We start from the raw sequence: 143466 nt of genomic DNA on the forward strand, positions 1-143466 counted from the left end.
ACAGATGATGGGCATTATCCCATCAACCTGCTGTTTCTCTACACACTCTGTCCCCTCTATGTTCTCTTTTGAAAGGACAGCCGGAGTGTGTGTGTGTGTGTGTGTGTGTGTGTGTGTGTGTGTGTGAGAGAGAGAGAGAGAGATGGGTGAAAGGTGGGGGGGGGTCCTTTCACACACACTTTCATGTACACACACACACACACACACTGCACCTGTCACAAACAGGCTGTCAGAGCAGGAGAAAAGGAACTTCAGCCATGAGGATGAGCTCTGCGTGTCTGTGGGAGCTGATAAAAGGAGCTTTGAGATCTTTAACTTCACAAATATTTTACTAAACTTAAGTGAAATAATGTGGATTTTAAAAACAACAACATTCAACTCATTCATGAATAAAAAAAACTAGAAAACAAAAAACTACCGCTTGCCGGGAAGTTGCTGTAGCTCTGATGCTTCTCCTCTATAAGACCAGACTGAAACGGCCCTTTTTTAGATTCCGGTGATCGAATGAAATAAAATCATTCATTGAAGAATAACTCATTAAATTACAACAACAAGTCAAATAAATCCAGAAGGAACGCACTGACAGACGTGTTCGCTGGTTGAGACGCACCCTGAAATGTTCAGGGCTCTTTTCTTTTTGACGTTTGACTGAGATCAAATGAAATGATGCTTCGAACAACGGCAGGTGGAACTACATTGTCTCACCACTTGAGCCTGAGCGAGGATACCTGACACACCAGAGCCGTGAGGAGGCAGCAGGAAGAAGCCTCATCCTGACTGACGGCCAGGTTTGATAACTATCAGGCCTCAGTATCAGCAAACACGCCACCATCTACCACACGCTGGAAACCTCGTGTGTCATGTACCTCGCCAGAAGGTTAACTTCTCTGCCTGTAAATTGCCGCCACCCCTCCAGCGCCGCCACCGCCGGACAATAGGCTCAGCAGTGGCCTGGTGATTGCCTCCTTTCAAATGGAAATGGCGGTCGCCTCTCTTCTGCCAGGTTCCCCTAAGCAGTGTACAAATTACAGTTTACAAGGCATGGAGGAATAAAAAATGACAGAAGAAGAGAAGGCGGGAGGGCGGGCGAGCAAAGGCAGAATATCTTTTCTCTCGGTAGTTTTTTCTCTCTCTCTCTCTCTCTTTTTTTTTTTAATTCGGCAAAGTGACATGTAAATGAGCCTTTAAGTGCTCTACTGGGCGACTGTGATCGTGCCCTAATTGTCGCAGTCAATTGTGGCCAACAGTCTCTTCAATCCAGGCAGCTTTTGACAACAAGCACACCAGGATCAAAAGACGAATCATTGACTCCCCCGCCGACACACACACACACACACACACACACACACACAGAGGTGAGAGTGATAGCAGTAAGGACAGAATGATGGCAGGAAGTGGTGAACACAACAGTAATTTGCTTCCTACGCCGGCTTAGATCAACATTCCCCAAAATCCTTTGAGTGTCAAGATAACAAACGCGGCGGATGACAATGCGGGAGAGGATGGTATGTCTAAAATGAGCGGTGGAGGTACACAGCACATCCAGCAGACCGTGAACGCTCCTACAGGGCCATAAACTTCAGCCGAGGATGAAACAGAAAATAATGCACACATTTGACACCGCCAAGCTCTGGAGTCTTATCGGAAAGGTCACGGGTTCAGAGCCGACTTCTCTGGAAAGTTGTGCCACAGTTCATCCATCTGCTGCTGTCGAGTTGGGAGCGAGTGATCTTTTGGACAAACACACCCACACTGGCGTGATAGAATAGTTCGGTCAGTCGGAGACAAAGTTTGGGAGCTTTAGCAGCCGGCGTGCTGATGATTGCTTCCTTCGTTAGATGCTTCAGAAGCTCCATGAATGTGTTGCTCACCCCGTGCTGAATGCTAATGCCGAGGTCTGGAGTGATGGCCTCCACCTAGCAGCTTGTTAGCAGGATTAGACCAGAACTGGGGTGTCAGATACCGGTGGAGGGCTGTAGCCAGGAAGTAGCCATTAAATTAGGGTGCAGATCCATGTAAAGGTAGCTGAGGTGTGTTAAAGCTGTGGAGTGGAACATGACATCATAGGCTACAACATCGTTACTGTCACAGCTGCAGAAAAGAGAAAACACAATTTGGTCCTTGTGGTCTGAAGATATTTTTGGAGGAGCAGCACGATCAAACTATGTATCCGTACTCCAGTTAGCAGAGGGCTAACAGGAAGTGGCCGGCTCTGGCTACGGAGCATGCTCAGTGTGTCTCCTCCAGTTGAATGGACGTTGAGGGAACTTAGGTGATGTTAATTTAAATGAAATTATGACGCGTGAGCTGTGGGAACGAATAGAACTGTCTCGTCTCCGTTGAGCTTGGAGCTTGGAGCTTTGATGCGTCAGGGAAGCCGAGGGCTTGAATGGGGATGAAACTCCTGACGCGATGGAAGCTTGTAGCTCCTCCAGACAGAGCAGAGCTCCCGGCGTCGCTCTGTGGTGGTGCTGATACGAAAACAGCAGTTTCTGTCTCAGTCATGGGGCGCGGTTTTTAGGTCAGCGTGCTGACATGACGAAGGCCGTGGTTGTAATGACACGGTTCGGCCACTATGTCAGATTCAATCCTAAAACCTGGAAACAAAAAACAGCTCCGTGTGGTTCCTTCGTCCCGGAGAGTTGGAGGCTGAAGACGTCTGCGCGTGTGTGTCGGCTAAAGTGTCTAAAGGAGGCTACAGAGGTTGTCGACGTCACCGCAGTGAAAACAGAAGCGGTGTGAATTATACATCCATTATTTCATCTGAAAATCTAAAACTGTTCCTTGGTTCTTTGAATATAAAAGGTTCTCTAGCATGTCTCCTAGCAGCAGCAGCAGCAGCAGCAGCAGCAGCAGCATGGTGCACCAGCGGTTCATGTCTGAGTGGAGAATGTGGGACAAGGTTTCTGCAGTTGGATCTTTTAAATTCCATCTTTGTGTCCTGAGAGGATGTAAACTCATATACAGAAGCAGATATTAAGAGCACGGCAATATGCAAATGACTGTTGAGATTAGAGCTACAACAATTATTCAAATGTTTGATTAATTATTCATCGGAGACACTGTCAATTATTCATTTCAGCGAGCGATAAGTCGTCTTTTTTCTCTCTCTCAGAGTAAAAAAAGTTTTCTTGTGGGATCTATCAGAATCCCAATCAAAACCATTTTATTTGTCAAGTACAGTAAATGTGCAGGATTTGTTTTGGTGGCTCTGTTGGAGGCTGCAGCTGGAGACGCGTCACACTCCAGGACGCTGGCGCTGCCAGGCTGCAACCTCGTAGCTGCTTGTTGAGGTGAGACGCACCTTTGTGACCCGGGAGGAGGAGAACGCTGGACGTCCCTCTGAGTCTCACGCACTCACAGCCTCCGTCACCCCTTTTCTTCCTGCAGGGAGTTTGAATGTTTCGGAACCTCGACAACATTCATGTCAACCTCTCTGTCCAGCTGAGCCTGAGTGGTGATGGTTACCTGACGCTTAGCTCATGGCTTTTCTGCCCAAGCATAAACCGACCTCAAGCATGGCGGTCAAACAGCGAGTCCGATGACAGCATGTGGTGTTTGTGCAGAATTGTGCTTGTTTTCCATGCAAAATACAGAGAAAAGAGCCGCTTTCTGTGCAGCACCTGAGTTCGCAGCTCTGCCTCGTTAGCGTTGTTTGTCTCAGGCCAAAACAGCTGCTAACACTCAAGGGTAATACAAGGGTATTTCTCCTGCAGTCGAAGTAGCATCAGAGGACGTAGCAGCACGATGCCCTCGCCGGCTTTGAAGCTGTGATGTTGGCGTCTCCACAGCAGCCATCTTGAAACCTGTCAGGATGCTGTTTACGCAGGTACGACAGTGTCAGTCAGGGTGGACTTCCTCTTCATCTCCGCAGGTTGACGGCATTTCAACACACACCAGTTGTTTTAACTGACGTGCTGAGTCATATTATTTATTCACATAAAATACCAGTTTATTTAAATCCAGACATCCGACAGCAGCGGCGAATGAAGGATGAGGGTTGTCTGCTGCTGCGTGTCAGGAAGTGGTAGCAGGGTTTGGATGTTCGCCTCTTAGAGAAATTCAGCTTCGACCAGCCGCTGCCCTCGCCTGAACCCGCCGTCCCGACCTCCAGCATCCATGTGCGCGATACAGAGCTCAGCTCAGCAGCTGAGAATCAAAGCTGACTCCGGGAATCAGGTGGAATCTCCCTCCCTCCCAACCTGACGTTGGTGTCTTTCTCTGTCTGAGTTGAAGAAGTTGCCGCCTCTGCTGCAGCTAACAAGAACAACATGAAGAATCAATAGTTTTTGGTGTGAGCGTTTGTTTCTGCAGCAGTCGGCGATGGCGCAATCGTCTTCTCTCTCTGCACGCTTTCTTGTCTGACTGAGGGAGAGATCACAAATGCTCTGAGAGGAGGATTTTTCTTCTTCTTCTTCTCTTCTTCCACACGCTCTCGCTCACGGCAAATGTAAACTTAATTCATTTTGCATGTTTGAGGAGTTCTCCCAGATCACACGCTCCAGCCTTCGCCTCTCGCTCTTTAATTGTCCGTCAATCTGTGGAGTAGTTGTGGCGTCGAGGCTGGAGCAGTGGCTATCACAGAGCCAAACCCCGTCGAGAGATGTTGAGTTTGATGTTGCGGGAGCTGGAAGAGCCGCAAACAAGCGCGGCGGAGACGAGCCAGAGACGAGATGTGATCTTGGATACTGCGCGGGCTCTGTCATGCATTCAAACCCCCGGAACGCCAAGCGTTATTTTAATCAAAAAGAGGCTTTCAGGGCTGAAGCACAAACTGAGAGTTTAACACTCGAGAGGCCGCGCTGCAGCCACTTGACAGCTTTTTTGACTCGTAGAAGTCAATTATCTCAGTTTTCAGAACGTTCCTCCTTTTAACGGCTTTCTGGTCCACTCAGGACTGTTTGATTCCCTACATGCTCTCATGAAGTGCTGCTAATTTAACTGTTGTCAAACCTCAGCACTCCTCACCGATGCACCGCCGTACTCCTGCTACTTCAGGCTTCTGCTGGCCAAACGTGGAGATGAACGGGAATGATCAGGATGAATCGTTTCACCTCAGATTCATTAAAAAAGAAACTCTCCACCTGCAGTTTGACAGAAGCTGAACGAGCGCACGAGGCAGGAAAAGCAGGAGTTTCTTTCACCTCATCCATTCATTTTGAATTAGAATTTTTTTTCACAATGAATCAGTTCATCTTGTAGTCTAAAAAATATCCAGAAAATTTGAAAATGCTCATTAAGCCATTGCAACATTTCCAGATTGATTCGGAAGAGAAAATGAGGTCAGAAATGACCCCCCCCCCCCAAAAAAAAACCCTGACAAAAACTGCAAATATTTGATCTTTTTGTGAGGGAAAGACTGAAATAGTTTGCGATGAATTTTCTCTTGATTGAATGATTGGTTTCTTGATGGTAGCGGCTCCTGAATGAGCAGCGATAGCCGGGCTGTGGGTCTCCTGTCAGCAGGGCTGCTGCTGCGACGCTGACAGCAGCGCTAACATGTGCTCTTGCTTATCCATGCCGCTGGATTCCACCCGTTTGCTGTCTTCTTAAAAAGCCAACATGGCGGCTCGCGTGTCACGGGACGAACTGGATTGTCAAATTATATAGAAATATTTGTTAGGCCCCAGAAAAAATGTGGAGTTTTTAATTCCTTTAATGGTCATTTTAACAACAACAAAACAAAGATCATATTTTTCTGTCACCAAAGTTGAACATTTATTTGAGCCTCTCAAGAAAGCAAGGATTTAGTGAGAAGTGTCAGTTTTTCCAGTAGAAATCAATAATTAAGAGCTGATTGATGAAATATTAAACTCGAATGGTGTCTTGTTCGTATTTGGGAAGGGTTTGCATGTTAATCCAGGCCACAAGGATCATTAAGAACTGCCCACTTATGAGTGCTCATTCAGTCTTTCTTTGTTTCCGGTTTGTTCATTCGCTCTCGTCTCGTTGTTTCTCGTCTTTTATTTTTCTGGGTGTTTGTTCGGTTGGGTTTGGAATGACGGGAGGTGAACCTGCGCACGTCTCTGTGTCTGAGCTCCGCTTCTGGTGCACAAAATTCCGTAGAAGACAAATTTGTGACTTTGGTTTCTATTTGAGTGAAAGCATAAATTCCCCCCCCCCAAAAATACGAATATTAGACTGTTGTTTGTTTTACCTTGACCTTTGACCTTTCTCTGTTGACTGATTTCGTTCTCTACCAGTGCTTTGTATACATGATGACATCATCATCATCGTCAACTCGGTGAGACTCCGTGTCATCTCACCTGCGGCAGATCTGACCGACACAAATGACATCGCGCGCTTCCTGTCAGGTGATCTGTCATGTCCAATCATGTGGAGCCAACAACCTTTGCCCCCTCAGGTTTCTCCTTGAATCTCCCCAGTTTCCTTGTATTTGATGCTTCCTGTCATCGGCGCTGCTGCATTCAGCAGGAAACAAGATCGCCATGAATATTTCCTGCGTACTTGGATGAGCTGCTGTGTTTTTGTGACTGGGCTTGGATTCATCCCTGGATCTCCAGTCATGTGACTCTACCGGATCTAAATTAGGCCAATAATCAGGGACGCCTGGCGGCTGAGTTGTTGAATGCACAACATGTACATGCAACTGTGTGTCCGTCCTGAGGCGTGTTCTGTTGTGGCATCTCCGTCTCTTTGTCTTGTCCTGTTTTACTGTACAGCCGCCGCCGCCGCCACGGCTGCAAAACAAGTCATTACATGAAAAGATTCATTGTAGCAAAGAGACGAGGATCTGCGGTGAGGATGAGGTGGGTCAGCTCCGCCGGCTCGGAGTCCTCTGTTCAGGAGCCGGCCGGCAAACACGCGCGTCACAAACTTGCAGAAATCAACCTTTGACGGGTTTTTCTGTCTGGGTCACGATCAGACGGCGTGCTTGCAAATGCAGAAAAACCTCTGTTTGGAAAAAACAAAAACACCGTCAAAATAAAATGTTTTACTGTAATTTTTACGGTAAATGTTGGGCAACTTCTGCTGCTGCTATTTTACCTCTTTCAGAAAAAAAAATTAAAATGCATAAATTTAATTTCTTCACACGGTTTGTGACCTTTGATGACCTCACTCTTCGTGAAACCCTGGAATTAAACATGCAGCAGTGAGTGAGTGTGTGTGTGTGTGTGTGTGTGTGTGTGTGTGTGTGTGAGAGAGTGTGTGAGGGAATCAGATTGACAGCTCCTCTAAATACTGCGGAACACAACTGCAATGTGTTTACGCTGTCAAAAGAGCGGGCCTCTCCTCCAGCACACAGAAAATTAGGATTATAATCTGGGTAATCAGCAGCCAGGCCTGAGGCAGACAGCTGCACTGCTGCCGAGCTCCAATTAGATGTTGGACATTAAAAACCATTAAACCCGAGCGAGTTACCACCTATTGATTTTTCTGGGGCAAAACATTTCAACTTGAGGAAAAATAAGCCACAGTGGATCGGTGCTGCAGAAGCTGTTTATTGAGAGGAGAACGAGCACAAGAGGAGACATGAAACAATTCTCTGATAATTAATTCATTCATCTTAGAATTTCCCAGAACATTACAATCAATAAATGTGAGCTCCTAATAAACACATGACTTGAGGAGAAGCATCTCTGGGCCGCTGCTGAATTAAAACCATATATTCATTAAGCAGAAGGTCCCCCTATAGGTCACACACGCACTGTAATCCGTTTACACGGTGACTATGCGGCCCCTCGTAGACCAGCGAGAGGTGCCACTCCAGCCTGGGTGAGTGTGAGTGTGTGTGTGTGTGTGTGTGTGTGTGTGTGTGTGTGTGTGTGTGTGTGTGTGTGTGTGTGAGAGAGAGAGAGAGAGAGAGAGGGGGGGGGGCTAGACTGCTTCGTTTACATGCAAGCACCGTGGCAGTAAATTACGCATGACAATAATTCACCCAAGACTGGATCCACTTTCGACCCGAGAAGAACGGGACTCGGAGCAGCTTGAGCCCGACCCCCGACCCCCCACCCCCGCGTTCCCCCAAAGTAAAGTCAGATTTAGTACCAACAAAAAAAAACTACCTGGCTGAGGAAAAGTTGGAGGAGAAAATGATTCAAATACTTGATATAATTTTCCTCATCAGGTAGAAGCTTTGTGACGCACGGATCTGATTTTTTTTTAGGGGGGGGGGTGTGAGGGGGGGGGGGGTGGGTCGCATCAACCAGTTCAGCCTCTTGATTGATGATTTAATTAGCCATACAGTGGCGAACTGCAGGAGGACGGGACGCCAAATAATACTTTATTTACATAACCAATCAGAGCGCTGCTAAGGTGGAGCTCTCGCTCTCTCTCGCTCTCTCTCTCTCTCCCTCTCCCTCCCTCCCCCCCCTCTCCAGTCAGACTGAGATGGTTGACTTCTTTAATAAATGTGGGATTCATCCTCTTAAGTGGCCTCCAGAAGGAAGCGTCACCGTAATAATCCTGGAATATGTCTCTGATATTCCTGTAATATTCCTGCAGGGATTTTACAGGCACTTTATTGTACTTGCTGGTATTTTCCTGCTCCTTTAGTATCATGAGAACGTTCCTGCGGAGGCGCCACTGACAGCAAACCCCAATTTACTCTGGAATAAAGCAAGTCAGCGCGCGCGCGCGTCCCTCCGCTACCTGCAGCCAGGTGACTACGTCATTATCACGCCGCTCCAACACGCTTTTGTTTTTTGGGGTTTTCGTTTTTTTTAACACAGGGATTTAAAAACATAAACCAAAAAAAAAAAAAAAAACACCAACACAAAAAAATACACAAATTGACTTCAAGCAACAAGAAAATCTCAAAAATAAATTCTTAAATACATCACGGCGCGCACGTGAATCCTAAATCTCAGAAAACAAACAAACACACACGTGTTTTAATTTGAACAAACATTTTCACATTAAATCACATTTCTGCCGCGGGAAAAAAAATTACAGGGGTGAAGAATATTTACTCTCCGCCTGCAACAACAACAACAACAATAATAATAATAATAACAATAACAATGATAATAATTTATAATAATGATAATGAGAGAAATAATAAAACAAAAATAATCCTTACATGATTGCGGGCCGGCGTGGACGCGCTCCAAGTTTCTCCCCACACACACACACACACACACACACACACACACACACACACTCTCTCTCTCTCTCTCTCATAAACACACACACACACACACACACAGTCGCCTGTTCTTTCGCTCCGCGTCGGAGCCCGACATAGTTGGTTTCACTCAAAAAGAGAAGAGATGGAGAAAGAGAGAGGAGAGTGAGGGGGAAAGAAAAGAGGAGGAGAGAGAGAGGGAGGGAGGGAGAGAGAGAGAGAGGGAGGGAGAGAGAGAGAGAGAGAGAGAGAAAAAAAACTCAGAAGATGCTCACGTTTGGCTCTCCTCAATTATCCCCTCCCGTGAAGATAGGTGGCGTGCGTTTCAGGGGGCTTCTCCTCTGTGTTACACGGCGAAGAAAAGGAGGTGGAAAGAGAAAAAAAATGTCATTAGAAGAGGCGTAACACGTCAGTCCCTACCCAGGTTTGTTTCCTGGAGTGGGTGTAAGACATCAGTTGTAAACCTGCCCTAGCAGGAATAGCGGTCCCTCCCTCCTCCCAACTATTTCTCAGGCTTTTATTTCTAAGGCTTTATTATCACCGGTGAACAGGATCCGCTCACCGACGCTCCGGTGTCCGCGCGGCTCCTCAGCAGACACCTCTCCCCTCGCAGCAGGTACGTGCCCACGCCTTTATTTGATTTAAAGCTCTTTTTTTTTTTTTTTTGGAGGGGGGGGGTTTGATGGTGATGCGCGGTGGTGGAGAGAGGAGGGAGAAAAAAAGGTTTTTTTGGGAGAGTAAAGTTCCGCGCGCCCGGCGGTTAGAGTTGGAGCTGAACTCACCTGCGCAGGTGGAAGGAGGTGCGTCTCTCTTTTTTTGGGGTCGTCGTTGTTGTTGTTGTTGTTGCTTGTTGTGTTTCTCCTCTTCACCTCCGCCGGCAGCAGCAGCAGCTGTAGCGGGATGGAGGAGCCGCAGCAGCGGGGAGATGCACCGGGGCAGCACCGCGACTCCGTCCGTCTGATCGCGTCTGTTTGTCTCTGAGCTGCAACAAACAACAAAAACAACAAAAAAAGAAAGAAAGACAGAAAGAAGCTGTTTCCCTCTTAATAGAGCTGATAAATGCGCCCACACACGCGCGCGCGCGCGCGCTCTTTTGGTGCTTTTTTGTTGTTTGTGCGCGGTTGAAGGTTTTTAGTCACTTTGGCAGAATTGAAACGTTTCTTCTCTGATTTCTCCCCTCAGATGTGGATTTGCTTTTTTAAAAGCTGCGAATTTGTCCTCCGGCGAGTCTTTGTTAAAGTTGCTGGACTTTTAATCTTTAAAAAAAAATTGTGGATTTGATTTTATATAAAAAAGAAGAGAAAAAGACCCTGATTGATCTCCTGAGCCCGACTTAACGCGCAGAGTCAGTTTTAATTCAAGAGAAAATAGAGAGGGAATAAAAACAGCAAACTTTTCTTGAATGAAATTATAAAATATAATTTCAACGGTGGCGGTAGGAAACGCGGCTGTGTGAATAATCGCAGCCGCCTCCTCCTGCTCCTCCTCGTGCTGCTGCTCCTGCTGCCACCGAGCTGAGAGCCGAGCAGACCCCAACTAGATGGACGCGGATCCGCTCTCCTCCTGCTCGCTCACCTCCTTTCCCCTCTTTCGAGCTTCTTCTTTTTTTCTTTTTTTATTCCGGGGATCTAATATTGTTGCTCTGTCTCTGTGTGTGCGTGCGTGCGTGTGTGTGTGTGTGTGCGCGCGCGTGTGTGTGTGGGTCTGTGTGTGTGTGTGTGTTTCCCGTCAGATAACAAGCTGAAATCAAGGAATCGAGTCCATGCGAGCTGCCATCTGATCCCACACACACTTATCAATGAGGCAGGAGATCATGGCGGATGGCCCCAGGTGTAAGAGGCGAAAACAAGCCAACCCCAGACGGAAAAACGGTAAGAAGCAGCAGGCGGGGATGAAACGAGGGGCTATCTGGTGGATGGGAGTCCGGTTTGAGGGCTTCCACTCAGGGTGTGTGTGTGTGTGTGAGGGTCCGCGGCTGGTGCGCGTTCCTGCCTTTACGCAGGGGAGGAAGGGACCGCTATCCGGGGAGAGTGTGTGTGTGTGTGTGCGTGTGCGTAAATGCTGCTGGACTCTTGTTGTTTTTTTGTTTTTTTTAAATCGTGTGTTTTTTTTCTAGGGGAGTATTTTGGGAAAGGTTGCGGGGAGGTTAGCTGGAAACTTGTGGATGTTGGAAAGTTGTCGCGGTGCCCGGCTGCTCCCTCGGCCGGGACACAAGCCGCCAAGTTGGGGGTCTGTGCGGCGGTCAGAGCCGCTGGCTGGAGCCGCTGCTCGCTCCTGAAGTCCGATCTTGTGACTTGAATTTGCTGGGAGCTGGCGCGTCTCAGCCGCGATCCTGCTCCTCATTCAGGCCTTTACATCTCCTCCATAAAGCCCGTTTTCAAGTCCCCACGTTGTCGCTGTTTTCCAGCTGAAATAATTCGCAGGAGGTGGCATTTGGCTGCTGCTTTAAACCTTTTTGTTAGTGACTTTACTGCCGTGGAAGCTCCATCCCGGAGCAGGGTGACATGTCGGGGAGACGCTGGACACTAATTGGGTCCGGGCTGGAGCGCTGGAGGTGCAGATTTGTTGGTTTTCTTTCTCCATTTGACTGCACAGTTTCTCACGAGAGGCAAATCAGCAGTGACATTTCCTGGCCCCGTTATTCCTGATTATTCCATATAGGCTCACTGGAAGCTGTGTGTGTGTGTGTGTGTGTGTGTGTGTGTGTGTGTGTGTGTGTGTGGTGTGTGTGTGTGTGTGTGTGTGTGTGTGTGTGTGGTGTGTGTGTGTGTGTGTGTGTGTGTGTGTTTAAAATAATCTCGCTGTGATTCCAAGCTTTTATTTGCTTTGGTTTTTTTTTTTTTAATCTCTGCCCCCACAGGTTATTTATCTAGATCAGATTTCATTTATTGATTTCATTCAATCGATGGCAGACAAGTATTTTGTTCCTCACAACTGAAGAGAGAAGAATTTCAGTCCACGTTTGTAGAATTAGAACAAATGCGAACACGTCGAGTCCTGGCGGCTGTGCAGTCACAGATAAAATATTATTTCCACACCTGACAGAAGCTTTGGCAGAAAGAATATTTTTATCCTTTTAATAAAGACGAGAGATGTAAGTTCCCTTTTTCTTGGATAAGCTCCGTCTGATGACCCCCTCCTCTCCTCTCCTCTCCTCGCCCCCCCCCTCCTCCTCACAACCATTCCTCCCCCCTGGGAATGCAGAGGCTTATTGAGGCTTGGCCACTCTCCTCTCTCCTCTGTCCTCTCCCTGCCGGGCGAGGCGAGGCGAGGCAGGGCGCTCGGTGGATCCACCATCGAAAAATTCAGCGTGTAGAAATGTCTTTGGACGGGAGATGTTTCCCTCCTAAACACACACACTCTCACACACTCTCACACACTCTCACACACTCTCACACGCTAAAGGTGTGTTTAATATTGCTTGGAATTGTGGTCTTTGTCCTCAGAGGGTTTTATTCAGAGACTCTGAGCGGTGACACTGGGGGCCAGAAGAGTGTTGGCCTTCAGGGCTGGAGGTGCTACACAGTAGCTGCGCTCCCTCGCCGTCCCAGCTGCCCGTTCCTGCTATTTCACCACACTTCATCGTCCCAAACATGAGAGCGTGTGTGTGTCAGTGCGTGAGACCTGCTAGAGTTCGGACCTGGCCAGGTGTCCCGTCCGGCAGTGGGACGGGAAGAACACCTGTCCTCCTCGGGCTCTGACACGCCTCCAAACCTGGGCCCGTTTCTCATGGTGTAGATGAGGAGAATTATTTTGTGACATTTGATTGTCGGGACGTACCCTCGGAGGGATTACATAATCTGAAGAAGTCCAATCCCCCTCCTCGCTCGCTCGCCCGCCCGCTCGCTCTCTCTGGCTGCTTCATATCTGGTTATTAAGACTATCACAGATTCACACAGGAAAAATAGGGGAAAGGGTGTGTGTGTGTGTGTGTGGGGGGGGGTAGCCTTGTATTGAGGCCCAGACAATGCCAGATTTCTGCCAGTCTAAACAATTTGTCCATCTCTATTATTCCTCTGCCTTTAAGTTGTGTTTGCTGCTCCCACAGTCCAGAATAGCGAGGGGGGGCTAAGACAACCTTTCCCTCCCTCCCTCCCCTCCTCAAGGTATTCTTTTGCCATCATCACGGTGCACAGGGGGGGGCAAAAAGAGAGGAGGAGGAGGAGGAGGAGGGCAGGTTTTGCAGGGCGCTTGCGGACAATTGATTGTCAGTGGTAATGTGTTTCATTTACATGTTTATACCTTCAATAATGGCGGGGGGTTGTCCACGCCGCCTTTCACTGCTGCCATTCCCATACGGGCTGCGCCGGGCCGCCAGAAATTTAAGGAAAATAATTTATTTAAAATAATTAGTGAGATATTAGAGGAAGAATGCAGGATGTTGTATTTGGACTCCCATGTAAAAACAGGTTGTCCAGCTAATAAGGAGCCATATTTGTCCCGTCACACACACACGGACCTTCATTTTCCCCAGTTTGCATCACTTCTCCCTCTCTCTCTCTCCCTCTCTCTCCCTCTCTCTCCCTCTCTCTGCAGTCGTCACAAGCTAAATATATCCATCTGCTCCAAGTGTGTGAGTCAAGTGTATATAGCCAAGCACATAAAATGAATGGACTTCCCTGACGAGACCGTCTCCAGCGGGGGGGAAGGAGCGCGCTCCCTCTTGGTGTCATTTTTTTAAAGGCTTTTTTTTTTTTTTTTTTTTTTTTTGGTCGTCCTCTTTATTTTTTTTTTTTTTGGTTTTGTTTTTGGTGGCAGGGCCGGTGATTGTAATTGAATTGATTTAATTTAGTGTGTGAGATACAGTTACATCCTCTAATATTCCACCAGGAATTGAAGCCACACAGCTTTTTTTATTTTTTATTTTTTCCACGCTTTGATAACGCGGATAAAAGCAAATAGCATGGCTTATGGCTCTAAACCCCCCCACCCCCACCCCCGCCCCCGCCTCACCCTACAAACACACACACACTATTTAGAAAAAATAAAACTGTAAAATCTGATGATCATCTCCAGCATCCTGGACACTGGACACAAACTTTCATCCCTCCTCCTCTTCCCCAAAAAACATTTTTGACACATTTTATTTTTATTATCCTCTTTTTTTCCCTCCTTCCTCGACCACCCTGCTTGTGTGAAGATTTTTTTTTTTTTTTTTTTTCGCCTGGCGGCCAGAGAACACACACTTGCAGAGGCACCGCGAGCCCGGACCCCTGACACTGCGGGTCTTTGGAATGCCTTAGGTACGATTTCACTTTCGCTCACATCAATGCTGACCTGAATGCCTTTCATATCTGATCCGCCGTGTCTCTCCTGGTAAACATCCCCCGGGGGGAGAACAAAGAAAGGAGCTCCTCTTCTTCTTCTTCTCCCTCTTAATCACAATTCAGCCCCTTTCGCCGCCAGCAGCAGGGCTACACATTTGCATTCAGCATCAGAAAAGGGCCTGAGATGAAAAGGGGGGCGAGGAGGAAAAAAAAAAAAAGGAGAGGAGGAAAAGAAGAAGAGGAGGCGGGTGGGTGTTGGAGAGAAATAACTAGGGTGTTTGTGGTTGTTTGTTGGTCGTCCCCTGGTTACAAGCCTTTTATAGCCTCCCTACTCTAGCAGGGACCCGGGCCCCTCCTGACAGACAGATAGTGTTACGAGATGGCGTGCCCACACTATTCGTGGCCACTCACACTTAAGAAGAAGCAGGAGAAGCTGCGTCCGCGAGCGCTGGATGGCGTTGAGAGGAGCTGATCAGAGCAGGTGGCTTCAAGGTGTTTCCTTCACACTGATGAGCAACAAACAGAATGTTGCTTTATCAGAATTCCCAGGCTGCATGTATGCAAATCTTAAGCAAAGATGGGGTGATGGGAGGGAAAGGGGGGGGGTCTTTAAATGGCATCATGTGATATGGATTCTTTTCCTCACCCAGAACTTTTTTTTTCTTCTTCTCTTTTGGTTAAGAAGAAGGATTATCGGTACACCTTCCCTCCCTCCCTCCCCTGGCCAAGCTGCGCAGGATTTAGGCAGATTTACTTCAGCAAACACCTTTGGACACTGGGGGAGAGAAGGAGTCTGTTTGCAAAAGGGGCCTTTTGTTCCGAGCGGTTCTGGATAATGCCTTACCAGGCAGCCATGATATGAACCCGTGCTTTGGAGGAGAGGGGTGGCGGTTAACTCTTTACTGCTCCTGTCTGTCACAATCACGCTTGATTTTCTTTTGGGACATATTGGTTTGAAATAGCAAAGCTTTATTACACACACACACACACACGCACGCACAGCAACTGCCAAAACCGATGAAAGCGAGAGCGGTGGCTGCTGGGATCCTGACTAACGCCGAGGCATGAATCAGCCAATAGTGAGCCAACTCTGCTCCTGTGACTTCCCTTTATGTTTAAACGGCAGTAACGACGGATGTAGTGACACAGGCTGCGCTCTGGCATCGGCTGCACGCTCTCGGCCTTAATCTTCTGCATTTGTTTATGCATCATAAAATTGCAGGCGGTGTAACCAGCGAGGAGGGGAGGAGAGGGAAAAAATGCCAGCTTTTACTGCATGGCAGCTGAACTGTTGCTGAACTTGTTCCCCAGAAGGAATCGCCTGAGAAAATCAGGTTCTGCTCATCTTTGGGCCACTTAGGAAGCTGCTTTAGAGATTAATGGGAGGTTTAATTTAAGATGGAGAGATGGCGCCGGTCACTCAGGACGGAGGGGAGATGAGGGATGAGAGAAGGTGTTGGTGCCTCATCCAGCCCTCCACGTTATGGCGTTCTAGTAAAGCTGCAGATGTCTTTCTCCTGCCTCTCTGACTTTATTTCATGCCTTCACGCTCGTTCCCTCTCCTCATCCTCCTGTTTGCCCTCCGTGTGATTTCGACAGCAACAAAAAAAACAAAACAAAACAACGAAAAAAAAACAAAAAGGAAGAAGAGGAAGCAAACGCAGAAATTGAAACTTCACTGGTCCGGCAAATAATGGCATGCATTTGGACTTCCACTCTTTACCATAAGCCGGCATGTTTTATGCATGGTGTAGGAGGGAAATGCATTTTTGAAATATCATGCCTCATTTGAGTCCTTCTCAAGTGAAAGTCTTTATTTGGCCCATCCGCTCCGTCTGCTGTTATTCAGTCGTTCTGCTGTGATTTTTCTCCACGCGTCGACTTTTCTCCCCGATTTGCGAGGCGCCAGGTTGCCGAGCAGGTGTAAACGAACATTCGGATCTTGTAATTAAATGGCAGGGGGGCAAAAACAACTTTAAAAAACACCTCGTAACAATGAGAGTCCTCGCCCGGGTGCACAAATTAAATGTCTTCCCTCATCCAAGCATGATTTCCCTCACTGGAAGGATATTTTCACAATCTTTGCAGTCTTTTCTGTGTAAATCTGACATATTCTCTGAAGTCATATTGATCACAAGCTGTCAAGCTGAATCTGAAGCCTTTTAATAGAGCAACAATACACGTGAAATCCAAACAGCGTGTGTGTGTGTGTGTGTGTGTGTGTGTGTGTGTGTGTGTGTGTGTGTGTGTGTTTGAGACCTATCCCTGTCAAGCAGAAATCAGGGCAGAGCTTCATGTGAAGGAGAAACAGAAATCACCTCACTGGCACATTAAAATGATTTTTTTTTCGCCAGCTTTTTTTTCTCTCCTGGTGCTGCTTCAGAGACGACACCTTTGTGCAAACAAGTGTTGAAAGCAGCCTCCAGTTTTCTGCTTCTGATGTCGGCGCCGCTGATCTGCAAGCGCCGCTCGCTGCCACATGTACACACGCAGGCGCACACCCACACACACACATTTTAGGCGAGCACACACACGCTCTTTGATGTATGTTTGATTGTCGGGTGGAAGAGCTCTTCTGGCAAGGTCACGGCCGCGTGGAACAATCAATAACAGATCGGCAGATTAAGGCACGGTGACATCTGGAAATCTGGGCCTTTACACACACTTTGCTGCTACCTTTCATACAGCATGCTATTTGAACTCGCACTTTGCTTTATTATTCAGAAGGTGTCCCGCTTCCGTGCCACCTAAGTGCACCCCTCTTCTTCTTCCTTTTTTTTTTTTTTTTTAACGAGGGGCTTTCATTTGGGCTCTCACGTAGAATTCAGATCTCACTTTAATTGCAGCTGATTGCCAAGCAAGATTAACAAAATTAGGTCATTTTGCGGTTGCACAAATTTCACTCACTTTCATCTCGGCGCTGATCAAGCACCTTCCTAACCGGAGGTTGCAGCGAAAAGAGGAAATGGTCAGAAATTACACACGGCCCCCGCTTGTTATTCAAACATACATTTAACCTCTGGCAAAAGTGAGTCAAGGAGAGACGGAAGGGGGGAGCACATCTTCCCCTTTAAATGTCATCTGCAGTGCAGTCAGCGGACATGTGTAGCAAAGTCGAGCGTGTTAAAAACTCTGAGAGGTGAATTCACGTGTTAATGGGTTCTGACTGGAGAGGGAGCCCCCTCCCCTGAACGCCTCGTGTCCCGCCGCTGTCAAACGCGAATGTCAAACAAACACCTCCTCAGGTAGCGGGGGGATAATCACACCGACAGGCCTGTCCTCAGCCTTTCTGACAGCCGGGACAAGCGGGGACGGAGGCGGGAGCCGAGAGGAGCTTCCTGTGGTTTCAGGCTGCTGTTCAGGGCGAGCTGGTCAAGCCGGACGTTGAGGATTTGGTGTGTTTAATACATTAAAGCAAATGAAACACTGCGAGGAGTTGAGGTTGGAATCTGACAGCAACCATCCCTCTGTGGTTGTAGTTTCGGTTTGGGTGACAAAGCAAGAATCTGGGCTTGGGTTTTGGTTTGGACCAGGCACCGGTCATTATCTACTCTTTAATGTCACGATGAAGTGATAAAGTGGAGGTTTGTGCGGTCGTAATACGCGATTGACGCCTCATTTTTCTGGCCAACACACACAGATGGGAGCAAAGTTATGGCTGAATTTGGTCGTCGCTGCTCTTCAGACCAGAGCGCTGAGCGAAGGCCAGGCTGTAGAGGGCACGCTGGGTATTTCCTGACCTGGAAACCCTCTGGGAGAAGATCGGGTCAGATATGGAGACTCGAGCTCGTGACTCAGCCGGTCCAGTCTTCGGTTGGGTCAAGGCTCTCTGACTCACGGGTTGTTATGAAGCTCTCAAATGGAACAACAGAAGTAGCGTTAAGAGAATCAAGTTTGCTCTTTGGCGCGGCCCCTTTCCCCACCCCTGCCTCCATCCATCGCACCAGCCAGCCAGTCCGTCATCTAACCAGTCAGCCCACTCTAATTACTTCTCCCCCACCCAAGGGAAGCTACTTCCTTATCGCCTGGCCGTCTTGCTCCGGCATTCCTGAGATAAATTCCCCTCCACTTTGTTATTCTTACTACTTAGGGGTATTGGAATTAGCATGGCCATCAAAGCAGACCTTGTACTCTGCCTTTTTTCTCACACACCCCCTCCGACGACCTTATCAGTGGTCATACATTACAGCCGGGCATGGGACGTGCCCGCGGGCTCCTGAGGTGAATAACGGACAGAGGTATCGAGCCGCGTGTCTGACATCAAAGAGGGATGATGAAGCGATGCAAATGTGCAGCTGGCGGCGCCTCGCTCTCGCCTGGCCTTTCTCAGGTACTTCAGGCCAGCGTGCTAAAGGATTTGTCAAATTGCTCTTTTTTAGCGGCGCAGGTAGCTGTGACGTGTCATATTCATCATGAAAGAGTCGTCAGCCCTCGGTACCTGTTCAAGCCCCGCGTTCCGGCACGGCTGGGTAAATAATCAGCGCTCCATTCATCCTCACTTTTTTGGGCTTTTTTTCTGATCGCGACCGAGCCCTTCCTTCCTGCCTGGCTTCCTTCCGCTCCTCGCCGCATGTTTCCCAACATGGTTTCCACCTCAACAGCAAGCAGACGCCGCCTTATAAACTGGCAATCACGCTATCCCTAATGTTATTACTTTTCATAATTAGTTACAGCAACACTCATTCCACGACTGGCGGAAAGGAGTATTCCTTAGTAATTAAGGTAATGAAATATTCATTTATGCTACCTTTTCAGCAGTCTCACAAATGAGCCAGCCATGCTTAATGTCCGCCCTGCCTCTGATTTTATTATGATGGCAGACTGGCACATCTGCAATTAGTACTCACACTGACAGTTAGCGTTTTGCACGAGGCGGTAAGCAGAGGGAGGTGAGGTGAGGCAGGGGAGGCAGGCTGCTCGCTCTCTTCCTCCCCCAGCACCCCAGTTTTTTTCTTACCTTTACCTCCTCCTCCTCCTCCTCCTCCCCCCCACCGACTCGCCTCCCCAACGGAGAGGTTACCTTTCCCCAATGGTGCGAAATCGACTTGACATAACTGTTCATCAGCTTCTGCCCCCCCCCCCTCCCCCCTCCTCACCCCCCGAGGTAGTTTGCATCAAATCAGGCCCAGTCAAGCTTCAAGTAGAAATTGGCAGGCCAGAACCTGGAGGAGAGACAGAGGGAGGGAGGGAGGGAGGCTGGGAGCCTCGACAAGATGGTGACTGTAAGGTCAGGTTAGTCTGTTCAATCAAGTCAGCTGATCCTCGTCAAGCCTTCGCACTGTATTTCAAGTTACACGCTGTTTTTTGGGTGTAATTCTACCAATATCCAGCAACACGAGGGAGCGGTGAGCGTCAGCTGCAGCAGCCTCGAGCAGAGTGTCCATGCACGGCTTCCTCACGCCGCGACATGCCATGTTTCAGGACGGTTGTGCCGCTCCTGTGGTTATTGTCTGGTTAGGATTGGTCAGGATTACAGTCTCACGAAAAAAACACCAGCTCCTTTCACCAGAAATCAACTGAAAACGTTTCAGACGTCAAGCTAAAAACACCCATTTTTTTTCCCCTTCACGTTGCTACAAGCACGCGCGTCCTGTTTGAAACGTGGGGTTTTGTCACCAGAAAGAGAGCTGCTACAATTTCCAGGTGAAAACACCCGTTTCTTTCCCCTGCGTTGCGCTAAAAACTGTTCTGACCTGTCAGGAAGTGTCCTTTATTATGAAAGTATCATGGATATTAATTAGTGGGATTAATGAAGCTTTTATTTTGAAGTTTTGAAGCTCTGTTAGAGGGCACGAGATGACGAAGGGGGCGGGATCAAATATTTTCATCATCAGTTTGAAAAAGGGCGATCACACATGTTCACCAGGCTTCTTCACACACATTGGACACACATTTGAGCCCTAGATTAATGCGCGCGCACACACACACACACACACGCACACACACACTAATTGGCAGACAGACAGGTCGCATCAGACACACATGCGCCATTTTTTATTTCTTTCCCGGTTTCTCTTCCTGCTGAACCTCGCCGTGGCCCTCGGAGAGAAGCAGATAAGGACTTTGTGATGAAACTTTTAGTGAATCTCGCTGCTCCAGTTCTGTCGCCGCCACGTCACAAAGCTCAACCCCCCCCAACCCCCACCTCACCCACCCCCCCCCCCCCCTCCTTACAGCTGCCATATATTCTTATTAAGGCTGCGTGGGAGAGGTGAGTGTCTTTATTAATTTCTCCGTCCCACCCGACCAGGAACTCCGGTCTCTCGGACACTTTTCTCTCCCTGTCACACCTTTTCTCTCTTTCACCTTTTGTTTGTCTACTTCCAATCGTTCTTTTTGGCACTTTTCTCTTCCACCACCTCTCCTCTTCTGTCTTAATCTTTCCTTACCCCCTCCCCCTCCCCCCGTCTGCCCCTCCCTCCCTCCCTCCCTCCCTGTCCTCAGCTTTGCATGTGCTCTGATGGGCTGATGGCCGTTTCGACAGGGCAGCATTGAGGTAAAACGGTGTGACGGCAGAGTTTTGTTAAGCCGAGAACAAAGGCGCGGAGATGCCGAGCCAAGCCATTGTCCCGCGCCCGTATTGGCCTTGCCACAGTTTTGCAGGATTTAATGCTCTGTTTACCTCCAGCCAATCGCCACTAATATTCAAAGAGGAGCTTCTTCTCCCGTCAGATGCACCTCAGGATGATTTTAGACGGACGAATCGTCCTCCTCCTCCGTCAGGCAGGAGCAGGTAGACGAGGCGGAGGGTTAAAGTGACACGTCAAGCGAAGAATGAAGTTGTTTCTGGCCAGGCAGATGTGGTATCTCCCTCGAATGTCCCCGCGTTGACGAATGTCCCCCTCATGCAGTCGGAAATCTACTCATGTCTTTTTACCTCGAAGAAAAAGAATTGTCAGAGATGGCACAAGTACTTCTTTACCCTACATTTTCATGTATTTTACTCTGTTCCTTTTAAAAAAAAAACCTCACTTCTTTGTACTTTGTAGTTTAAAGTACATTTACTCTGTAATCCAACATGAATAATAAAAAGGTTGTTGTCTTTTTTGTTGTTGCTGTTGCTCGTTTTCTACGAGTGCTGCACTCCGGAGGTTTTTTTTTTTTTTTTTAAATTTTACATTTTGACTTGCAACTTTAAACGTGAATTTTAAACTGATGCAGCCAACGTAGACTGTAAGGAGATTGTTTTGCGTGTGTGTGTGTGTGTGTGTGTGTGTGTGTGTGTGTGTGTGTGTGTGTGTGTGTGTGTGTGTCTGGACTGTTGGAGTTCCCCTGCATGGTCTTTGGGCAAACTGAAAGCAGCGCTCAGTGGGATTAGAGAGTGAGTGTTGTTGGGGGTGGCTAAAGGCGGAAGACAGAACACAGGAGGATTCTGGGAGTTTTTTCTGCTCTCTCACCGGCTCTTTGCACTGCCTCTCAACAAGGGAACCCCACTGAATGTTTCCATATTGGGGATGTGCGCGCACAAAATGTTGTTTCAGGGCTTTTTCAAGCAAAAATGTCAAACATTTGCTGCTCCCAGACTCTGACTCTCAGGATTTGCTGCTTTTTTGGCATTGATGAGAGAAAATGAAGAGTTCTGGACGGACGGGTGAAAGCTGTTAAACACGTCACTGTGGCTTCTTGGAAATTGAGATGAGCATTTGTCACATTTTTCCTGCCATTGTACAAACCAAATTATTAACCCCGAAAATAATCAGCAGATGAATGCATGATGAAAATACTCATTAGCTGCAGCCAAAACCAAGAACTCCTGCAGGAACTCAATTAGTGACGTCGTTTCCCAGGAAAAAGCCTTCAGGAGAAATTCGACTTTTTTTCCTCAGAACTCCTGAAGTATTTTTGTGCGCAAAATCTCCCGATTAAAGAAAAACAATGCGGCAGTGTTGTCAAGGAAGGCCTGTTTAGTTATTAGTGACAGAACATGTACAATGTTGGATGGACAAAAGAAACACGTCACTTTGTGCTCAGGGAAATTGAAATGAGCATTTTTCACATTTTCTTGACATTAATCGACGATGAAAATACTGAGAATTTCTCGCCAAACCGAGAGAGCCTGCAGGAAATTGAACGAGTTACGTCAACTTCCAAGAAATTCTGCGTTTACTCAGGACTCCTGAAGTATTTGTACCTCAAAAAACTCCACCAAAGCAAAAGATGACGGCAGTGTTTTAGGAGGAGGCCCCACAGTGGAGTGTTTTTTTGTTTTTACTGCTCTGACATTAAGATAAAAGTGAAGTTTGAGAGCACAAGAGGCAATAAAGGTGCCGTCATCAATGATATTTTCACGAGCACATAAAGATTATGAGGCGGTGGCTGCAGCATCCATCTGTGCTCAGTAGTTAAGAGAGGATGACTTTCATTTAAATAGTTTGTTAAGGTCAAAAGAAGCACAACAAACCCTTAAACCCCCAGATGATTGACAAGCAATTGTTTTTGGGCAAAGAAAGACAGTGAAATCCTCTCCCTGCTGCTCCGGTAATTAACGGGTTAACGAAATGAAAGTCAAACTTGCTCTTTCCTCTCCGCTGCTGCTGCTTTCTCTCTTTTTGCAAAACAATTACAAAATTACAGTAGATAAAAATTGAACGGCGCCAGTATTTATGCAATCAACATAACGAAGAAACAAAACAATTTAATGTGGAAAAATCATCATTCATCTGCATTATAATTGCTTCTCTTTCACATCTACGGGGATGGTTAATTAAAATTGTGATTAAATGCGCCTGCACAGCCTAGGATGTCTTCGCCCTAAACAGGTGCTACAGAATTTAAAAGTAAAGAGAAAAAGCTAATTAGCATTGGAAATTGAGAAATTGCCTGCAAGAATCTGTGTTAATTTCAGTCACTGATGAGGTAATTTATAAAGGGGGAGCGCCGAGGAGTGGGTGAGAGATTGCAGCCCCCCCCCCCCCACACCCCCCCCAAACGCTGAGTGAGTTCCCAGCATGCAGGTGAAGCTGTTTGCAAAATATTGAAGCTATTTGGTATTCTGTCTTCGTTAGCGTCGGTGAATCTGAGCTAGAATAAACACTCCAGACTCAATAATGACATCACAAACACCTTGGGCTTCAGAGGGAAATCACTCCAAGGCGGCGTGCGTGTACGCCTGTGATGTCCTGCTGCGGAACGCCGGAGAACAGCACTCATTTCCTCATTGAGAGCCTTGTAGTTTTGGTTGGAGCAACTTTTCAGGGTCAGGCAGCTCGCTCGGCACACAGATGGCGGTTATAAACTTTTCAATTGAAGTTAGGGAAAACACAACATCAAAATTGTGGCGGCGTGTTTTTTTCCTATTGGCCTGCGATGGAAGCGGAGCCCGCCTCTCAGAATGTTGGCTGCGGTCCTCCTTCCCGCTCAGAGTTTCCAGAAACTTCACAGATACTGCTGATCTGGAGCTCTCGTGTACGCTACCCCTAGTAATTACCTGTCATTGTCCGTCATTATAGTTGGCGGTGGTGAAATGTCAGGCCTGGAACAAGACGAAACTGTTCCATCATGTTCCTGAAATTGGCTGCAACTCCCTCTGACTTTCCCCCGATGACCCGTCCATTTCATCTCTCCTGTTTATCTATCTAATGTGACTTCTCTCGCTTGAAACCCGCTCAAGTTTTGATGCGCTCCTCAATTATTTACCGAGCCGGCAGAAGGTGACAAAAAGTTTCCTGACATGTCACCAGATTTTTTGGAGCAACTTCAGTGGAGCAGGGCGGGCGGTTGGACAGGTGGGGAGGGGGGAGGTGCCGGAGCAGCAGGCCGTAGGTCATTAGGCCTCCACGCTGCTGCAGCTGAAGTATCAGGCAGCATTAGCTTGGAAAAAAGGGAAAGCCAATTTGCTGAGACATCCTCTGTCGACCTCTCATCATAACTGGGGCCTTTTTCTTTTAGATTAAGTCCAGTGAGCAGAACCCGGCCGCCTGTCAGCCCGTTAAGCCCGACCCCCCCACCTCCTCCTCCTCCTCTTCACTTTTTAACAATCGCCTCTCTCACTCAGCCTCAAAGCTCACCCAAACTTCTGCTGTGACATCTGAGCTGCATTTGACATCCAAGCTGGTTTGTTGTGAGTTTGTCTCCTCCGGGGAGGGGCCGCCCCCCCCCCCCCCCACACACACACACACACACACATATTTACATTTTAACTCCTTGAAGTTTTAAAGAGTGAGCACTTAGATCCCTGCACGCTGTCTAGCATGCAACAGTAGCTTCATAGCTTTGCCGTGTTTCTTCCTCAGTCGGCCGGTGAGCAGAATCTTAACTTAACAAAGTAAAACAAGAAAATGGTTTTGCAGCTAAAACAGATAAAGAAAAGCCTTAACTTCCTCACTTCCTTGTGTTGCGTGTTTAAGGGGCCGTTCTTCCTCTCATCTTAAATTTGGGTTGAGATTCCCGAGTCAGTATTGAGGGAGAGAAGAAGCGCTTGGCAGCCGTCAGGGGCCGTGTCAGGAGCTGGTAACGCAGTGAAGAGCCATTTAAGGCCACAAACAAGAACAAGAATCTTCACCTTCATGATTATTCCACTTTTTCTCTCTGCTCTCCTCCCCCTCCTCCCCCTCCTCCCCCTCCTCCTCCTCCTCCTCCTCCTCCTCTGAGTCACTCGGCTGCACAGGTCAGGCAGTAAGTGACAAGGTATTTCGTCGTTTTGTGAACCTTTGCCAGACTGATTGTTCAGTGCAAGTGTAGTGTAACTGAGCCGCTTGTAGCTCGCCGGAGTGTGGAAAATAAGATCGAGGACTGATTTTTTTTCTCTCTCTCCCCCTCCCTCCCTCCCTCCCTCCCCGGTCGACTCCTGGTTTTACAACAAAGTGAGATAGTAAAATAGATATGTAGTGGCTCAGTAAGAGCTGCCGTGTGCTGGCACCGCTGTCGCTCTTCATACATTTCCGTTCCACCTGACAGCCCGCTGTATTGTTCCAACATTTACACTCGCACCAGTTTGACCCATGACCACTTGTAGCCGCCTATTATGCTATTACCGCCCAGGCGCTCGCCGCTCTGACTTCTCTGTTTTCACCCAGGTTATGAATGTGAGTCACGGCTGCACCGCCGGCACGGGTCAGAAACTCCCGCGGTTGTCGTCAGGTTTCTGCATCAGTGACACCGAGACAAATTCCTGAACGTTCTGGACTTCTGTTTCTGCTTATTCCTCAAGTCTGCCGTTTTAAGGTTTACATTAAAGAGCACACGGAGGAAATCCCAGGAGATGGAGAGGAATGGCAAATATCTCCCTGCTTTCAATAAAAATTGATTTGTGTCAAGGAAGTTAAATTTTTCAGGTTTTCTGGCAGCTTTTTAAGAAAGAGACATGTTCCATGAAGAGATTTTTTTTTGTTTTAAACTGGAAAGTAAATATAATAAATATTGACTGCTAAAATGCTGGTTTTCTAGGAGCCAAGAGAATATGACAGCCTGGTTCCAATAAATCAAATTGGGTTCGTCTTTTGTTGTTTTTTTTTATTGGCAAATTCTTGGATTTAATCTGAAAGAAGTATTATCACCGCGTTTGCTGGACTTTGAGCTTTGATTTTGGGCTCGGCTGAGGCGTTGTTTTGAAGGCGCGCTTCTACATTTTGGACAGCAGCTTCAGTTAATAAGCTCAGCGCAGCCACAACTGTATTTATCCTGTAGCAGATGGAGGAAGCCTCTTGTGTGTCATACTGCAAACTTGTTTAGCACTTGAGGCGGTAGTGTGGAGATGCTAACTTGTACCTGTTTGTGATTCCAAAGGATTTTTCCTGCTGGAATTTATGTTTATGAGGCTTTTTAACAAGAATACGATGTGATGTTTGCGCTGGTTTATAGAGGTGAAAGGGATTTCTACGTCTTCAAAACAAAGCAGAGAGAGAAAGAAGGGAAAAGCCTCCCTAAAACCCTCCGGGAGAGACTCGTGCGACGACACCAGGGGGAAAGAAACAATCGCTAATATTAGCAGGAGAGGAGGGAAAACACACACACAGACACACACACACACACACACACACACACACACACACGCAAACAACAACAAAGTTTGTTTATGTGCACATAATGTGAGTGTGTGTGGCCGGTGAAGCGCCGCAAATGGGAGAAGTATGCGTGGGTTTCTCAGGTAACAGGATTACGTGGGCACATAATTGATCCATTTGGGGGGAAAATGACAGGGCTCTAAAGAGGCCTCGGCTTTGGAAATGGAGTTTATGAAACAGGCATTCGTAAATTCAAAGGAATCAATATGTCAATTTTATTACATCTCCGGGGCCAGATGGGCATTAAAGGCAGCGCTCATCCCTCTCTCCCTCTCTCCCTCCTCTCGGGGTCTCTCTATCATTCCTCCTCTCTGGTTCTCACTATTGTTCCTCTCACGAGTGTGTTTGTGTCGCCCGTGTCCACGCTGAAGCAGCTGTTCACGTGTGAGAGCAGGACGCCCCGGGCTCCTCTCGGGCTCCCGCCTCACCTGCAACCACACCTCAGGTTGCCCCTCTCCTCCCTGGCGCTGTGTTTGCGGGTCTGGTGTGGCGTCTGCTGGTTTTACAGAACGTAACTCAAGAAAAGATGCTTGGGATCATTTAGTTGAGGAGGATGATATTCATGTTGAAAATGACCTGCGTGGATGACGACATTTGAGGGATCGTTGCAGAAGAACATTGTCCAGTTCATCAGTTTGAATGAATATCAATGTGGACGTGAGGCCTTTATCAAGTATGGATCCAGATCTGGTCACCACAGGTGGGGCGGCGGTGCTGGTGTTCGTCAGGCTGAGCGATCCTGAACCACATTCCAGGGGTCACGTTGCAGCCGATGTATCAATACTGGAATTTTTGTGTTTGGACTGGGACCAGCAGGGTCTGACAGTGCATCAGCACCTCCACATACCTGATACTCCAGGCCATTTTGCTATGAATAATGCAGTAAATCAATAGTTTTGGTGGTATTTTTACTCCTCCTTCGCCCAGATATCTTGAAGTATCGTTGATAATTGTCTGCTGGTACATGAATAATTGCAGCGTGGTTGTGTTGTGATTCACAGCAGTCAAAGTACCACCAGTTGTGTTTGTATAGTCGAACCAGCTTTTCCTTCTTCTCTCCACAAATCTTGTAATCTCTCCATCTCTTCCTCTCCTCCTTCCTCTCTCTTACTACACATGATCAAAGCGTGTTTGTGAGGCGAAGGTCCTCCGTGGCCATTTTGTCGTCTGGAGTGTGCGTGTCTGCGTACATTTGTGTGTGTTGAGGAGAAGAAGTCGTATCAAATGTCTCTCCGCCGTCCAGGCCGCTGCATCATATGTTTGTCAATGCAGCTGTTGACTCATTATTCCTGAGAAAGAAGCCCAATAAAGTGTTCCAGAGCTGTTCAAAGGCGAGAGCAGGGTGGGTGGCGGCGGCGGCGGTGGGGGGTGGGGGGTGGGGGGTGGGGGGGGGGGGCAGATTAGGCGTTCTGCATTTCCCTCGCTAAAATATTCACGTTTCATTTAAATACAACGGCATCCCAGGCAAGATTTAATTACCATCCAGCGCTATAATGCAGATGAATAATGCAGCAAAGACTGATGCAAACGGATAGAAATATAAGAGGATATGTGGAGAGGAAACAAAAGGTTAAAAGATTTTGGAAATCCAGGCAGAGATGGGCAGGAAGGAGGAAGATGAGCAGCAGCACAATGACGAGGCCGGCTCTCCCTGCCAGGATTCTCCTTCTCCCATTCCGCCAGTTCATTTTTGGAGTAAGTAAATAATAAGAAGTTGGTGATGCTTGCATTTTTAATTCCACCCCCTCCCCTCGCTGCACTTTTTTTCCTTGTTCAGTTCACTGACTGACATCTGCTATCAATGCTAAGCAGGTGTTCCCGTGCAAACAGACGTGCCCCTGTTTGTGTTTCGCCATCCCCGCCACCGTGCACCCAAATGAGCAACGTGATTAAGAATCCTGTAAATTTTTGAAAGGAAACGGATGGCTGCCCGGCTAGAACGTAATTACACCGCCGCCGACATCCGCAGCTCACCGCTGCAGCAGCCAGAGCCAAAGCAACAGCAGAGAATTAATAATATATAATGGCATCTTTCCTTGTAATTCATAAATGAAATAAAATGAAGGAGGAGTAACTGCTGATAAGTTTTTTCTCCTTTCTTTCCCCTCTCGCTCTCCCTCCCTCTCGGGAGGAGGAGGAGGATTTGAAGACCCGATCATCTTCTGCGATGTGTTTCTTTCCTTTTTCCCCTCATTTATTTACTGGATGAGGCCTCCACATATGTCCCTGGCTCTCTGCTCTCTGATCAGGCTCGCCTCTGAGACGGACAATTAGCGATGACATCTCAAGTGGCAGCGAACTTCCTTCCCTTCAACTTCAAAGGCACATTAAGGATTATTTTGTTCCCCTTCACTTGTGGAAGGTGTTTAAAAATGGCGTTATTGTTCAGAAAGCAGTGCAGATGGTAACCTCCGGGGAGGAGGGAGCGAGGAGGAGCGGGAAGGTAGCGTGACATGCTAAGATGTGAGAGGAGATGATTATTTCTCCACGTTACATCCATCCTGAGATTATAATCTTAAATAATCTCACTTCTTGACACTTGACATGATAGAATGGCTTGTAGATGTGAAGGGGGACATGTGCCGCAGCTCCTCGCAGGGATTTGCAGAGCTACCGGAGCCTTGTAATGCACTTTTCACCCAATTTATATCCATTTCTGCGTGTGCATGGCACCTCGGCTACTGTTTCCTCCCACAGCAGCTATTGATAGCGGCTGACAGACATTGTTTGGACAGTGAAAGGTGCGCCTCCCTGTAAACGCCGGCTTGCAAAAGGGAGGCGACACTCCTCTCCTGTCCCCTCTAATCAGAGCCAGAAATGGTTGCATCCTCCCTTTCGGATACACGATAATTACCCTTCTCTGTGAACGCCGGGGCTTCACTCTGAGACGGGGAGGGACAGACACTGACAATTACATTAGGGATGTGTGTGTTTGTTTCTGTGTGTGTGTGTGTGTGTGTGTGTGTGTGCGCGCGCGCTGCCTTGTAGCTACCTTTCTCCTTGCTGGAGTCAGTCCGGAGCTGATGATATGAAATAATAAGGTGCAGTTGTGTGTGCGTGGCTGCAGCAGGGCAAACATTGTTTTTGCGTCGCGGCGTATAAAGAGGAGCTGTGGCAGAGATCAGTGGGTTTGTGCTGCTCGGTGGGAAGAACAAGGCTGTGACACAGCCGGCGGGGTGAGCCGGTTCAGGTCTGCTCAGGAGAACAATGATGAAGACGTGAACATTTCTCCATCTGTTTACCGCGGGCCGGTGACACCCTCCGTCCCGCATGAGTGAAGCTTCATCACTCTCAGGCCCGGGAAAGTTTGTCACCGGCGACCTCGCCGTTAGGACAGCCGTTGTTATGGTTACCTGCGTTAGCAGTTTACTCCGACACACTTGCTCTTCTTCTGCTCATGCAGATTATTTGGGAGTAGCAGAGATCAGCGATGGATCTGCTGGCTGATTTTTTTACCCGCTTCCTGTCGATGGAAACGTTTTTTTTTTTATTTAGCTGGACCACGACAACATTAAAACGCTCACGTGTACTTTTACCTCGGGTACTTTTAAGCGTATTTTTGCAAGGCCTTTTTTTTTTAATATGGAAGGAATATCAGAGAATTTAACTGAATATTTCATGCAAGAATATCAGAATTAGGCTAAAAAAAAAAATCCAGCATGGCCTCAGTCATTATAGTGGCAGTACTGCAGTAGTACAGTAGAGTAACTAGCACTCTGTAGTACTGTAGCGTGTAGTATTCAACACGATATGATATTAAATGGAACAGTCAAACATTACACAAGTATAAATACATTAGGGGACAGCATTGTATTTGCAAAAGCATACAAAACTTCTGAAATTGTGAATTTAAATGTAGTAAAATGTGATGAAATAATTTGCTGGTATTAAATGGTGGCGCCTGGGCTCGTGGTGTCGAGCCTGCTGTCAGCTGGGCGGAGCTTCACCGGGCCTCCAGAGGACCAGAACTTTATTTTTAATTTTATTGCTCATCTTTTATTCATCCTCAGACTGACTTTCATTTGTTTTAGCAAATCCAGAGTGAAGGATTCAGGATCTGTGAGCACAATCGAGTCCCAGTAGTTCATCCAGTGGTGTGTCGTGTGTACTAGTACCAGTATTGTAGTATCTCGTATGCATGAATGGTGTGGATGGGGGAGTGGGCCAGTACAGATGATCCAGATGATACACAGTGTACCATTGTAGACGCACAACAGCAGTGACAGTGTGAGCGGCGTTACTGCTGGAGACAAACAGCACGCCAGTGTCTCAACTGTCCGTCTGTGCTCGCCGTCGTCAGTAGACGGTGTTTTCCTCCTCCAGCTGCTGGGAGATGATTCGGGTCACCGCGGGCTGCTGGGGGGGCAAACGGACGAATCAAGGGGGCGATTGTGTCTGGTGCCAGTCAGTCGTAATTAAGAGCAGGGACAGGGGGTGGACACACACACACGCGCACGCACACACACACCGAGACACACAGATAGACCTAGGGACATAAAATCACCTCCACACACGCACACACACACACACACACACACACACACACTCACGCACACACACACACACACACACACACACCACACACACACTCACACACACATATAAAGGGATGCTCACACACACTCTTAAGCCAGGCCCTCTATAGAGAGCAGCTCACCTGAAAATAATCGCTGCGAGGGGCAGCAGGGGATGCAAATGAGGCCGGAGGTTAGCGTGGGAAAAGTGGAGCAGCGTAGCCTGGGACTAGGTGATCCTCTGGGCAGGGGGCCGGCCTCAGGAGGGGCCTTTTTTGTTTCCAGCCTCCGTTTAAAAATACCCAGCGTGCACCTCCTCCCTCTGCTTCTCCTCATCCCCCACTCCTCTATCACCTCTCTGGCCCTCCCAGTTCAGGCCCAGCAGAGAGAAAAGCAGTGATATATGGTTTGTTTAACAAAGGGAGAGGTGTGTGTGTGTGTGTGTGTGTGTGTGTGTGTGTGTGTGTGCGTGTGTGTGTGTGTGTGTGTGTGTGTGTGTGTGTGTGTGTGAGACTCATTCAGGTTATTTTCAGCTGAAATGACAGATTTATTGTCAGTGAAACATGGACTCCTGAAGACAGATTATTGGACCTAAGTGGCTGATATATTGAGTCAATGATGAATGTTTTATTTTTGTCAAAACTTTGACTAATCAGACGTCTTTGTGTGTAGAAAACACTCATAAAGACGGAAGAAAAGAAGAAAAAACAAACAAAATCTCTATTTTTATCAGATTTGTGCCTTTGTCTTGCGAATCACTCGTCCTGTGCCACCCAGACCAACGAAAACGATTGAAAAATGAAATAAATCGGAACTTTTCCTGCTGGAATTCCGAGCTGAAGAGTCTCATCTCCTTCAAACTGCTAATCATCTCTTTTTTCTCCTTTCCCCCCGGTGCTGATCCACCTGCGCCTCCTCGCTCTGAACCAAAGCAGGTAAGCTTTTTAAACTCTTGTTGTAAACAACTGCTGTACACGAGCAAACATCATCATCATAACACACACTCAACCCTCGCCATCTCGCCCCGGTGAATTCCTAAACCACAACCGAGCTTTGTGAACAACACATTCTCATAAATATTCAAAGCTGAGCTGTAAAAATGCGTGTATGAGGAGAAAAATCCTCTCAACAAGATGCCGAGCGTAACCTGTGGACGGCGTTCCCACCGTCCTCCAGACGCTCTCCTACCCCTCGCTCTTAATTATTATTTATTGGCGCTACCTCCGGCCTCCTCGTCTCCCCCCCTCACCTCCTCTGTCCCCTTTATCGCCTTTCTAAATAATTTCTACAAATGAGGAGGGTTCTCTGCTGCAAGCATGCATACATGCATGCACGCCGCGCTCAGCTTTCACTCATCAAAGTTTAATCGGAACCCACGTTTTAGGTTTTTCGAATAAAGCACACTTAAAAAATTTAGATGCAAATGATTTTGCATTATTCATGCATTCTCCCGGTCCTTGTAGATTTAAACATTTCCGAGGCCACCTTGATTCTAGTAATTACCTAGGCCGCGGCCGGCGCCGTCATGAATAAGGTATTTCCTACATGCGCCTGATGAGCTTTTAAAGTGGCTGTACACCCAACTTGTGTATTGCTTCTCCTGCATGAGTGACTAGAACATGCATCGCTCTCAGGTGGGGCGGGGGCGGGGGCGGGGGCATGCGAGAGTGACAGCACTCTCACTTTCATGCACCGGGGGTCTTCAAGTCTCTATCTGTCGTCTCCTTTGTGTCTGAGTCCACTTCAATCCTTCGCTCTGCTTTCCTCGTGTCACTGCCCCTCACACTCTCTCCGCTCACACTCACACATCTCTGCCACTCACAAAATACTCCAACTAGTACTGTAAATACTGGAGAAGAAGAATTAGGTTTTTGCTTTGAATTCGCAGTTTTCGTTCCCCCGAGTCCACAAACGTCAGGAGCCAAAGGACGATTGAATAAACCCAAGCGGAGGGATTGACTCTGCAGATCTGTGTCGTCACGTTTGTGTCCAGAGGGTTCAAATCACCCACACTTTTAGGATTTCATTTTCGAGCAAACCCTCTCCTCCCATGTTAGGATCAGATCACATGACCGTGCTGAGCATGAGTCAACTCGAAATGGTTGCAGAGCTGCGGTGTTAGCCGGCAGAACCAGGAAGAACACGGAAATAAGCTCACTGTCTGACAGCAGGATAGTTAGCTTAGCGCAGGGAGGTGCTAAGTGGGAGGTATGCTAACACTTCCCACCCGCCTCCATTCATTGTGCTAAGCAAACTAGCTAACTGTTTTGTCTGACTCCGTGGACGATGAGCTAAATACGATCTTAAACATGTTCCTAGTACAGCAGAGGAACTCTTGCAGGGTTGCGGTACTAGTACTGCATCTACCGTCTCGTGTGCAGTCACTGGAGCAAGCTTGTTACTTCTCTGTACTTTTTAGAATGTAGTGAAGCAACTGGAGCCCAGTGCAACAATGACAATAAAGCTCTATCTAATCCATCTAACAAGGTTATCCGTGTTGAATTAGCCGCTGCTCGTCAAAGCTCATATGATGTTGTTTTTCTTCCGGAGACGGATCACATGGTCGGAGCGTGACGAATCAGGGAAGGACACGTTGTGACTGATAAGACCCAATCAGGAAGCAAACATCCTCGCCTGCGTCATCACTTACAAAAGTCTCAGGTTCTTTTCACCCGAAACGGGGTCAGCGGCGTCTCTGCTAGTCTCTGGAGTCCTGCAGCCATAAATGTAGCATTTATCATTATTATTATGATCCCAGAATTTGAGCAGCGGTGTGACTGTGTCTGACTCCCCCCCCCCCCCCCCCCGCCTCCTCCTCCTCCTCCTCCTCCTCCTCCTCCTCTCCATGCCCTCGGCTCTTTGTATCTTTATCCATTCCACTCTAAAGGATCCCAAAGTGTTTCATATCGCAGCAGCTTAATGCTCACCTTTAAGCCGCCGGCTTTTCCACATAACAAGAGAACTCAGCTTTTGGCCACTTTACCTGAGTGCTGCTGAAGATCCTCCTGGCTTTGTTGGGCAAACACCCCTCCTCCCCTCCTCCTCCTCCTCCTCCTCCTCCTCACTTCCTCATGGACAAGGAGTTTAATTACACAGAGATATCTCACCATGTAAATCTCACGATTTGAAAGCTCGTCTCTCTGCGATGACAGTCACCTTGACAAAAACCCTCTTCATCCTGCTGCTGTTTTGGACTCAAAAGGAGGCTTGTACATCAAGAGCATCTTGTTCTACCTTTAACTGCTCGCAGCACTTGTAATTTGACCTCCGCCTCAGTCAGGACAAAGAGTATTGATTCTCCGATCAAAGCTGGTCAGATGACACATTATACCCTCCGGATCCTTCCTGTAATATCACATGCAGCACGACATTTTGTTTAACCATCAAAAATTAACATGTTAAACTGTAACTGGAAGCTGCAGAGTGACCCTGGGTGCAGGAGCTGCTGCAGGAGCAGCAACAAAAGATGAGGAAAATAATGCTCGAGCAGGGGAGGAAAAGCAAACTCCATCATCTTTACTACCCAGCAGAAGAATTAATATTTAAACATTCTAATAATGTAGCGCGCCTTGCATGCACTTTTAAGCAAAGCAACAATATTTTTCACCTGGGGTAACGCAATGATTTTTCTTCCCGCTGTGCACAATTTCCCTTTCTGATGATCTCCTCCAAGCTTCCCAGCTCCCGCCCCGTTTTTCTGATTTCAACCTTATTTTTCACCCCACAAAAACAGACAAAAATATTCATGGAGATAAATATTGAAATGAATTTTTTTTTTCCTGTATATGAGCAGAGATGGTCAAGGCTCCACGAATGCACAATGTGTTCCCTTGAGGTGCGAGCAGTGGTTCATAAAATGGAGAGAAGCAGCAGCAGCGTGGTGGTGGTGGAGGACAAACTTTCTTTGTTTGCTTTAGCTTCACTGACTTGTGTCCTTTTCATCCACAAGACCCTCATTATTTTACCTCACAACGTTTCCAAGAAGTAAAAATTCAGAAAAAATCCGCATGAAACATGTGAAATGTGTTCTAATGGAGTCGCAGCAGCAGAGAGGCTCCGTTCAAAACCCTGCAAAAGTCTCAGCGACCTCATTCGTCTCGTTTCTCGTCACTCAGCACTTCAGTCAGACGAAGGCGATGCGTCTCATTCCCACACATTCCACCGACGGATATTCACCACTTACACAGCTCCAGATTGGTTGTTTTCTTTAATTCTCACGATCTCTTATTCCTTAATGTTCTCTCTTTAATCTCGGAGAGATCTTGGGGGAGGAAAAAAGGAGGATTCAAGATTGAATTTCCAGGTTTTCCTTCTGACTACAAGCAAACAGCAGATTTCTCCCTGCACAGTCAAATATTTTCACGAGTCTAAGCGTGTATTTCTATCTAAGCAGCTCAGCGTGATGAAATACTTGCACTAAAAAGCGAGATCAAGGAGACTGATTTGAGATGATGTCATCTTTCAGTCGATATTGAGTAGATTTCCCTTCGTCTGTTGACTAATAATTGAAATTAAAATGTTGCTGATGCTGCCGGCATGCGACCGGCCAGGCTTTCCTGTCTCATATTAACGAGATCTTCTGACTGGAATTAGACAAATATTCTTTGATATACTTTTTTGGGGGGGGGGGTTTGTGGTGCAGTACGAGCTTGATGTATCACTCTGAGTTTCAGATCAAATGCGGAGGTCAGAAGGTCAGAGGTCAAGATGTGGAAAAGCCATTAAAACCAACATAGATGAGGCTTTTCATGCAGGCTACAATTCCTTCATTGATCACTGAGTGGATTCATCTGTGGTTGTGTGTCAGACTCTGATGTTCTCCCAGCTGCATCTGCTGCTGCCGCGTTCAAATTACCGCTGCAGCCGCGCCGGTGCAGACACACCTCGGCGCTAGCGTTCACACAACGCAGCGCCTGCTATTAGCATCAAAGGTGTAGGTAACTGTTTCCTCCCAGGGGACGGATACAAACAAATACTCGCTGAAAAGCAGTAAAATTAGCCAATTTGAGGTATTCTCAAAGGCGTCAGGGTTGAATATTTTACAGCGTGTGTTGGAGCGCCCTGTCGAGCCATCACGGATGCCTTAAGGTTTGGAATTGATCATGAAAATGAATTGCCAAGCAGCCGGGGCTAAATTGAATGACATAAATAAGAGTTATGCACTAAGCCTCTGTCCCTGGATTTGTTTATCTGGGCGCCGAAGGCTCGCTAGGTGAGGAGGATAGATCACAATGGCCTTTATTCTCTTCCTGGTGCACACACCTTGTCTGCAACCTGCACACAAGAGCGAGCTTTCTTAAAAGATCATGTCGTAAGCTGATTTCGGCATCTTATGCAAGGTGCCTCGCTGAGGGAAGAATAGTTTGTCTGGCGCCTCGGGGCGCAGATTAAAGTCGATGCTAAGGTGTAGAGGCACCTTTGTGCTGCTAAAGACTCTTTTCCTTTGATACATGGTGTAACCCAGTGAAATCCAACAAGCTCAGCGCTAAACGGTGCAAAACGAGGCGAAAACCCCTCCCACTCTTTCCCACAGGTTTGGAAGTTTCGGTGGCGAGTGATGGAGTGATACGGAGCTGTGATGAACACACTCAGAGTTGTATTGTCAGCGGAGGCCACGTCTACTCGGCTGTTCAGGCCTTAAAATGGCGCTGAGGAAAGTCAGGTAGAGAGGAGGAGTTGAGGAACGAGGGGGAAGGAGGGAGGAGAGGAGCCGAGAGTCAGTCGACACTGAAACAACCATGTAAACCTTCAAATCGGCAACAACGGCATCACCAAAGTCTCAGTTATGCGGTTTGCTTACGACAATGGTGCCATTGAGGTGTGTGATTATGTGTGTGGTTTCTATTTAACCCCCATGGGACCACCCCTCCCTCCCCCCGCCCTCCCTCCCTCCTCCCCGTCCTCCCTTGCAGGAATAAAGCCTGCGTCCAGGAATCACCTTTTTAAACCTTAATTGATTCCTCTAAAAGGAGGCCTGCGCTGCCACTCCGCATTAACGCCACACAGACGGGCCTCGTGTCAGATCGGCCTGCCGCTCTGCATTTGCCGCCGCCATTGCCGGCCCTGGACATTAGTACAGGACCGTCAAGAATTCAGTCTAGACTGGGGAGCGGGGGATTTAGCCTGGTGAAGATTGGAGCAGATGACTTTCACCAATTAGCTTAAATCCTCGGCTAATTTAAGGTACCTCTGTGGCCATCTCAGCCCCCAGCGCTAAGTAGTTTGGTATTTTGGGGCGAAGGCTCTGTTGCCCCTGACTCAGACGTGGAGGTGTGAGGCGGTTATATGGACGCCGCTTTGTCTGCTGATGTTGTTTGCAGGAGAGCAGAACCCAGGTTTTTTTCAGGAAGCCTCTAATATCATCCAGCGCCGAGTGTTGAGGGAACTTCCGCCTCAGCGCTGAAGTGCACAATGTGTTCCTGAGGAATGCAGCGAGACGGCGTGCGGCTATTTCGGTCGCACTGCTGCAACATGTTGGGACACCCATCTGGTCTGAATCAATCAGACCTCATCCCCACGCCGCCGTCTCACCGGGGCTCCCAGCTGTAAAAATAAGAAGAGCCCACCTCGGACATGCTTCAGGCCCACGCAGGTGACCTGCCGCCGCCGCCTGAAATCATCCCCACGCCAAGAACGAATCTGAAAACTGGTTTGAGCATGAAATGAGAGCATCCAGCCTCACCCAGTTTACCAACAAGCTAAAAATAAAAGCCGTTTGATGTTGAAAGTAGATCAATGCATCCGCCGGCCTCGCTCGGCCGTCAGAGCTGCTAACTCCCCGCTCAGTCCGCCATGACACACTATCCCCACGTAGAGAAGAATAACCCGACCCAGAAGAGTTTGTTTGTTTTGTTTTGGCATGAAAATTATAGATATAAAAATATCAGCACAAACTACCACCTTGGCAACTTTTAAAAATATCCTTGTCGGCTCTGAAAGGCCAGGATTCTGTTTTGGCTTCACCTCTGCGTCTCTCAATCAGCTCGGCCCGCCAACGCCAAGCCGCAACCAGAGAGGTGACCTGCTCGCTGACCGTCACGGAGGCAGCGCTTGCTCTTTCTCAGAGGTGTTGGAGGCAGTTTTCCTGAGAGAGGAGGAGGAGGAGGAGGAGGGAGGAGGTGGAGGGAGGGAGAGAGAGAGGGAGGGAGAGAGGGGACACTCTGCATGACAATACCTACATCTGTCCGCCGTTTTGTTCTTTGTCATATTAGGGGCTGTCTTTGTGGCGCAGCGCTGTCGTGGTAACAGGAGGTTAGAGGTACAGGGTGGCGGTGGGGGGGCGGGGGGAGACTTGTGACACAAACGCCCCTGTGACACAGCTTTTGTTGTGCTTCGATATTTGATCCTCTTAGCAGTTTGCTATGCCTCCGCCCCCTCAGTACCCTCCACCGCCACTATTACTACGACTCCAACACACACTTCCACAAGCTCTATTCTTGTGTCCCAGGCTCTGTCAGGTGGGCGGGGCATCAGCGCACTCGCATACATGAAGGGAAGCTGAATTTCACCTCTCATTTATCTCATAAATCCTGCACGTCCCGGCCCAGGTGGCACTCTTTATGGCATCAATTTGCACAGTTGGTTAAAGAGCATGAAAACTTTATAGCCGGGACCTTTTTTTTTCTTTCTTCCCGTCTTCTCACACATTCAGGAGAAACAAAGTTGAGGCAGCAGGCCTCTGGAGAGGCCATTACAGGCCCTTTATTGTTTCAAAGCTGAGGTCATCCTTCTGCTCAGCGCAGGCGAAACAAAGGCCAAGGGTTTATTACCGGCTCCACTGTGTGAAAGGAAACACACTCCAATATTGTTTGACTCCAGGAGAGAGCGTCCAGGCATCCCTGCTGCTTCCTCGCTAAGGTGTGTTAGCAGGCACGGCGCTTAGCCTCGCAGCTTCACCGCCGCCAGCGAACTGAGGTCGTGGAAGCAGCGCCACCGAGTGGCTGCTGGAACTGAGCCAGAGAATGACTGTGCTGTCCAAATATGGTCTCTGCTTCGGCCCGCTGGTTTTATACGCAAGAAACCAGAACATGAAGCTTTGCTGGCAGGTCTCAGCCTGCTCGTTCCACCGTTCGGACCCCAAACCGGACGTGACCTTTAATCCGCATCAGTATCTCTCAGTCCCAGTAATAAAGCCTCATCATCTGTGGTCGCCGCCGCGGCCCTTTTGTTTTTGATGCGGTGACCTTGATAATTGTGATGGTAATTACAATAAGTGGCCATTATATTTCAAGGTGCAGCGACCTTCATTATCCAAATCAATTTGAGTCACTATCAATTTGATAATCCCCTAAATGTGCATGGAAGATGCTCACTCGGCACGCCTGTCGTCTGCCATATAATGGAATGCTGTTATTGAGATTGAGCCGCCCCTCTCTCATCCACGCCGGCAATCAATATTAACAGCTTGTAAAAAGTGCGGCAACGGATTAGCCCCCCCCCCACTCCCACCCCCCCGACCAATGGAAAGAGATACTTAAACAAAGTGCAGCAGCTCGGGCCCCTCGCATAGAAACTCGCCCGCAATGTTTGTCTCTTTTAAAAGTTGCCCTGGTGGTTTGTGGCTTTCAGGAAGCAGCGCTGTAACGGATCTGTTTGCACTGAGCCAGGAGATGGATATTTCTGCAGGAGCAGGGTCAAATGTCAGCGTCTATGCACGTATCCAGCATCCCAGCGAGGCTTTTATTCAGATGTGGAGGGGAAATCCAATGGAACAACATCTGAGCCTCCTCTTTGAGGTGGAACGGTTTAATATATAGAAGTGAGTCCGCCGGCCGCCTGCTCTGGGGAGACGCGAGCCCGTTTGCCACGTTTAGACGAGAAGTGAAAGTTCAGCCAAAGCCTCCATCGGATCAGCTCGCTCAAGACTAACGAACGTTCGCAGTATCTCGAGGAAAAGCCTCAAGTTTTAGAGGTAGAAACTCAAGATTTGAAGCACGAAAATGTCATTTCGCTTATTTATTTTGAATTCATCGGTCGATGAAGGTGATTTCTGTTTTGAAATCAATCCACAAAATCAGGATGCATTTGAAAAATGCCGGACGTCTGATTTAGTTTGGCTCCGTGGTGTCGCGCTGCATTTAGCACTCCAAACACATGGGTTCATCGTGGAAGACTTCATAAGGACGATAATGAACCAACGCGAGCAACAGGCTGCGAGGGTTGGACAGATCTAGAATATCTGGAGGTGTTCGATCCCTTTGATCAAACCCAGATGGGTTAAAGGTTAGATTTCCCCGTAAACGCTCAAAATAACCCGCGCATCTTTCGTCATTTACTTCCCAACTACAGGCTGATCTCTGCTGCGCGGCCTGAGCTGTCGCGGCGCTCTGTGGCCGTGTCCTCCTGCAGGATCCACGGCGGACAGAGACGACGAGCTAGAACAAAGATTGTTCACACCAGCGTCTCCGTGGAGCTTTGCCAGCCATCGCCGGCTCAGAGAGATCTGTATTCATGGCTTCAGCTGCACCGAGGGAATAAAAGTGGCGACTTGGCTCATGAACACAATCCACCTGGATTTTTGTGACCTCGGCTTGAAAAGGAGCAGGCATCCTGGCGAAGGCCGATCTCACGTCTCTATAGCCGAGCGCCTCGCCTCGGCCCGACAGATACGGAGGTTTTACAAGCCTCTTTATGCTGCGGGAGAACGCCGGGCTGTTGAAGCCTCCACCTGTAGTGCGCTTGCAGCAGGAAAGTGCAAGGCAGGCACTTCTCCTGGCCCTGTCCGGCAGCCATATTTGGAGCTTATTAATAAAAACAGACAATTGTTTGGCAGTTCTTTTGATGTATGTGCCTATTCGCCGCGTAAACACCACGCAGAAGAAACGGACCCCCCCCCACAGAAGCAACTCCACCGGCCCCAGGCATGATTTGCAGGCTACCTGACATAATTTACTGTCCAGGGCCACTCATATTTCAAAAAAGCAGGACAAACAGTATTGAATGAACCGCCAATATAATTAATGGAAATCATGATCATGTGGAAATTGTTGGCCCCCCTTCCCCTTTCATCCACGTCTAACAGCTGGAGGAGCGGCTTTGTGCTGCCCCTTGTAAACCAGGGCAAAGGGCAAAAACAAAGGGTCACTTCCTTTAAATATATGCAGTGACGTGCCCCCCCCCCCCCCGTTTCCAGTAGCAACCGAGTTTGTATGACTCACAGCAAACATGAAGCGGATTCCCATGAAACATGAAGATGATATCTGACAACAAAGTAAGGCGCAATAAACGTCTCGCCGAGACACAAACAATTGAGAACAAGAAACCAGCCAGCCAGAACCAGAAGCAAAACCAGAACGCGTCCGGTTGAGTCATCTGAAACATGGCTGCCATGACCCCCTTGCTCCTGAGTCACAGTACGGTGGGCTGCGCTCGGTCTCGTGCATCGGGTCTGTGGGTAGAGACACGAGGAGGGAGGGAGAACAGCCTGTCGAACAGTATATTTGGACTACAGGGTTTGGAGGCCGCCGCCGCCGCCAAACAGCAAAGTAAATGTGTCAGTTGTTATCAGCTGTATTTCGCATCAAGTCGGCTCGCTGCAGCAGTCCCTCTCAGTTAGAATACAGCGCAGAAGGGGGGGGTGGGGGGGGGCAAAAAAACAGCAATTATTTCAGTGACCTCATTGTCATCCGCTGGAAAAATGTGTAATTAGCGCGTGTTTACAAGTCTGGCACACCTGCAGCTCATCCTTCGCTGTAATGTTTGCCTTCAAGAAGCCAGGCGGCTGCCAGCCACTGTCACTGGCTGTCACCGAGACGAGAAAAAAAGAAAGAGGAGGCAGCGAGAGGGTGAAGTAGAAAAAAGAGCACCACTGTGTGTGCCATTCTTCTAGAAATCTCTGACTGGCTTATTGCCGTCGTCGCTGTGCATGTGAAGAAATGGGCATTTACATGGGTATACAATAGAGACTGCATTACTTACACAGTAGCCTCATTATATCCTCGACGCCTACCTTCTGCCCCGCGCTGGTTTACTCACTCCTAGCTCTTATTGTTGGGGTATAATGGCGCTTGGGCATTTCTGAAATTCCCTCATTATTCAGCTTATTAAGGCTGCACCAACTCCATAATCGTACTGCATTTGGTGTCAAAGGGGGCGACTGTACTGATTTGTCACATTTGAAGGCGAGACAATCCTCCACGCATGCCGGCAGGATGAAATTGCTCTGTAAATACAGGTGATGACACACAATACGCCGCCCCCCCGCGGGAGGCGAACCCACCTGACAGATAACCTCGCTCATTTGGGTGTCATTACCCACAGCCAGGAGGGAAAGTGACGCCAATCCTGACACAAGAGTCTGTCTCGCCCGCTATTTTGCGATCAGGAGGCGATCTGTCCTACATTTTGGGTCAGAGTAGGTGTCGGCGCCGCCGGCGACAGGCATGTTTGGAAATAAACATTTGAAAACACATTAAAATACAGCTCTGAGAGCTTTGCGGCCTCTGAAACAGAAAATGGGTCACAAAGAAAAACAATTGCCAGTCGCCGCACAAAGAATGTTTTCTTCTTTCTGTCCTCACATGTGTTGAGTTTAATTATTGTGCGAGGCGCTTAAGCTCTCTTTGGGTTGAAGCATCCTGTCTCCTTTTTGAAGAATATTCCGAGGCGGTTCAGGATGCCAAGAATACGCGGCTGCCTAGGGCTGGTCGAGGCTGCAGTTTGCTCTGTGACATGTTGTCATATACAGGGAGAGAAAAATCAATTGGCAATTAAATGATACACCTTGTGAAGATGACACGAGGCGTTTGGCTGCACAGGAAGAAGTGAGGGGCTTTGTAATGAAGGCCTAATGACTATTCATAAGTGATTTTCAGTCCGCTGATCCACTCGACTGGGAAGCTCTGCCCTGGAGAGTCGGCGCTGTCACTTTCCCTCACCTCAAAAAGGCGCCGCGATCGACGGTGTAGGATGGGAGCGAGAAATTACCCAGAATTCAGCTGCAGGCTTGTCTCAGGTCACATGCGGGGGGGCGGGGGGGGGGGACACACATCTGGCGCAATATAGGTGGCACCGGGGGACAAAATAATCTGCATCAGGAAGCTGCAGAGGACTGACAGTGGCGGTTTTCACACGAGAGTGAGCGAGGCGTCCTCTCTGCTCGCGTTGCGGAGCCGGCGAGCTCGGAGGCGGCCATCTGCAAAAGGCTCCTGCCTGGATTTATGACCTCACCGTGAACTTTGGTCAATAGGTGATAAATTTGAGAGGCCCAGTTAAAATATGAGCTCTCCAGGGAAGGCCGGCTCAAGTAAAGGACTCATTGATGACCTTTTAGCCCCCGTGTCAGATGATCAGGTCACTTCCTGGCCCCCTGCTGCCGGACATGTCAGCTGGCAATTAAAACAGACCGCATGTTCTCGGTGTTCCGCCGTGGAATAGAGGTCGTAGCGTGTGGCGACGGTCGTTCTTAACCACCCAAGTAGGAATGTAGCCTCAGCGCGTCCGTGATCGGAGGAGCACGTTCCCAAAACAAACCGCTCAAATAACACTGATCAGAATCTGCTCTTCGTGTCATGTAGTCAGTAGTTTTTATGTATCCGGTGACCTGCAGGGGGCTCACAGGCCGCCATATTACCACTTAACCACCAGGAAGTCCAGTGTGTGAATTATTTTCTCATCCAGCGTGAATAAAAGTTGCCAAAATTGGTGAATAGAAGCTCAATTTGGCAACTCAGGGGCACATGGACTTAGAAAAAAAGAGCCATTCAGTCAGATGTTGATGAAAAGCCTGAATCGATGAATGATACTAGAGGAGGGGGGCGCGCAGAAGGGCCCCCCCCCCGCGTCCGCCCCTGATGCGGTCTCCAGATCTCTATCGCAGCGTTCTGGACGCTGGTGCGTCTCCTGTTCAAACATTATCTGGCTCTTATCGCCTGGCGCTGCTCACCTTATCTAAGGTAAATACAATCATGTGCTCATTAGGCTCTGCTTCATGGCTACTTGGCAGCCGTGTTTGCTCAGTAATAAGAGCTTGTCAGAGGCGGGCCAGGTCAGGGGGAGTGGGGGGGGCACGGGGGAGGCTCTGACCAGGAATTATGCTTCCAGTGCAGCTTTGCAGCGCAGTAATTGAATAGCACCTGAGCAAGTCCGCAGCCCTCGTGGCTTTTACCGCCGCCGTCTCCACGCCAAGAGTCTATAGCTGCTGTTTTTTTTTTTCCTCCCGCGCTGCACGTGGCGCCCCGCCAGAACCACTATTACATAATTAATCTGCATTGATCATCTGGTTAGCACATGAATCAAATAGCGGAATAATTGAGTCACGACGTTTGGAGGTCCTGGCGGCCTCTCCGGTGGGTGAACGGCGAGTTCACCAGACAATGGTTTGACAGTTTGAACCCGAGGTGAGAAGTCAGACTCGGGCTCCCCGGACTTCTCCACATTTATATTCTCTGATAAATCGTCTCAAGACCGCCGTGCCAGAACCGGGCCAAGTTTCCTCTCTTTCTCTCGATTGTTTGCTGCTTTCATCGCTGGCTGTCAAAGCTTTTAATAGCTGCTAACATACATTGTGTCACAACTTTTTAATCCCGAGACTAAAATGGACCAAAGATGGGTTGAATTCAGCAGTCGAATACAGCAGCGGACGTTGACTTGTGGTTCATTTAATATCACATGATCTTCAGGTCAGAAGGTTAGAAATCAATCCACTGCACCGCAGCCCAGTCTGAACGAACCCTGGCACGGAGACTTTATAGTCTGGGTTCAACCCCAAACTCCAGACGCCTGTCAGGATCCGGCGTTATTTGGAGCCGTCGAGGCTGCTTGATGTCTGCAAAGGGCGCAGGAGCGATGAGCGCAGCAGCATCAGGAGAGGGACAGGCTTGAGGGGGAAAACCTCAGATTGGAGTTAAAGTAAAGTCATGGATGCCTGAGCCTGTCAGGTGATTATGAGGGGGCCGCTTGAACCGGACCCTGACCAGAATCCTGGCTGTCACAGCCAAACAGGAAGTAGTCGCTCTCAATCCAGGGTCACCGCCGCCGCCGCAGCTGTAGTCGCTAAGTAGGTTTAATTGAAGTAGCAGTGCCATCATTAACATTGCTATCATTATTACAAAGCGAATGATACTTCTGTCCCCAGCCGCCACCGCCGCTGCTGCTGCACCCCCCCCCCCCCCCCGACACCCGCACATCATTATGCAGTGGCATCTATCAGATAGGGGCTTAATTAGGGCCTGTACAGCACATTAAGCAAGGGGAGTAGCCAAGCTCAAATATTTATAAGGTTGAGTATATTTATGATCTGTGTCATAATCCCTTACTGGAGGATTTCAGAGGCTCTCTGTCCCCTCCCGCCTTTGTCCTCCTTTTTCTTCTCAGTGAACAGAAAGAACTGCGAGCGCGACCTTTTACCTGTTCCCAAACAACGAGAAGGCTTTTATTTTGTTAATTCCTCACCCGCCGGGGGGGTGACTTCCTGCTATTTTTAGTGAGAGTGAGAGAGAGAGAGAGAGAGAGAGAGAGTGGCGTTTTAAGTGGCGGTGAATGGCACTTGTGCCACCCCTCCAGCCTCCTCTCTCATACCTTCGCTCACACAAAAACAGACAAGAGGAGTTATGGTGGAGAGCCCTTCCCTTTCTCCCTGGCTGCGCCGTCTCAGCCTTGGGAGAAACCACAAGGGTCATGTTTATTTAAAATACAAAAACACACACGCCTGTCCTTGTCCTCAGAAATGCCGCCGCCCGTCTGGTCTGACAGAAGAGGGAGGCAGGTAAGAGTGGAGGAGGCTGCCGTGACTTTACTCTCTCCTCTGCCTCTCCACCAGTGGGTGGAGCAAAGGGTCCTACGACGAACGCCGCGATTGTTGACGTGAACGATTTGAACGAAAGCGATTTTATAACAATCAAACGCAGCATCAGTTCAGGTCTCTAAGAGTTGTCCGAGCTGGAGGTGGAGCAGGAAACGTTCCAGAAGTACGATCCTTTCCTCAATGAATTAGCAAATGATATGTTTCTGACACGCTCGTTAGCGTTAGCAAACATGACTTCACCTTTAGTCCTCCCTCAGAGTCGCAGGTATCAGCCGGAACTCCATGCTGCTAACGTCAAACTCACTCTTGGAGAGAGGAAACTTGAAGGTTTCCGACGAAGCCAAGTCTGGTGTTTCGTTGCAGCAAAAGTGGCGACTCCGGTGTGCGTTTGTTTTGTCCACCTCCACATCTTTGAGTCACTCTCTGGTTATGTATGGATGTCATCGCATTCTGGCGTTTGCAGACACCTCTGCACGTTTAAAAGTGACGCTCCAGGGGTTCCAACGCCATCGTGACTTGACGTAAAGATGTATCATCAGTATTTGACAGGTGGGGAGGGTTTAATTGGGTTTCTTTATGTTGAAATAATACGGGGTGACAGCTAAAATACACGCCTATCGTAGCAGAGTGCCTCCTTTATAATCAAATTTTCCACGGCTGGTCTATTTTTCTTTATCTCAACGCGACAATGCAGCCCTGCAGGCATTTTAAGTGACAGAAACTGTGTCAAAAAGCAACAAAAACTACTAAAGTGAATACTTTCTAGTATGGGAGGCAGCAGAGCAACGTTGTGGGATGTTTGTTTTCCTTGCACTTTTCCAAGGATCTGCAGAAAGAGTGAGCGCGCTTCTCTTGAATCAAGAACGATGTTACTAGATACTCAAGCAGCATCAGCCCCAAACGATCTGATAAGATGTGCTGATACCAGGACGCCTTGAGCAAGATGTCCCCCGCAGGGATCAGGCACTGGTTACAACGGGCGGCGGCGGTGAGTGCCAGCGAGCGCTAATATGAGGCAAGGGTGAACTTTTCCTGGGAGGATCATAAAACTGCAGCTTAAAATCCAGTTTCACAATCAGGTGGAGGAAAGGCTGACCTCAGATCTGCTTCACTGCCCAGTGCTCCAGATGGCGGCGACTTCAACTACTTCCTCTCTGCGGGGGAAGTGGCGTGGTGTCTCTGTGGCCTGAAGCTCAGGTGGGATGGTCTTCACCTGCGGGCGTAACAGAGAGCCGGCGCCTGGTGTTGCGTGGGCGGGGGGCGCAGCTGCAGCGTCTCAGGGCGAGTCAGCGTTGGAGCAGCAGCGGAGGGTTTGGAGCCAAACGCTGTGTCATATTTTCATTTTAGACTTTCAGTTGATGCTCAGAGACCCTCGCCAATGATGTCAGAGGGGGAGTGAGGCGGGAGGGACGGTGAGAGAGGAAACGAGAGAGAGGAGAAGCTGTTTGTGATGTTTGCTTCAGCCTCCTCAGAGGTTCGCGCGAGCGGTGAGGCGCTGGTCAGTGCAAGAACAGAATCCTACCTCGTATCTGTGTCCCGTATCCTGATGCGGCGCACGGGACTGGACGGTCGCCTCGTGGACATCGAGAGTTCCACCCCACGCCTCTGTAGCTCTGACTTCATCTCCAGAAGCTGACCAGTGCTTGTTTTCACCTCCCGGACGTTGGCGGGAGAGCGAGTAGGAAAACCTCCATGAATTTCAGACTTGTGTAAACTTTTACTCGACGTTATCTTGACATCTTTATTGTTGCAGCACCAAAATCTAAAGGTCTGAACTCTTCGCTGGCCGGCTGATGTCAGCGCAGCAGCGCCCACACGAGCACTGGGAGGTTGCTCCAACACCTTAGCAACGACGACTTCGCACCAAAAATAGGTGGAAACCAACAAGGTTTTGAGTTTGCATGTATAATTTCAGTGTAGGTACCAGCGCTAGCAGGAGCTCAGTCCAGCTGCTCCGGCTGCCCTCCTGCCCCGACACCGGCGCAGCCCTGCCAGCCCGCGGCCTCCTAGCTAGCGTAGGAAGCTACACATAAGAACACGGCGAGCCTTTGGCCAGGTGTTGGTGGTGGGTCTCGCTTTTATTGATTACTTTTCTGACAAACATCCTCCTCTTTGTTTGGCCACGAGGGCGGCGAGAGGAGCAGCAGCGTGGGGTGTTTTGGATTCGAGAGGAAGGCGGGAGAGGAAACCTTTGCCTCTTTATCCTGCGCTCAGTTCTCTTCGCTCCCAACGGAGAACTCGCGCATTATTATGCATTTTGCTTTATTTTACTGCATCGATTTGAAGTAATTTGAAGGTTCTGCGGGGACTAGTACCTGGGTTTCTCTGCGAGTGTGTTTGTGTTCAGCAGCAGGCCTGTTTATCCCAGAGGGAAATTTAAGTGTCAGCAAGAAGCAGCGAGAAGGTGGGACACAGTAAATGCATGCTAGCAGAGTCGTTTTCTTAAAATCACACACATCTTTCGCTTCCTGCAGATATCCTCCGCTGAACCCAGCAACCTTCCCAATATCAAATATCCCCCTTTCATATCTGCTCGGGAGCCGCCACTTCAGGAAGCCCACCAAGGTGTCCGTTCGCTCTCAGTTCAGCCCTTCAACCTGTCAGACACACTTTTGTGACGCCAAATCCCTCTATTCATTTTTCTCCTCTTCACCACAAATATATTTATCTTTTTTTTCCTCTTTATCAAGGGCAAACCTGAACGCCGTGGAAAGACACACTCACACACACACACACATCCAGGGCAGGGAGATCTCCAGGGCCTGTCATTTTACATTTACATTTTAGCCATTTAGCTGATGCTTTTATCCAGAGTGACTAGCAAAGAGTGAGAGAACGGACTGAACCTGAATGTTCAGACGGAGGTGAAAGTGGAGGAGCGAAATCAGGTTTTCATGTATTGTCCTGTGAGCAGGGAGGATGCCACATTTTGTTTGCGCTCCTCCACACCCCCCCCCCCCCCAAACATATCTTTTACACTTACTTTAATCTTTCATGAAGCCGTTTTTGAATTCCAGCGCAGCTCCTTGGCTCGCCAGGAAGAAAAAGATAGCAAGTATTCTGAGACTCTCCACCTGGTCGTCTGAATTATTCAGACACGCAGGAAGTGAAGCCCACCGCTGCTCTCGCAGGTTGTAAAGGCCAGAATTGCTTCATCATGGCCAAGTGGAAGTATGCATACATTATTCAGTCCAGGCGGAGAGAAATCTCTCCTGCCACAAATACCTGCAACTGTTTCTCTTCAAAGCCTAAATCAAGGCCACGAGTCGCCGCCGTGTCCCTCCAGCGTCCTCCACCCGTGGTGGGATGTGCTGGAGATTTGTGGTATTTACTGGATGCAGTATTCTTTGAAAAATATCAGCTCTCATAAATGTCCTTCTAATATTTGCTGAGAAATCAATTTTTTTTTAAAAAGTCACATTAAAAAAAAACAAAAAAACAACCCGCATATAGTATTTTCAAGTTTAAAAAAAATAAAATAAAAATCCAAAGGTGCACCTCAAACTGTCCTAAATGTTGATCGGAAATATTTTTGTCCTTTTTCTCTCAAGGTTGAAAGACCAATTTATTTTGCAATTAGCCATCATTTCAAATTCCAAATCTAAACTTTCACATTTGTCAGGAAATCCTCCATCACAATAGTAGAATTTGTCGGAATGATTTTTTGGTAAATATTCTAGTTCATATTTATGCAGAATTGAATGGACGTGCCTGAGAGACTCCAGCTGCTTGTCCAAGCGTACACGTGTCACCTGTAAAGCGCCGGCTGCGGGGGCGTCGCCCATCCTGGACATGTAAAAGCAGAGCTCCACCATCTCTCCTCCGTCCCTCTAATTGTTTCTCTCTCCTATCGACTGCCTTCTTCATCCACTGTTTCCCATAATGAGAGATAAGAAGCTTCACACCGTCAAGCACCTTTCTCATTTGTCTTGCATGCTAACACACACACACACACACACGTATGTATCTGTGTACAAACACACGTCCTCCCCCACTCTCAGTACACACACACACACACACACACACACACACACTGGGCCTAGGGCCTACTGTATGGCACTCTTATCTTCCACACACAGACTTAGCATTATGCCATCAACAAGCTGGAGTCTCTCAGACGCCACCGTCTCACTCATCTCCTCTCAGGTTGGACTTCCTCTCCTCGCGCTAAATCGCCTTTAATTTAGCATTGCTAATCTAATAGGACGCTGCCTTTTTTACTAATAAATCAGCACATTGGTTCAGTGTCAGAGGTCCTTCACCACACTGGCAACGGTGTCTCCTTTTAATTCGTCGCTCATGTATGTTATGAATACCCCCACGCCGTGTATAATGTAATTAAGTATGGCCAATGCAGTATGGGCAGCCGTCCCAGAGCTAGTCCGTTCACTGAAGATGAAACCGTATGAGCTGCCACTCTTTTGTTTTTCCTGGGTTTTGCTGAGAAGCGGCGTCGCTCCCAGAGCTTCCTGACACATCCAGAGGGCCCAACGTCTGCCGCGGAGGTGTTTCAGCAGCATTACACAAAAACTACCAGGCTGACTTGCACTTTATCTCCATTTCTGCGCCACTTCAGTGAGCTGAGGTCAACATTTTTACCGACAAAATGGCTGCTCTTGCTTCAGAGACTCATTTCGCAAGAGAGGACAAAGTTGAAGCTGCAAGACTCTCACGGGAAAGTTGTTCAGCTGCTTGATGTGGCAGGAAGAAGCCTTATCTGGTAACGTTGCCCACATCCCAGTTAGCGCCGGAGCATTTGGAGATGTTTGGGATGTCGTCTTTGCAAACGATTCCCAACTTTTCAGCTCGAGTGTCCCAGCGTAGCTACTCGAGGAATCCCAGAAGGAAACAGCTGCACGGGCAGGCTCGCTGTGCTCCATGCATGCATGCGTTTGCCAACATGTGTTTCCCAAAGCTCCCGTGTGATTATATGCTCTCCGGGCCACGAGGTTTGAAGCGCTGAGGTTTTAGGTTCACTTGGTTTAGCCTCAGACTTTTAAGGAACATCCTCACAGGTATAGAAATAGAAGCACGTCTGGTTGTAAACTATGTCTGAGGCTGGAGAGACGATCATTTCCACTGTTGTCAGCTGTTGTTCCACAGAGATTTGGGGGGCAGGGAGTCGAGGAGGGGAGAAGAATGGCCGAATGTAATTTCTTGCCATCCTGACAGCGCCGCAGAATAAAGTGGCGCTCTCTTCCCGGGTGATTGGAGGGAATTGCTTCTCGGGGTGACAAATGATTAGCTGTTATCTCAGACAGGATTTGATTCCTACAAGCAGCTGGCAAGTCGGCCGCCTGACTGACTGACTGGCCGGTCACCGCGCTGACTCAGGTAGCTCCACGGGAGGATACAAGGGTGGATTCACAGGAAATGGAGTCGGCAGCCATGGTTAACCCCCTCCTCCCCCCTCCTCCCTCCAGGACTAATCCACTCTGTCAGGGGCAGATTACGACTTTGTTTAATTGGAGATGGGCTTCGCTGACAGTTGGGTCGCCCAGCGGTGCAGGTGTGTGTTGGTGCTTTACATCACCAGCACCTCCAGGCCGTTTTAAAGGAACACGCCGCCTTTTCAGGCCGCGTCGCCCATCGTGCCAGAGCCAGGCGAGGAGATAAAGACCCTCCGTAGAATAATGAATGGTGGTGGATGAAGTGTTGGCATACCTCCATCACAGGTCAAACGCACTTGGGTCCAAACCTGCGAACCATCCAACAAATAACTTAAAGTGATGAGACGATGTAAATGGACTCAGCCGGAACTACTTTCCTGGGTGTAGGGATTTGACGTAGCACCTCATGATTTCTAATTTCTCGACAATTTGAAGAGCGACCGCTGCTACCAACCATGGCCGACTTTGTGAGACAGGATGAGCTGAGCCTGGCCTAGTTGACGCTAGCACTTCCCAACCACCACCATTCATTGTGCTGAGCTAACTAGCGTCCGTCTCGGCGACAAGGAGAGAAGGGTGTCAGTCCTCTTGTGTGGCTAAGAGGATAAAAAGCGTATTTCACCAAAAGTTCCTTCAATCTAAACGGTCTTTTTAGTCGAAACCAAGCAGCACGATGTCACGTCTAGTGCTCATCTCATTCCCTCCTGGAGAAAGTTGAACTTCTCAGGCGAAGACAAAGGAGCAGAGTTCACGCTGAGGTGAGCCTGTGCTGGCCGACTTTCCGGCGAGTCCTAATGAAGAGGGTTGATTCCTGTGTATCACACAGGCTATGGATTTTGACACATTAATCCCTGGGCAGACTTCAAGTCTTTGTCCATCTAATGGCTCTTTGGCACCTCGGATTCCTGTTGGAAGCCAATTTGTAGCACTGACATTGAGGCAGGCGAAGCGGCTCAGCAGCAGCGGCGGACACATTCGGAGGAGACGTCAAGGTGTTAAAGCCTGATTGGTTCCTCTCTGTGGTGCAACAGACGGCGGCTTGTCACCCCGCGAACGCTTCTCGAACGGGGAAATGTGTAGACATCAGCCCCCTCCTCACACCTTACTGTGGCCTGGACAGATAAGAGAATTTGAGAGTTATAGTCACATTAAAGGAGGGCTTAAGAGGAGGGAGAGAACTGTTTGAGCTGAAATATCCCTCTGTCACAAGAGTAAATAAGTTCTCCCCACGCCGGAGAACCCCATGGGATCAATTAGCTGCCCATTACCATAGATACTGAGAGTTTCTTATGCAACAGCTTGCTGAAATTGGAGTGGAGAGGAGGGGGACGTTTAAAGACCTCGTCAAACTTCACCTCTGTCTTGAACAAGCTTTGTGGGGGAGCTGTGGCGTGTCGTCCAGGTCATGAAAACAACATGAAAACGTCTCTGTCAGCCGCTCTGTTTTCATTACCTGAAACAACAAACAGCGGCCAAAAGAGAGGGACGAGGAAGGAAAGAGTGAGTGGTCCCCCGGGGCGCCATCTACTTCCTGTGCAGATGAGACGATAGGTGGGACGGATTGGGTTTCTCTCTGTCCTCCTCATCTGACGCTGAGGAGATGCCAGAGCATGGAGGACCAGGGTTAGGAGTTCAGCTCTGCACGCCGCTAACGCTGCTAGGCTAACTCCCTCTGGGACCCCCCCCATCTAAAAATGTCTGCAGCAACTCTGGATAAAAATGTCCTCAGACTGGATCATGTTAACTGTACTTGAGGGAATTGTCCCCACAATAACAACCACCCGGCCGAGGTTGTCCTACCACAGGGAAGAGGGCATTGTTTGGCGCCGCCGCCCTCGCTGCTTGCTGATATTTTAACTAAGGTGATGATAGCCCGGCTTGTTTTCCTCCGAGGGGCGTTCACCTTCTTCCTCCCCGCCTCTGTCTGCTACCTCGCTCCCTCCGTGGGAGCTTTTCAACTTCTTCACGGTGATTTATGACCTCTCCATCAGATACATCCCATGGGTCCGCCGCCACAGCGACCCCTGACTAAAATGGATTAGGTGCAGTTATCCACAAATGGATCCTGGACTGTCCTGTTAACTCACAACCTCGCCGGGTTTGATTGCAAAGGTGGAGTGTGCCTGAGCAGCTCGCTCTGATCCGCTGTTTGCCCGCTGTAATTACCTGTTTTGAATGAGTTAATAGCCATAGGAAACCCGTTTGGCGAGGATAAAAGGGACAGTATCTGGCGTTCAAAGCGATGAGAGGGTTTTTAACCGCGGCGGGGTGTGTGTATGTGTGTGTGGGAGGGGGATACTTTTCCTTTATACGCTCTCGAAAGGGAAGAAAAAAAGTTTCCTTATCAGGTATGTACTTAAAAGGATCCCACTGCTGGAAGCGCACTGTCTTGGGGGGAAAGCAGAGAGGAAGATGAAAGGCTTTTGTTAAAAGTGACGCTGGGCCCAGGTTTCCTGTGCCGAGCCTCGACTCCCCTGTCCTTCCCCGCCTGAGTGCTCGGCTCGCTTCCTCCCACTTTTGCCTTCTCTGCCTTGCAAAGCTGAGGGGGGAAAGTAAACCCTTCTTGCCGCCTGCCGGTGTTAGATTAAATACCGAGATGGCGACAGGAAAAAGGCAGGGAGGAGGAGGAGGAGGAGAGAAAGTGGCTGGACTGAAGTGAGAGATGTTGGTGTGTGTGTGTGTGTGTGTGGGGGGGGGGGTTATCAGGCTGGAAACCAGTCAGCAAGACTCCCGGTCTGACGTAGTCCAAACATGGCCTCCAGGTTGGTGATCTGTGTCAGGGTTGATCTTAAATCTGTCTCACAATAACCTGATCTCCTGGGGGGTTGGGGGGGCTGAACTACGTCCTGGTGGGCTCACACAAACACGTTTCCTTTCATTTAAATCTCTGGACCCTCACACGGGAACGTCGCGCTGCTATGACTTCCGGCAGCGGTGAAAATGAGAGACCCGTGCGCCGCCCTGGCACACCCAGCCCGACGTACACGGGAACAATCGGACTTGGCTGAGTTCCTGGTGTCTGATTAATCAGGACCGCTAAGACACATGCTAATAGCCGGCGCGCAGCTTCGCCAGGGAGAGCAGACCTGGAAATGAGTGTGTTTAAGTTGTAGACCAGTGCGGGTGACAGATTAGGGGCGGTCCAGCCGTGTGGCGAGGAGCCGTTCACCTTTTGCCTCTACATCTGTCCTGCTAATGGGCTCCACTTCTCTGCCAGCGCAACGCCAGCTCCTAAAATCCTCCGGCGCCGCTCTCATTCTTCCCCTCATTCTATTTCCCAATTAGACGAGAGGGCATGATTAGTTTATTAGCAGTAGCAAAAGCTGCGGTGAATGTGTTTGCGGATTCTTAGCCGTTAATGAGCAAATTCAAACCCTATTGAACGGACGCGGGAGGGGGAGGGTATTTGCGTGCGGCTAATAATAGCGTCCCAAAGACAAAAGATGGAGGAAATAGCATTATAGGAGAAGGGGGGGCAGAACAATGGAAGCCTACCGGCACTCTTAATGGCATGCTCTTTCATTTTGAAAATTGTTTCCCTTTTGGAATTATGTATGCTCGCCATCTTCTCCTTCAGGGTTTGGCAAAGCGTATATACACTCGTCAGCGCGGCTCGCTAACGCGCGGGAATAGAAGCAGGTCTTGAAGCGCAGGAGACACGAGTTCCACCTGTGGGAAATGAACTCCAGCGCAACCCCCTCTTTGTTTTCCCTCCGCCTTGGCAGGCTTAACCACCTCCTTTACAAGCCAGGTAAATTGTTCATTAAGGCCGAGGTAAAAGAGGGGCTGCCGAGGAGGGTTTTTTTTTTCTTCCCTCACGCCGCGGCTGAGAAGTGCGAAGAACAAACAAGTCAGAGCATTTGTTCAACGGTGTAATCTACACATCAATTATCCTGCCGAGCTAATTAGCACCTCGGCGTACCCCAGGTACCTGAGCACTCACACATGCTCGACTCTTTCAAGCCACTGATCAAAAAAAAAAAAAGGAGAGGATTGACAGAAACACAGGGAGGCAGAACCCAGGGGTGGGTGTGGGGGGTGGAAGCCTTAGATCAAAATTTCCTTTTTACTTACAGTATACGGAGGAGACGACGTGTTGCAGCCATTCGCATCATGCCAGTGGAGGCGCTCAATTATGTAAGCCGCATATGTATGACTGAATATCTTAGCGCCTGCTGAAAAATTCAAATTGGGTCCAAAAGTGATCTTTCTCTTTTACTGTTAATACCAGAGCGATTTTCCAGTGATGGCAGTGCGGTAAAGACAAATGTGTCCGGTTCTGGCTGGGAATGCGCTCCCATGGTAGCCCGTGAACCCTGACAGTTACAAATGTCAGGAAGTGTCCTCGTTCCCCAACTACAACTCCTGCAACGGCTAATAGCGCGGAAGCTAACAGGCTAGCAGCCTCGTCGTCAATGCGCATCAGCCTCTGATATTTCTCCCGATTGTTCGTCAACCGTAAACAAGTATATAGCAAGTACTTTCTGCTGACATGTATTTATACATATGATATAAATAAAATACTTCAAAAAATGTGCAGTGAATCCATTATTTATATTTCTAAATGTCTCGGCAGTGTAGGATAAAGTTTAAATCCATACGTTTCCTGTTTTTCAGTGTCACGCTCACTTGGTTTAACACCAACAAACCTGCGAACGTTCTTCATTCAGCTCTCGAATTTCTGTTGAATGTCAGTTAAACTCGTATCTCCCTGACAGAAAAGAGAAAATATGACGTTGGGGGCTGATGGTGGCACATAAAAGGGTTAGAATGTCAAAGGTCACGGTTGCTTATTAGCTCAGTATGAGAAAGACCCCCAGGTGTCCGCATCGCCCACCCTCCGCCGCCGTGTAATTAAAAGTGTAGTTTCCACCCTCCTGCAGCGCCACAAGAAAGACAGGTACAACATGAAAAAAGGGAAAAGAAACAAAAAGCTGGTGTTTATTCCCGGCCGCGTCGGGGGCCGCCGGCGTCTCCAGCTACAGCGCCACGGCGTTTACTGAGGTGGCGAGAGAGGTTAAGCTGTGTTATCTCATACCTGGCGTAGCCGCCAGCGCGCGTGCACACACACACACACACACACACACACACACCGCCCACACATATACACACACTCTGATGTGCTGGTAAAGAAGGGGCTCCAGCGTTTGCTGTCACTTCCTGGAGACGCCGCTGCCTCTGCAGCTCTGCTCTCCCTCACACATAAATGCATTGTACTTCTCTGCTCTCCTGCTCCAAACTTTTCCACCATCGCATGTAGGAGCTATCGATCGGCGCCCGGCTCCCCTCGTGTATCGGCCAGGTATCGTGACTGCTGATACTGATGGCTAACTTGGCGACAAAAACGGTCGCATCAAGTGAGGATTTCCGCGTCTCGACGGCCCAGAGGCCTAAATAACACCGGTGTTTTAAACGTGGACCGCCATCGGGAGCATCCAGGTTTGACTGAATCACAACGTAGAACATGTAAGAAAACCCGGCAGGCTGGTCGGTCACTCAGAGTGCTGCTAGGCTGGAAGCCCCGCCTCCTCGCTGCCTGGAGGCTAATTGGGAAGTTAGTAACAGTGTCAGAGAGAGAGAGAGAGAGAGAGAGAGAAAGAGAGAGGGGGCCTGGACCACCTCTCCTGCTGGTGTGTGGGTGTGTGTGTGCGTGTGTTTGTGTGTGTGTGCGTGTGTATCTCATTTAGTGATTGGCGAGCACTGCTTGCCGGTTGCCTGCTGAGCATGAGACACACACACACACACACACACACACACACACACACACACACACACACAGTAAATCTTTGTCACCTGAATAGCATCCCTACAGGTATCAAACAAGCACCAGGAAATGGGGTGTTTGTGTGTGTGTGTGTGTGTGTGTGTGTGTGTGTGTGTGTGTGTGTGTGTGTGTGTGTGTATAACAGATGTGATTTTACACTCTCATTATCATGTGAATGAGGCCCTGGGCCCCCAGATTGGCTCGGACCAGAGAGGAAACAGAGGACTCCCCCTCCTGTGGCCCCTCACCTGGCCCCCCCACCTGCTCCTCCCCCCTTCCTGGTTCATCCTGTCTGATCTCTGTAGTCCATCTGAGGTCCCTGCTTGACTCCCCCCCCCCCCCCCCACACACACACACACACACACACATTGATCGACCTTTAAACAGCTGGTGACTGCTGGTGAGTTGGTGGCGGCGAGAGGTCTCACTCTGCTGTCTCACTCTGCTCTCTCGCTCTGCGCTCTCTCTCTCTCTCTCTCTCTCGTCAGTCACAGTTTGAGGTATTCTATCATAATGGTGAGGAAGTGACATCATGAAGGGACACGATAACAGTTAGTCAGCCAGTTGTTTTAGCTCTCAGGTGCTGTTTTGCTGAGATAAGCGGCGGCCGTGGCCTTGCTGCCGACCACAAGAATGCGGAGCGGCCTTGGTGGGATCAAACCGCCGCTCTGTGACGGCCAGCACTGGCGTCTGACGGAGGAAGGTGAAGGAGACGGTGAACCAAGGTGCTGCAGCAGTTTTCCGCTCACCCTGGCGCCGTTGGTGCCTTGCTCCTGAGCCGCTGAATCGGATCTGGCAGCTTGGACTTGAGCCATATTAAAAGATGAACTTCAAGCACTGATTAATTCTTTCTTCTCCAAAATAGACGCGCGTGTGAAAAGAAGCCTTCATTTGTTTCTTTTCACCGGCTGGATCTCATTCCTCCCGGTGCAGGAAATCAGCATCAAAAGCGTCTGTTCGCCGGTAATTACAGCTCAGGTTCTGCTTAACTGTTATTAACAAAAAAGTACAGTAATCTGGCCTGGCAGTGCAATATGTTACCCTCGCTTTCTAATTAATCTTACAGGGAGCGTAATAAATTTACAATATCAGATTGGTGCAATACTGTATATAGATTTATTAAAGCTTTTAATCAGTTCTGGCAAAATTAATTTTGCAATGATTGCTTACATTTGAATTTGCATATACTTAGTGCAAGTAATTTATTTTTATAGATTCTTTTTTATTAAAACGAGGCACGCGGGGGCCGTCAGGGATGAGGAATCGCTGGGTTTCTCCTCCCGCTGCTGCAGGGGAGAGAGTTTCCTGCTGCTTGAGAGGAAAGGTGATACACCACCTGTGTGAACAGCATGCGAGTGGTCACACACTGTCAGATGACGTGTTTTTGATCTCTCTCACTCACACACACACACACACACACGCACGCACGCACACACACACACACACGTGCGCGCGAGAAGACGCAATCAGCTGTTGAAACAGCTCAGTCATGGCTGCGAGTGAGGACTCCAACGTGCCTGATCCCAGTTGAAACGACAAAAAAAAAAGAAGCCGCGTTCCCCTCACATCCTCCACCATTGCTAAAACACATCTCGCATTATTTGCACGTCATGAGAAGTCTGAGGTGAGATGAGCAGACATGTTCGTCACGTGTCTGTCGGGCAGGACTCCATGTTGTCTGCAGACTGGTTGGTGGACACGGTTTTATTTCTAGGAAAGTCTTAAATGTAGAATTTCGTGGTTTTGATGAAAACTAAAAAAAAAAAAAAAAAAAGGAAGTTTAATGTCCTTATTTTTTTCAATACGGAGCCTGTGTGTGTGTTCATAAGTGTATTGATATTTATCTTAAGGCAGAAATATAAAGGGACGTCCGATATAAACGGCCGTTCTTTCGCCACCTGCAGTTTTGACAGATTCTCTCAGGATTTTGTCACGTGACCGTTCGTGTCGGCTGAGTCAATAAAGGTTCTCAGTCGCGCTGAGAAATGTGGAGTTGTACGTTTTGACGGGCTCGGACCGGTGCCAAGGGTTTAGTTGTGGTTGAAACCGTGAACGTGAAGCGATGTGGTTGGATGTGCAGCTCAGCTCGTCAGGTGTTCACTCAGGCCTGGGCTTGATTTCCTGATTTGGTTTCAGAGCCAGAAAATGACCTGAAGTGTCGACGCAGCTGAAGTAGCGTCACACTCATAGTTCAGTCACTAACGATCCTCTAATGACATCACAGCTGCTGTGGCTCCACATGTTCCACCACATTTATTCTTTACTGGGATATTAAAAACAACTCCAGCCGTAGGGTTTCCCTCACGCCGGCGTTCTGTATGGACGCCACTTGTGGGAAAAAATGTGGCTTAAACGAATTCAGGTGTGTGTTGTGATCCGACTCATCCGTGATCAAAGTCCATCCTTCCTCCTTTGTCCCTGTCTGCCTGTTTTCCTGCCTGGTACACGACTCAAACACACACACACACACACACACACACACACACACACACACACACACACACCGGTGCGGCGTAGCACTTTGCGAGTAGATAAGAATGATTCATAAACAGATGAACCCATAGCAGATGTGTTATCACGGCGGCACAAAGTACTGCAAGGCCACACCGGCTCTCATGGGGCCTTCTCTCACACACACACACACACACACACTCACACACACACACACACACACTCACTCTTGTGAAGCCATATTAAACAGTTAGACATGATAACAGACCCCCTCCACCCTGTCAGCAGATTCCATCACCTGAGTCGTTTACAAGCGTGTTTCTAATTATAAAAATGTTCTACGTGCCGTTTCATCATGTGTCTATTTTTATTTCGCTGCATGAAGGTGTAAGTGGTTTTTTTGTACATATATATATATATATTTATTTATATTTATATATATGTATATATTTATTTATATATGTGTGTGTGTGGCATTGAAGAACCGTGTCCCTTTGAGACTGGGCAGGAGTGGAAAATGAAGGGAGAGATAGACTGGAGAAAGAGGAGCGATTTAGATAACAGTCTTTTGGCACACGCGCACACACACACACACACACACACACACACACACACACACATTATTATTGGCGAGAGCTGACCACTGGAGAACCCTGGCCAGCACCCCGAGATAGGCTCTTATATTTTGCTGCCTCCCGGGGAAGGATTCATGAATTCAAGCTCCTCCCACAAGAACATAGCGATTCTTCCGTCATCAACAGAAGTTAAACATCTGCTGTTTAACGTTGTTAATAATTCTGCATCACACTTGCATGCAAACGACAGCTATACACACACGACATGCAGATGCTGCTGCTTCACCGCGTCTACGTCGACACGGTTTGAAAGCGCTCACTTGAGAGGCGAGCAGCTCTTTGCAGCGGAGGGGAAATTAGCGCTGGTCTCTCTTTTATGTGCCACTTTGCCTGCGACGACTCAGAAACTGGAAGCAGTTCACCAGCAAACATTCTCCTTTTCTCTCCCCGTGTGTATTTGGTTAGTTACAGTAATTACGGCCCAATAACTGACAGCCAAAACCAGGCAGGAGAAGGTAGAAGGGGGCTGTTTTTCCTCAGCCGCCGCGGCCTCGCTGCCGAACATCTGCTGAGAGATTTGCATATTAATTAACCCATATTAACTCTAATTATTCTGGGAAATTATCAAATAAATTAAATTTTCTAATTTTAACCGTTTTTTTCCCCCCTCTTGCCGTTGCTTGACGGGTGTCAGGGTAGCATGAGGCGGCAAGGAGAAGCTCACCTGAGCTGGGATAAAAAATAAATACCCCTCCCCCCACCAACCTCTCCCCCCTCTCTTCTTCTTCTCCTCTTATTCCTCCCTCCCACTCTCCTGGCCTTGGAGTCCTGAGGGCAGCCAGGGGAAGCTTTTGTGTGTCTTTTTTTTTATTCTTTGCCTTGTGTGACGAGGAGGAGGAGGAGGAGGCGGGGGGGGGGGGGTTTACTCCGAACATTTGTTGAAGGCAGGAACATGTGTGAAGTGGGGGAGGAGGTAAAGGGGGGGTTGGAAGGAGTGGGAGGGAGGGCACAGATGGTGAATCCATGCAGGACCCAGCAAAGGTGGGACCTCTGAGCTGTTGAGCAAACCTCCGAGCCCCCCCAGCCCCCCCAGCCTGTTGCTTGGGCCTCCTCGGCAAATAAATGGGACTTTAATTGAATTAGAGTCAGTGGCGCTGCGAGGGTCTCCTCACGGACAAAACCCAGCAGCCATGTGACTGCTGCTGCAAGTTTCCTGCAGCAAACGATCTGATATTTCTGCTGCGGCGCGATGGAACGTCTCAGAACCGTCCAGGGCTTCGCTGCCTCAAACGCCCCGCCGCAGCACCTGATGGCACTGAAACTTTCCCTCCCTCCGTGTGGGTCTTTATTATTTCCTAATTTTAATATTAGATTAATTCTTCCAATCATAAAAAACAACACTGGAAATGAACCGACAAAGCTCATATGGGTGGATCGACTCGGTGCTGAGCGGAACCTCACCGTCGGCTTTTTTCACCCTGATGGAAGAAAACAACTGGTGTTTTATTGTCTTGTTGCTCTTCTGCTCTTGATTTCATCCAAAAGTTCTTAAAAAAGTTGCTTTTAAAAAAGTCAAAAGTGTCAGAAACACACTCCACTTCCCAGTGACACCCCTCCCCCTCTCTCTCCATCTCCCTCTCTCTCTCAGCCGACACACACACACACACACACACACACAGACTGCTCAGACACACACACACACACACACACACTCCAGGTTGCGTTTACACTTCAGTGAGTTTTCACCATTCATCGTCTCCCCCTCCTCCCCTCCTGGCCCTCACCCCTCACTCTCTCCGTCTCTTTTCAGAGCTTTTGTTTGCCCTCTGCCACCGTCCTTTCACCGACTTGGCCCTGATGTGGCCCTTGTGCTCCATCGCACTATTATACTGAGACAAGATAGCGCTGAATATCCAAACATGTCCGCCATGCTTTTGTCTGCCAGCTTCACTTCTGCTGTCCAATCATTTACCTGCTAACCAGCGGGGCCTCCTCAGGTTCGCGCCCGACTCAAACCTCTCAGCTCACCGCCTTTCAGAAGACACGCAAAAAAGTTCTGGATGTGTTTCTGAGCGATGGAGGGGAGAATGTGACCTTTTAAGATATTTGTTCTGTCTATTATTATTATTTTATTTATTATTATTTATTCATCCCTGAGGAAGCGTCAGATCCGACATATTTCTCATATTTTTTTGGAAATATTTTCCTCACATATGTGACGGTTTCAGTGTGTGTTAATCAGTGACTCCAGTGACGAAAGCAGCATTGTACAAATGTTTCCGTTCAAATTAGAGCTGCAGCATTAATCTGCTTTGATCGCTGCTCAATAGTTTCCGTCTTTTTCCAGCACAGCTATCAAACACTTGCTGGTTCCAGATTCCGTCTGTCGTGTAGGACAGAAGAAGCAGTTTGACATCCGGAAGTGACAAACACGGATCCTGAAACAGGAACACGAGACGCTAAACCTGAGCCTCAGAGCCAGCGCACCTCCCTAAAAACCTGTAAAAGTAGCGTCCAGTGAATGTTGCCGCCGTGTGTGAGTCAGGCAGGAGTGTGAGTTACCCGGAGAAGCGCTTAAACTGTTGCAGACAGGAACAATGGCAGACTAAAGGTCATCGTGAGAATCCTCCACTGCCGGCTGTAGCCACGAGGCAGCGACCTCGCTTCCACCTTAATGCCCTCCCACACACACACACACACACACACACACACACACACACACACACACACACACACTCCCTCACAGCCATCCAGGTGATCTGCTTGGCTCACATGCATGAGACAGGCAGCGAGCGCGAGCAGTTACGGTCCAATAGGGAGACTGTCCTGGCTCATTATCGGCGTAGGAGGCCGAGCGTGTCACCTGGAGCTAAGCCTCGACACTCAGCTAAAAAGTCAGCCGAGGTTAGCATGGAGAGCACAAACGTGGGTGTTAGTCATTCCTCCTGCAGCCATCCCCTCTACCTTTGGCCTGCCAAGGAGAACCAGCTCTCCTTCTCTACTCGGCTCGGAGGCTGGAGCAGGAAGGGCGTCGAGTTCCGCCTCCTCTGGGCGCTGGACGGCTACTTTGGGATCGTTAAATAGATGCGATTATACCTGTTAGCCATGTGAAACGCTTTTCCTCTGCAAGGTGCAGGTGCAGCACCCCTGAACTCTGTGAAACATGCGTTCACCCTTCTCCACCGCCGTCTGCGAGCAGCTCGGTTTAATGATGCTGCACTGCAGGATAGAACACTCTTGAAGTGGTGCCAAAAAACACTTGCCAAGATGCAAAACTGTGCAAGATTAAACTTCATTTAATCTGAATTTATGTCACCTGAGGACATTTTCTGGCCTATTTGAAGAGAGTTTTGGCTGTTAAAAGAAGGAAAGATGTTTCAGAGGACCTGAAAGTAAAATCTGGTATCAAATCTTCAGTTTCTCACTCTTCTGTTGGCTTGTTCGCGGGTCAAAGTTGGCCTGACGTCTAAAGTGCATCGACAACATTACCGTTGTCAAAGCTGGCACCTTGTAAACACAATCAGTAGAGATTTTTTGGATTTCCCGGCGTTGAATTAATTCCAGACAAGTGTCAGTGCGTCAGGAGCGGCGGCGCCATTGTTCGCCTTTATTTATCTTCATCAGAGAATGATGAGACTTTAACAAGACTGTCTCTCTGGCTGCCTGTGTCTCAGGCTGTCACCGCTGATCGCCACCCTAATCAATATACAATATTCCACTCCTCTCCGTACTTCTTAGAAGTGACAGAATAATACCAGGCCTGTGAAAGGGTTATGTCAGATAGTTTAAAACAAGACTTGTTCCATGTGTCATTTTAATTATCTGCAAGTCAAAGAGGCTCCTTTTATTTACCTTAAAGAAGAAAGCAAACAGGTAGCGTGTAATTGCTTTTGTCAAAGATGACACTTAAGGTAAGACGCGGAGAAGCAGCGCCGAAGCAAACATTATCTTTTCTTTGTCTTCACCGGAACACAAAAGGCTGATTAGGAGCGAGGTTGGAGGGGGACGAAATAACTGCCTGCGCCATATTCGTAGGTTAGAATTACTTTGTTGCGTGACACAATACCAATAGATTCTTCATCTTCGGAGAGGGAGAGGCTCTTGTCAGTGGTGGCACCTCAACAATGGCAGCTGCTTTGACGTTAATACTACGCGTTTTGACTTGACAAGCGCCCCGATGTCAGTTTGCCTTCCTGGAGGTACGCGCTGAATGCTGGGAAGACAGCTGACGTTCGGAGAAGATTGCATCTACTGTAGTTTGCAGAGACAGTTCAACGCCCCCCGCACCAGGAAAATAGTGGTGACAAATGAAAGCTTTTAAAAGTTTGCGGCGCAGAAGTTCCCCTCATTCCTTATGTGGGAGTTTTGAAGTCAGCGTTGCTGGCGTGCATGAACAAAAAGAAGCTCCCTCGCCTCTTTTATTAGGGGAGAAAAGCCCCTTTAAAACCTGTCCAGCCTGAGATAATTTCATTCAGTTGGCCCCTGCCCGCCCGTCATTGAATCTGCATCCAGAGATCAGGTTCAGAGCGACGGGTTGATAGCTTCCCAAGCCTCCTGGCCTTTTGTTCTAGCAGCCCCCTCCCCTGGATGTTTGGGGACGGCGAGGCTGATAGGACATAGCTGAGAACAGCTCCGAACCTCCAGGGTGACGGCCGCGCCGAGGTGGACTTCTAAATTATAATTGTTTCGAATATTTTGCAATCCTCTCCGTGTTTGATTGACACCTCCAGATACATATGTCAAAGAGAGGCTCAACATCATTGTGCCAAGGTAGATTTGGACCACCCAGGAGCCCCCCGGCCCCCTCGCAGGTCTCCAGCCTCCGCTGCCTTTTTTGTCATCTCCAAGGAGCATTACTGAGTCTGAACTTGCCTAAACCCTTGTGATCACACCTCTTGAAAAGGTTTTGTTTCCTCCGTCGATTGGTATTCGAGACAGGTCACCACACTCCCACCCTCCTCCTCCTCCTCCGCCGCCAGCCCCCGCCTCCTCCCCCCTGCCCTCCCCTCCCACGTTTGAAAGCCCTGTTTTCATTTTAATTTGCACCTGTTGTGCAGTTGTTCGCTGTAGGCAAGTGCAGGCCAGTCAGTCGGACGTGTGAGGAGGGGATGTGGGGAGCTTTTGATATGTATAACGTCTTCAAAAATGTCGGGCAGGAACTACTTCTTGGTGGATTTTGTGACGAGACTCTCCGAGGTCTCAGTGGCGCTAAAATCCCCACCGTTAGCTCATTGATTGGTTTGTTTTTTTCTTTCCACAACTTGAGCGCGTTTCAAAATGACTCCCGTCCTCACCCAACATTCTTGTGCAAGCTGCCAGCAAGGTGTGTCCCCATGTGACGCTGGCGTCTCCCAGTTAGTCCTCTGACGTCCCTCTCTGTCACGCTGCGGCGAGGACGTGCTGAGAACCTGCCGATGGCACTGACTAATTTGCACGCGAGCCACCTTTGATTGAGTTCACAGCCCTTATTTACAGGCTGGCTATTTTTACCCGGGCAGGCAAATGTCTGGGACCTGTGGAGGCGGGCGGCGGCGGGCCTGCTGACGCGCGGGTGTGTGTCCTCTATATTTTCATGTTTTTGAAACATTTATGTTCACGGTTCAGCAGCGATGCAAATGTGGAGGCTTCCCGGGGGTGAGTGATCTGCTATAGGTTTTTGTATGCATAGCAGCCCCATTTGTAATATTGTTGATGCTATGTGCAGCATCTCAAACGTGGCAGCTATGCTCGGCAGCAGAGCCGTCTTGAAAGGTGCAGCTCGTTGGTATCCGAGGCATGTGAGCAGGACTGAAAATTAGTGGCTATTTTGGCTCGCATCTCCTGGACAGCTGTCTGCCCACCGCTGCGGTTCAGTCACAAATTCCAGGCGCGGATGCTGTAATTGGGGTGTAACCCACAAAAAGAAAAGGACCCACGCCTTGGACGGAGCACTGATGTGGGAACAGACCTCAATTTCCAAAACAGTTCGCTTCATGTTGAGAGCTTGATCACTTAGGTGACACGTTCTAAAAGTGAAACATGTCCCCTGTGTCTCCCGTCACAGCTCTGAACTATGAGAACGTGGTGGAGACCGGCTCGGAGACAGAGGAAGAGGACAAGCTGCAGGTATCCGAGGAAGACCCCCTGATCAACGGCACGGGCAGCCCGGCCAGCCTCACCAACCCCGAGGCCTCGCCGCGCGCCGAGAGCCACGGCCTGCTGACCAAGGAGGAGGAGGACGACGAGATGCGGGACAGCGGCGTGGAGCACATCTGGCCCGACAACGACATGCTGAGCGCCTCGGTGGACGGTACTGGTGAGTGTCGGGTTGGAAGCTCGGCGAGGAGTTGAAGAGCAGCAGATTTCCAAACCACAAGTTGACTCTGAGGCAAACTTAATTTCTTTTCATCATATTTTTCTTTTAAACTGGGCGTCAGTCCAACTTGCTGGTTAGGAGACCCCTTGTTCCACCCACAAAGGTTATTTCTGCCTCCGAGTGAAATCTCTCAGTTAAGAGACTCACTTTTACAAATGCTGCAACAGATAATAGTCTAAATATCTGTAATATTGCATGTAGCGCCGGCCTAAGCCGACTTTCAGATACTTTATTGCAAATGTGTGCGCATCCTGCTACTTTGTGGTATCATCTTATGCAGTAAACCCCACCCATCTGGTGCCCGGGTAGACTAAAACAAACGCCACCAAGCGTTGGGTAAACAGTGCTTGAGCCAGGTCTGACGGTGGAGCCCCGATGATGCTCCGGCGCCACACAGACGTGATAAATCGCTGCTCTGCCAGCGTCAGAGACCATTTGGTTCCTACTTACACAAAGTCCCGCTCTGAGCCGAACAACCAAAAAATATTTACAGTAATGTATAGCTGCAGGAAACATAAAAGCTGCAGAAAATGAAAAGGGGGAGGTGTCAATCTGCAGCAGGTGAAGCCCCCCTAAAGTGGCGTATGGCGAGTCTGTGATTGCAGGGGCGCCGCTCATGGATGCTTGAAAGATAAATACTTTTAATTAGGGAGCAGGGTATAATCATTAAAGGAAGCCAGGCTGCTGCAAAAAAAAAGTCATTAACAATCTTAAATGAAATTTTTATTTTTATGATAGCCATTTACATGTATAATAAGAGTCAATGATTCTTGGAAGCATGTGACAGGAACAGAGTATGGCGAGAAGTCATGTAAGACAGCCCATTTAAATGAGCCGCTATTCATTTCTGCTAATGAACTGGCTGTGCACGGCGCCGAAAAACCCAGGAACATTCAGCAGTCTTAAATTTTAATACGGGGGAAAATTGCACATTTATTAGGGATGAAAAAGTGGGTATCAACATTTGTCTGTGCTAAATAACGGTTCACACTGGCTGCTCGAGGGACGGGAGGGAGACAAGACAGTTGGGTAAATAAATCAAGATAAAGGATAAACAAGCTGTCGTTGCATACGGTAATTGTTTATTTGATAAAGACCCGCGGTGCCATAATGTCTGTAATTCAACTATGTTGCAATTCCCAGATAATATGCTTCTTGTGTGATAAAGCGTCTGACATATTTCGGAGAGCAAGTCAAGTTCATTAAAGCGTTTGGGAGTCTCTTTCCCAATCTTGCGGGTGCTGTGTTTCCCAGCCTGCTCTTTCTTTCTTTCTTTCTTTTTTTTCTCGTTCTCGGTGCCTAAGTGTCTACAGTGATACCTCAGCACATAACTTAGCCCTGAGATAAGTTAGCAACCCCCCACCTCCCCTATCAGGAGATTCTGCGCAGGTCTGGCTAACTGGTGAGCCTGCAGGAACGAGCGTAAGAGCAATAAAGTCAAAAGAGTTTATCGCCTTCTGATTCCAGGCCACAATCAGAGTTTTGTGTCTGCCGTCGTCCTTGACATTCCTTCATCCCACGGCGAGGCTGGACGTGATGTGCTGGAAAGCATGACATCATTATCTGTGACAGACACTTTCAAATAAATCACCTGTCTTCGCCCTTTCTCCTGCGCCGCCGCTGCAATTCCATAATGAAGAAATCTCACGTTTCCACTGGCCTTTTTTTCGTAATGTTTCCACGAGTGTTTTTAAATGGGAGCGTTCTCACCTCGCCAGGAATAAAAACTGTATGTTTTGGCTTCAGCTGGGAGGGGACAGACTTAAAAATATCAGAACGTGGATTAGCTTTCAAAAATCATCTACGATTGTGTGCGCTACTCAAAAGTGACAGCTTCAGGATAAACGAGGCGAAAAGGCAGAGCTTTAAAGAGTGCGGTGAGCGGCCGTAAAAATAGGAATGTTTTCAAAATAAACAGCATCAGCGCTGCTATGAAAATAGGTGGAATTGCGCCGGGGCCAAGGTATTCTGGACTCCTGGGTCCGGAGTCGGCTACAAACCTCAACATCACTCTTCTGGGAGGTGTGTACCTTACCGCCTCAGGTCTCATGTGATTTACTGCCAACATAACATCGTTTCATTCACTTTCCATGACCCAGAATAGGCGCATACTTGTGGGCTTCAGACGGGATCAAACCCTCGCGACAATCTTTGTATGATGTGAAAATGTTATGTTGAGACATAAACACAGAAAATTGCTGATTTCCGGTGCGATTCGGTGCCCTTTTCTTACTATAGCTTCACCACAATGCCACTCCGGCCCAGCTGAGGGCTGGCATGTGGACGCGGTATTAGTCCACCTCCTACTGGAAGCAGCCGTCCCTCCCTTCACACCACAGATAACAAAAGTTTTCCAAGGTAAATAGGGGAGAGTGGAGGGCCAGTAAATCCCGCTGGTCATCCCCTTGCGTCAGACCAAAAGTATGCGGCCAAATTTGATTACCCAAAGCAAACACGGTGCCTATGAGGACACAAATGTGAGGGAGTTCTGACAAAAAAAAGAAAAGTGGGGGGGTTTCATACATGCAGAAATCTGATACTTGTGGGTATATTTTAATCTGCGGTGGAGGGCTTTTTTATCTGTTTTGTTTTGTCATGGCTTAATTTATGTTGTTTAAAAGCCATTTATTTTCTCCTACTTCGCCTGTGGTTTTGATGCAGTTTGGCAGACGTGCAATCAAATGTACAGAAGGGGGGGGGGGGATCACGGCATGGAGAAAGTTATACTAAGAATGCCCCTCCAGAAGAGCCTGTCATTATTCTCTGAAGCCATTGACAGGGGTATTTATCATTTCACCGCACAAGCCAGATCTTTAATTTCGAGCAAAGCCTGGATTGCGAGCCTCCGCAGCTATTAGAGCCATTGTTTTCAAGTAAAAATAAAAAATTCTTTTTGCTTCTGGCTTTTGTGTGCAGCAGTGTAAGCAGGAAAACATTATTATCAACAGTAGACCCGCCACCTTTCCTGGAACATCTCAACGAGGTTCCATCTGATACGGGATATATCCGATCCTACAAAGCCCCCCCCGTCTTCTCGGAAGCGCCTCCATTTAATTCGCAGAGGCAGGAAGGAAGGAGGGTCCACTCAGTGTCCTCCCTTCGACCGCCGAGGGACGGACATGTCCGAAGAGGGTTTGTTTATGAGCCCGTCAATCTTCCGTTTATTTACTGCCGCCTCACCTGTGCCAGGACAATATCTGCCCGTCTGCTCCGCCATTATCCTGATTGGCAGTCAGAACGTGTGTAAACCAAAGCTGCTGGACGTCTGGAGGTGGGAATCCCCGTCTCCGCCAGATCAGCCCGGGATTTCAGAGCAATACTCACACAAAAACCAGAAAAAAGATGTCTTGAGCTCCTCTTTGTGACTCCACAATGCAGCAAGAGCCAGCTCCGTTCCTTTAGCTTGATGGCTAACATCATCTCCTTTTCAGACTGCGTCTGGTGGAGTCCGCCTCGTCTTCATCCCGCCCTGTGCTCACGAATCCCCCCCAAAAACAGCAACAACAACAGCAACCCGACAACCGAGTTTATTTGTTGCTAGCCGTCAGTCTCTGTTAGCTTCAAGCTAAATAGAGGTGCCTGGCTCTTCCTGCACGCAGGAGGCCCAAACAAGAGCACAGGACTCCTGTATGAAATGGAAAATACGGGTCGTGGGTGCAGCAGCTGACGAAGGTCTCATATTTGCAGCAGATCTTTTCACACCGAGGCACCGACTACACGCTGGTGCTCCTCTTCACATGGACGCGTGTTGAAATGCCCCCTCTGACCTGCGAGCAGCCCAATCGGAGCATCCTGGTTGCCCAACCCAGCAATTCTGCCTTTCCACTTCAGCATCATGCCGTCTTAACTTTTTTTTTTTTTTTTTTCTGTTTTGTTTGGCTTCAGTTGAACAAACTCCACCAGGAAACATTAATTTTTTAGCTCCACCCACTTGAGGTTTACCCCAACCAATGGGGTTATTTCTGCCTCCCGAGCAGCGCGGCCCCTGAGAGATGTTTGTGCAACTAAAACTCTTAATTTGTGGTGCAGGGTTGTATTCTTTCTACCCTGCCAGGCTTTGTGGGAAATTAAAAAAATGTGTGCACTCACAATACTTTGGATAAAAGCATCCGCCGAGTGACATACGATAGAACGAGCGTGATCCTGCATGCAGAGGATTGCAGCGGCGTCACAGCCAGGGAGTAATAAGCTCAGCCTGCGTGTTGGCTGGAGCTCTATGATTGCTCAGGTGGATGTGTGTTTAATCGCTGTGTTTGGCGATTGAAGCTCTCCCCGCCCCCCCTGCCCCTTGTTGTCATGTTAAAGGTAAATAAGTCACTGTCTGGCCCGGATGATAGCATTCATTAGGCATGGCCAACAAAGCTGCGGCGCGCTGCGATGCACAGCGGTGCCTTTATTGCTTCCTCCATACCTTCTTCTTAAAGGCCTCATTGTTTGTTGGTTTGCACGGAGGTACTCACCCCTCCACCTCCTCCTCCTCCTCTTCCTCTCCCTCCCCTCATCCCTTTCTTCTTCTTCTGTTTCTGTGCAGATGAAATAAAAGATGATTTTGACGCCCTGGGGCCTGATGCTACTTTGCAGGCTGTTGGAAACGGTACAGGTGAGTTGAGTCAAGATGCTGCATGTCTTTTTAGGGGTGAATAAAGATCCTGATTGGCCAGAAAACCTGCTAACGGCTGCTAACGGTTGCTAGCGCCTGGCTGTTGTCTGCACTGGGAACAAGCAGAATCTGTGTTCCGACGACCCTGCAGAAACTCAACTATCTCCAGGCTCCGATCGGCTATCAAAGCTTTTCCCCTTCGCTGATAACTGGGACCCGTTCTGGACCGCAAATTCGACCCGGCAGCAGAATCGCCACCGCTGGCCTCCACGCTGCCAGAGTGTCGCATCTCCAGAGACGAAGCTCCGCTGCGGTTTTGACATCTTCTTGAGCCGATGATGTTTTAGCACGGCTCAGAATCTAACCGACACTCTCATTTGGAAGTGTCCTTGAGCTAATTTGGCGCCTCGCAGCTTCCACATCATCTTAACCATTTCTCCTTCACTGCCCAAGTCTGGGAATCAAAAGGAATCAAAACAATACATACTTTTCCGTGATGTGTTCCATTCACTCAAGATGTTTGACGCACTTTCTATAATTTCAGACGTTGCGCAGTCATAATAATTAATGGTGCATGAATGAGCACATACTTCCACTCACGCAGGGTGCGCTAGCGGAGTTGGCGTTTCTTCAACGCCGACATGTTGCATTCACACATGCGACCCAGATCATCTCTGAATCTCCCAGGATGCCTTAAACCGGCCGAAGCGGGTCAAGGGTTAAGTGTCACGGTGAGATTGAACTCGCAGGCCGACGACGAACACGGCGCCCTCGCTCCAGCTGCCAGTGTGAACAGAGTCCTGGGTTGTCTAAAATGTCCCCGTGCTAAAGACGTTAGAGCAGAGTGACGATATTTGGAGGCAGAAATGTCGACGTCTGACTCCAGGATTCTCTAAACCAACAAGAACAAACAGCCATGTTTGTTTGAGCTGCGTCGCCGCCAGTGTTTGTGTCCTGTCGTCTAAAGCCTACCTGCCATTTTCCATGAAGCCACCGGCGCTGATTTGCGGCCACTAACCCCTCCCTTCCATGATTTCATCCTGGCCACTCTGACAATTGGCCCCGGATACTGTTCTGGTAAACCGAAGTCACCCCACCGAACGCCACGCAGCCCTGCCTGGAAACCCTCCCTTCAGCTTTAATTACTCTCCGCTCGTCCTGGTGTTTTCTTCACTTCTTTTTCTCCTGAAAATTCAAGCAAATGTTTTCCATTTTGAGTGCTTAAAGGGGGGTTTTGGAAACAATACTGTGGCACCGCTGGGGAAGCTCGCCGCCACTCGATCACATGTGATTTTGTTTAAAGACATGAGCAGTTTGATCACGTCCTGGTGCCAAAGCAGACTTTGATCCAGGTGATTTCCTCCTCTGCTGGAAGGAAACGCACTCCTTTTGCCTTAAAGAGACATTTGACTTTCCTAGTTTTTTTCATGCAGGGGGACTCTGTTGCACGCTGCTTGACGAGAAAGAGAAATATCATTTTAAAAAGTCAAACCTGACCCAGAGACTCTCACAATTAGCTGCCCTCAGAAGGATCATCTAATGAGAAGGCTGTAAATTATCTGATCAAACCGGATCCATTGGCACCCGTGACATTTCACTGCCATTTTTGACAACCAAATATCTACTACCTTGACCTTTCACAAATTGGAGCGCGGCCTAACAAATGGCTCTTTAAACCTCACCTTGGCTCTAAAAGCCTAATTAACGGGCATCACGTCTGAGGAGACGGTTTTTGGTGGAGAATCTCCGGCTTGTTGTGGGTTTTCTGTTGGGGTTTTTTTTGTTGTTTTTTTTCCGAGTCGGCCATCCCCTTGACTAATGATTTCTTTTAGTTTGTTTTCGGAGGCAGCTATCTCCTCGCTGCAGCTTAAGAGTTTCCCTGAAGAGAAGCGACGAGGAAATAATTTGAGAAAACACATTGTGTGGCCTCAGCACTTTGGCTGGCTTAAGATACATTCTGCTCTGCTAAAGCAAAGCATGTCCCTCGTCTTTTTTTTCCCCTTTTCTGTGCTCTGGTTTGTGGTTTGGCCTGGGTAATCTGCTCAACACAGAATCAACAAAAGCCACAGTCTCTTGATTGACCTTATATGTGAAAGTCGATACAAAGAAACGTGGCTCTGCTGCTGATTAAGCCCGGCATGTATGCATGTTTTCCTTTTTGACTTTACAGCACAAAATCTGATTGTATGTCACGAATAAATTAGGTCAGAGAAGTTTCTTTACACGTCGCGTTTATCTCTGACTTCTGGCTGGATTAAGTTACAGTTCTTATTTTAGCCAGCGTGGCGTGACAACAAACCCAGTAATTTAGATGTATTCTCCCCAAAGCACGCTAGTAATGTTTTAGGTGGCTGTCCTCATCGCATTTCTAGCAAGATCTTCCCAATATCCTCCTGTATGACATTTCTCAGGGGAAGACATGAATCCAATTTCTCCCTCCCTCCCTCCCTCTCTCTCTCTCCCTCTCTCTCGGTCGCCTCCTTCACCGTCTCCCTTCCTCTTTCTCGCTCTCTCTTCAGTCAAGAGCGTCGATTGCACTTCAGAGTTCGAGGACTTCTTCGCCAAGCGGAAGCTGGACGACAACGACAGCCACGTGGTGAGCATCGCAGAGTATCTCCAGCGGGGCGACACTGCCATCATCTACCCAGAAGCCCCGGAGGAGCTGTCACGCCTGGGTACGCCAGAGGCCACGGGCCCCGAGGAGAACGGTACGAGTCCTGGTTTATGTAAGACGGCCTGCCTGAGAGTTGGGAAGACGCGCAGGTGGTTGTATGGAAACAAACATACCACCACGCCTCCTTTACGTTAGCATGGATGTTCAACATTTCAACCACTAGAGGGCAGAGTACCCGCGCATCGGAAGGCCGCAACCGTACAACAAAGAGGGAAAGAGGCGCGGGGGCGTGTGTGAGGTTGTGTTCACGGGGAAAGTGACCTTTTTCCGGTTTATTTGCTCCTCATCTTCAAATTAGGGAGGAAATGACCAGAGAGAGTAGAGACGGAGGAGGCGCCATCGAGAAATGAGTCAATACTCATTAATGATGCGTTTATCCGTGGAAGGGCAGAAAAAAAAAACCCTAAGTTCAGACAAAAACACTCACTTGAGGCGTTTTAGTTAAGGGTCTTTGATTCAGAGCAAATGTGGCCAATAATAGACGGACGCCATGAATACTGCGGCTGCCTTCCTCTTCCTGGGTCTTCAGACCAGAATGCGATCCGTAGCTCCTCAAAAACCTTCAGACGTGTGGCCTCCCAACGTCTGCGTACATTTCTGGTGACAGGAGAAGGGAACCTCGACCTCGCCTATAGAGGGCGCCGCGTTCTAGGTTCGAGGAACATTGTGTTTTTGAACACCATCACAGACATTTACTGCGTATTAGATATCCGAGCGAGAGAACAGAATCCAGCTCTCCCTCGCCAGGAGAGGAGAGAGAGGTCAGAAAAAAGAAAGGAAGGAGTCTTCCCTGTGACACGAGCGGGCAGCTGTTGGTCCCACAGATTCGCCGGATGCCTCGGTGTTTACCTACAGTCTTAAGCAACAGCTGGGCAGGGGGCTTGAAATCAGATAGCGCACCTCCGAAGCTCCCAGGAGGGAGGGAGCTGGGGGCTCCAGCGCTGCAGACATGATGGTAGTGGGAACGGCTGGAAAAGGTAGTTTGAAGTAATTATGGCGAATTATGTTGTTGACTTGTGCACATACAGTATCATGTTAGCTGCTATGTCAAGGCAAGTGTGTGGGTGTGTGTGTGTGGGTGTGTGTGTGTGTGGTGGGGGGGTGTGCCAGCCTGACACTGCAGCTCTCATGTGCAGCAGATTGTAGAGATAACTCCCATACCACTCTGGGCAGCCCGCCCGTTAGCTGCCATTGATTCGCTGACCTTTTGGCCCGCTTTCCCTTCCCCTTCCTCCCCCCCTCTTCCTCCCCCTTCCTCCTCCTCCTCCTCCTCCTCCTCCTCCTGCTGTCTCCCGCTCAGACCTGCCACCTGGAACGCCAGATGCCTTCGCCCAACTGTTGACCTGCCCCTACTGCGACCGGGGCTACAAGCGTTTGACATCGCTGAAGGAGCACATCAAGTACCGCCATGAGAAGAACGAGGAGAACTTCGCCTGCCCCCTCTGCAACTACACGTTTGCTTACCGCACGCAGCTCGAGCGGCATATGGCCACACACAAGCCTGCCAGGGATCAGGTGAGGAGGGTCTCCACTCTCACTTTTCCTCCTTTTCTCTGTCGCCTCTCTCCTTCCTAATGTGCTCTGATCCTCGGAGGAGAGAGATCATTTTTTCTGATTGGCAATCATTATTAATTTTTCATGGCATTTTGAAGATGCAGATCCTTTAATGGTAATAACTTTAATTGAGGCCCTAAATGGTTTTTTGATGGCCCTCCTTGATATGATTTTCCAGTCTCGTGTTCACGATCGAATGATTGTGTTAATTTCCAATTTGGAAATTTTTATCAGCTCCTTAACTTCACTTCACTCCTGGCCCTTTAATGTTCTTCTGCTGCAGCCTGCAGTGGCGGCACTCCATCAAACCCCTCCCACCCCCCTACACTTCTAATTTCATGCACTGCATAAACATCTGTGTGTACTGGGATTTTCTGGAGCGATTTACATCCTATACGTCTGAAACAGAACGTGCGTCTGCTGGCAGTTAGCATGAATCACCTTAAAGTCCTGTAAGGTGAAAACACATCAGCCGTCACGCGTGTTTAACTCGCCTGTCAGCTGCAAGTTGAAGATGCAGCCAAAAGAAAAATGCGCCCAGAGTTTTCACACATTGGGGGATAATTAGAACTTCTCTGTGAGATCAAATACATATTCGAGGTGGTGGAGGGAGTGTATTTGTACTTCAGATGACGATTATACATGGATTTATTTCAAACAATTGGACTACAAATGCAAACGAGCTATGAGGCTAAATGCTCAATGTGAGTAAATAAATACAGGAAAGAGAAAAACAATCTCCCCTCACGATCAGTTGATCAATTTTACAAATGAAATGACAAATCCAGCAGGAACGTCCCACCGAAGGGGGAAATGGGGGGGCGTTTTATGGGCGGGGCTAAATAACAACAGATTATCCCGACACTCCATCTCCTGATATAATATATCTTTTAATTAAAGCAGCTGTTAATAACAGATTCTCCATTTTTAATGGTAAATTTTGAGGAGTGAGTCACCGTGTGTGTCTGCAGGCGTGCTTCCTCTCAGCTGTTCTTACACACATTCCCAGTACACACACAAGAACACAATCAGTGGAAATAACACAAGAATGAAGCGACTATCATGATGTTTCCTTGCTGCCTGGCGAGGAGGATCTTCCTACACATTTTTAACATTTCCCCAACTCCACCAACGTTTACCGGCGAGCTTCACGGCCGCGAGTTTGATGCCAGTTGAATTTGTCCACAAGTAAACCGGCCGTTCGCGAAGCCCATTTCCATGAGATTTTCCAAAATTTTCTGGCTTTGTTTATTTTGTAAAAACACTATTTCAGGAGTAAAAAAGGCTGTTTTTGAGTCGCTGGAGGTTTTTCATGCCTCTGCGAGCCTCGATGTTGATTCACTTCCACAGTTATTGCAAATGTATTATTGATTATCAGAGAATCCGCACCTGTGGCTCGATATCCTGCTAATTTTGTGAGTTCTCGCTGTAAAAAAGGGATAAAAACACACGTGTCGCCTCTTTGATATCCAATTTCCTGCCGACGCTCCTCCAGCAGAGGAAGCCTGCGCTGCACAGCCGAGGTAGGAAAGCAGGCGTCCACGGATGATGTCATGCAGCCTGTTGGGTCCCGGGTCGTGGGTGTTGTGTTGTGCTCTCTGAAGCGAGGATGACAGGCTCAGACTGTGGCTGATTTGATCAGATGTCAGCAGCCAGCACTTTCACCTGATCTACCAGCTGGGTGTAAACGTGAGCAGATGGGTGGGCCCCGTCCCAATCCTCATATTACAATGCTGCTGATGCTCCCTGCCACAGTCCAGGCAACCAGCAGCCAGTCCGTCCACGCTCTCCGGCCCGCCTGACGCCGCGCTGGAACCCGGCGTTTCCTCTCCCAGAAAATCACATCAACATTTGGCAATTAGCAGCGACATGAACATCAAGAATAATGTCCTGATAGGTAAACATGGCCGTCTTGTCAGTTTACAAGCCTTAATACTCCTCCTCCTCTTAACCAATTAGCTGAAATATGACTAATTAGAGGTTATACATATGCAAACATCCAGGCGGGTCTCCGCCCACAACCGGCAGCAGCCACGCCGCGGCGTGCAGCAGCGACGGAGCCGTTCAGAGCCATTGTGTCTTATTAGCAGTGGTGGTGAGACTAAACTTTAGCGGGCAGGGGTCCTCGAGGGGGAAGTAAGGGGAAGGTGGCGGTGGAGGGGGGGGGGGCGCAGGGGTGGAGGCAGTGAAGCAGCTGTTGCTGTTTGTTTATGCAACTCAGCAACATACGAGTGGTGGGGTCCCTCTCCGGCGCTTGGCGGGGGCCCCCGACTCTCCCTGCTTGATCTTTGAAGGTTGGGGCTGTTTGAACAATTCCTCCCAGTCCTCCCAGTCCTCCCAGTGTCCTGTGCGCCACCATCTGTCTCCCCAGGAATGTGGGTAGAGTCGGCACACACCCCAGCATTTGTCAAGGCTGAACAGCGAGGAGGGAGGCGCCGCGTTTCCCCCCGTAGCCAGAAAACAGAAAGGTTGCCTCTCTGTTTTGTTGTTTACTAACTGTTTAACGTCCTCACCTCCCACGTGAGTGGAGGGGGGGCTCGGGTCTGCACCCCCGCTGCCGCTGCATCGTTGCTTCAGTTTAGGCCTTTTTTGAACTGCGGATTTGACGGATTGTTGTTTACCTGTTGTTTACGGCGTTTTTCTCCCCGAGGTCGTCAGACATTTACACCCAAAAACACTGACAAAAAAAAAAAAATCCCCTTCACTTCTCCTCGTCTGATAGAAACAAGAAATAAAAACTTGAAGAGGAGCTCAGCCGTTTGGCTGCTGAGTAGCAGGACTCGCCTTGGCTCTGCTGTTCTTAATATTTTTAAAGAGCATAAACACCTTAAAGGATGAGCGTGGTGAATACAGGTATGCAGACTGATTAAGCTCAAATTAATGAAAAGTAGATCCGATCAGTTCTCTAATGAAGGAATAAAAAGATTCTTTTATTCTATCTGCTGGCCCGGCAAATTCTAAAGGCTCCTGTGGCTGAGGAGCCAGGAAATTAAAAGGTATGTGATTCTGTCCGTTATCGGCGCCGCAGCCGCTCAATAGAGGCGCGAGCAGAGAGATGCTCGGTTGGTGTCAGCTGCTTGTTGTCATGCCGACCAATTGTGGTTATTTACCTTGTGATTTTTTTTTAAAATTCAAGTCAATCTCTCTCTCTCTCTCTCTCTCTCGCTCTCTCTCTCCTGCAGCACCAACTGCTCAACCAAGCGGCCGGCAACCGCAAGTTCAAATGCACCGAGTGTGGCAAGGCCTTCAAGTACAAGCACCATCTGAAGGAACACCTCCGGATTCATAGCGGTGAGTGGCGGCAGGAATGTCCAGCCGCTCTCTGAATATTCATAACCGTGATTTAAGAAGGCCATGAATCTGCAGACATTCCTGCAGGTTTATTTTGGACCCTCCCTGCTGTTAATGGACACTGAACTCTGTGTGGAGAATCCCGCCCGCTGCCAAACACAATATTTGTTCAGAAAAGTGTGTGAAGCATATAAACAAATGTGATTGCATCTATTAGTTTATTTGACAAGGACAAAGCCGATTAATCAACAGAAACTATCAAGGAACATGCAGCACTTCTATATTAGCTCGCTAATTCTGCCATTAATCTCATTTCTTATCCTGTATAACATCAAATTGCTAATTTTTCACAATTAATCTTTTCTGTACTTTTGTCTTTCATGTCGTTTGACTGCGCGTCTTTACTGTGGTGCAGCCCACATACATAAGGACAGGACAGGATTCATCGTGAACTTGTCATCTTACGTGAAATATGTCTTGTTTCAGGAGAGAAACCGTACGAATGCCCCAACTGTAAGAAGCGTTTCTCCCACTCGGGCTCCTACAGCTCCCACATCAGCAGTAAAAAGTGCATCGGCCTCATCGCCGTCAACGGCAGGATGCGCAGCAACATGAAGACAGGCTCCTCCCCCACCTCCGCCTCCTCCTCACCCACCAATACTGCAATCACCCAGTTGCGGCAGAAGCTGGAGAACGGCAAGCCGCTGGGCCTCCCCGATCACAACAACCACCTGAACATCAAGACGGAGCCGCTGGACTTCAACGACTACAAGCTGATGATGGCGTCGCACGGCTTCGGCGCTCCGGGTCCGTTCATGAACGGCGGAGTGGGAGGGAGCAGCCCGCTGGGGGTTCACCACAATTCAGCCCAGAGCCCCCTGCAGCACCTGACCATGGCGGGGCTTGAGTCCCAGCTCCTGGGCTACCCGGGACCCCTGATGAACAACCTGAGCGAAGTGCAGAAGGTTCTCCAGATCGTGGACAACACTGTGTGCAGGCAGAAGATGGACTGCAAACCAGAGGAGCTGTCCAAGCTGAAGGCCTACATGAAGGAGCTGGGGTCCCAGGTTGAAGAGCAGAAACAGGGGCTGACATCGCCAGGCGGGGCTCCAGTCAGTCTTCCACTCGTCAATCACAACGGCGCCACCAAAAGCATCATCGACTACACGCTCGAGAAAGTGAACGAAGCCAAAGCCTGCCTCCAGAGCTTGACGACAGACTCAAAGAGACAGATTAGCAATATCAAACGAGAGAAATCCAACCACATGCTCGAAGGAGGTGTGGATGAGAAGGCGCAGGAAAACAACATGTTTACACCGTATGCTTGCCAATATTGTAAAGAGACCTTCCCCGGGCCCATACCTTTGCATCAGCACGAACGCTACCTGTGTAAAATGAACGAGGAGATCAAAGCTGTGCTGCAGCCCAGTGAGAACCTGATGGCCAACAAACCAGGGATGTTCATGGAGAAAAACAGCCACCTGTCCTCCTCCATGCTGGCTGACAAGGGTCTCACTGGGCCTCTCAACCCGTACAGGGACCACATGTCTGTGCTGAAGGCCTACTTTGCCATGAACATGGAGCCCAACTCTGAGGAGCTGCTGAAGATTTCCATAGCCGTGGGCCTCCCTCAGGAGTTCGTCAAGGAGTGGTTCGATCAGAGGAAGATGTACCAGTACGGCAGCACCAGGACTCCGCCGCTCGAGCACAGGAACAACGCCGACATGGTCGTCGGAACCAACAACCACCACACTCCCCCAAAAGACTCTATGGTAGCTCGGTCGCCCGTGTCTCTAATCAAACCTGCTGACCGCATCACGTCCCCCACCATCGCCGAGCTCCATAACAACTGTGACAACTCCCTCAGACATTTGAAAAACCACCAGTTTAGCGGCAGCGCCAAAGCTGCCGGCGACAAGTTGGACCACTCCCGCAGCAACACCCCCTCTCCATTAAACCTGTCCTCCACATCTTCCAAAAACTCTCACAGCAGCTCGTACACTCCAAACAGCTTGACTTCAGAAGACCTGCAGGCCGAGCCGCTGGACCTGTCTCTGCCGAGACTCATGAAGGAGCCCAAGCATGCACTGACTATTAAAAGCAGACCGAAAGTCAACAGTATTACCATCGACCACAACAGCATCCCCTCCCCCCGCGAGCACTTCGAAGAGCCTTTGAACTTGGCCTATCTTAAGAAGGAGTTCTCAGGCTCGACCAACAACGGAAACCTTGAAAAAAGCACTAGCCCCATCTTTGGCATTAACCCCTTCGCTGCCAAACCCCTGTACACGTCACTTCCACCTCAGAGCGCTTTCCCACCTGCCACATTCATGCCCCCGATGCAGGCCAGCATACCAGGTCTTAGGCCCTACCCGGGCATGGATCAAATGGGCTTCCTACCACACATGGCCTACACGTACGCAGCGGGGGCCGCTACCTTTGCCGAGATGCAGCAGAGGAGAAAGTACCAGCGGAAACCAGGTTTCCAGGTAAATAAGCCACCTGTGGTTTTGTGAAAAGCCCCAGGCTCGCTCTCTAAAATGATCTGATCTCATTTCTGTGCTAATTAAAAAACGACTTCAGAGGCAGGAGGGAGAGGGAGAGACGCTCACCTGAGGTAGGGTGAAGCGGCAAAGGTGACGGAGATAAACAGCTGAGGCCCATAGACGGGCGTCAAAGTCGGCAGGTCGCAGGAAGTTGGTGTGCGACGATCGGAGCGCTGATGAGGACGTTTCACCCTGCACTTTTATGGGTTTTATTCATGAAAACCAGCTGAAATTGCATTTATTGGCAACAACCTCGCGTAATTGGACCCATTTAAAAGTTTTTGTAAAACAGCTGCTAGAATTAAAACCATTAAAACCTGCATTTCTTCCCCGCTGCAGCACACAGAAGTGAAAAGAGCCTGGACTTTTGGTGGATTTTAGAACGACTTGGATTCGCCTCCCCGCTTGTTAAATCGTTTCCCCGCTACGCCTAAAATGACCCGTATCTGGCGTCAGGTCCCAAGCGGCTGGTTCTTTGGTCTCGTAACGTTGATCGTCGGGAGGTGCGCGGCTGACATCACCTTCAGCTGTTGTGATTGCAAAAACTACCAAGTCATTTCTTCATGAAAAGGATCTCCATTTGCAGCCCCAGACACAAAAGGTATAAAATCAGGTTCCGGACACATCAAACATTCCTGGGGACGGTGGAATGTTCCCGCTGCCGCCGCGTGGAACACATTAGCGCTCCAGTCCTCCCCTGACCTGATATCTTGTTATTAAACTCGGGTGAAAGGCCTTTGTAAAAATGACAAAGGTGAGCCCCGGAGCCCTGCACTTCTCCCAAATTCCCCCCCGCAACCCTGCTGCATTTAAATCCAAAATGAGGCTTCTACATGTGGATTAATAATGCACAGCCTCCATGTTCATTACCACTGAATGCTGAAGGCTGTTTAACATGGAGGGAACCATTTTGATGAAAAAAAGTATTAATAATGTTTCCTATTCTAAGTTATTAAATTAGATTTTAAAAATACAGCTACAGGCGTTTAGTTCAAATTGATTGCAGAGTGATAGTGGCCCCTTCTTAAAACCCAGTGCACCGCTGCCCTCCCATTATCACACACATATTCATTAAAGACGGCCATTAAGTCACACCTTCTGATTTCAATCATCCGATGAGGTTGCCATTTCTACATTTCTGCTCTGCTGCTGCAATATTGTCCTCCATCCATTCACCTATCAGAATAATCTTCATCATAAAAGAGGATGTGCAGCAGTAACGGGCCTGTGTGAAATGACGCCGTTATTACACAGCCTCACAATGGGCGGCGTGTCAGTTACAGACCAGCATTAGCGGCCACTTTTGTCAGAAATCAACAGGAATCAAACACGCGTGAGAACGCGGGGCCTCGCTCATTGTTCACTTATCTGCTCGCTTAAAGTGCCACGGAAGATCTCTTAGGATAAGATAGCTGCTTTTTATGAGGAGGGGGAGGTGTTGATTGCGACCGTTACTCCTCAAATCCTCATCAAAAGTGGTTGGGGGGTTGGGGGTTCCTACAGATTGCTCGTTGTTAGCGATTAGCATAGCTTCACTGCTGCAAGTAGCAATGAAGGAGTGAAATGTGAGGACTGGGAAGACGAAGCCATCAAGAAAGGAAGACGATGTGATGAGAAGGACGAATGCCGGCAGCGGCCTTATTTCATGTAGAGTTGCCACGGCGGCTACCAAGCTGGCTAGCAGTGGCAGTGGAAGGAGGACGGCTTTGTTGGGTTTTGATGCAAAAGTACATTTACAAGCAATCAGTGGGCTTAAGAAAGTCCACTTTGAATTCTTCCTCTCCCCCCAAACTGACACATCAGCCTCCCGCCGCCGAGTTGTCACCCTAATTCATTGCATTTCCTGTTTTCTCTCTCTCTCTTTTTGTTTTGCTTGTTGTTTTTATTTGTCTAAGGGGGACCTGCTCGACGGTACACCAGATTACATGTCAGGGCTGGACGACATGACAGACCCCGACTCCTGTCTGTCGCGGAAGAAGATAAAGAAGACCGAAAGTGGTATGTACGCGTGTGACTTGTGCGACAAAACATTCCAGAAGAGCAGTTCCCTTCTAAGACACAAATATGAACACACAGGTATATACTGTTCTAGACCCTTATTTTAAACCCCATGCTTTTTATGTTCTAAATGTTTGTGTTGCCAAATCCTACCACTATGATATATATATATATTTTTTGTCACCCCTTTTCCTCTTCTTTCCTTCTCTGCTTAACCCCTGAAGTTGTATGACCTGTAAACCACAGCTAACTTTCTTCTTCATTAACAGGGTTGAGATGCCAGCAAATTTCAAAATTAGAAAGATTTGTTAACGTGTGATGTTTGCGTGATCTTAAATTTGCCATCTTTCTTTTCAAGTGATTGTGTTCCCCATCATATCCTGCCATTTTTTTTCCCCATCTAAAGAGACACTCATCAATTCACCTCCATGTTTAAAGCCAGCTGAAGTCCCCTAATGCCTTTATCGGCCCCCGTTATTGGCGATAGATCACATCAGCGGCGTAGCGCTCAGCTTCAGAGCTGATAACAAGTCTTTCATTATAGTTATTATACAAAGATCCTCTTTCACTGGGTTGCATCATTTATTTTATCTGTAGCAGAGCGCTCAGTGCTTTATGCAGCCTTCATGTTATCTGGTCGGACATAAAAGGGAGGGCGGGTGCACCTTCGCAGGCACGGCGGCTGCGTTATCTCCGACGCCGTCAGGATGCTTTCATGTTTGTGTCGCTATGTGCTCTTTTCATAATATTAGAAGTGGCGTGAAGTTGCCAGATGTTGGGCAGAAGTGCAGATTAAAAGCCTGTTGGCTGGCCGACGGGTGTCACAGGGGAGACGTGTGATTTGTGTGCAGCCATATTTCCACATGTGCTGAGCAGAAGTGGCTTCTTTTTTTCCCCCCCTTTTTTCCCTTTTTTTTTTTTAAACGTAGGTGCTAGAAGAAAGCGAAGGTTAGAAAGCAGGACACGCTCTGGAGCTGCAGCAGCCGTGTGGCCACATTACAAGTCGCAGGACGTTTATTCAGCCAGACAGTTTATGGCCCGGTGTCATAAAACGATCTCACCCGCCCTCGCGGCCAGCGTCGGATTCTCGTTCCTGCCCCGGCCGCTGCCGTCCGCCGTCTCCCGTCTCATCTACGAGACGCAGGCCCAAACCCTAATGGAGGCCCGCGCGTCCCCATGAATTGCGTCCAGAGATAAGCAGGGGAGCCCCTCCACGCATTTGTTTACTCCGTAGTCACGCCTCCTCTGTTTGCTTTGTTTATTTATGTTGCATTCATTGGTGTGGCGCGCGAGCCTAAAATAAGGAGTTGTGGTCGACTTTCTCCGACCGCAGCGGGGAATTTCCATAATATGGAGCCATGAATGCGAGCGCACTTCCTCATTGTGCTCGCAATTTGGATAAACAAATAAGTTAATGCTCCGTGATGTCATCTTGCTCCATGCCATCCAATCCATCTGAGTTTTCCCTCAGCTCTGTGCTTTGACTTGTGTGATGTGTTGTAGCAGCAGGCCGTGGCCAGCCAGGCGACTCACGCCCCCCCGCTCTCTGTTTTGTGTCTCCGCAGGCAAGAGGCCGCACCAGTGCCAGATCTGCAAGAAAGCCTTCAAACACAAGCACCATCTCATCGAGCACTCGCGGCTGCACTCGGGAGAGAAACCGTACCAGTGCGACAAGTGCGGCAAGAGATTCTCCCACTCGGGTTCCTACTCGCAGCACATGAACCACCGCTACTCCTACTGCAAGCGGGAGGCTGAGGAGCGGGAGGCGGCGGAGCGGGAGGCCCGTGAGAAGGGCCACCTGGAGCCCACGGAGCTGCTGATGAGCCGCGCGTACTTGCAGGGCATGACTCCTCAGGGTTACCCCGAGCTGGCTGAGCGCGAGGCCATCTTGAGGCACGACGCCGTGAACGGAGGGATCAGAGAGGGACGGAAGGAAGTGGATGGAACGTACACGAAGATCGGACGTAGGGATGACGAGTTTGAGGAGGAGGAGGAGGAGAGCAAGAGCATGGACACGGACCCGGACACGTTGAGGGACGAGGAGGAGAACGGAGAGCACTCGTTGGACGATAGCTCGCTGGACGGCAAAACGGAAACCAAATCGGATCACGAGGACACGATGGAGGACGGCATGTAACCGGCGGCGACACTTCAGAAGCTTCCCATCTTAAAAGTTTTCTGTTTCAGTTCAGTATTCTTACCTGCTCGGTTTAAAACGCCACGTTTTAAGCTGTACGTGCACGTGCCTGAAGCTTCCGGGAAGCTTGACAGACTCCCCGGGGGGGGGGGGGGGGGAGGGGGGGGAGGGGGAGGGAGGGGGGGGCGGGGAGACGTCTGCCGAACGAGACTGAAACCTGGAGGAGGTGTTGAGGGAAAAAGGGGCGTGGGTTTGTGAAATAAGCTGCATTATGCAAACCGAACAATGAATAAATGAATACATTTCAAAAAATGTACAGTACTAAGGCCTAAAAATATGTGTGGTGCTAACCTCCTCGAATAAACCCCCCGTGTTCCATAGTATTTATAGCACAAATAGTGACTTGTACAAATTGCACTCCGCTTCTATAATCATGATCAAAAATAATAAAAAGTATTGCCTATGTATATATTTATACAGTGTTGGAAAAGAGCAGCAGCGCCTGCACTACAGTCCTTCGATATTACCTTTGTTCCCTTTAGTTTCGCCATGTCGCCAACATCTCCCGCCACACTGTTTTAGGCCTCTCGAATCAAATGAAGGAATTCAAACATTGTATGAAGGAGCTTTTTCTTTTCTTTGTTTCTGATGAAGTTCTAAAGAGACCTCCATTTTAAGGGAAAAAAAAAAATACAGTTTATGGACAGATGGTATGGGGGGGACGCTGAAGGACGAAGCCTTTGTAAGGTGTTTTTGATAAGAGAAAAGAAGCCTTATATGCAAACCTTTTAACCTGTGTGTTTTCTGCAAGTGCCACCCTCGTATCGTGTAAAAGGAAGGTTACTTTGTTTCACCAGCTTCAGTATTATGATGGTTGTTTTTGAAGCACCCGTGTCAGTATTAAGACTATAGGCAGCAGTTCCTTAGTTTACATTATGTTGTGCAATGTTTTCTTTTCTGTCAACTTTTGTCAGTATTACACCAAACCTTTTTTTTTTCTTTTTTTTTGAAAACAACAAATTGCATTCATTTTATTTGTAGGTTGAAAAAAAAAAAACATTATTTATGTGGCCCATTTTATATTTCCTAATTTTATTTATTTCATACTGTTGTGTACAGTACTATAGTTCTTCAATATATAGATATATTTTAGTAAAAAGGAACATGGTGTCGATCATAGGGGCAAATTTTAAAAGAGAGCATTTATTGTGTTTTGAAACATTGTGAAATGCGAAGTTTAATCTTATTTTATTTTATTTCCTCTATTTTCCAGTTACTGGAAAATTCCAAATTTGGGAACTTTTATACAATTGTGAAAACACTGTATTTTCGACTGAAAAAAAAAAAATTCCACTTTCTTCATCTTTGTTTCTTTTTTTAAGCTAAAAAAAATGAAGAGGGACTGTTAAATACTATGTATGATATCATGACTGAAGAAGAATCTTTCCTGAAATGTCTTTGTAAAAGTATTATTGAATTCTTAATTTGTAATTTCTCTTGAAAATGACCCTGCTCGAATAAAAGTAGCCAAATTACAGAGTACCAAAGCCCGGCGCCTCCTGTTTGTTCGCCCTCCCTCACCACAGTGAGGAGACTGCGTTTCTCCACTCGTCCTCGTCCTCCTGCGCCGCAGCAGCACCTCAGTGACGGAGCTCCGACACGAGGCCGGTTGTACTTCATGTGTTTGACCACAAACCATCCGAGAACTGTACTTTAGGTATTTTCTCATTTCTCATTGATGTGTAAAAGTCCCCTCCCTCCTCCTCCAAAAAAAAAAAAAAAAAAAAAGAGGAATATTTCTTCCTGTTTGTGGTCCACCAGCTTTCCTGGTCACAAACCTCTGCATCCCAACTCCGAGCCTGGTCCCTGAAAGCAACACTTGGTTTCAGTTGAGCTGCAGGTTTTCACAGCTGCTCCTGAACTCTCATTCAGAGTTGGAGCGAGCGTCCTCTCACACGCCGGGCTGCCGATAGTTCGTCATTCTGCTGCTGCTGCTGCTCACGAACCTGCAAGTAACACAATGAATCAAGCTGACACACACGTGACACACACGTGACACACACGTGACACACACTCATGTCTGACATTTGTGAAAAAAGAATTATGGGAAGATATTTCTGACCCTTTTTTTTTTTTTTTTGAAAACACACATTTAGAGTTGGTGCGTATTTTGTTTAAATTATGAAAATTAAAAATATGAAAACAGACCTCGGGAACCACAAACCGAACGGAAGCTTCTGGTTCTGCACGAAAACACAAAGTTATTTTGTGGTTCAACATCAAATTTTTACACTGAAAAAACAAAACAAGCTGAAGCTGTAAATGCAGCTTTCATAATAATAAAGTCACCATCAAGAGTGGCAGGAACGAACTTTTCCAGTCGTGCAAACTTCAAATGTGGAGTCGTCAGTGGACCACAATGTTGCTGCAGCGTTTGAGTTCCGTTGAAAGGAGCTTCCGGGAGTTGGAATCCTGCTTCTCGCGGATGAAGTCAAAGATGCTGCAGCCTCACATCTGCATCTCTGACAAAACAAGCAGCCTGACAACTTTCATCTTCCAGCACTTCCATCAATCAAAGGAATTATTAATGACGGATTAATTGGCAATAATAGTTCAGATGTTGGTTTCTGCAGCCGAGCAGACGCTGCTTCTCTTCCTCAGTTTGAAACTTCATTCTGACAGGTGGACGTCCGTCCTCGCCTCTCGCCTCCGTCCGCCACTCAGCCGGCGTTATGCAGATTCACAGAAACATCAAAAGGCAGAGATGAAAGCGGCGAAGGTTGAGCGAAGCCAAACATCAGAACGCGCTTTGCATATTCCGATTTCCCCTATCGATCGGCTTGCCATCGGATCATCGGGCGAGCAGATAAAAGAGGGGGGTCTTAAATGATTAGCTGATGAATTTGATCATGTGGACAATTACGAAAAACGTGTGTGAAGATGGAGGAGGAAGATCATTAATTCAACCTTCCTCTACTTTGACATCCTGCATTCAAGCTGGAGAATGCAGAGGAAGGTCAAAGGTCACGGTAGATGTGATGAAATATTTCTGCAACCCAGCGGGAAAGAGAGGGGGGGGGGGGGGGGCGGGCACAGATCTGTGAACCTTCCAGCTGTCTCTGGTCTGCTATTGGCCGATACCGATGTTGATCAGTCTAGTTTTACATTTACTGATCAATACTGTCTCCGACCATTAGCCGGGGCTCGGCCGAGGGAGGACGCCTCTTTGGCAATCACGCTGAATGAATTGATTTGTGGTCATTTATTATTTTAGACATAAACAGGATTTGAGTGACGCATCGGTCCCTGGAGACCCGGCGCGTCCACCACGGAGGCCACACGGACGCTTCGGTTCTGCTCATCATCCTTTCGACTGCATCTCGTCCCCGCGGAGTCCACGTTCCCGGTCCGGGCCGCTGAAGGCTCCTGCTGGCGATCGGGTCGACTGAAGCTTGAGGTGTGGAGAGAAAAACAAACAGAATTTCTTTGAGCTTTGTTCCGCTTCCTGAGGGCCTCGTGAGACGACCTGCAGCTCCGCCGTGCTTCTCACCGCAGTGACTTGAGACCCGTGCGTTTTTCACCACCGACAACAATCTCACCTTCAATCCGTGAAAATAAATCTCCACCGCAGCAGTTTATGGTTCCATACAAGTAAAACCTCGCGCTGAAGCAGCTGATAGAGAGATCTGAGTATCGCCCCGTAATGGCGTGTGACGTGGCGCGTGCTGGCGGTGCAGGTGGAGCCTCAAACAGCCTCCGGCTGCCTGGATGTGTTCAACGTTTAATCAAACTGACCTTTCAGCAAATCCACTTCTACGTTTTCCACCTTTTTCCTTTGTTAAAACATTCAGAATGCTCTGATGCAACATTTAAAAGGCGGGAAAACCACACCAGTGGTAATTTGTGTGTGTGTGTGTGTGTGTGTGTGTGTGTGTGTGTGTGTGTGTGTGTGTGTGTGTGTGCGTGTGTGTGCAGCCATATGGCTGGGCCACTGCTGGTGTATTTTGGACAGCTGAGCGATGATTCACTGCTGGGCCTCAGATACACCAAAGCTAAGTGTACATTTAGCCTGGGGCTGCTCTGCCGCCCCCCCACCCCTCACCCCCCGCCCCCTCGTAGTAAAACGTGTTTTATTCATCTTTACCTGACATCCTGGGACGAAGATAAAGGGCGTTTGTCCCTCTTCTTCTTTATGTATACACCACTTCATAAACACACAGGAAGGAGCGAGGCAGCGCAATGAAAAAGATGCTTTAATGCACAAAATAAGAGCGCTAGAGCGTGACAGAACACGCCGGAGCCGGTGAAAGGAAATAGGTCTGAGGTTTGGTGGCGGTGGATTTCCATGTTGAAGTCAGTCAGCGCGAAGCTGCAGAACAGATGAGGACAGGAAGCTGAAACACGGCTGTTCTGGTGGGGTTCCGCCCAGCGCTCTAAGGGACACCTCAACGTCTCTCACTGTCCCAGAGCCAGACACTCTGGGACCCATGCTAGCTAGCTTAGCTCAATGAATGGAAGTGAATGGGAAGTGTTAGCATCCCTCAGACAAAAGTCATCAATTCGACTTTTCTCCACAACAGTCTTTGCCTGCACTGATAGGATTTATCATCGGTCATGAATTAAAATTAGGAGACGTTTAACGTCGGAACCAAACGTGCAGGAACTACTTTCTTGAGCTACAAATGTGACTCGACCAGGAAAGTAGTTCCAAATATAAATTCCTGTAGGTTCTGGTGAGAACCGTGATAATTATGCTTTGAATAAATGACTTCATATTTATTCATACCCCCATCTTGGGTTTGGGACCATCGCACCAGGTTGTCAGTGTGTGTGTGTGTGTGTGTGTGTGTGTGTGTGTGAGCAGGACGCTGGCTGGAGAGGTGATGGCCGGTGTGACCACTTCTGTATCGGAGGAGGGGAGGACGGGGATGGCGGCGGTGTGGACGAGGGGAGACGTAGAGGAGACTCTCACACTTTTGACCTCATTAAATTATTTACATATCCCCATATGCCACCCGGACCGTTCGCAGGGCACATGAAGGACGGGCCCGGGCAAAGACGAGAGGAGGCGAGAGAGCAGTTCTCAGACCTGGCACTCGGTGAGAGAAAGTTCAATGACACGCAGGGAGGAAAAGCGCAAGTGACCAGCAGGGATTAGCCAATCAGAGCGTCAGAAGAGCAGCCAGCTGTTCATTCTGGCCACGGCGAAAAGAGCCCGGAGCAGGTGGTGCAGCCCGGTGCCAGCGGTGCTACAGAGGAGGGGAGGGAGGGGGGGCAGAGGAAGAAGATGACCATAAAAGATGTGGGGACGTTACTGCTTTACTTTTGGACGCGGCGCCCCCTTTTCCTCGCTGTCTGGTGCATTATTATTATGCATAAATATTCCAGGGACACCAGAGCTTCTCTCCAACAAGCCAGCTCAGGCTTTATTTATGTGCCATTATTGGAAACACATCCAAACGGCTTCACAGGGCATAAAAAGCAATTAGGAGGAGGTAGAGAAGGTAAAGACGGCGCACACGAAGGTCAGAGAGGTCACTGGATGGATCCGGAGCCCTGGAGAGGCCCCAGAGTGACAAACACACACATCAGTGGCTCCCACACACGAATCCCAGCTCCCGTCTCACCTGGACGAGACGAGTTCATCACCTGGACGAGACGAATTCATCACCTGGACGAGACGAGTTCATCAGGTTGTGCCAGCAAAATTTGTGCGTGTGGCCTCAAAAAGTACTAAAAAGGGTTGTGTCTCGTGGCCATCGGATTCCTCGGCAAATGTCAGTTGGGAAGCTCCCAGAATGCCTCAGCAACAAATTTTGAAGATGTGATCCAGCTTGTGAGGAGGAGGAGGAGGTACAGCAGCTGCAGAGCGCACCAAAGAGACAACAATGCTCCCTCCGTCAGGGGGAGGGGTGGTGTGTGTGTGTGTGTGTGTGTGGGGGGGGGGGGGGGGGGTTGGACAGCTCTGTAAAGACCCCTGCTTGGAATTTTATTAATTTGCATTTAGTGCGTTCGCTCCCACCAAAACACCGGGTTTGGCAGTGTGGCGTCATGGTACGCTAACAGTTTAGCAGGCCCCTGCGGAGGTGTGGGAGTGGGCAGGAGACCCCGCTGCTGCAGAACCACTCAGGTAGAGGGAGGAACTTCAACACCTGACAAAGACTGGAGCCTCCAGGTGTCTGTGAGTGTGTCCAGCAGGTCAGATCCCTGCTGAGCCCCCTGCTGGCCGGGCTGGAACTGACCGCTCTAAAAAAGGTTGGGTTTTTTTCACTCCTGCACAGTTTGTCCAGAGGAATCCTGGAGGGAACATCCGTCAACATCCCCTCAGGAGAACCCAGTAGAACCCTCATCTGCTGTGAGTACGAAGGAGTCACTGAGGCGCGCCAGGACACGTGAGAATTGTTTTGCGGTTGTGGTTCCAGGCTGTGGTGTCAAATGCTCCTCTGATAGCTAGCAGCAATGATTGCTACTGCTCAGAGTTTTGGGCCCAAACATTTTGAAGGAAGTTGTGATGTCATGATGCCTGTGCCAGGAAGCAGAAGGAGTTGTCGTTTTGCTCCTCGTCACCACTGAAGACACCGATGGTCACACGGTTAATGCTCTAAAACACCAACAAGTTCTGTACAAATGTTGGTTGCTAACGAGACTACAGAGGCTGTGCTGATGTTGAAGCCATGTGACCTTGGTGTGTAGGCCTTTGTAGGCTAACGTTAGCTTTGCACTGCCAACCTTGTTTGTAGGCCTCAACCGTCACCAGCTGATTTTCTGCTTCAATCATCTAAAATCTGAGGGAACCCTGGGGATGCTAACTTGCTGTTGGACTACAAAAATGCACTGTGCGTGTGTGGCTTTGTGCTCTGTTGCTAAGGCCTCGTCTTGGATCTGCTGGCGCTGTCTGAGTGAAGCCCCGGTTGGTCAGCAGAGACTCGGTTAGCCGTGATTCCAGGTGAACGCTCAGGTTTAAACCTGCTAGCTAGCTTGTCATGTGACCAGTGATTTCCTTCACCAGTCAGAGGAAATGATCTGTCTGTCTGTCCGTGTGCACCCCCCCCCCCCCCAGGGGTAAGTGATTATGTGTTTTGCCAATGTGGAAATCTTTTGATATGCACAAACACAGATTCTAATGCGCGGCAACAGCGGCCTTTTTGGCTGACGGCTGATTAGGATGCCGGCTCATGGCTGAGTCCGCAGGGCCCCAGCTGGGCGCAGGGAACATCGCTCATTACACATTTTCTAGAGAAGGGGAGGCTAATTCACACCGCTGCGCAGCATGCCGGTGTAGGTGTAATCATATCATTCTAAATCACCGGTCAGTTACGCACCGGCGAAGCCTCGGCTCGTGCCAGAGGGCCGGCTGGAGCCTGATTAAAGCTCGGCCAAAGACAAAGTGACACGTCCTTAACCTCATCAGAGGAGATGTAAAGCAAACCATCACTTAGCCGTCAAGGTGCGAGGCCGGCCCGCTGAGACCCAGCCTCTTCCTCTCCTCTCTGTAAATTAGAGCTTTCTTCTCAGGGAGCTGCATGCATTTTTTATGAAGGCATCATGGCCGATGGTGGATGGCTGCCTGGGCGTTCCCATCACTAATGCGCAACTGTCCTCTTGATTTAATTAGACGATGGCGCCAGTATTTTTGACAAGGAAATATCTGCTCTAATTAAGCGGTATTCTTCACCAGAGGATGATCAGACAGAGCAATTCAACGCAGGGTTAATGTGGTCATAAAAAATCCATGACTTGGTGGCCTTTGCCCTCCCTCCTCCAGCACAAATGTGTGTGTTGTGTGTGTGTTGTCCTGTGTGCAGCTTCTTTTGGGCTGCTTTTTGATTCTTCGTGCTACAGCCGCTAATGGACTTAGCGCTGTTTTGTTCTCCCTCACAGGAAACTGATAATTGCTCCATTGAGGAGGCGAACCTTCGCCGTCCAACCTTCCTGTTGAGGAGGGCTGAATGCAGCGTTACATGTATGTAATTTCTTAAAGGAAGCATCGCCTCTGTAGCCTGCAGGGATTAGGCCTAATGACAGAAGTTAATTATATTAAGAGTAATTTTCAAAAACAGTTCACGAACTGCAAATTATACTTAAAATTGCTCCTTAATGCTCTTAACTGTAATTAAATTGCCTAATATCTTTGAACATGTGGGACAGAGGAAGGGTTAAGGGAACTTTTAGGAGTTCAGGGTTAACGGCCCCTGAAATAAACCAGTTGGGTGATATTCACACGCTGGGTTGGTTTGTTGTTTCTTAAGAATGAACTGGTTTGGTTTCACTTGGAACCCTTGCAGAGAACAACCCTATCACACGCTCTTCATTGACAAAACTACAAGTTAAAAGCTGCTGAATTTCATCACAATAAACTGGAGTCTACATGGGAGGGGGCAGCTGTGAATGGATCCTCTAAAGCCTCGCACAGAGTGCTAGCTTGTGAATTAGCAGTGCTAAAATTAGAGAGGTGTGATGGGATTTTTTTTTTAATTGTTATAGTGGTGTGTGTGTGTGTGTGTGTGGTGTTGCATTGTGAACTTGCGGTGCAAAAAAAATTCAGGTTTTTTTTTTTATTCTATTATTTTTTTTTATTCCTCTTAAAATTCCCTGAAAGGAAAATCATGAGGGAAAGGTTTGCCTCGCGGGATCTTCTACCAGAGAATCTCTGAACGGTTTTCCTGAACCGAACCTCTTCCTGCATGAAGGTCCGCAGGGCAAACTTCTCCTTTGTGCTGCTGATCTGCTCATAAACTGCGGCTGCAGTCAAATGAAAGAAATCAAAACTGTTGACTCCTTTTAGTTTAGAAAACTGACAATTTGTTTCTTTGTGTTGAGCCTTAAATGTCCCTGTGGATTTGCTTGGTGCAGCCCATTGTGATTTCGCATTTTGTTGTTGGTGGTTTTTGGAGCACGGGCGCATATTTGTTGTCAAGGTTTTGTTGAAGAGCTGCATCATCCTGATGCTGCGAGGCACAAGCCTGCTGGTGGGTTTGTGGAGCTCCTGCAGCCTTCTAGTCTGGGTTGATAGAAACGTGTGGCAGTCCTGTCATACGGATGCCGCTGGCGAGCTCAGGAGGAGACGAGTCGGCCGCGCGGCGCTGCAGCCACTCTCACTCTCTGCCGCAAAGATCCGAGTCGTGCCACTTTCCCCCAGTGCCTCCGCGCGCTCCGCCACGACTCCTGTCCTCCGAGGAATTAGTTTGTGTGATTTTCTTTCCTCTTCAAGCCGGTGAAACCTTGACACGTCAAGTGAAAAGTGCTTGAGCTGTTGTACGCTTTAATCCCCCAAATGGTTGACGACGTGCATTTTTAAGCATTTCTGAGCTCCACAGGAGCGGCTAAAAAAAGAAAAACGGGAGAATTATGTGCATTTGTCTGCTGGTAATTAGGTGTATTTCTTCCCTGAGTTTTTATTTAATGATTGGCTTTTACAGCGAGGGCCACTACTTTTGAAGTGTAATGATTCTCCACTCAGGCGACTTAAAAGGTGGAGGGGAAGGGGGCGGGGGGTGGGGAGAAAAGAAACTACTGTCATTCTGCGGCTTTGAACAACCCTTAATCTTACAAAATTTAGGTTGCTTTTTCAAGATCAAAGCCTCACGAGAAAGTATTATTCAATCACAACTGGTATGTTAAACCAGCAGAATGCCATTGTTAAAGTTCTTACAGGAGGTTTTTCACCTCGCAAAGAGACGTTTGGAGACTTTCCGAGTCATGCCATTTGTGCAACTGTGCATATTAAATCTACTTGGAATTTCATGTTGCCGGGACTGCATGTTCCTGGTTGAAGTGTGTAACTGGAGTCTGTTTCTCTCATATGCAAAAGTGCGCGCGCACAAACACACCATCTTCCATCTCTGCCGTCAAGCCAGACCCCCCTCTGCTTTTCTCACTTATAATCATGTCCAAATTTGCACAGGAAGGCAGGGGAAGCCATGTGAACTTGTGTGGGTGTTTTCTGGGTTTTTTTTTTTTTTTTTCTTCCTCCTTTTCGTTCTTAAAAAGCCCGCCTCTGATTACTGCGGCGCCCAAGATCCAAATCACCTTCGGAATCCGTTCAAAGCGCGGAAACATTTTCCCCTCTGTCTTTTTTTTTTTTTTTTTTTTTTTTCCCAGCTAAAAGTGAAGACAGACCTGGGAAGCAGAAACACTGCATCTGCCAAGTAACAAGTACATCAGATACGAATGTAAGGAATGCAGTAGAACGCCTCCAAGGTAATTGGTGAACTACAAGTTGAACAACTGGCAGGAGGGCGAGGTCACTTGAACGGAGCGCGCGCTTCCTTGGAGAATGCCGCTCCTCCGATTCTGAGCGAGAATCTCCTGCACCAAACCTCATTCAGTATTTAGCGTGTTTAAGCACTGGATGGGATGGATGCGGATTGATTGGGATTTTTTTTGTTTTTTGGGGGGAAAAATAAACAAACATTTCAATTTTACAGCCTCTTTTACATCATCGAAATATCAGCTTGCACATCTTGACTTGAAATTTGCACATTTCTGCTGTTTGACAGTTTCAATTTGCTCCACTTTAACTCCTGTAAAATCAGCTTTATCTCCCAGTCTTATCTCCAATTATATTATGTTCGGACTAATTATGTTTAGATTCTTTGGCAGTATTTGCCCATTAAAGCATATTAGACCTGAGCTCGTACTGACATGTCTTCTGGCAACCCCCAAACTTCCTTCAAACTGTCAGAAAAAAATCCGGATTTTTGTCCAAAATGGCTTCTAATTCTATTAAAATAGATTCTATTACATTTGACTGTGACATCACGATGGATTTTAAATGTTCTTGTTAGGGTCGACATGTACTTGGCTTCCGTGTGCGCTCTCAGGCAGCTTGGAGGAGTTCATGGCTGTGTGTGTGTGTGTGTGTGTGTGTTCAGGCCCACCTTGGCAGTAGCGTGAGCTATCAGCAGGGCCCAGCCGGCGTGCTAACAGTGAGACCGTAGTGTTTCTAACAAAGGCGGCCTGACTGTAACGCTTCACATTTGTCCCCTGGGCGAAGTGAGGTGGAACTTTCCAGGAAACCTGCTCGAAGTGGGCCTATGAAGGGAGGCGATGATGGCGGCGAAGCTGTGCAGCCCACTGCCATGTGGGCTGCCGAGGAAGTCTGCGCCACGCGGACTTCACTCACGACGCAACGCCAGGACGTCTGGCCAAAGTGTCACATGAGACGCGACAATGAGATGGCGGAAGACTTCATTAAATTGGAAGGAGCCAGTTAGTCTCCCTCATGTGAAGCGTTTGACTTTGACTGTGAAATCAAACCACCCTGAACAGGGGTTCACGCACAACGAGACAAATCTAGCGTTTTTACAACAAAGCAGGATTTAAAATGAGATTAAGACTCCATGGCAGTGCAAACCCGAGTGTAGCGAGGCAGTCAGCGGCCGCCTGAGAGAATGGAGGGACAGGAAGCTGTGGTTGTGCTCACGGTGACCTTGACCTTTGACCACCAAAACCTTTTCAGTTCATTTCTATTAAATTTAGATATATTCCCTCCAAGTGTTTCTGAAATATGATTTTAATGAAGCATTATGCACCCATGTTGAAGCATAAAATTGACCTGGGGCCTTTGGCCCACTTGATTCTACAACCTAACTTTGGATTTAGGGTTATTTTGCTCTAAAATTATTAGTAAACTGTTTTAACCCCCCTCCCACACACACACATGGATCAGTCCATGTCGATGCAGCGGGGAAAATAAACAAATGAGGGTAAAAGAGCAGAACTGAAATAAAAGGGGAAAATGTTGAGGAAAAAATTAAGAGGACCTCTGCAAGGCAATGTTAATATATTTTAACTTTATCCATTTATTTTCCAATAATATTGTAACTACATTTTTCAGATACTACTGCTAGCTGCTGCATTAGCATCAAGCCTGACCGCACCGAAGGAAGAAGAGGAAGCCGACTGACCCAAGCATCAGGTCTCCAGGAGGGTTTGACGTGAGGACCCAGAACAGGCTGTCTTTCATCAGGTAGGAGGAAATTGTGATAATTAAGGCTGATAAAACCCTCCCTGTTTGCTGCATGTGGCACTTTAGCTTTGTCGTGTTTCAGGCTCTGTAACTGAGGTGCTTTTTGTTGTTGTTGTTGTTGTTTTTCCCAAATACATCAAATAATTGTTCGGTTGAGATGCCCGTAGATTGATTTTTAGTTGCTGTGTTTTCTTAGAGAATATTCTGCCGTCAAATTTGTGTTTTTGGAACTTAATAATAAGCAAAGTGGTGGCTAGCAGTTAGTTAGCTTGAACTGTTAGCATAAAAATGCTGCCTGTCAGTTTGTGTCAGACGTTTTCCTGGAGAAAGTCTTTAAACTGAAAAATGTTTTCTGGCTGGTTCTCAGTTCCAAAGTTTTAGTTTTGAAGACTAAAGCCTTCCACTGACAAAGCGTTTTCTTAAAGCTAACCTTGTAGCTTCGTTGCTTCAGCTAACCTATGAGCTTAGTTGCTAAAGCTAACCCAACATTAACAGAAATGAGTAAATTAAGGAAAAAATATAAGTAAAACTACAATTTTGAGACTAAACAACATCAAATATTCATCCAGTGTGAGAGGTTATATGTACATGAGCATTTTATGTGATTTTTTTTAACTTCTATTTCCTCCTAAAACAAGGCTGTAACTTCAACTTCATTCCGAGTAACAAGGATGCCCATCTCTGACTGACATTCTCTACCCAGAAGTTTGTCACCGACTGTCCTGAAAAGTTTTCCCCATTCAAACGATCTGTTTCTCATAAACACCCCGCCGCCCTCATTTGCGTGATCTCGTCATGCATCAATCTGCTGCTGGTGACGATGTCGGTGAAGGGGCCGCTGCCACTGATCATGTATGAAGGCTTTAATTAGCTGCACGGCTCAGATTGCAGGGTGTCAGGGTCTATCGGCTGAGGCAGGGAGGATGAGGAGGAGGATGGCGGTGTGCTCGGTAGTGGTGCTTGGACTGGATGAAGTGGGTCAGGTCCAAAGAAGTGAGTGGACATGCGAGTGACACCGGCGTGTGATGTGACCCATTAGCGGTGGGGTGGATGGACTCGGGGCAGCTCTCGTCCTCTCTGTCTCGGCCAATACAGGACGCCGGTAGCCACGGGGCAAACAAATCAGAGGAAGTCAGAGTGACGCTGGCTGAGAAGTTTACTGCTCTGCACTTGGCCGCACTTCATGTCGACTCTGGGAAAGTGTGGAGTCACACTTCTGCTTTGGATTCCTGCAGACATTTCAGACCGAACTTTCCTTCCTCCTTCCTCTCGTCCTCTGATTTTTCTCTTCCAGTTGCTTTTGTACGTTGATTGACTCTAACCTTCCGTATGCGTTTATTCCAAAAGACTTGGAACATAAATATTTTTCCCATATTTTGAGAGTTCATCCATACTCACTGGTGTCAGTTTAGATGCAATACGTCTCCCCAAATTTCATGTGTCTCCTTGTTTTTCTACCTTTTGGGATGTAAAATAATGTAATGTAAAATAAATGCTCGGATCCAAATGTATTCTCAGAGAAATGCTTCATGTGGCGTTTCCTAAACTCAGTAAGTCACGGAAACAAAAGAACCCTTTTAATAGTAAAAGTGAAATAATTATTTGTCTCATGATGTCAACATTGATCGGCTCGTCATGATCCAAACATACAAACTTGCTAGGACAAGAAAGTTGCTGTACTCAGTGAATGTTGTGATTGTAAAGGAAGTCTGTCCAGTTTGCACCGGTGCATCGATAGTATCAGATTAGATGTGATGTAAAGGCTTGACAGGCTCTGGAAACGGGTGATGTTGGTGTCTTAATAGTGTTTCAATTCCGCTCTTTAAAAGCTCTTTTTAAACTTGGAAATGAGGATTAAAAAAAAAAAAGCGTTCTCCAAAGTGATGTGTTCATATTCAACTGTCGGACTGCAGCTTGTGGAACGTTCCTGCTCCGACTTCTTTACCTCCAGTTGTATAAAAACACATCACAAACTGTAAAAACTGGAGCTCACATCTGCATCAGCTCATTTCCTCTAAATGAGGCCAAATTGCGCAGTGGATTCACCACCAAACTGCAGCGCTGGAAATCTTTGACCATGATATTAGCTGGTGTCTTCTTGTCTCTGCCTAAACAGGGCATGTGTAGCCACGGGGCAACAGCATATCAGAGGTGATCAGCATGATGCAGGCTGAGAGGACACACACACACACACACACGCGCGCGCAGCTCTACTTTGTATTTGTTGCAGAGTTGGAGTCGTGTCCTGTTAAAATTTCCTGCTAACTCACAACCCTGGAAAGAGTGAAAGCGCCTCGGACTAATATGGGAACATGCTGTAGTATAAATACGACACGAATATGTTGCTCAAATATTCTCTCAACATGGATGTCTTTGGACAAGATGTAACTACTTGAAATGGGTACTTTTAGCTTCTAGCTTTAATCATGGCAGCAGGTACGTCGGGTTGTGGCTGCTGGTTCGACGCCATGGTTTACTGTGTCCCTTGAGGGTCATTTGTTCGTGTCGATTGGTTGTTGCTAATTTGCCATAAAAGTTGCACCAAAGAACAATGCCAGATGCTTGTGGGGGAAATAGAGAGCAAAGTTTTTTTTCAGTGAGGGGGGGGATCATTGCTAGGCTGCTAGCAGAGTAGGAGCATGCTAACAAGCTAACCAGTGCCCACAGTCGGAACAGGTTCATGTAGCATGCTAATGATCCAGTAACTCTACTTTCTTGACATGTTTGCTCATCCTACCAGGAAGTTCTCTGTCCAAACATGTGGAGGCGCAAAAATAAAACGCTAGCATGTTTACTAAAGAATTAACTGGAGCCATGCCTGAAATCTCACTTCATACCTCAAGAGGCGATGTTGAGCCTCCTGTCCAGGGCACAGCATTTGTTTGGATGATGCAAAATGTATTTTTAGTGCAGCTAAAAATGTGTTTGGCCTTACCAAAACATTCCAAATGGTGTTTATATTTTTCTGTTGTAATTTGCAACGTTTGTGTGTGTGTGTGTGTGTGTGTGTGTGTGTCATGCCAAAATTGGTTGTCGTTTGTTGAGCTCTTCGGGATTCGCCTTCCCCCAAACGTATCGCTAGAGACCAACAAACACTCCTCAGCAGTGAGGGATTATTGACAGCAATCCAGGTGGACTCGCTTTCAAAAAGTAGTTGAGCTCATCTGCCTCCTTGTTAAAAGCTGTTATTTTCAGCGTGTGTCCGTATTCTCGGATGTCAGCAGCGACTCTGGAGAAATCTTCACTGACAGAAATGCTCAAATGGCCAAAAGTACAGCATGAAAGGAAAACTCAAGTTGTGATAATAAACTGGAGTCAGTCTTGAAGTTGATTTTGAAGGCCTAAAGCATCATCTCCCCAACGTGTGTGTGTGTGAGTTGTCAACAAGTGCTGCAGCAGCAATTGAGTCGTCAGCAACCGTGTCAAACACAAAGAATACACGGCGCCGCAGACTCACAGGGCCCAACCCCGACAATAACAACTTGAAAAGACTTTTGCTAATTTGTGAACGTCTGCCTCGCCGCGTCTCTGAAGGCCAAACCGAGAAGACTTTGGGATTCCAGTCAGAGTTGAGCGATGATTAGATTGCCCAATTCTTCTATCATCCCCGCGCCTTTAATATGCAAATGGTAGGTATGCAAAGCTCTGATGCTTTTATTTAAAAGACATGTCCTCGGGCGATAGCAGTGGGCTTCCAGGGAGAGCTCTGTTTTAGCATGAAATAAATAGTTGTTAAAGGGATCACACAAGTTCGCATCTTGGAAGATGAAAAGCTAATTGACATGAATAATTTATTTGTATTGCACTATCTTAAAGATATCAAATAGCAGTGGATAAATAAAACTTGAGTTCAAACATGATGGCGAGCGTCGACAGGGCCTTCCGAATGTTCAGAGGGAATTACATCTTTCAGATTAGCCGTCATCCTTTAAACTCATAATGGCATTTGTCCTAAGGTCACGCCACTGCAATTATCCAATATTAGCGGAATACTCTGAGGTATTAAGAATAATGATCTGAATAAGAATGATCACGTTGCTCCTGGATGGTTCAGGCAGGGTTAGGAGGGGGAGGCAGAATTAGGAAAGATGAGACTCAGACCTGGAGTGGCATCAGGAACATTCTCCACTAGGTAGGTGCATTGTTCATGTGCCTGTGTCACACCGACGCAGGGCGTCCTGAACCTTTTCAGCCCCAGACCCCAAAGCTAGAGACGGGTTTTAAGTCTCCTCAGGACCCCAACTTATAGAAATACATCACGAATCACCAGAAGGAAACAACTGGCAGTTCTGTGCCCTGAACTTGTGGTGCGTCTGCATCCGTTTGTGCCATGAATGATTGCAGTCTGGGGAATTAATTTGGTTATGGTGAGCTTTAGCGGAGGGGAACAGTCTTGTGCTCTTGATTAAACCTTAAGAGGCCAAAAAAATAATAAAACAGAGCTCAGACTGAGAGATTCATGGAACCTCAAAGGTTGTTATTACTACCATACAACACCGAACATACAGAAGCTTTCTCCTGGTTACTGACTAATAACTCCCAACTTACTTCTGCTCTTAAAATTCCTAAACATTTGTGACAAACTAATGAACTTTTTTTTTTTTTCCAAGTGATGTTCATAACAAAAAGCGTTGTTTTCTAGCACAAGAGAAAATGTATGAAGTCTCTGCTTGAGGAATTTTGGTGCCACCTGCGTCTGATGCGGTGAAGTCAAGAAGACACCAGCGTGTTTCAGAAAGTTGTTCGTCTTGGCCCGTAACGACGTCCAGTCTTACAGAAGAGGAAGGAGACGAGGAAGAGGAGCCGATGAATTCTCCATCCAGTCAATCAGTTTCTCTCTGTCCTGCTGACATTTTCCCAAAATGATGGTTTGCGCCCACCAGGGCCCCCACCCCAGCTACAAATGAGAGTTTTAAAATTACAGTTTGACCCCAGCATAGAGGAGGTCCACATACTTGGAGTTTAATCCTACTCCATATCTCTGTTGGCATGGTTAGAATTCACAACTCCAACGGGAAGGCCCTTCTGATTAGAGAGAACCCACAATGCCCTCTGTTGTTGTTGTGAACTTTCGACTGCGTGGGCCGGGCCTCGTCAGTGGTGGGCTGCGCTGCAGAGTCTGCAGCGGGGCGGAATATTTGACATTTCTCCGTGATGACAGCCTTGTTACTACTCTGGTTTTACACTCTGTGCATCCTCTTTGTGTGGACCCATGTCTCCCGTGGCAACACAAAATCCGATGCGGATGACAAATACTTTCTGGCTGCGGATTGTGGGCTCCACCCCAGCTTGGGCTGCAGTTGAGGCCTATGCAGTTATTTTCAAGGACTGTTTGACATGTGCTGGGCGTGAATTTATCCTGTAGGGACCATGTGAAGGTTGGGATGAAGTATCAGAAGCTATGTTTAATGTTCCACAAGTGGTGCAAGAATGGCAGAGTAATGTTTAACTCTCTTTATCCCTGAATTCTCATGAACTCCTCAGTCTTGTTCTGGGTCACATCACCTTGGATGTTCTCTAAACATGATATTTTAAAGTAGATAAATGCAGCATGACCCTGTCGTCATGAACAAAAGACTTATCAGCTCCTAAAGTCACGTTATCAGTTGTTAACACCACCAGCAGAGTCTTCAACAGGGCAAACTTGGCCTGAACTGAGGCAGATACAGAACATCTCTCTCCTCTCAGTGGGCTGCTGGAGCACAGCGCCCTCTAGCACCAACGAGTGGGATAACGTATGAAATGAGTGGGGGTGAATGAGGCTGCGCAGCTAAAGTGGCGATTCATGCGATGATGGTGACATTTTTGCCGTTTTAGCGCATGTTTTTCAGTAAACTCTGGCTTTCATTCCCCTTGAATATTTCTTCCTGGCACGTCTCCACGAACATTGCAGCTCAGCCGCGCCTTTGGCCAAGGGCTCCTGCACGAGCAGGTCTGCTAGCTCGACCACAAACTTCAAGTAATAAAAGAATATCTCGCAAAATGACTCACTCTCGTGATCGTTGTGCTTAGAGCGCCCCCCCGTGGTGCCAGAAGTAGAGTTCACTCTCTCCTACACTTACGAAATTGTGTCTGCTTCCAAAACAATTTTGTTCCCGTCAGATTGGTTCAGGATGTGTCAGAGTGGTGGAACTGTCGGCTCACTAACTGCTCAGGTCACTTCTGTGTCCGTCTGTGGGTTTTTCTTATCAAATGTAACTTTTGATGTAAGCACCAACTGTTTTTTTTTTTTTTCTTCAGTCCTTGAAAACTTGTCAAACTGTCAGAACAAGCAGTTTTCAGTGCTGAGAGACTTTTGGGCCTGTTGACACCTCCTTTGCTTCCTGGTCTGTTGTTAGCATCCTGTGCTCATGATGCTGCTGTCACATGACTCTTTGTATTTGTCTGAACCTTGACTACCAGAGGGTTACATCCACATTCAGCAAATTCCAAGCGTTGCTGACCTTAGATCGTCTCTCAAATGGTGGATTATTGTGGCTTATTTTCCAAACTGTATTCGTGTGGATGTAGCCTGGCATTCCTAAACGATGAGCGATGATCTCTGCAGTGATTCATGTGTATCGCGGAAACGGCTTTTCACTTCAAAACAAGAGCGATCATACAGCCACTCTGTAGTTCCATCATCACCCTCCCGGCCCTAAGATCTCTCCTATTGTTGCACAAATGAAGACTGAGGCGGTAATGTGAGGCAGGATATGTAACCTCACAGCTCCTCTGGTCCGAATAGCAAGTGTTAAATGAGAGAATAGTGGAGCCTTTGAATAAAGATCCTTATTGGGGAGGTGAGGAGCTGACAATGAACCCCCTCGCTCCTAGTTGAGCCTGCGAGAGGCCGACTTGTTCATCCCTTGTTATGCTGCTAATGTGTATGATTTAAGGGGGAATTATGCACATCTCAATGTGCCTATAAATGACATTATTCATGCACAGGTGCTGCACTAAGCAGCTCCTGAATGATAATTAAGATAATCTTTCTCTTTTTTTCTTCCCTCACGCTCGCTCGCTCTCTTTTTCTCACGGATCCACTTTGTTCAGGCAATATCTCCTGTGTCAATACCTCGCTAGACTGCAGCCCCTCTCCCCTCAGCCATTGTCTGATCCTTATTCAGCACTAACACCCGCGCTAACAAGTGAGACCACGTCTATGTTTCTCCCCCGAGCCCGACGGTATTTCTGAGAAATAACGTGCCAAGTTGAATTAAAGTGAGAGAATTAAAAAAAAAAAAAAAAAAAAAAACTTTTGCGAGGCAGAAACTTGCGTTCCCGAGGGAATTCACCGCGCAATGAATTTCTCAAACGAGAATATGAAGACATTGATGTGGAGCACTTTGCATATGATAAGCTCTTTTTCCATAAAGAGAAATGATTAGTTGTGGAACGGTTAGGAAATGTTGCTGGGGAAGAAAGTGTTCCAGGCTCTCAGATATTAAGGACATTTAGAATACATTAAAAAAGAGAGAGATTTTGTTGGAGTTGTGCAGTAAGTTATGCTAAAATGATGGTTCATGTTTTCTGATAAAGCTGGACTTTTTCTTTGCACAGAAAGACCTCATTCCTGCTGATGTTTGGACGGTAGCGAGGCGCCTGTTGCCAAAGCGTCTTGTAGAAATGCATCATCACACAGATACAGTTAGCGAATCCAGCTTGGTTTGTGTTACTCGGGATCCCGAGGCTGTTTGGGGCTGGAACCTCTCTCCACTTTAGTAAACACTGAGTGATGATTATCGCCGCTTACCAAGAGGAAATCCAGCTGTATTGTTTTAGCACGGCCACTTGTTTATGGGAACCTCTCTCCGGCGGACGGGCCGCACTTGATTGTGTGCAAATCACTCGTTTTGTTTGTATGTTTTCGATGTTGTGTTACGCTCCAAGTTGGCCCGTGCTGCGAGGGAAGCACCCCGGTGTCTTTGCGGCCTGCAGCTGGGTTTCATTACCAGGCTTTTGCCACACCCTTTCATTTCAAACAAACACACTGGATATGCACACCACAGCGGGGACAAATAGGAGCTGCAAATAATTCAGCGGCCACATGGGTGGAGTTTATCTCCGCACTGATGCTGTCAGGTGAGGTGTCAATCACAGGAGAGGTCATGTATCGGTGATGGAAGTGGAGTGTAGTTTGCTGGGTTCATGTGCTGCTGATCCAGAGGGAGGTATTCTCCTTCTGATCCCTGTGTAACTTGCCGGTGATTACACCAGCGTTCCAGCAGCAACCACATATACATACATGTATATTTAAGGCTTCTTGTGGTATTGGAGCTTTTGCCCGTCCTGTTTGTGCTCAATATCTGTCTTGTTTTGTGCTGTGAAACGGCAAGAATCTTCTCCAGTGTTCCACAATATTTAGGCAGCAGACCCTGGTGATGAGGGATACTGATGCCCTTGCTGGCCTGTCTTGTGCCCGTCAAGTCTCCAAATTCCATCCAGTCAACCTTCAGATGCAGAGAATCCCACTTGGATGTTTTTGCTCAGTTGCAGGTGGAGGCCGTGCTGCTCCGGGTGGGGAGATCAAGGTGCTGCAGGACGTGAGCGGCGTGCAGGTGAGTGACAAATATCCCGAGTCTCACTTTGAGTGTCTGCTTTGCCGAGGGACTTGGTGGAATTTTCTTCTCCTCCTCCGTTGCAGTAGGTGCAAATGGCTTGTTCGTGTCCTTTCACTCTCATGCCCTTTTATGGACATTGGCGCGGCGTTCATCCCCGCTAATTAGCAACAAGGATGATGAGATTCCTCATTTTCAGAACACCAGTGGGAAAAATTTTGCATTTTAAAAACGTGTCATGAGTCAGATGCGGACTCTGATTTCTCTGGGCTTCATTCAATATGTTGAAAACACGCATTTGCTTCTTTAAGAGTCAAATGAACAACAGTTTTCAGAGCCTGGAACGCACTCCACCCATTTGGTTCTCCGTGTTGTTGTTTGGATGGGTGGTGTTTATGAGGAACATGAGACATAAATTTTCAGATCGGTTTTGCTGTGGAATCGATGTCAGCGAGCCCTCCGAACCAAAGGCAAAATAGGTTGCTTGTCATTGCCCTTAAAACCGAGCGATTCTGATGTGGTTTTTACGCGTCTGCACGACCTTCAGGACGCCTGTGACCTTCCCAAACAGATTCATATCACTGTTTCGGATCCCGGTGCGGTCGGCTTTATATGCCAGGTGACGGGATGAGAGCGTCTGAATCAAGAGAATAATCAGTATTAAGTGCATTCCCACAGTCATTATTACCGCTCTGACAGTGCAGTTAAGGAAAACCTTGGACTCCAGACTACATTTCTCACCAAAAAAAGACAGAATTAACTTCCTTTAAAGCCCAGATTTCCTCTACAATTGACACTGAATCATATATATATATATATATATATATATATATATATTATTTGTACTGTGCCTCCTGGCTACAGCGCGTCCTGAAATGTCTTTAATAAGGATGTTAAGGGGCTGCTATAGCTCCAGTTTTAAATTAGAAATAACCCGCTTGACTTAGACAAAAGGTTAGGTTTAAGCACAACACATTAATCTCTGCTGCTCGTTTGCACATTTATGGATCTGAGACAGTGTGTGAGGAGGGAAACAGCCTCCACAAATATGAAACAGCAATTACAGAAATGAGTGTGTCCACTGATATCCTGGCTCAGATATGAAAGGGAACATTTTTAAATTCCTACGGAGGCCTTCAGCTGCATCTGAATATGAAAAAGCGAAGATGAGAATCAAGTTATTTGGAATATAATACACTACTGTTCCTCTGTGCTGTCTATCAGCACTCACGCCAGCATCTGTGTGTCTTATTATTTGTGGCAGAAATGGCAGCTTTTCCTGATGACAGGCGTTCTGAAAGTGCCCTTGATGAATAGTCGCAGGTGCCATGAATGTGTTTTTTCCAGTGTGCAGAAAAAGAGCACACAAATATATGTGACCATTAGCAGATTGGAGCAAACATTTTATAGAGGCAGACGCAATCTCATTGGCTTGGTTTAATATCTGTGGGAGCAAAGCCAGAGACACTGCAGAATGAGACTGGAGTCATTTCCTGTATCTGTGTCACATGCTTTGCCCCGCCCCTTGAGGAGGCGACCTGCAGGACCTGATTTTGTTGTCCTGAAGTCACTGAGGTGAGAGATGAAACACGTGTCAGTTGAACGCTACTTTTACGATGAACCATCGGGAGGGAAATTTGATTTTGCTTCTCAGCTGTTGTGAGATCTGGAAAATACCTCATCAGCCTGGTTACGCCCCCCCCCCCCCACGCCCCGACTGACAAACAGGAATTTAAGAGAGTTCAAAAAGTTAAAGATTCCTTATGTACACAACAACTCCCAAACAAGGTGGGAGGAATCGCGTCATGGGTGTCCAGGAGCTGGATGCAGCGTCGGAGGCGGGGCCTCACTGACGCCTTTCAGATTCTTCCGATTTGGCACAAACGTCCACTGGGGCTAAAGGATCGACTAGAAAGATGTGGGTCAGAGCTTCAAGGTCACCGTCACCTCACATTAGCTGGATATCTCGGGCACAACGTGAAGGAATTTCTTAAAGTTTGGCCCAAAGTCCTGTGTGTGTGTGTGTGTGTGTGTGTGTGTGTGTGTGTTTCTAATTGAAGGGAAGTTCTATTTGATGAGTAGAAGTTTAAAAAAGGGACAGAAGAAGCACTTCTACCGCTGCGACACAGATGAACGTGTCGCACGGTTCGCATCTTCTGCCGTTTGCTTCTCACCTGGAGTGCTTTGCTGTCTATTCTACCAGCTTGTCATGTGTTGAACTGGTTCCCCAAGTGTGTGTGTGTGTGTGTGTGTGTGATATCATTCTCAATATCCTTGTCTCTAAGATCACACACGTCAGAACCAAGCAAACATTGCAGTGATGTACGGGGGAAGGTCGGGGGGGGTGAAACATCTTTGTTCCCTCTGCTCTTTCGAGAGCTTTAGAGGGCCGACCATCTCCACTGAAGCGTACAGGATGTGCCTGATGTTTCCTTGGCAGAGGAAAAGGTAAAAATAGAGAAGATTCATCTGGTTTGAGTTCTGCGGCACCACATTACTTTAGGGGTGGTTTTTTTCCCCCCTCGCTCTTTTTTTTTTTTTTTTTTTTTTTTTTTTTTTTTTTGGCGGTCCTGGGCCCTTTTGTGTGATTGAAGCTCAAACGGACCAGGAAATGCAAATAATCCCATTTTCTGAAGACGTCTAGTGACGTGATTGTTGGGACGGTACGAGGAGGCCGGCCGGCTCGCCACATTAAAGGGAGAGTTTGAACACGAGTGGAGTGCAGACTGGGTTAAGTTAAGCGAGAGGAGAGGACTTCAAAGGCTGCTAGGTTGGCCTGCCATATTGAGAGTGACGAGATGTGTCTTTTATTAATAGCATTCACCAGAGGTTCTTGTTTCTGCTCTCAACTTGTTCCATTGTTCTTCAATCACTGCAATGTGGAAGCGAAATGAAAGGAGCCGTTTCAAAGCTGCGGAGCAATTACACCTTGATTACATGCGAGCCAAACAGCTGAAAGATTTGCTCTTTGTGATTGGTAGACGGATCCTTGTTTTGATCCCAATCTCTGGCCTTTACCGCCACCTCAAGTACACTTCCCATGGAACTGCACTGATGAGGATGGAACCTGCATGTGTATTTTACATGTGACATCTACTCCAAAAGTTTTCAAATGAATTCCCGAGGAAGACGAGCGAGGTTTTGAAACTTCTCTATCTCCCTAACAAAGTAGGGAAGTAGTTGAAGGTTTTGGATGCGGTACTCGGCTGGGACGCTGGTGCTCGACAGCTAGGTGACGCTTGGCTAATCCTGCAGCTGTGAGGTTCCTGAATGAAGATGGTGCCCTACGAAACCGTTGCATATCCAAGATATTTCATTTAAACTTAACTTTTCTGGAGATTCTGGTGATGTAACCTTTCAAGGTGGAGATGTGCTGATAGGAAAATATGGGCGCGTGTTTGGCTGTTTCTTTCTTTTTCTTCTTCTATGAAGACAAGTTTGGCTCTGCCTCCAAAAACTCCCTAATTATCATAATAAGTGAGCAGCGGTGGTCTTCATTCATATCCACGGTGGTACAGAAGAGCATCAGACACTGTTTCAGAGATTTGCATATTATGATGCGAGCACTGCCCATCATCCCTTCTCCTCATTAAACATCCAGTATCTCGCCGTCCGTTTTTAGAAAAGGGGAAGAGAGAAAAAAAAAATCTCAATTCAGCCGCTTTAATTCTCCTCGGCGGACTTGTAATTGGTGTTTACGTGATTGGCTTTTACTCCGTTCGCTGCTTTCCCCCATAAATCCTTGTCAATCTAAAGTCAGCCTAGCATGTTATCAAGCGAACAGAAACAAATGACGCCACAAAACACCACAGTAAACATTCCATAATTGACTGTTTAGGAGCGTGATCATCAGTTAGGGTTTGATTTGAGGATGTAATCTGCTTTTGCGGATGCCAGGCTATTCAAGCGAAATGGACTCGAGACTTAATGCAGTTCTAACCTCTGAGCCATTTATGCTCGTTGAATGTACTTGTAATGATTAAGTTTGAAAGCGCCATGTTTTATCATCGGCCAACACAAGAGTTGACAATCTTAAGACCTTCAACTAGAAATAATTAGGATCTATTTGAATGCTGAGTGTGGTGCACAGCGCTGAGACAAGAGTTAAGCTTGTTAACGAATGTGGTGGCAATTAAATGGCTCCCCCCCCCCTTCTCCCTTGTTTTTTTTTTTATCACCTGAAAATTGATTATAATCCTCCGCACTGCTTGACCATAAAGTTTTAAAATCTCCTGCTTGCGTAATTGAAAATGCCCATTTTAAAGCTTGTTTTTGTTTTAATTGTTTCCCCACCAAAAAATTAAAAAAAAAATATTAATATATTTTTAGTTTCCCCCACATGAAACCTGAGCTGGTTTAAAATTAGTCTGCTTATTTGAATGTTTTCCCCCCCGTCCTCCTCCCTTTTAATTTCTAGTTTAACATTAAAAATCAGGTCAACCTTTAAGATTTATGAGCAGAGTGGAGGGGAAAAAAAAGAATTAATGGTATGCTATTTTTATTCAGTCAGTCGTCTGTTAATTTGGTATGACCTTAGTCAAAGGCGGTGAAATAACAAACTTCTTCTTAAGACCAAACCCCTGGTCTCCCATGTTGCTTTGCTGCGGATATGAGAGGGCCCGCTGCCAGCTTCAACTCTTATCTGCAAAACTCAACACGCAGGATTTTCAGTCGCGCTAAGAAACTCACACGCTTTCATCTGATTTCATAGCATATTGTTTCAATTACACATTTTATTAGCTGATTGAAAATCTGTTTTTGAAACAGCTGCTCAAACAGCTTTGAGAAAATAAATCCTGACAAGCTGCTCATCATTCGCTGAAGACTGGCGGCCATAGAGCGTCGCTTTGGAGCGTCTTTGTCCGTGCGCCAAAGCAGAGGTGCGTCACCGCCTTTATTTCCCACCTTTTTCTGCCTGATGAGTTCCCAGTGTGACTCTCCTCATGACAGCGTCCAAACTTTCTAGCCGCAGAGACCCGAGCACTTCCAGCCCCCCATTGAAGCATCCCTGCAGGGGTTTTCTTCAGAGAGAGGCTAGCGGGGAGGGGGTGAAGGTGAAAGTTTGGCACCCGGTGACGGATCTCCAACAGTGGAGGCCTTTGTTGCCAGGTTGCTCTCGCTCGGCGACGTGGATGAGCCAGGTGGCCTCTGACCTGACCTCTTCTCCGAGGGAACCGGTGGGCAGAGAGGCTGCAATAGAAAATGAAAAGAACGGGCAGGCAAGAAAGGATGGAGGAAGGGGAGATTGGTGGGGGGACGGCGCGAAACAAAGTGTTCAGAAATAGGTCAACCAGTATCTCATTTTTCTTGCTAAGCTTGTAATCACCCCTGACAGGAACACTGTGGAACAGGCTATTCAGTCAGAATTCAAGGCTCATCTTTGAAGCATCCGTGTCGCCGTGAAAGAGAGCAGTGAGAAGTTTCTTTATTTGGCCGCTGCTGCCGCTGCTGAGGATGAGATACCTGTGTTAACCCTCCGCTCCCGGTGACGTTAGCGAAACAGTGGATTATTATTCCCCCTCTTCCATCACATGACTTTCACCCAATGAACAGCACATTTCCTAAAAGATGCAGATTACCTCTGGATTTAGCAGCGAGTCACGACGGTTTCCCCAACTCTGCCTCGTTTCCACATGCCGGCGTTTAGAGCCTGGAAAACCATGAATACACACAGAATTCTATTGGCAAAGCTCCTTCTGTTTGTTCTCTGTCCGGCATTTGCCTGAGTAGCTCTTATTAAAAAAAAAAAAAAAAAGAACTCTTGCTTGCTTTGGCTCCACCTTTATCACTGTGCTAGCAAAGTCAAGCTAAAAGGCTACAAGTCAGCTTAATAGTGGGCTGTGTGAATGAAGTGGCTCTGCTGCACACGTGGGTGGAGAAAAACAGACAAAATGACTTCCCAACACCTTGGGGGCGCATATTTTGTTCATCATACCAAATCACACGACAACGGGTGGATAAAAAAGAATATGGACCAACCGTTTCTGCTCCACATTTCTGAAATAAATCCGATCTCTCCTCACAAAGCTCGATCAGAAATTCAGGCAGCCTGGAAATAATTGTGTGCTACTGATGAATGTTCATCAGCAAGCAGCTCCCCATCCATCCCAAGATTTAAATGTGATCTTGTTAAGCCGCCAAGGGACTGATTCTTGCCCATGGGTGGCCAAAGGATACTCTGTCGCTAATGAGGTGTGCACGAGCCCCCTGGGTAATGGCAGTGTCACGCCAAAGGTTCCTGACACCTCAGGGCAGCTGTACAGTAGGGCCCAGGCCGGGCTGGCATTCGCTCGCCGCTGAGACAATGAAACACGTCAACCATAAAACTGGGTTTTCATTGGTAGTTTTGATCCCTTCCACTCTAAATACCCATTTTAATATGCACTTTAGCCATTATGTCTGTGTTAATAAGAAGTCTCTTTGAGAATGTGCCCATTGTTGAGTGAGTCTGTTAATTATGACGGCTCAAAGTGCTGCTGTATTCTACTGACTCTTCCTCATAAGACGCATGATTATTCATCACCACGATAAGAATTAATATGCAGCAAGGCATGCTCCCCGAGAAATACCGTTTTTTTTTCCTTTCCCACCAAATTTGAATGCTCCAAATTACACATTCAATCCATCTTTGTTTGTGTATTTAACCCTGTTAAACACGGCAGCACTTTGTGACTTTTAAAGACCCGTGGTTTATTGGACTAGACGCTGGCATCGCTAAGTGACAATTTGGATTGTGTTTGCCATCAAATAAACACTTAATGTATCTGGGGATGTAAACAAATGTTCATTCTCTGCCACACATCTGCTGGAAATAAAGCTCCTGCGACCAAAATGACACCCGTTGTGATGACGTTTCCACATCCGCCGTATTTTTTAGATTAGAACACACCATCTTCTGGTGATATAATAGATGGGCCTCAGCTGAAGGTCAGAAAGAGCAGCACAATGAAGGAAGCTCTGTAAGCCAGACAACTATTATGGCGAAGGGATCAGAAACCCCTGCTGTTTGTATCCAGAGCATTTAATCAAACTGGCATTAGTTCGGCACTGTAGCTTAAACTTTGCTTACCTCCCAATCCCGCCCGGGAACTTCATATTGTTGACAGTAGCTCTGAATTCAGCCAGAGACTCAGCAACTAAATGGATAAGATGGGCTTAAAGGCCTTCTTTAAAACCTGGTGATTCACTCTGATGCTCTGAGTCTGAGGACTGCAACACCTTCCAACCAGGGCCAGTTCACGCACATGCAGATTTGTTGACTGGTGATGGCTTTTGTCCCTGTCATGGGCGAGAACCTTCTCTTTGCCTCATCTTCTGGGCATGATTGAGGTCAACCGTTCAACAAGTTTGTGTGACGTGTAGTCAAGTGTTGTCCGATTTCAGGGTGGATACCGTCTGAGCAGAGGGAAACCTGCCGCACGTTGCCCTTTAACACGGTAGCTGAACCTGATAGCTTCAGGTGGGACAAATGAGTGACTGGGGGTGAGTTTTTCCCCGGTTTCCGCCTCAAAGGCACGCGTCCCTCCCATGTTGGCGTGCTAGCCCCTTACCAACAGCCACCCGTGGCAGGGTGTGTGGTTGCTGCTCTTCCTGCTCGTGCTAAGCTTGGTAATCGAGGTAAAGCAGCGTTCCCCCCTTCAACATTCATATTTCAGGAGAAATCTCCGCTGTGGGTCGTTCCTCTCTACAAAGTTCCAAGAAGGCCTTATGTTACATGAGCTTTCATTACATTAAGTTAAAGGGGCATGTTTGAGTCTGCTGACATTTCTTAGTATGGCACTGTCACTATCAGGTTTGTCCACCATTTAAACTTTGTATATAACGCTGCCCAAATGCCTTCAAACCATCACAGCATCCCGAAAAAGAAGCCGAGGCAGCATGTGATTGGATGAAAACCAATTTGAGCTGGATGCAGCAATAAGACAAGTCTTCCATCAGATCCGAGCATTCATGATATCCCTGCAGCCAGTTCAGAGGCTGTGGGGAGGAGTGTGTTTTGCATGTTTGTCAGTGTTGGTGTGTATGTGTGTGTGGTTACGTATCCGCGATAATATAACTGAGAATCATGATGCAAGCTTTTCGCCCAGAGTGTTTTTGAGCTCATTTTCAAATGGTAATTTGCCTTATCCGAAGCAAACTCACTGAGTGTAAGTAAGTGATTATTTGCATGGCTGACAATCATTCGGCATGCCTGCGGTCTTTTTCCAAACTGCTCTAGTTTGTCCAGTCTTTGAGGAAAAAAACTATTCAGGGAGGCCAGTTCTCTTTGAAATATCCTTTCATTTACCTTATCATTAGACACAAATGTGGCACAGTTAACGATGACTGGAAGAAGAAGAAACCAGCCAGGCAGTACTTCTTCATAAGGCTGATGAAGGCAGCCAAAAATCTTTGTCACTGCTGAATAAAGACACAGTTAATCACTTTTAACAGCTACTTCTCCAGTTTTGGCTTTGCTTTAAGTTAGGTTTTAGCACCTCAGGCTTGTATGAAACACCCAAGTTTCTGAGCTCCTTTTTAATTGGTTATTATGCCATTAAAGGCCCGGTGTTGGTCGGTAAAGCGCAGGAACGTCAGGTCGCAGCGACCGCAGAACAATGCAGTGATTTAGTATCTGTACTCCCCCTCAATCACACTCAGATGGCAGCCGTGGACTCATCAATGCTCCTCACCCTGAGCACACCCATGAGACACGCAACCCACAAGGCTGCGCACCAGCCCGGCATCAAGGTCCGAGGAACCGAGGCTCATGAGGCGTTGACGCCGGCTCAAGTTCACACTCTTCTGATTGGTCTGCCGTGTTTTCAGGGTTACGCAAAAGGTCCTGATCTGTAACATCTCACCAGGTCATTTATTAATCAGGAGACATGACATGGACTTTTTATGTGGGGGGTGGGCATTTTTTGTAATTTTGTACCATGGATCTGGATTTGCATTTTTAGTACATTGTTTGTGTGTTGGCGTGGGCCACGTCAGGACCCATTAAATTTGGGGGGAAGGGATGGATTCAGGATTTTGTATTTTATTATTATTTCAAAATCTTTAAAATTAATTAATTTCATTAATGGCTCGGTAAATATCTCAGAAAAATATCAGGCGCCTTCCTCATACTCCTGAGAAATATTTTTAAGAACCGTGATTGTTTCCGCTGTGGGTTTGGATTTGTTTTAATTGGGCATTTTTGTAACATTTTCATTAATTTCTCTGGAAAAATGACATGCGTCTATGAAAGGGGGGGGAAAAAAGAGACGCAGTTGCAGCGACGATATCTATCCGCGTGTGGACCCGTGCGCGTGACCAGAGAAAACTGAAGGAATTGTCAGTTTTTGTTTTGCTCAAATTTAATCAGAGTTTAGATGGCTCCTTTTTTCAGCATTCCAGTATAAAGAGTCTCTGTCAGTGGCCTCTATATCTGCTCCTATTGTTTGAAGTTCTGAAAGAACCGGGCACACAAGAACACAAAGGCGGCTTCACCACTATGGCGAGAGTGTGCATCTGTAGAAACGGCCTAACGCGGTTAAAAATGAGCCAAAACCTGCTTGAAAAGTTGAACGCTGCAAGTATCCAAGTGCATGAAAGCATGAGCGACAAAACAAAACCGGCAAGAATAATTCAAGAAGGCGGCCACCAGCCTGCATTCAATACATGTCAATAACAATCTGGTATAGGTTCTCCCTCGCGCTGAGAAAACTGGGGAGGGAGGCGGACAAAAGTCGTACGAGTCCTTCATTTGCCATGCTCATCCATCAATCAGTATTTGGGACATTGACAAGTGGTAATTTAATAACCAGTGACCTGTGCTGGCAGGAAGCCGGCCTGACAGACAATACAAACTCATTTATCATGGGGGAGCGACGGTGCTGCTCCCTCTCTGATCCTGCGATTGTCGCTGCAGGAGTCACCCTCGGCCCGACACCGAGGGGGTTAGCACGCCCAGCTCACAGATAATACGTTTAAGATACTGTGAGAAAAACCCTCTCCGGTTTCAGCACTGCAACTTCGACCCTGATTTTCACCTTTAAATTTGACTTGCAGCAGCCGTCATGGCAGGAGAAAGCCTTCTTTCCACAGTGTGAGTCAACATGACATGTATATTCTCTATCTCGCTGCTCCAACCCTTCATTACAGCTATATGATGCTTATATTGAGTGAAATGTTAAAACCCCAGATTCCATGATTCCTATAGCCGCACCATTACGTCAGACGGAAACATTCTGCGTGTCCTGGGCATCATTTTTTTTTTTTTTTTTGTGCATTTCCACAAAAATGAGTCTTGACATGTTTAGTATCTGTGGAAACTTTGCTTCCTCGACTGAAAATCTGTGTAGAGTTATGTAGAGCTCTTCATGTTCTGGGAGTATTTACTCCTCAGGTGAAACCACGGTAACAGAGTTGAGAATACAAATACTGCAAAAAGAAATAAATGCTTCCAAAAATATAATTCTTCTCCACAAACTCATCGTGAACATCTCGCTGTCCAAGGAGGTTTTTGTCTTCACTTCAGTTGAATTGAGAGCAGGACAACGTATGAAGCAGCGAGCGTGGTGGAGGGGTGCAGAACGGGCCAGGGAAGATCAGATGGAGGAGGTCTGTGCTGTACTCAGTGCCCTGAAGTCCTGTTTATGTCCAACTCATCCACCACAAACTAATCCTTAAGCAGACCATTAAAAGAAGAACATGATCTGACAGATGAAAGTATCTGTGGGGATTAAAACGTTGGACTGCAGTGGAACAAATAGAATTAAATGCCCTAGTAAATGACTTTGTTGCTACAAGAATCGACAAATATTCAGGTTCTGTGCTCGTTGGGCAGCTTTTTCCAGTCGTGTTTTCAAAGTTTCTGTAAAATTTTGTCCATCAGGGGTCACTGTAGATTAGTTGTTGACGTAGACTTCGAAAAATCGTGAGACTGGGGTGCGAGTAAAGCTCAGAGCAGCGGCTCGTCACTGAAATTAGAACATCTGGTCCACCTTAATAATGGAAGCTGTTGCTTCCTGGCGAACACTTTCCCTGTAGCTGGTAGATGGCCAGAGGCGCTTTATTCCCCAACATATCATACAAACCGCACAACATGGCTGCTTTCACTGCACTCAGTACTGCTAAGTTTGCACACGCGTGCTGTCATGCATCACAAAGGCAGCAGCCAACAACAGAGGGACACCTGGGTTCCTAAAGAGTCCCTGGCCGGAATTCCTCGGGGCAAACTTCTCCCTGAGGACACAACTTCCTGCCTTTGTCTTGCTTCATGAGTCCCTCGTTTCCAGCAGTTACTGTGTATGACCGATGAGCATTGTTTCTAATCACTTTAATGGAAAAAGTTGAATTTTACTTTAAACTTTTTCGATTCCGTATTTTGAGCAATTCTTCCCCCACATGTTGCAACCTCTCCTAGCAATCAGAAATGCGTCGATCTCCAGAGGGAGAGCAGAAATGAGCTGGAGTTGTTTCTGCGAGGATGGCTGCAGCTCTCACATCCTCCGTGGTGAGCCAGGGTCAGTTTGGGATGCACGCTTCGCCCTCGTTTGGCTGGAAAGCTTCGTTTTGTTTGAGCCGATCTGTGTTTGCCCACATGCAGAAACATCACACACCTCTGTGAGTTTCTGATCGCGCTGCTGCCAAATTGCAATCATTGGGCAGGCGTCCACATGAGCTGCCATTAGGCCGTGGTGCGGCGAGTTAGCGGGCCCGCCGATGACTCACCCACCACGTTTGACTCCTGAGGAGGCAGTAAAAGCTGTAATGTGGATTTTAATGTGCACTAATGATCTCTTGTTTGTCTTGGGTGCTCTCTCTCTCTCTCTGGCTGAGCACCGTGGCACTCGTGTTCTAGTCACACTTTTCCTCCAGCGACATCACCTGTAAGAGAGAGCATGCTAATGAGGGCGGTGATGGCGCTGATGATGGGCCGAAGTGACATGCTGCTGCATGATAATACCCTCGCTAACCTCGTTTGTCCACTAGGTCATGTGAGCACTAATGCACGCTGAGATTTTACATGAAGGTTATTCTCTAAGTTTATTCAAACAAGATGCAACAACAAAAAGAAGAAAAAAAGATGCATGGCACCTAAATCAGAAACAGGTGTGACAGAGAGCACAGGTGGAATTCATCAGTGCAGGCTGGTCGAGGGTCCTCGGTGTCAGTGCGGTAGAAGATGATCCAAGAAACAGGAGATATATCAGCATAAATGTATTTGATTACCTGGGAAGTCAGAGAATTATTCATCTTTTATTAGGACTAAGATTGTGTGCATTTTTTAAGATGTTACTAATTCTGTTTGATTTGATTTCTTGAACTGATGATGATGTAATAAATAAGAAAACATGTTCAACATTTGTCATTAAATTATGCGACACTTTGCCGGAACTACTTTCCTGGCTGGGCGCAGGGATATGGAATTTGTTTGCAGACGTTGCGACGCGCTTTGTCAAATGTTTGAGGGCGGCTGCTGCTTCTGATAATGGCTGATTTTCTGAAAGTGGATGAGCTGCACACCATGTCGATGATGCTAACACTTCCCACCCACTTCCATTCATTGTGCTAAGCTAACTAGCGTGGCTCCCTAATCCGGCACAGAGGAGAGAACCGTCTCTGTCTCGAAAGCTCTGGGGACAATGGACCTTCCAGAAAAGTCTGCACGTCCATTTAAGAGGAAAGCTGGTCATGTGTTTAAGACGTGCGTTCAATTCCGCCGACGCCATCCTGCTGAAGAGAGCAACGACACTGCCCTGCTATTTCAGGAAATTTGCCCCTGTGTTAAAATCAGAATGTCGGTGATCCAGTTTTAAACCTCCTCCGTAACGGCGAGCTTGAGGCTGAGCTCCGGCAGCCTCCTCCTCTAATGCTGAGTAGTAAAGTGAGTTGGCCCAGGCTGCTGTCCGTGCGGTCCTCGAGCTCAGCGGAAATCAATGACGCTCTGATTAGGGCAGGCCAAAGGGAGTCTCATGATTATGACCAATAAAGGGAATTAGATCAATGATTTTTTTTTTTCTGGTTAGGGGACTTCAAAACCTGCAGCTTGATCAAATTTAAGATCAAGTCATCAGTGGAATTGCCGTTGATTTATAAATAAGATAATTGGTCTCGGGCAGCACCGCCTCTCTCTGGTGTTTCTGCTCCTGTGGCGGGCCAACACTTTTATTGCTTAGTCAAACCTCCTCCTTCCATTTTAAAATTGCCTATTGAGTGGAGATCTCTCCGGACTGGCTGGCTACCCCTCGTATCACCTTCCTGCTCACTCCTCCCTCGGTGTGTTACACTCAAACACCCACATGTAGTGTCATTTCAAAAGATACAAGAGACAGTTTTCTGTATGCGGAGGCACACGAGACGCGCCGTCGTCGTACATTCATCTGAATGACAAATACGGAGTTTGTTGCAGAGGCACAACATAAAGGTACGATGTGTTTCCCAGATTTACAGTCGAGATGAATCTTCATCAGGTGCTCTGCAGCCCTGTGGGAAGTGTTGTCATTTTACATTTAATTTTCAAAGGCAGGATGATACCTTTCAACACTTGTCACATGATGGAATAACAATTCTGCTGTTTGTGATTCAAACATTTTTCTCACCACCGCGTGTCTCTTTGCAGGTGATAATTTTGTCTCGGAGTCGTGGTTTTGATGTCGGTGTTTAATGAAACATCACCTCCGTTGCTTTTTTTTTTCTTTTTTTTTTCCCCCTCCCCTCAAAATGGCATCTGTTAAAAAAAGGAGACATTCAAAGTGCATAAAATTCCTTTTGTGGTGTTGTTGATCTGTTTTTTTTCCAAGATGATCCACAAGTCACCAGTCAAGCATGGTGAGCTACATCTTCATTGCCTTCATCGCTCAAACAAACAAATCCTTTACTTCATTTGTTGCTGCTGAAGAGAATTCTCTTTTGTTATTTGGGTTAAATGATGAGCATTTTTGCATAGATTTAAATTTTTTTATTTTATTTTTTAAAGGCAGCAGAATAATTATACGAAAGACTAAAAGTTATAACGAGTGGAGTGCATATTTAAAGTCAATGATGGCCGACAGCAGCAGCCTCTCTAATTCAAACGAGGTAACCCTGCTGAGTCGAGGGTTTCCAGCTCAGCAGCTGCAAACTGGCCTGATTGGACCCGATCCTGCCTCTCCTCAGCCAATCAGGGCCAAGTCCAGCTGTAATGTATTTAGAACAGTCTGTGTTCAGAATGCGTCTGTCTGTTGCTCTTAACACTTATCTCACACGGGTCAGTTTATCCCAGTCGTCGCCGTTAAAACTCTTACATCAGTGTTGGTGTCCAAAGTAAATGGAAATTGTCTGACATAGCCTGCTTCCTTTTGTCTAAACTTGACATTTTAGCCTCGCTCTCTTTTTAAGCCCACCAGAACTCACATTTTCCTTTTTCTTCTTAAACCTGAATTCTCCCCAAAGGCCAGCAGGGGGCAACTCTACCAGTTGACCAAGATTATAACTTCATTTATAACATCAGGAAACACTTCCCTGATGACTTTTGTGGTCTCTTGTGTTAGATTTATGTTATTCTTCCATTTTCAGTAAATCGGACAGTGAATTCTCTATTTGTGACTGATGGTGAGCTTAATGGACTCGTCTGGTTGCAGAAAAACAAACAGCAAAAAAGCCTCACGTCCATAGAGGCAGCGCCAAGCGCTGAAGACATCGGTGACAGGCTGATCTCATTATTGGAAATGGGTTCAACACCAACATCCAACTCTGTAACAACACAATACCATGTGAAATAACAACAGATGCTCTTTGACTGTGTTGTTTCCTGTAGGATTCAGTCCATCAAAGGTGTAGTAGAGCCTCCACTGGCGATAGTTGGGAGCTATTTGAAGTCTTCACACAGGCCTTTCCTGCCTCGTTAGGTGTAATGAAGCGCCACCGGTGCAGCAACCTGCTCGCTCCCGCCGCTCTGACTGTCAGTATCCTCCTCCTCCGCTCAGGGATGAGCTTCACCTTGCTAACAGCTGAGACTCCCCTCCTGGTGTTTATATGTGTAAGTCACCTGGAAAACTGGTGTAGCGGAGGTATCAGCGGGGTGCAGGTTGCACTCGGAGCCCCGGGGAGCCGGCGTGCTGCGAAGGGGAGGGGGGCTGTACATCCTCGCGGCTCAGATGGGATTACAGGTTGCTAACACTTGATGACACAAGCTGTTTCCAACATCTCGCCCACCTTGTGTGCTGCAGACTTCTCTCTCACTCGTATGTTCGACACACACACACCCACATTAACTTCCCGTACACTAAACACCCACACGCACACACACACGTGTTAATTCACTCATAAGAACTGACTAGTTTGCATGCATGCGTACACATACACTGCTGAACACGTATGCATGGCTGAACAAGTTTTTATACACATGAATGTAAAATCATGCATGCCTGCACACACAAGCCTACATTTTACTTCAGTGGCTACGCAGTTGTGTGTCCCCCTGATTGGTTAGCCAGAGCGTAGCGTAGCTCAGCTGAGAGTATGGAGGAGAACTGTGTTGAATGGCGCTCACAAACAAGAGCTTTTCCTGGCTGGAGAGAGGAACGGGTCTTGAAGGTAGACGAGGGTGTGACAGTGCTGCTCTCTGACAGGTCATAGCTCAAGTACTAAGACTCTGGACTTTTGTAATTACTCCAGCTGCCTGAAGGGGGAGACAAAAGGAGTTGTGAGTACACGCTGTCCTGGTTTACCGTACAGCTAACATCTGACCATCGTAACGGAAAGCGATTTTTTTTGGGGAGGTTCGTCAGAGCACGTCTACCGATGGAAATCCACGACGCAATCTCTAAGCGTGTTTGGAGGCCATACAAGTACACACTCCTCTCAACAGGAGTCGGAGCAAATTTGTGCGACCACAGGCCGTCAGAGGAAACAACATGGAGGCCACTAGCCTCTCAACCATCGTCCCTGTTGCTCCCGGCATGAGCTACCTCGCCGTGCCTCGGCTGCAGTTTATCATGTCGCCACTCAACTTGAGCTCCCTCTGCGGTCAGTAGCCCATTACAGTGAGTTATGTAGGCGAGTCGTCCGGAAGCGTCCCCAGTCTCATTATGAACTCTCAGGACCGCGAGTCGTATCTGAAGCTGAAGACCAAAGCGGGTATTTAACGTCTACATCCTCAGTAGATTTGATGACGTTTACCCAACAGTGCAAAAGTGTTTATGGAGCTCCCAGAGTGTTGAAGAAAGTTGAGCGACCTGCGCTCACCTCCACGTGGCCACTGTAGGCTTCACTTGCAGGCTAAATTAATTTCTCTTCCTCTCTCTCTCTCTCTCTCTCTCTTTGCCCAAAGTTATTGAATATCCACCCTGACTCATTATTACCTGCCTCACCCTCCTCCCCGACCCTCCACATGAAAGCCCGCCGTATCTCCGAGGCCCAATTAGAATGGACCGTCTCCTGGTTGTCAACTGGCAAACTAGAATTTCAAACATCCCCCGTAAGACTTGACTCGATGGTGTAAAATACTGTACACTTAATATCTTTGCACTGACCTTAAGCGAACGAACATGTGAGCTTGTTAAAATTACCTCCCGTTTTGAAACGGTATTTTATGAAACTCGCAGTCCATCAGTCTTGGATGTTTTTGTTTTTGGGGGGTGGCGGTGGTGGCGGCGGCGGTGGCGGGGGAAGAAAGACGGTTTGTTTTCACACTTAAGGAAGACATGAAATAGAGTGTCCTTAACTTAATCACCACCTTGTTTTACCACATTTGCATACATTTACATATTAATTGGACGACCGATTAAAATTGGTTTTGTAATTTTAATTAAGTGTCCACAAAGGTATATGATTAGCGCCGTTTAAAATACAGCCTGACATAACTAGAAGCAAAAAAGGCAGGTTTTTTTCCCTCCCCCCCACCCCCACCCCAGCCAACACCTCTCTCCCCCTTCTCCTTTCAGAGAGGAGGGGATTACTTACAGGGAAAGCCTGTTTCATGATAGCCATTTTTTAATCTGCACTAGATTAGGCTGCCATGGAGAATGAGGGGGCTGCTGGTGGGGGCAGGGCCTCCCAATCATTGAGGTTTTTTTTTTTTTTTCTTCTTAAGTTTAATTTATTGTAACGTTGTATTGGCGTTCCAGAGTGACGTGTGAATTCACGCCGTTCCTCAGGTGCACACGGTGGCGACGCTCCGACAGAAGTCTGTCTGCGTTTGCTGCTGCGGATGCTAACCTTTAGCTTCCTTGAGCGTCTGAAAATGATGGACAAGTAAAGTTGAGTGTTTCAGGTCAAACACAGTTTCTTTTCAAATTGGCATTAATTCATGATGAAGTTATGCAACTGGAATGTGTTAATTTGCTGTTTTTGTTCCCTCAAAAACGATAACAAATATTTTACATTTCTGTTGATGTTCCTGCTGAATGTCCAATATGTGATGAGTCGATACGGCAGCTTTGGAGGTGTTGAGGATGTTTTGCTCATGTGGTAAATACGAGATAAAGTTCTCATGATTCAATTTTCTTGAAATTATAATGAACTCCCTCCGCACAAAATACTGCGTAGTACTACCCTGACAACATGTATTTACTGTACTTCTCATTTCTACATGATTGCAGCATCACTTTGTTTACGCTGAAGTATGAAAGCTACAGGAGCCGGCTACGACTGGATGATTTCTTTTGATACTCATGTTGTTCTCTCCTCCGTATGCATACAAGCCCTTGGCCGCATGGCAAAAAAATAAAAAAAAAAAATGAAAAATTGAGAAGTTTTCTCTCCCACACTCTTAATGAGCGCCGCTTTTGCCAAGTGGAATGGCCTGACATGTAACAGAGAGAGACTCGTGCACCATTTTTCTGATGCAATTACAGCGGGGTATCATACTGGGGACTTTTCAGAAACGTAATATTACCTCATTTTGTCTTTGGTGTGGTCTGGAAGGTTTTTGAGAGACATTTGGAAGCATTTTACTCATAAAATACTTAACCGTTTAAGTGATAGGATACTGTTTCCTGGGTTTTGTCCCTGCTGCCAACCACAAAGATTGAAAACTAAAAGGGGGGGGGGGCAAACAGTAGGGTGGTACGTTTTCCCCTGTCATCCGTCGTGCCCCTTTTTCATGTCGTAAGGCAACAGAAAAATCTCTTGTTTTACCTCCCTCTGCATGTTTCTGGATTTGTTCCTTCATTCCATGCCGCTGTAGCTTTCAGCAGACAAAAGGAGGCCTCTTCTTCTCCGGGTGCAATCTGTCCATGATAAAGCCTGGCATGGAGCAAGTCCTCTCATTACCAGCGCACATACCCACCTCTGTCATGACGAGCCTTCCTGTCATCCAGGCCAATCCTCAAAGCTGTCTACTGGGAGCCCTCTAAGTTATGGCATTAGTTTAGCTTTCTTCCTCAATCCTCCCTCCGCCCTCCCCTTCTTTCTCCCCTAAATTGCCGCTTCTCTAGTTACTAAGCTGGCCTAATAGGTACAACCTGTGCCGACTCTCTGTCCTCAAATGGGACGTACCTCTCCCGATTGCTGTTTTGCGCTGAGGATAAAGCGCTATCCCACGATGCGCCCCTGTCACACGCGATGCCGGGCTCGACGCGGTGATTTCGCCTGGCTCCCGAGCACCGTCCTCAGCGCCAGAGATTCAAATGTGTTTCCTATTTCTTGCTTTGCTGTTGACATCAGAATGTTTCCAACCTCAGTGCTTTGTGTGTGTGTGTGTGTGTGTGTGTGTGTGCGCCCGCGTGTGTGTGTACCCCCCTCAAAACATTCACACACACATGCATGGGACACTTACACAATTAGATGTGCATGCACAGGCATCTGCACTTGTAGTCACAGTCAAATAAAGCCACATGCATGGAGGAAAACATGCAGGCGGGGTGATCATTATGTTTTATTGGAAGAGAACCGTTCCATGTTGCCAGCAGACACTGTGGACGCCACAATATCCCACAGGTTCTGGGTTTGGTTGATGGGAACTTAATTGCTATGTGAACACCCTTGGTTTATGTAGACGCATTTATCTTTCATAACGCCTTTGCAGCTATTGATATATTATTAGAAGAGCAAAGAATACGTTTCCTCTCTCATGCTTGGAAAGATGTAAGCTCTAAAAGTGCACAGGTGAGGAGGAACTGTTCCTGGGACATGGCTGCGGCGGCGATGCTGGACTGATTCAGTGATTCATGGAAAGGTGGAACTCAGCTGTAGAGCTGTACTCGTGAACTTGCCTCAGAATTTTTTGTTGACTTGGATTTGGCTGTTTAAGACAATGGTACTGAAACAAGATCAATAAAAGACAGCTGGTAGATCTGTTTTCTCACGGTGCTCTCGCTCTCTCTGAAGACCGTTGAATAGAAACCACGCAACTGTTCTCTGGTTACGACTCTGAACTTTACTAGTGCAGTCTAGAATTCAATGAAAATAAAATATCCTGTTCTTGGTGGCCATAAACACACAAAACTGGGGAAAAACACAGGACCACAGCAGCTCGCTAGCAGTGAGGCTAACGCTAGCAGTGAGGCTAACGCTAGCAGTGAGGCTAACGCTAGCAGTGAGGCTAACGCTAGCAGTCCCCACAGATGTTGAGGGCTTGACTAGGGAGAACAAATTACAGCACATCTCATGTTTACCTACTAAAGGCTACGTCCAGGCTGGCACTCAGTTTCGAGATGGCGGCAGACGACTCTTTTTGATGGTGGCGCTGCCTGCAGCTAACATGTCTGGTCACTCGCCTTGCTAACTGCAACTCGCCTCCTCCAAAAAGCAACTTCAGTAGCTTTATTTAGCCCCTCTCTCAGGTTGATATTTTTATTTTAGAATGTTTGTTTGTTGGATCAAACAGCTCCTGGGCCGGTTTGTAGGAGATGCGTGTTGGAAACAACACGTCCCTTAAACACCTGACGAAGCCTTCAGCAAAAACACCCTCGTGAATGGAGCCGAAAGAAAGATGCAGGGGGGTTACAAGTTCAACAAAGCCCCTTGTGATGCATCAAATCTGAACTGTTAGAAGACCACGAATGACAGGGTTTATTATTTCAGTTAGCGTGTTTGTAAGGAGACCAGAGACTTAAATACGTACGTATATGCACAAGCACTGAAAAGGTGAGTTTTTCATAATATGGCCCCTTTAACAGGAGGGCAAATCCTTGCAATCATGTTGGAGTAGAAAGCCTTCCCAGAGGCTATAGAGCAACATGTCCGTGCTGGAGGAAACGTGTGTGGGAGTCGTCATTATTATACACATATCTCATTCAAACATCTCCAAAATCCGGCATGAAAATTGTATTCTGGGCAAATGCACATTTTCTCTGAATACAAGTCATTTTCAAATTATTCAGATGATAATTTTTGTCTTTCCTCGGCTCTCGCGCATCTCCATCCATGTGAATGTTTACCACACACAGATAAGCTCGCAGCCTGCTACCATGTGCAGGGATTAACAGGCCAGAGTGCCTCCTCCTTCAATCCCAATTTACCTCTGAATAAATCCCAAATTCATGTTAGCAGGCGTAATCCAGCCTGCTCATTTCAGGCAGCGAAGAGTGAGATTACTGGCTTGTTTTCACCAGAAAAGGTGGCCAACTAAAGCCAGGAAAAAAACATTCAATGGCGGCAGAATAGGTGGTCTCCGCTCGCATCAGTTTGCCTGATTTATTGATATCCCTCAGTGGGAAGCTTTCGTCAGACTGTCAGGGCGCACGGCGGCTGCGATGGGAGGAGGGTGTTGGGAGAAAGAGGAGAAAAAGAGTGGTTATTTCTGCTGATAGGGCATATTTTCTGTCAACAGTCTCTGGCAGATGAGTGTATGTGATAATACCACTGCCAAGCAAAGTCTCTCAGCTCTTCAGCCTCCGGAAGAATATTTCTGTCCTCGCTCAGGGCCGTGGCTCTTCTCCCCCCCCCCTCTCTTCCTCCTCCTCCTCCTCCTCCTCCTCTTTCCATCTTTCATAATTCAGTAAACTGAAGTAATTACCACAGAGGCATGCTCAATAATTACAAAACGCTCTGTCACGCTCATGTAGGTAATGGCATCTCTTGCTCTGCTGGCAGTGATAACACAGGTGAGACGAATTGCAGAAAACAGATCTGATAGCATTGTAATAGCGAAGAAATGGAGTTGTGATCAAGGGGAGCGCGGCGCACGGGGGGGAGTATCGACTCATGTGTTCATGTTTTCGGATCAGGTCGGCGTTCTGTCCCATGAAAAAGCGAGCAAAGACTTTGTTTATCCTGCTGATGTCTCATCTCTACTTTGGCTAATCAGCATGAAATTTGCTTAATTATCAGCTGCAGATCGACAGAATATCTGGTGTTGTGTGCTGTAATCCCATTTTGCTTAGTTTAATTTCCTCGACTCTTCTCCTGGTGGCGTGTTTACCCAGGATTGGACATGGTGGTGTCCTACAGATCCAGCCTCTGTGAGACGGCGGCGAGTGTACGCACCACGTAATTAGCAAAATACGGCCCTAATGCTCGTCTCCTTGAGAGTTTGACCCTATTTGTTTGTGCCGAGGTAATTTCATTACGCCCGTGCAATTCCCAGGAGCGGCCGCGAGTTAACGCTAAATGCTCACCAGAGAGGGGATAAGTATTTGGCAAGGCATCAGCAAAGAGAAGAGAGGCAGCGCCGCAGCTCAATAACACTTCTTTCATGTTGACAAATTCCATTAGTGCGCAAAGGCTGGTGTTTGTGCTCTATTTTATTTATGATAATGCTCCAGCAATGGAGGCGAGCAGCATTTATCACCACCTATGTGGCCTGACAGGTTTGTGCTCAAGCGTCGCTCTCACGCCCACGGGTCTGTGGGGAAGTGAGGTAACTTCCTGTGTCAGCGTTTGCACCTTGTGTCTGGCTGCGGTGGGCTGCAGTGTTGCTTTAACATGCTGAATGATGCACTCTGATAACTGAAGGTTGGCTGCAGTTCCTGGACTGTTAACTTACGCGGGCCAAGAGGCTGCAGGCGGTCATTCACTCGTGAGAGCAAAACTCCATTCGTGCTAGTTTGATCGGATTGATTTGTTGGAGTGAATCACTAAAGTCTTACGTCTTTCCAGGTAAATTTAAACAAACAAACAAACAAAAAAAACGTGAATTTTAATCTGCCCCATCAACCAATCAGTCAGACTTTATTCATAAAGCCGGGAAGCCTCTTGATATTTGTTCCAGATTCACCTGTCAGCGATTCTTCCTGCATCCACACGTGTCAAGCAGCTTCGGTTTTCTACGTCGCTGTACAAGGCTGCAGAAGTATCTCGCAAGTTAAATCATGCAATCAAAAGATGAAATGCTTGGTTTTAATTTCCTCAACTACAATTGACAATAAAATGGCTGAAAGGCAGCTAAATTTATGTGTATTTTAGTCAAAGGACTTGAACTAAATCAGATCATTTGCGCTGTGACAGTTGAGGCTCGCCACAAACCGAATCAAGGCCAGTTTATTTGACTGAAATAGTTTTCTTTGACTGAGAGGAGAGGAAGCCTTTAGTTAGAGAAGGACAACTAAACGTGACACCGGTACTTTAAACAGAACTCGGGATTAGATTCATCCTGAAGGCCTGTAAACATGGTCCAGGAAAAGCCGAAGACTCTGTTGTGTCCCTCGTTGTTGGCGGGGTTCTAAAATCGTAGCATTGAGACTTTCCTTTATTTGAGCAACGAAGCCTCACCTTTGCTCGTCTGTAGTCTCAAAGACTCAGAAGACAATTAGGAACATGTTGATCGTACATCAACCTGACAAACAGTTGAAGGTTCTCTTCATGTTTCCCTGCCAAGGGGGGGGGGTCAAAGGTCAACATCTAGAGCCGATGGCCTCAGTAGGAGGTGGAGGGAACCTTTCTTGTCTTATCTCCTCTTGAGGAGATGGAGTTCATCCTCCAGATTGTGAGTTCTCCTCCTGGCCTTCGGCTCTCGCTGCTTCCTGTTCAACACATCCCCAGGATCCAACCTGGCAGCTGTCCAACCAACTGGGCCGCTCGCCCGGCCCCCGCCCAACGCTGCTGCCTGCTCACCGCCGCTAACAGGTATCGACAGAGCTGATGGGGCAAATCATCATCTTTGTGCTGTTGCATTGTGTGTTTTAACTCCCATGGCGCTCAGCTTCCCGATCAGTCGGCCTCCTATCCAGAAACTCCTCTACCTGAAGGGAAATGTCTCACAGAAGACAAAATAACCTCCACCTAACATAATAAAGAACCAGCCCTCTCCCTCCAATAACACACGGAGAAGAAAGGAACATGGACTAACTGGCAGTGAAGGCAATTTGTCGCTGGAGCTCGCTCCCCCTTCCCTCCTGCACCGTCCAGATTTCCCATAAGGAATGTGCTTTGGTGTAATTCATCACCTGGCCCATACGGCAAACCGCTCGTTCTGGCGGTGAAATATGAGCCAGCGCGGGGAGGCATTTTCACACGCTAGCTGCGCTGAATGGGGTATTATTTTGGCAAGCTCCCACAAGATCCTCCAACACCTTTTTTTTTTTTCTTCTGCTGTTGCAACATGCTGTTTATCAAATGTCGCTAGACACAGGAGGCGCACAATAAACATCAACCGCCGAATTACAAGCTTTGATTTCCGGCGTATTACAGGATCCCATAAAGGAAGGTTCTGGGAGGAAACGGCACTCCATCATGTTATAATAACATGGCTTTTTATGAAGATGGAGGATGACAAGAGCATACCTGCCTGCGAGCATGAAGCTGACTGATAGTATTCATGCGCTGGGAAGAGTTGGTGCAGCTCCGCGCTGCTAATTAGCTGCCGTTTGTAGAAAACTGATTTAAAAGTGTATTTACTCTTCAGGCATTTAGCAGACATGCCCATCTGCAGCAGCAGTGAGACGCACTTTAATTCCCCCTAATACGGTCAGAGGTCACGCAACATCAGTGGTTTGTTTGTTTTGTGTTTTTTTGTGATGAAGTTCTGAAGAAGAAAAGCAGAGAAGTGACATCTTCATGTACATGTCAGTTGGGCTGCTGTCAAATGCCCATCAGCTTTTTTCCTGCTGCAAAAAGAAGGCCTGTATATTTTCTCACATGAAGAAAATTTCACCCTCTCTAATGAAGTTGATCGGTGCAAACAACACAAGCCTCAGCCTGCTTTATAGCACGCAGGAAACTGGTAAAATCCTGCAGCTGTTGTAGCAACTTCCCTGCTAGTATACATCCAATTGCCAAATTCAGGCATGCACACATGGCCGGGTTGATTTTCAGATGCACTCGCAAATGTGACAAGATGGAATGAAGTTTTTTGTTCTACAAACTGATCCAAATCAAAGAAGACAATTTACATCCCCAGAAAGAAGACGGGGCATAAAATGTTATCAGGACCCTGCAGACCCTTTCTCCTGAATATCCGCTGCTCTGTAGGAGGAGAGGCTGTATGGATGCATCAGCGACACATACCAACATTGCTCTGGCCCAGTGACAGGCCACGCCGCCAACTTACACTCGGCCCAAAAACAGCAATGAATTACGGTCCACAGATGGTCCAGATCTGGTAGCCAGAGGGTTAGAGGTTGGGTTAAAAGGGCACGACGAGGCAAAAACACATTTTGGTACCTTTTTACCAGAGTAAGACACTGGTTTTCATCCTTGATCGTGATTTGTTTCGAACACCTGAAATTTTCGTACCTTGTCACCTCTCACATATCTACATGCAGTGTTGACAAAAGAGGGGAGAGTCTGACCAGAGAACAGAAAACACCACCAGACGAGTTCTCCTCACAAACCAGCGTGTAAAACCTGGAGTGGCTTCCAGATTTGAACCGACTTCTTATCAGTTTTCATTGTTTTGCTCGTCGTTGGTGTTGGAGCTCCTCGATGACGTGGGTGTTTCATGGAGATGATGGTGATGCACTGCGGTTTACGGTCTGCAGGTGACGTAACTGAGCCTGTGGCAGCAGAGACCAGACAGAAAGATCGTGCCTGATGTGAGTAAACGTAAAAATCAACGCATCGCCTCCTTGAAGTGGGAGTGTTTTCATTTCATATTTGGTGAAATTACGCTGCTCCTTTGCTGCCATTTTCATTATTATGTCTAAAATGCAAATGATAAATTAAGGGAGTGTCGTGGCGTGAGTGTAAACCAGGCTTGTGTGTGTGTCGTATTTCCTGGTGATGGAGATTTGCACGCACGGCTTTATACTGTAAATCTCAAATATAATGGGGAGGAATGCATATTTCTGCCTGTGTGCATCCAGCCAGCTGTAAATCTACAGGGTTTTATGTGTCTGGCCCCAGGTGTCCGTTCCTCCGCCACGCCTGCCCTGTTGACTTCCTCACATGGAATTAAGAGCCAACACATTCCCTCCGTCTGATAGGGCTTCTCAGCGTCAGCAGCCTCTCCACCACTGAGCCATTTTTCTCTTAACACTGCGAAGTTTAGGGGGCAGGTGGAGGAGGGGGGGCGAACAAGGGGACCATTTAATGCACAGTAAACAACTAAAGCACTTCAAGCCTTTAAATCCCGACAGGAGCCGAGAGAGAGGGAGGGAAAGTCGGATAGAGAGAGATGTGATGAGGGAGGGGGGGTTGACGGTGGTGGTGGTGGTGGTGGTGGTGTTGGAGGAGCCAAGGGAGAGTCTCATTCCCAGTGGGAGATGACAAATGCCATATGTCCTGAGCACAGCGCTTGTGTTAATCCTCGGTGGGTCCCGGCAGGCCCACATCCGACTCTGCGACCTCTGCAAACCCCCCACCCCACCCGTCAAACACTTCCTCTGCTTCCACCGGGCGGGTGGATCCGTCACACAAGAGCTCAGGCCTTCACGTGGAAGTGCAAAATGCTGTTTTACGGCAGTAGAACAACCTGTCACCGTTCTAGTCTGGTGTTCCGGTTGCAGCGCGGGAAGCTTATCCCATCATACCTCCCCAAAGAATCCCAACCATTCGTTTGCTCATCAGGAATGCTTTAGCATCATGTGATCATGGAAAATCTCTCTGTTCTTGCCTTCAGGGATTGTTAGCTCCCCGGTATTTGAGCGTTCTAAACAGCTCCTTAACATCATTCCTTCCTCCAGGAAAGGTGTGTGGACCTCGACTGTTGCTTCTGGGACAGAACAGCGACTTTCTTTGAGTGCTAGTTGATAAATGCGACACCAGGATGCTCTTGTTTGAATCAGTGGACATGAGAGCTCAGACATTTGCTGCAAGCGTCCAGAACAGCTGAACTGCACGTTTAACTTCTTGCTGTCGTAAATGAAAAGAGCTCCATTTCGTGCGTCTTCGTTTGTCGAACCAAAGTTCTGCCTTCACTGCACCCTGGACTAGCGAGAACCTGCACTGGCGTTCTCCATCACCTGGAGAACAGCAAAGTCTGTGCCCCTTTTTTCTGCTGTCATTTTACTAACATAAAAGCAGAAGAACATGTAGAGACAGGAGATCTTCTGGACACCAAATCTGTTTCCGTACCTGATTGTCTGAAAGCAGTTCATCATAACATAGAAGGCTATTTCTTTAATTGACCTGTGAAAAGAGAAGTTTCCATCTGGAGGTTCTCATGCAGGGAAGCTGCTTTTGAAAAGAACAGCAGGTTAAAAGGGGTGAGAGGTTCACGCATTACCTGCATATTTTACCGTTCACCTGCTTCTTTATGGACGGCGAGTGATATAAATGCAAAATGAGGTGAGAAATTGGTAATTAATCCTGTGTGGGTGACAGCGGCGAGGCTACTGTAGGCCGGCCCAGCCTCGTTTGTCTTGCTAACATTAACAGGCTAATTTTCAAAATCTAGCGTGCAGTCAATTTCCCAGGATGCCTCGGGGGGGGTAAAAGGTAGGGAGTGACAGGAGGGGCTAATTTTACCCGCCTTATTTACCCCTATGCATCATCCGGCGGCGCTGATCTGACACGAGTGACGGTGGGATTGAAATTAGACCGAGTGTGGCTGGAGAATTTATGACGGCGGTGCGGTATTTGTTTGTTGGATGTGTGTGTGAATACATCAGCGGAGGAGAGAAAAAGCGAGGAGGCGCAGGGAAAACCGGGGGAAATACATCTTTTTAATAACAGTCAGTGAGGTTAATGCAGCTTACCTTGGAGTGCCGACAGCAGCAGGGGGAGCAAGGGGGGAGTTATTTGACAGGGGGGAGACAGACGGCGCACAGAGAGATGTTTAAAGCTGACTTTACCTACACAAGAGTCAGGCCTTGATCGCTATTTGTTGTACAGAAGAGGAAGAAAAAAGGCAGTGGGGGGAGAAGCTGGAGAGGAAAAAGTCTTAATACTATTGTGTGCCTATAACCATCTGTCACAGCTAGCCTGGAGATGAGGCCGAGATTAGGAGGAATAAACGTCGGGGCCGCGGCGCATCGGTAAAGCCTTCAGGGCAACAACACCAAAAAACAAAACACGAAGAAGAGAAACGAGCCGAAAAATCAAACTCACGGGGGACATTCTAATTCCGAGGCATTCATGGATTACAGAGTGTAACCTGCGCTGACAACCGGGGGACAAATGACGGGCAATATTACAGCGAGGGGTCTGGATGATGATGGCGGCGGCGGTGGCAGCGGTGATGATGATGATGATAGTAGCCGTGATGATGGCTGTAATGACGGCACTCGCGTGGTTTCATCTTGGGTTACTTCACACAGAAATGAAAAGGCAGTGGAAGGAAGGAAGGACAGAGGGAGGGGGGAGGGAAGGGAGGAGGGTGAGATAGTGAAAGGAAATAGTGTCTTCTTCTTCTCCCCCCTCCCCCCCCGCTCTCCCCCTGAATGCCGAGAGCTTAAGGAAAGGCATTTGGTGGCTCCTGAGGCATCCGCGGATCTCCCCCCCTTAAATTTACCGTGAAGGTTCTTAGACTCCCTATTCAGGCAGGATATTCTCGTTTATTGCTTTGAGAAGACAAACCTCACAAAAGTACAGTGTCATGGCTTCTGGAGAGCAGAATACTGCCTCCTTTATTCCCTCCACGAATTATTATGTTCGCTGTAACAGACGCTCATACAGTACTTCAAGTCCTGCTTCGCGTTTGCTGCCGACAGCCGGAATATAAAACTAGACCAGTGAGCCTGTGAGTGAACGATATTTTCTGTCCAGTTTGTGACGCAAAGGGTCGAAATAAATGTACTCACAGACTCCTTTCCTGTCTAAAAGGAGGAATTAATAACGGCCGGAGTCGGTGGAGCAGGTGGAAAGGCCCGTTCTGCTCCGACAGAGCTCTCCAGAGTGGGTCTGAACGAGTCCTGACAACTCGTTCTAGTCCTCTGTGGAGGGAAATTGGAGATGGAAATAAATTCACGCCAGTTTTCTTCCTCTTCATCACCACTTGTCCTGGTAGAGGGATGACAAAAATCACATGTTCTAAACAAACAAGTGAATTGTTTTCAGGCCTGAAACAACGCACAGTCTCAAGGTTGAGACGACCTGAGGTTTGAAGACACAACCACTGACACGGGCTGGGAAAGTCAGCTGGAAGAAAGAAATCTAAATATTCATTCAAATCTGAGGTCACGTTCTGGCTCTTCACATGTCTTGTAGTGTTGCTTTGGTCAGGGTTACATCAGTCCATGTAGGAGCAGTGACCCTGCTGATCTGCACTCCTCCTCCTGATTGGGATGTACATTTATTGCTTGAGTATTTGTATCGGCGGCGGTGAGGACAATTGGTGTCTTCCTGAGGACTTTGACAGGTGACTGGTGTGATGACGAGTCTGGTGGACACGGTCGGGGCGACAAACGTGTTGGGTGGCCAAATGTCTCTAATGTCTGAATTTGATCAGTTTGGTGTGTTGGTGTGGGTTCTCACCAGGGTTGGTGACTGATACAGCAGATGCTTAAATAACTGCTGTGTCGTTGGTACTAGCTTGTCTTCTACCACCCAAATTCACTGTGTGTGTGTGTGTGTGTGTGTGCGTGCGTGTGTGTGTGTTGAGCTGCCCTTCCCACTGCCCTTGTCATACTGGTCCCAGAGCTGCAGGCTTGGTTGCTGGTTGGACAGCTCGGGTCAAGGTCTCCCCTCCCCTGCTCTGACCGACGGGCTGTCACGTCAACAAGCCGACCGGGCTGAGTCCGCAGGCTCATCCTCATGCACACACACTTTTTATCCAATGACAAGCTGACACACATAAACAATCACACGCTGTCTCCCAGTGCAACTTAGACCATCCACACACACACACACACACACACACACACACAGATAGACAGGGGAGCCCCCGCCCTCCTGCAGATTGACAGTGAGGTTTATTGCTGCTAATGCTCCCAGCTGTAGAGGCTGAGCAGCAGCATCCTAATGGGAAATGGACTCATTTCCTAACACAATGACTACGAGGGTGCGGCGCACACCCACATTCGCTCAACTGATAATCTGCCTTCACTGTCCATCCTCCAGTTGCTGAAAGTTTTCATCTTTTTAGCTGCTTCCTCTCCGCTGCACTGGAAGTGATGTGCTTACTGGTTTGTGAGAGTGGGGATGAGAGCGCCCCCTAGAGAAGCCGCGTGAGCAGAGTTTCAAGGTGATATGTAAGGTTGTGCTGCTGCCACATTGCACATTGAGTGTTTTATTGAAAATAAACTCTGACAAGAGTCAAATAATGAGTTTGAAAGTATTTTCTGCCACCAATATTTTGAGTTAAAGGGTTGCACCGAGCGCTCCTCGTATAAAACATCTGAAAATGTTCAGGTCGCAGCTTCGTTAAATGATTTCTTACAAGTCTCTGACAAAGGTGGGGAGCTTGAAGCCATTTTGAGAGCCGTGAGAACATTGTGTAAAAACATGAAGGATCCACCACCAACAAATACTTGACACAGAAAAATTAGTCATATTACAATTCAAGTTCAGAACCTTACACTCATGGTACAGTTGCTGTGATATTGTGGAGGATTTACGAGGAAACGACAAATGATTCAAAGAAGTTATTACATTTGTACCTCTCAACTTGAGCCTTGAGAAGCTTCCCCCTTTCCCGGTGTGTAAGAAGCCGTGTGCTGCCTGCGTGTGACCTGGGCGCTACCTGTGCAGTGTGTGTGTGTGTGTGTGGGGGGGGGGTTCTGCTATCAAACGAGTAACGGTGGCGGGTGCAGGAATGGCTGCTGACACGTCTCTGCATCTGAATGAATCTGCTGCTATTTTGGACTTTTCTTCATTAAAGCCATTAGTGTTTCATGAGGCGCGGCGTCCTCGTGCTAATTAGGTGTCTATATTTCTATATCTCGTTATTGGATTTATTTTATATTGTGCTTAATAGTAAATAGTGTTTGAATTTTAAAACATACCTCTTGGGTGCAACATAAAGGGGAATTTTTAATCACGTTTTCTGTAAATGAAAGGACCCGGTCTGCTTGTATTTTTTTTTACATTTTTTTCCTGAATTTTTCCGAATGTGTCCTAATGAGTTTGCAGGTTTCTTAAGCAGATACACACTGATTATATTTTTATATATTTTCCTCCCTGCGCTGTATCTCCTCCCTGCACTGGTCGCAGCAGGAGGCAGTCCAAATGGGTGAAGGGGGTGGGGTGGGTGAGGAAGAGGGGGAGGTAGGTGATCATCATCGCCATCATCACAAGAGGTAAAATGTTGGCAGGGTAGTTGATGATGCCAGTTGCCTCAGCAACCTTCTTATTTTAAATGTATTTATCATTTGATTCTTCCTTCCCGAGGCCCCGGTGATGAGGCGTGCTAATGTAGCGCCGCCCGCCTCTACCTGCTGATGGGCGAGGGGCTGCGTTTCAGCCTGGCTTGACAATTAAGACCTGGGCGACTGTAGCCAGGGGTTAATACCGCTCATTAAAAGAACTAGGTCATTAGCGAAGAATCAAGGCTCTTAAGGCGGCAGGGGATGTGGGGTGGGAGATGTTGGGGTGGAGGGGGCCTTGATGGAGAGGAGCAGGAGGAAGAGGAGGAGGAGGGGCGGCGGCGGCGGCAGCATAGTAAACTCTGAATCTCTGTGAACACGCGGCCCCTTACATTAATTAACCTCCCTTTTTCCTTGTTGGGGAGGTGTGTGTGGGACGGGGAGGAGGGGGCTTCAGGAAAAAAAAAATCCTCTGTTATCATATATGCACATGGCTGTACATCAATTAATTGCATGGAGGGTAAAAAAGGGAAGAGAAAGCTAGTTTACAGTCCTCCCTGTGGTCGCCTGTGTTCCTGTGTGAGCCTGAGTTACATTATTCCAGAGATGAAGAATGGTGGGGGGTGGGGGTGTCTAATGTCTGTATGATGAGTAAAAAGGGTATTAAAATTAAGGAGGGAATCATGGCAGAAATCAGCCTCGGCGTTACCACAGGGGAAAGGAGCAAATAAAAGCCACGGAAATGAAAATAAATAAGCTTTGCTAATACCTCACCTTAAGGAGCCGGAGCTGCACCCAGCTGCACTGAGGCGCTTCGCCCGGTAATTTGTTTGCAGACTTTATTATTAAGCTGTTACACGTGCTGTTTGACCTTCAGTGAAGAGAGCTAGCGTTTAAAGAGTTCTCCATGTTCCGACGGTAAATGACTCCTGTAACGCGGAGAATCAAGATCTTGCTGCCATCGCTGGGAGTTTTGGCAGAATTGAAGGATGGATTAGTTTGATCCCAGCCAGTGAATGCAGACGCAACGTTTAAAGGTAACAGGTTTGGGTGCGTCAGCTTCACACAGGAAATCCTCAGTCTTCTCACCTGCTAAACACTCGGGATCACGCTGTGTTTCAGGTGGATTCAGGCGGCAAAATCAGGTGTCGCCTACCAAAAAAGCAGCGTCCTGGGGGACAGAAGGAGGCTTGATGGCAGAGCAGTCGCGCAAGCAAAGCTGCATGTATGAGTGGGATGATGGAGAAAATGAATGCACTCGCTTCATTCTAAACTACAATCTCCCGTCACATGCACCGACTTTGCTCCCGTGGCTGTCCGGGAGTGCAGGAGGCAGGACAAGTACACTTAGGAGACGCGTGTTTGGTCCCCGTCTGCAGCCGTGTTTGCATCTGCAAGATCTTTGTAAACTACCACTTTTGGAGAGGAAGTCGATGAACTCCTGGAGCTGTTACTTTCGTTTGATATTGTTAGTTTATTCACGGCATGCCAGCCAGATGTCATTAGCATGAACACCAACACCAAACCACGGGAGCAGCTTTTCCTGACACACAAAATGTTGATGAAGAGGTCATCAGTTCAGGAAGCACAAAATAAATCGCTCCTCCACCGACAATGATCGTTTTCTTTTTGCTGCATTTGTTGAGACTTTTTTTTTCGAACTTTCCGCTTTATCTCACTTGGTTTGCAGGCTCTGCACACCGATGATGGCTGCAGCCTGGCGTCTCGGTGTCTGACCTCATCATTTGAAGACGACGCTTCCTGGTTTGAGGCGGTGTGACGTCAGGTCAGGAGACCTGGCGACAACAGCTGCAGAGAGGAAGGTAAGCGTCAGCCATCTTTGCTGACCTCTTTGTTCCTCCTTCAACAAACCCGTTTAATGGACTTGCTGTCCGGAGCAGATGGTCCTCTGCACGTGCAAACCCAAGTACTCCAGCGCTTGTAGGCATCAAAGGTCCGGTTCCGGCATCCTCTCCACAAACTCAGGCACAGACCATCAGGACTTAAAGGGCGCTTCTGTCCTGAAAGTCCGGCGTTCGCTTTTGGTCTCCGGCTCCGACACGAAGGCGGCGTGTGGAGCTGTCAGTGAACAGAGGGGCTCAGTGATTGTCTCAGTGTGGAGTGAAACGCCTCTGTGATAGGTAACGGTCTCTCACTCTCTCAGAGAGTGAACAGAGATCAATTGATGGGGGGTGGGGAGGTAAATTAGCGCTAATATCAGGCCTGTGTGACAGTGTTTTTATCTGCTAATTTCTCAAGCATCATAATGAGAGCGTACCGAGCGATGAAGCGATTTGAATTTAAATGATGTAATACTGGAGATAGCCCTAATTCACCCATACATATTTAATCTGACATATTATCTTGCTCCTGTGATGGCCTGATGTGATATGACAGCTCGGGCCGCGGCGCCAGGAGGGAGGCTGCCTCGGTTTGGAGAACGCCTTGATAAAGAGAACGGTGGTGCAGAATCGGCTCTCTGCAATCAGAGATGTTTGAGACTCCGGATGGGTTTGTTGTGACCAAAATCTTGAGGTGACAGCGGAGACTTTACAGGGTGCGACATGCTGATATCTGAATTAATGTCCTCTCCAGTGATGAAGCAGATCTACAACCGTCCTGACATGTTACACAAACCTTGTCTTTGTACGTCTTTTGTTGTGTGTGTATGACAATTTCTGCACCAATCAAGCTCAGAGATGTCTAATTAATCCCCTATCCTATTGTGATACTTTCAGTTTTTCATTTTTGCTCACATTTTACTTACACTTGTCTCTTCGTATGTAGTTCCTCAACTAAACGGTGCTGTTTTGTTGTGGTGGCTCCTGTAAATCCGGGTGTAGGCAATGAAAAAATATGAGACACAACGCATGCGGTGAAATTAAATCAGGAGCCAGACCACAAGACACAACTGAGAGGACAAAGATGAAGGTCCCTGCACTCCAGCTCCATTTTAGAGTTTTTATTCAGGCAGCGCATCACAGCAGTGACATTTCCAGCTACATGCTCCCCTTCAGCTGTCTGAATAAAACTATTCTACAACTCTATGAGGCCGCTTCTCTCTTGGTTTTTGAGCCGGATGACTCATTTTAGAGTTGAAGGGGTGTCAAGTTTACGGGGGCTCAACACTGGCATTTATTGCTTTATTTCTGTTGCTTAATTTTGGCACAGGAGCCGCGCTTGTTAGCATCACTGCTAGCGCAGGAAGCAGACCTTTTATTGGTGATTCTCAATGACCAGCTTTTACATCACAGATGATTTATTCCTACAATTGGAGTTGATCAAAAAGACCAGAGTGGATGGGTTTTTGCTCTACTCTCCCTCCTGAGCCCTCTCAGAGGAGAGGATCCCTACGGCGGCCTCCTGGATCCCCCTGCGAGTGGTTGAGGTATGGGTGAGTCGGAGTGGCAGTGAGACTCTGACCTGACAGGAGCTGTTAAAGTCTCTCAACCGGGTCGTCTCTCTCTCTCCAGACATAATTCGTCCCGCGCAGGCCACAAGCAGCCGACTGTGTCGTTGTGCCGGCGAGTAATTGCAGCTATAGGAGTGTAAGAAATAAGAGATCTGCTCAATTAACCAATATAGCACAGCTGAGGACAGCACCTGTGCATATTGGATTCCCCGCGTTTTTGTGCAGATAGCATGGCCGATTACCCTCCAGAGTGTGCAGCCACGCTGCTCTGTCTGTTACCTGGTGTAAGGCAGCAAGTAGCTCATGCAACCATATTGTGTTTAATTGCTCTCTGGGTGTTAATATGCACTTGTGTTTGGAGTGCTTAATTTTCCTGTGCCTGGTGTAATGATAAGCAGACTGCTGGCTGCCAGTTGGATAAAATCTCCATGTTGGTGGAAACCTTGGACTCGGCTGAGCGGGGAAACATCCTGCTGTGTTTGTAGAAGAGGCCCACGTGAAATTATCTGTTTCTATTAAGTGGTGTGTTAACCAGCAGGCTGCTGCCATAAAGTTAGCAAGCCGTGGAGAGCAGGTGGAGATACCTTTTGTCTCTGAAAGCCTTTCTGCACGCTTCGCGGCCTCAGTGGGAACTTCAAGTGTTCCTTTGTACGAAGTCATGTTTAATTCTCTTCAGCGCTGGCTATCAGTGCTGGCCTGTCAATGGAAGCTCCTTTGCTAAGCAGCGGCACTCAGAATCAGATCCGTGCCATATCAAACCTGTTAAATTTATGCAGCTCTTGTTCTTAAGCGGGAGGTCTAGACAACACCAGGTGACAGGAAGAAGCCTCGTTTGACCGCTGGACTCTGGGTGGGAGGCCCAGACCGGTTTGGGAACTTGGTTACAGACATGCTTTCAACTAAAAGGAGGTTTTGAGCTCACTCCCCGTTGGAATGGAGACGCTGCTGGTTGTGACCTCTGAACTTGCTGGCAAAAACTACCTGAAATTCCTCTTCTTCATCTTCTACGCTGCCTGTAAGTCTGTCAGGACCACGATGGATCGATTTATGATTCACATTTTTCCAGTAATTCTGAAGGTCTCTTAAATTTTGCATGACAAGTGTGTAAACGGGGCAGCACGGTGGAGCAGTGGTCCTCACCGTGGCCCCCCAGCAAGAAGGTTGTGGGTGGAGCCCCGGCTGCAGCACGGGGTCTTTCTGGGTGAGTCTCCATGTTCTCCCTGTTCCTGCTGGGTTCTCTCTGGTACTCCAGCTTCCTCCACAGTCCAAAGACATCAAGAGGGGACCAGGTTAATCCAGACTCTAAATTGACCGTAGGCGTGGCTGGGAGAGCCAATGGTTGTCTGTCTCTATGTGTTGGCCATGCCATGGACTGGTGACCTGTCCAGGGTGAACCCCGCCTCTCGCCCGTTGACGCTGGGATAGACTCCACCCTCCTTAATAGGAATAAGTGGAAGACGATGGATGGATGGACCGACGTGTGTAAACGGTAGAACACCTGACCACCGCGGTTCAAAAGCAGTGCAGGGTGTCTCCTCCCAATGAAGCGTCAGGATTGTTGTTTGTTCCCTCCGACTGCGGCGCTACGGCTGAAGTAGAGCTGCTCCGCCTCCATCGCAGCGTATGGGTCCACCCTGCAGAAGAGAATAAAAACGGCAGAAGTTTTGTCTCTGAGGCGAAGGTGCCAAACTTTTGTTGCCTCAGGGTGCTGCTCGGTCTCATGCTCTTCTTCTTATTTGTTCCGTCTCATTGTACAACCTCTGGTGCCACACGAACACAAACGCTGGATCCAAATCTATTTTTATTCTTTGTGTGTACAGATTTAGTGCAAAAATTCATACGTGGTGTGCAAAGGTCGGTGAAGCCAGACATTATCTTTCCAGTCATTCCAGTGCTGATATCTACTCTCCATTACACGAGATCAAGTGGTAGACGACACTAATCCTCCTGTCAGGGAAGTGAAATAAGCGACGCGCACCGTCGTTGGTGCCGCCCCCCCCCCCCCAAACACAAACACGACAGTCATTTCTGTTGGCAACATTGCCTCAAATTGCAGAAAAAAGAAGTTGCTCAGCAGATGTCAGTTGTTGTTTATCTCTGCAGTTTTGCGACGCTCGTGCACGGATCTTCTATCAGAGAGGCTTATCCGAATAAAGTGCTTAAAAGCTTTTCAGATGCCTGCTGATCTGAACCATTTTTGGCTTGATCTGCAGACTAAACAAACCATAATGATGCAAGCTTGTGTAAAGATGTACACAGCAGTCAAACAACAAATGCCTGCGCTTGATGTTTTTATTAATGTTTTCTCTTCAGCCTTTTTTTTTTTTCATGGATCCAAACACAGGGGTAACTTTGTTTTGCTCCTGTAGAGCTGCAAAGAAAAGAATTTCAGGCGCTAAAATCTGCTGTCTTGGCCTTGCAAATTTCCCTCGGGGATGCTGGAGGGATGTAATCAAAAACATTCAAATCTTCCTGCAGTCGGCAGGAGAATGACAACAATCCGGCTGGAAAGGTGCGATATAATAAGCCTGTCGCCGCCAAAGTAAAAGCAGCATTAAGTTTTTAACATTTTGTAACAAGGTTGGATGTGGGAAGAAAGTTTCCTCTCAAGACCTGCCGCTCTCATCTCCACGCTGAGACAGGAGGCTCCCCTGAAGTCACATGACGGCGGGGAGACGAGAACCGCTCACTGAAGCCAATCAAAAGACCTGAATTCTATTTGTTTTGTTTCAAGGGAAGATGACAAAGGGGGCCTCAAGGTCTTCTTCAAGCCTGAGAGGGCGGCGAGAGCGGGGGGCTTTTAAGTGCCCGTCCTTGGTGGGACCTTTGCTGCGATGCCAGGTACACAGCTTTTAGGAGGGGAGGGGTGTTTTTCATGTTGCTGCGTGGTTGGGAGTTATTAATATTCTCAAAGACAGAATTTTCTCCCTCGGATTGAAATAATGGATCATACTTAAAAGGGGAAGAACTCATTTCAGGTTTTAATACGGTAAGCCTGTTGGAACCAATTATTGGAGGTGCTTTGCCATTGTCATCTTGCATTTCTCCTTGAGGAGATTAACTGGCGACGCTGAAAAGGCCTCACAGTATCCGGGATTTCGCTCATTCCCAGAATCTGCCTGAAATGGAATATTTTTCTTGATTTATGTGTGTGTGTCTGTCGTCTGTGCGTGTGTCAAGTTCCAGCATGTTTCACGTATTTTGGCTTCATGTTCTACCTAATTATTGCAATTTGATCCTAAAGCAGGAGTGGCCTAATCCTCTGCTGTATTGCAGAAATCCTGTTTCAGAAACTTTGGTAATAAATTTGGCCTGCTTTAATAGAGACTGGGAAAGTAGCGCTGTGACGGCAGACGGACGGCCTCCCCGGGAAGCTCCTCCGTTTCATCTGACGAGACAGTAGCGCCACAAAGTTTGGAGAAGTTGTGGAAGAAAGAAAAGAAATCCCTTGCTTTCTTATGTTCTTTCCTCCGTTTCCTGCCTGTCTCCTGAATGCTGGAGGCTCTGTGAGAAAAAGATTCCAACTTTTGCACTTCGCACAAAGCAGCATTATTAAGCTTTTCATTAGTTCTGGAAGATAGAAGTCACCTTCAACACACTGTTTTGTAGTCAGCTTACTTCAGGGATGCAGCTTCCCTTTGAAAGACATTAAATTAAGAGCCTGTTGTGGATGATCACCCGAGATTTTTTTAGTTATTCATGTGGAAAATAGTCAAATCTCGCTGCTGAGATCAGCAATAGGTCGCTGTGCGAGTGGCGGCCTCACTGTCGCGAACGGAACGTTGATTTCATTCGTCACTGTGGTCAGAAAGGCAGGTTTACCAGACGTCCTTTAGCTTTACAATAACACGCATGAGGTTTCTGACATGCTCGTCGCTCAGTTTTCCACAGGTTGGGCCTCTGTTTCATAATAAAAGCCTTGGTAATGTTTCTCTGGAGAAAGGCAGGTGAGCTTTTAATTTGAAAAGGAATTATTTTCACGTCCAGCAGACAGAGGCGTGGTACAAAGGCCAAGAATCGCTCCTCACGTTCGTGACTCACAGCTCATGCGGCTTGTGCTGACCAGGCTGAAGTTAACCAGCCCGGGAGGTGCGTGAGGCCGTCAGCAGATGAAGCGGCGTCGCGTTCCACCAGACTCA

General features: G+C 47.8%; 1 protein-coding gene and 2 long non-coding RNA genes across 9 annotated transcripts in view; 2 read left to right on the plus strand and 1 right to left on the minus strand.

Annotated features, from left to right (window-relative positions):
* Positions 1-5731: 5731 nt before the first annotated feature.
* On the minus strand, positions 5732-11049 carry LOC147272831 (uncharacterized). The gene is made up of 3 exons (XR_015112563.1): positions 9871-11049; positions 9044-9429; positions 5732-6915 (listed from the first exon to the last, which is right to left on the minus strand). It is a non-coding gene; the product is annotated as an uncharacterized LOC147272831 (long non-coding RNA).
* zeb2b (zinc finger E-box binding homeobox 2b) lies at positions 9281-85094 on the plus strand. 5 transcript variants are annotated; one of them, XM_086202379.1, is made up of 10 exons: positions 9281-9704; positions 10821-10959; positions 65835-66089; positions 70681-70749; positions 73269-73457; positions 74724-74938; positions 78160-78268; positions 78755-80757; positions 82710-82890; positions 84378-85094. In XM_086202379.1, the coding sequence occupies exons 2-10, from the start codon at positions 10887-10889 to the stop codon at positions 84947-84949; spliced, it is 3666 nt and encodes a 1221-aa protein (XP_086058505.1). In that variant the 5' UTR covers positions 9281-9704; positions 10821-10886; the 3' UTR covers positions 84950-85094. The 5 variants fall into 5 exon arrangements, with proteins under 5 accessions (XP_086058505.1, XP_086058521.1, XP_086058514.1 ...); XM_086202395.1 differs by having other exon boundaries at positions 82710-82812; XM_086202388.1 differs by having other exon boundaries at positions 9282-9704; positions 65838-66089.
* A 6042-nt stretch (positions 85095-91136) lies between these two features.
* The window catches only part of LOC147272833 (uncharacterized), a 168323-nt gene continuing 115993 nt past the window's right edge, over positions 91137-143466 (plus strand). For 2 of the 3 annotated variants that reach the window (XR_015112635.1, XR_015112641.1), the window contains exons 1-4: positions 91140-91304; positions 96789-96920; positions 105393-105460; positions 137606-137738. This is a non-coding gene — a long non-coding RNA (uncharacterized LOC147272833). Of the gene's footprint in view, positions 91305-92830; positions 92913-96788; positions 96921-105392; positions 105461-137605; positions 137739-143466 lie in introns of all 3 variants that reach the window. The other variant, XR_015112630.1, reaches the window with a different exon arrangement.

Source organism: Aulostomus chinensis, chromosome 1 (genome assembly GCF_037954235.1).
Source record: "Aulostomus chinensis isolate RoL2024-O1b breed Wild chromosome 1, RoL_Achi_v1.0, whole genome shotgun sequence".
Taxonomy (NCBI): domain Eukaryota; kingdom Metazoa; phylum Chordata; class Actinopteri; order Syngnathiformes; family Aulostomidae; genus Aulostomus; species Aulostomus chinensis.

Excerpts from the sequence above, each read along its gene's own strand:
- zeb2b (XM_086202379.1), top strand. The coding sequence starts at position 10,887 with ATGAGGCAGGAGATCATGGCGGATGGCCCCAGGTGTAAGAGGCGAAAA. Across the intron at positions 73,458-74,723 it reads CACGGGCCCCGAGGAGAACG|ACCTGCCACCTGGAACGCCA; the intron begins GTACGAGTCCTG and ends TCTCCCGCTCAG. Across the intron at positions 74,939-78,159 it reads ACAAGCCTGCCAGGGATCAG|CACCAACTGCTCAACCAAGC; the intron begins GTGAGGAGGGTC and ends TCTCTCCTGCAG.